The sequence below is a fragment of the Pseudoliparis swirei genome, chromosome 11 (genome assembly GCF_029220125.1).
Source record: "Pseudoliparis swirei isolate HS2019 ecotype Mariana Trench chromosome 11, NWPU_hadal_v1, whole genome shotgun sequence".
NCBI classification, from domain to species: domain Eukaryota; kingdom Metazoa; phylum Chordata; class Actinopteri; order Perciformes; family Liparidae; genus Pseudoliparis; species Pseudoliparis swirei.
The window spans coordinates 3,977,896-4,119,489 of record NC_079398.1 but is presented as its reverse complement, the minus strand read 5'-3'; the positions used below and the strand labels follow the sequence as shown (position 1 = coordinate 4,119,489).

General features: G+C 44.3%; 8 protein-coding genes across 18 annotated transcripts; 5 read left to right on the top strand and 3 right to left on the bottom strand.

Annotated features, from left to right (window-relative positions):
- Positions 1-29,996: 29,996 nt before the first annotated feature.
- LOC130201593 (uncharacterized) lies at positions 29,997-32,642 on the top strand. 2 transcript variants are annotated; one of them, XM_056426662.1, is made up of 6 exons: positions 29,997-30,047; positions 30,129-30,218; positions 31,356-31,649; positions 31,941-32,072; positions 32,180-32,207; positions 32,306-32,642. In XM_056426662.1, the coding sequence occupies exons 1-6, from the start codon at positions 30,002-30,004 to the stop codon at positions 32,430-32,432; spliced, it is 717 nt and encodes a 238-aa protein (XP_056282637.1). In that variant the 5' UTR covers positions 29,997-30,001; the 3' UTR covers positions 32,433-32,642. The 2 variants fall into 2 exon arrangements, with proteins under 2 accessions (XP_056282637.1, XP_056282639.1); XM_056426664.1 differs by lacking the exon at positions 30,129-30,218.
- Positions 32,643-32,740: 98 nt separating this feature from the next.
- ptafr (platelet-activating factor receptor) lies at positions 32,741-34,774 on the bottom strand. Its single transcript, XM_056426660.1, has one exon. It carries the CDS (start codon positions 34,772-34,774, stop codon positions 33,575-33,577), a length of 1,200 nt encoding a protein of 399 aa, XP_056282635.1. The 3' UTR covers positions 32,741-33,574.
- Positions 34,775-42,636: 7,862 nt separating this feature from the next.
- On the top strand, positions 42,637-84,119 carry luzp1 (leucine zipper protein 1). Of its 3 annotated transcripts, none has more exons than XM_056425899.1 (7): positions 42,637-42,955; positions 68,583-68,920; positions 69,065-71,354; positions 71,628-72,202; positions 73,177-73,338; positions 79,398-79,682; positions 80,288-84,119. In XM_056425899.1, the coding sequence occupies exons 2-6, from the start codon at positions 68,789-68,791 to the stop codon at positions 79,638-79,640; spliced, it is 3,402 nt and encodes a 1,133-aa protein (XP_056281874.1). In that variant the 5' UTR covers positions 42,637-42,955; positions 68,583-68,788; the 3' UTR covers positions 79,641-79,682; positions 80,288-84,119. The 3 variants fall into 3 exon arrangements, with proteins under 3 accessions (XP_056281874.1, XP_056281872.1, XP_056281873.1); XM_056425897.1 differs by having other exon boundaries at positions 69,065-71,363; XM_056425898.1 differs by lacking the exon at positions 42,637-42,955 and adding an exon at positions 66,432-66,452 and having other exon boundaries at positions 69,065-71,363.
- A 2,357-nt stretch (positions 84,120-86,476) lies between these two features.
- Positions 86,477-98,249, bottom strand: kdm1a (lysine (K)-specific demethylase 1a). Of its 4 annotated transcripts, XM_056425904.1 has the most exons (22): positions 98,234-98,249; positions 97,485-97,521; positions 96,526-96,810; positions 95,974-96,142; positions 95,546-95,679; positions 95,365-95,443; positions 95,156-95,248; positions 94,807-94,913; positions 94,494-94,575; positions 94,185-94,279; positions 93,231-93,248; positions 92,770-92,912; positions 92,566-92,656; positions 91,934-92,068; positions 90,543-90,616; positions 89,701-89,812; positions 89,371-89,503; positions 89,097-89,284; positions 88,302-88,416; positions 88,080-88,207; positions 87,561-87,707; positions 86,477-87,392 (listed from the first exon to the last, which is right to left on the bottom strand). In XM_056425904.1, exons 2-22 carry the CDS (start codon positions 97,512-97,514, stop codon positions 87,192-87,194), a joined length of 2,559 nt encoding a protein of 852 aa, XP_056281879.1. In that variant the 5' UTR covers positions 97,515-97,521; positions 98,234-98,249; the 3' UTR covers positions 86,477-87,191. The 4 variants fall into 4 exon arrangements, with proteins under 4 accessions (XP_056281879.1, XP_056281878.1, XP_056281876.1 ...); XM_056425903.1 differs by lacking the exon at positions 98,234-98,249 and having other exon boundaries at positions 97,485-98,222; XM_056425901.1 differs by lacking the exon at positions 98,234-98,249 and having other exon boundaries at positions 96,526-98,222.
- A 218-nt stretch (positions 98,250-98,467) lies between these two features.
- On the top strand, positions 98,468-102,599 carry tmem30b (transmembrane protein 30B). 3 transcript variants are annotated; one of them, XM_056425593.1, is made up of 8 exons: positions 98,468-98,656; positions 99,411-99,608; positions 99,899-100,006; positions 100,115-100,222; positions 100,374-100,461; positions 100,548-100,685; positions 100,970-101,176; positions 101,807-102,599. In XM_056425593.1, exons 1-8 carry the CDS (start codon positions 98,468-98,470, stop codon positions 101,983-101,985), a joined length of 1,215 nt encoding a protein of 404 aa, XP_056281568.1. In that variant the 3' UTR covers positions 101,986-102,599. The 3 variants fall into 3 exon arrangements, with proteins under 3 accessions (XP_056281568.1, XP_056281569.1, XP_056281570.1); XM_056425594.1 differs by lacking the exon at positions 98,468-98,656 and adding an exon at positions 98,663-98,742; XM_056425595.1 differs by lacking the exon at positions 98,468-98,656 and adding an exon at positions 98,677-98,738.
- A 983-nt stretch (positions 102,600-103,582) lies between these two features.
- On the top strand, positions 103,583-130,656 carry dync1h1 (dynein, cytoplasmic 1, heavy chain 1). Its single transcript, XM_056425592.1, has 78 exons — positions 103,583-103,918; positions 105,014-105,101; positions 105,516-105,689; positions 105,828-106,083; positions 106,204-106,390; positions 106,482-106,753; positions 106,890-107,117; positions 107,282-107,935; positions 108,067-108,489; positions 108,589-108,768; positions 108,937-109,086; positions 109,204-109,350; positions 109,549-109,689; positions 109,876-110,052; positions 110,301-110,411; positions 110,552-110,671; positions 110,785-111,024; positions 111,183-111,338; positions 111,454-111,567; positions 111,664-111,774; positions 111,867-112,076; positions 112,229-112,375; positions 112,482-112,648; positions 112,730-112,903; positions 113,072-113,426; positions 113,511-113,705; positions 113,797-114,079; positions 114,180-114,280; positions 114,441-114,600; positions 114,841-115,081; positions 115,253-115,436; positions 115,575-115,787; positions 115,939-116,177; positions 116,264-116,420; positions 116,520-116,744; positions 116,872-117,102; positions 117,201-117,341; positions 117,507-117,740; positions 117,924-118,130; positions 118,274-118,395; positions 118,535-118,700; positions 118,835-118,998; positions 119,230-119,359; positions 119,487-119,620; positions 119,767-119,881; positions 119,969-120,130; positions 120,255-120,469; positions 120,550-120,754; positions 120,836-121,009; positions 121,144-121,263; positions 121,430-121,550; positions 122,228-122,423; positions 123,117-123,234; positions 123,320-123,535; positions 123,628-123,840; positions 123,964-124,091; positions 124,230-124,383; positions 124,493-124,639; positions 124,776-124,926; positions 125,056-125,309; positions 125,470-125,604; positions 125,698-125,792; positions 125,890-126,064; positions 126,160-126,235; positions 126,355-126,515; positions 126,603-126,714; positions 126,815-126,875; positions 126,951-127,074; positions 127,180-127,293; positions 127,398-127,568; positions 127,710-127,927; positions 128,024-128,127; positions 128,619-128,821; positions 129,386-129,539; positions 129,670-129,812; positions 129,930-130,098; positions 130,269-130,393; positions 130,499-130,656. Exons 1-78 carry the CDS (start codon positions 103,669-103,671, stop codon positions 130,625-130,627), a joined length of 13,917 nt encoding a protein of 4,638 aa, XP_056281567.1. The 5' UTR covers positions 103,583-103,668; the 3' UTR covers positions 130,628-130,656.
- Positions 130,657-131,573: 917 nt separating this feature from the next.
- Positions 131,574-134,085, bottom strand: LOC130201764 (uncharacterized). 2 transcript variants are annotated; one of them, XM_056426870.1, is made up of 5 exons: positions 133,300-134,085; positions 133,106-133,161; positions 132,889-132,963; positions 132,469-132,561; positions 131,574-132,381 (listed from the first exon to the last, which is right to left on the bottom strand). In XM_056426870.1, the coding sequence occupies exons 2-5, from the start codon at positions 133,130-133,132 to the stop codon at positions 131,713-131,715; spliced, it is 864 nt and encodes a 287-aa protein (XP_056282845.1). In that variant the 5' UTR covers positions 133,133-133,161; positions 133,300-134,085; the 3' UTR covers positions 131,574-131,712. The 2 variants fall into 2 exon arrangements, with proteins under 2 accessions (XP_056282845.1, XP_056282846.1); XM_056426871.1 differs by lacking the exon at positions 133,300-134,085 and having other exon boundaries at positions 133,106-133,174.
- A 176-nt stretch (positions 134,086-134,261) lies between these two features.
- Positions 134,262-141,334, top strand: wdr20a (WD repeat domain 20a). 2 transcript variants are annotated; one of them, XM_056426908.1, is made up of 5 exons: positions 134,262-134,681; positions 136,688-136,870; positions 137,834-138,011; positions 138,093-139,171; positions 140,276-141,334. In XM_056426908.1, exons 1-5 carry the CDS (start codon positions 134,274-134,276, stop codon positions 140,327-140,329), a joined length of 1,902 nt encoding a protein of 633 aa, XP_056282883.1. In that variant the 5' UTR covers positions 134,262-134,273; the 3' UTR covers positions 140,330-141,334. The 2 variants fall into 2 exon arrangements, with proteins under 2 accessions (XP_056282883.1, XP_056282882.1); XM_056426907.1 differs by having other exon boundaries at positions 137,834-139,171.
- Positions 141,335-141,594: the final 260 nt, after the last annotated feature.

Genomic DNA, 141,594 nt, shown 5'->3' with positions numbered 1-141,594 from the left:
TCCATGTATTTGTATGAGATCACGTTGCTTCATTTCGAGGTATCCGCTGAATTCTTTATCAAGCTGAACAATGTCGGAGAATGCGCTGTACCTCTGAAGCTAAACGAATCACGAGAACGATAATAGTCCAAATGATTGTGCTAATATAATCCTTGTTAACGACAATCCCCGAGAAGACCGGCAGCGTGCTTCACGCCGGTTTGGGTATTTGTTCAGATTTCAGCTGGAAACCTGCAGGTTTCTCGTGGTGGCAGATGGTGGAATAGTTGAAAGGCTGATGGAGAACTCACTTGCGTGCTTGAACGTGTTTATCCTCTTCCGACAGAGAAATCCTGGCCGCAACACAACTGGCATATGTGTGACAAGAACCAATGTGGTGATCAGTCATCTTTTCCACTGACACTTTTTGCAGCAGTTACACCGCCGTATCACTATTTTCTTTGACAGTGATTTATTGATGTTTAATATTTGAGGTAACATGTGTATTACTCGCATTGTACTTTGGGGACCTGCAGGAGAAGTATTTGAATACGAAATTGTTGTACGAAGTTCAACAAAAGCCGAAAAATACACTAATGTTTGGGTTTATTTAACGTGTGAGCGAATACACTTTCATTAGATAAATGGCTGCCATCAAGTCAGAATACATTCATGTTTGGGTTCTCCTCCTGAAACGAGTCAGTTGTAAATGTTTTCATTCATCCCGTCACATATAAATTGTGTTTATGTGAGCTTGTGTTGTCATCAATAAAAGGTTTTACATATTTAAATCACACGCTGTATGTATCTTGTTTTACGTTCACGTCTGTGTGAGCTCTGCAAATTAATTGGCTGTTATCCAATTTACCTTTTAAAGCTGAAACTACATATTATATGTATTTAATGTCAAGCTAATCTAATGGAGAAAAAAATGAATGATCTCAAGTGTCAGACCCGACCTGTTTATGTTTCTTTAAAAATCCAACTGGTTGGATTATATGTGAAAAACCTGAGGAGACAACCGGCCCTTTAACTACAAAAGCATAATGAGCAGGACGGATGAGCCGCGGCATTAATATCTACATATCTATGTGTCCATCCAGAACATCGGCCGAGACCAATGTGATTAAAAGCCTGTTTGAGTCATGCCTTCAATCTTATTGATCTCCTCATAAGAACCAATACCTGAGCCTCAAACACTTGCTCTGGCCGACACACAGGAACACACACACAGGCCAACAGAAACACACACACACACACACACACACACAGATGCCCCAACCATATCTATAAATATCAACCTGATGGAGACTGACTGACGAGCGCATTTCCTCTCTCTCACACACACACACACACACAGCCTTTCATATTGCCGGGCCAGCTAGTTTGCTGTGAATTTAAAGCGATAAGCTGAGCAGTGGCGGGCCGTGGCTATTCCTGGACGTTAGGTGCACAAAACCGGGTACTGACAGAAGATTTATCTCTCCTTCTGAAATTTCATTTGGGGAAAAAAATAATAAGGCATAGGAAATGAAAGTTAATCATGAATCCTCTCTCTCTCTCTGACACTGGCTTTGAGAGCTTAGCTGAGGCCTGCTTTATTTAGTTGGGGACCTTTTGTCACGCCTCCCCCCCCTGCAACCTTTTCAATTCTTCATAAATCAGAAACTGTGCGCACACTAATGATGGTTTGTTGTCCCACAGAAACTAATTACAAGGAGAAAGCCAGCCGTCCACCAGCGGACCCAACCGGAATAAAACGGGTCGCCACTGCAGAAGTGTGTCGGTTGGAGAGCATCAGGAGAAGATTGGAGGAGGATTCAAGATACAGCTGTAATGCGTCTCTTGTTATTTCATTATTAGAGTGTTGCAGTATATAGAGCAAAGCTGTATGTGGTTATAGAAAGTCAATATCAGTGAAATCTAGTTTTCTATTCAAGTAGAAACCGCCTTACCTAAGTAGCAGAGCTACTGGACTTGGCGGGTTCTCCAGTTAAGTGTTCATTCTGGTTGTAAATACTTCAAATGAAAACTCAATCAATATTTACCTCAATCTGACCGTTCTACTTTTAACCACTAAATGTCCGTTTTCTCCAGACAGGTTATGCTTTTGTGTTTTGAAGGTGGATTGTATTTGTGTGACGACCTCCCTGACCAGCAGCCGCCATAACGGATGCTATTTCCTTTTAGGTTGAACTACTCCTTCAAGACAATTTAAGAACAATTTCCCCCAAACTCTGGAGTCCAGGCCACAGCTAAGCACGGCGATATCTCTACAGAAAAACCTTCGGCATGATTTGTAGACGCCTCCAAATCAATCAGGAAATGACCTGTACTTGTTTTCCTCTTTAAGATGAGTTTCCATGAAATGTAAAACAATAAGTGAAAACTGTTCACGTCATCATCACTTTATGCAATTTGAAAATTAGAATTAAAATATGCATGAAGAAATCCTCCATGATATGATCTTCAGCTCCGTGCAGATATATTTCTAATATGAACAATGTTTTAAAAGCTCCGCTGGGAATTACAACCCCAACAACTTAACTTATGGCTGTTTGTTCTGGTGTTCTCGTCTCCACGTTCAGAAGGAATCCCGTTTGTGAGATTATTTTAAATTATTTTCTGGATGACACTCAAAACCAAATCCTGGATAATTCAAATCTTGTTTTTGATCATTGACATTTCTTTCTGAGTATTTGTTGAACCTTGTGAACGCAGCACTGTGCATATATCCGGCTGCCAGGATTATCACATTTTAATGGCGGTGGATGGTTGGACCTGAACAAAGGCTTCAAAGCTCAAAAAAAGGCATCCGCTGCCATTTGAGTAAAATGTTTCCATTCCCTCAGAACTTTACTTATTTTTCTTTTTCCACATCTCATCGCTCTCTTTCTCTTTGAACCCTGTGTTTAATAGATTAATATTGCACTCAACGTGACCTTCTCTTTTGATCACATGCAATTGAACAGGGCCAGAAGTGGCCAGATAGAAAGAGGAGAAGGGAATGAATTTAAAAGGAATAATTAAATAATTAATAATATATACATAAACCAAGAAAGGAAAGCACTGGAAGGTGTGTTTGAGACTTTTACCTCTCAAACCAGCAGTGAAGCTAAATAGAATATGACCTCTTAAAATGACCTTGACCTCAGCTTCTACTCAAGTTCTCCGGTAAAACATCCCAGATAGACATACGTCGAAACATGCAAACAGACTTGATATTAGCATAGTGGATATAGGACTGTTTATTGCTGTAGTTTATGATGGGGAACGCTGAGAGTGATTTTTATGAGGCTATACCGGGTCGTAAAGGCTTCAGGCTTTACAGTTGTTGAGCACTGATAGCAAAAACCAATAGCATATTCCTCTAAAGCTGGTTTCCCTTCTTGAGATCATACGGTGTGGACATTTAGTCAGGCCTACATGTGAGCACACACACACGGATAAACACACACGGACACCTTATAATGTGTTAGATGGAGTGCAGTCAAAAGCTTGAATGCAACCATTAAGCAGGGCTTGATGAATCCAATTTTCTTTGTCGACGGGAAAGCTGCCGTCTGTCATTCCTTTCAGCGAGTCACTTAACCTGAATCGCTTGTGTAAACACACTGTGGGATAAATGGGTATTATCTTAGAGGAGGCCAAGAGGCGGCAAAGCAGAGGGGTGACGGAAATAACTAGAAAGAAAAGCTATCGCTCTTCCGCTTCCTGGACAATGAGGACGGCTGTAATGAGTATTGGTGTGTGTGTGTGTGTGTGTTTGTTTGTTCGAGGGGGAGCGAAAAGATTGAGCGTTGGCAATAGGGAGAGAGACAGACAAGAAGAGAGAGAGAGAGAGATCCCTGTAATGATGTGTCGGGTGCTGATGCGTTTTCAGCGCTACGCAGCGTCAAGCTAACGGTTCTCTGAGCGCGTTGCGTTAGCATATCTGCGCCTCCGCCCCGAGCCGATCCAGATTGCCTCTCAGATGTGATTTTGGTGAGCGGGCCTTTTGATTGGCTGCTGTGTTTACATGCCGGTTGGGGAGAAGACAGAAATATATTTTCTTTCTTTCTTTTCCCTGTTGATTCGTTTTAATTTCCTTTTTGCCATCGGGGCAATAAACCCATTTTACACGTGAAGATGAGGCGTCTCCTCTTGAGACGGACCGCTCACAGTTGCATCACGTGGTTTCGGCTCGGGGGGAGCCATCTAAAGTCTAAAATAACCCTGATGACTTCATCCTTCGCTTGTGGACGTTTACTCGTCATGTAAAGTCGAAAAGACAAGCTGTGATGTGGGAATTGTAGAATCAGGTGTTTTTAAATAAAAGTCAGGTTACCTCAACCTCAGCTGCTTATGTTTTATCCATATTTTTTATTCAATCCGTTTCTCAAACTAACTTTATCCATATTTATTTACAGCGTTCCCATTGAAATGTAAACAATCTCTGCAGCTTTGGTCCAGATTGTTTCAGCTCCATGGAAAAGCCGCTAAACACTTTTAAAAATATCAAAAATGGCTGCAGGGCTCACGCCACAAAACACGTTCTTCTGACCCAGACTGTTGCCGTGGTGACACGGGGCCGCACGTGATCTCAGATGCGGTGTGCCGATCACGAGATAACTCCCGTATCAGGTTCGCGGTAAAGATAGGTCACGGAACAGCTTGAACCCAACAACCAAGAGCGGGAATCCTGAGACGACTCGGGAAGTTTTTAGTCTCCGATCCGGATTTCAAGTTCATTTTTATTGGCAGTTTTGTCCCTTAAGCATTTTTTTTCTTCTCTTTGATTGCCTGGTGCTCTGAAGTTGAGCCGTCTCCATTTCCCCCCCTCACCTGTCCCTATTCCCTTACCTCCCCTGCTCCGTTATCTGTTCTCTCCGCCCGGGGCAGAGCCTTATGGACGCCTCCTGTCTGCCAGTGGGGAGTTATCACAGAACTAACACATCACCCAGCACGACACGACCGCCACACAACTCTGTGTGCGTGTGTGTGTGTGGGTGTGTGCGTGTGTGTGGGTGTGTGTGTGTGTGTGTCTTGACTTTTGAGTCAAGCATCGTTTTCCAGACAGACAAATAAGAAAATGCATGACAACTCTTGCATGACAGCCCTGTCGTCATCCATCCATCAATCAACTTTTCAACACATGCACACAGAGCGCTCACTCTCTCTCTCTCTCTCTCTCTCACACACACAAACGCTCACATTATGCAAATGCAGCAACATTCTGATGTCGTTTATTGTCCAATATACAGCAGAACGATAAACATGTTGAGGGCTGAACAACTGAACATGACACCTCCAAATACCTGTTGTTCGTTCCGGCTCGCCCTGAACATTTGCATCGTTACTTCTGTTCATTTGGTTGTCACCGGATGTTTGTAAGATGTCACATCAAATTCTGCTCCATCTTAGAGGACAGATGGGAACGCTATCTGGACAGGTGGATGTGATTGTGAAAGACAGACATATATATATATATATATATATATATATATAAATAACTTTAAGGCTTGTCTCCCTTTTCAGTAATTTCTTCAGTCATCTATCCTTAATCTGACCAATGTGTGATTATAGCTCGGGGCCTCCCAGCCCTGCCGCTGTACCTCGAGTGTAAATCAGAGCCGTAAGCAGCCAGTCCCTCTGCTCTCTCTTATCTTTAAGCTATATATTGCCCTTTCCATTCTGCAATTTCCCCAAACTTAGCCAGCCAATCCCCTCAAGTCTCATGAAGAACCGGTGTTATTGGTTGGGGTCTCATGCAGGTGGAATCAGAACGGTATGAGAGGGACGGGAGGGAGGACGTGCCGCTCCATTCTCGGTCGAGTCAGAGGGACGGGTTGCCTATTCAACCGCTCTCTTTTTTTAAATTGTACACAGCAGATATCAAACCTGGAGCTGCACTGCACTGTGGAACTGTTTGGGAAAAGGTCACAGCGCTGCATACAGGCAATTTGTTCGGTCGAAGAGATTCAATTCTCAGCACAGACCCAGCCGAGAGGAATGAGAGGACAAGTGAAGCATTTGAGATGTGTCATCATGCTTCACTTAGTCACTTTAAAGAATAGTCATTAGGATGATTAACTGGCTCAGCCAAAAACACAGAACATAATGCATATTGATTATATCATTACCATTTGTGCCGGATCCAATTGATTCTACTCCCTGCAGCTTGATATTTTTGCAGGAAGACGGCAATAAAATCATTTGAGTGACGGCTGGATTCTGCAAGGCTGAGATTGGAAAGGTTGTTATATTCCAAAGGCGTGGTCATGTAGATAAAATATGGTTCCAATCATGTTGTGTATTAAATGTATTATGCATGGGAGGCGTTCGTGTGGTGCATCTTGGAGTTTGATAAGTCCATGTAAATGGGTTGTGTTTCCCCACAGCAGGAGCCCGTTGTAAATGGGACGTCAAATGAGCACTTCCATCTTTCTGGGAATAATGACAAAACCAGTGAGTGGAATTATTCTGAGAATCTGATTTATGGCTTTTTTTTTTCCATCTCAAAATTACAGAGCTTGAAATTCGGCTCGTTATAATTGCTGTTTGTAAAAATCTTTCTCAAAAGTTACCGGGTTTCATTTTTTTTTCCTTGATGAGTTTTACAGTTAAGAACCTGAACTCAAAAGGGACAAAAACAGAGACGGTATTAAAGAAATCTGCAAGATAATAGAAAACCCTCTCGTGCGGAAGAGTGAAAAGTGAGGGAACAGATTGGCAGAGTCCTGTGAGAGCAGAGCAGATTCACTATAAGCTGCTCTATAATGCCAGCATGTTATTGTTCTCCTGGTTTGAGCCATGATTAGAAAGCAGATTGAAGTGATTTTTCGTGTGCGGCCCCGAAGATTACCGAGGACAAAACACTACCAGCCCTGCCAGCCAAATATCCACCAGCACGGGGCTTCTGCCGCACAGGAGAAACAAGAAACGTACCAAACACGGGCTTCAGAAACACACGCTGCCGCTGCAGCAACATGCGCGCATTAAAGAAGATGTGACTAAGAGGTTCTAGATCAGGGGTCCCCAAACTGTTTCCTGTGAGGGCCACATCACTTTTCTCTTCGCTGCACTTCACACATTTCATTTATTTAGACTACACACACTTTGCATTTTGCACACACTGTCTATATTTAATATTTTTATATTTAATTTAATTTTTACACTGCAGTCATTAGTATTGTATTGTGTATGAATATATGTTGTATATATACATATATATTTTATTTTTTATTTTATATTTTACTTTGTATACTTTACTGCTACTGTGACGACAAATTTCCCCTTGGGGATTAATAAAGTATCTATCTATCTATCTATCTATCTTCTCTGATGGGGGCGGGGTCAGTGTGTAACAGAACAAGTGTGACGATCGCAGGGTGCCTAAATGTAAACATGTATTGTTTTCCAGAAAGCCACATAACCAAATATTAATAATTATCCTTTCTGGGATCTTCACAGAAGAAGAAAAAGTCAGGAAATAAATAACACTATTTATGAAATAAATAATAACCAAATACCGAGGACTCCACTTTTTAGCTTTGAGAGTTTATCTGCACGCATTTGGCCTCGCAAGTTATCATCCTTGTCTTTGTGACGGGATTCATAGTGTCGGAATGTTTATTCTTCAAACAAATCCAAAAAAAGTCTGCCCTTCAACAAAAAGCGTCCCGGGGGAGAAAAAGGTTCTTTAAAGAAAAAACTTATCGTAAGCCCGTCTGCGTGACAAAGTCCTCCTCTTGTGTCTTGTCCTCGGCATGGAGGTCCTTCAGCGTCTGGCTTGTCCAGCTCCTTCCCTCCCTGTGCTCTCCCCTCCGTCTCCTCTGAAGCTTCCCAGTCCTGCCTCAATTAGATGTCCTAAGCACCTGCAGCTGCAGGGTGCGTGGTGAGGCAGTCTGGGAGCTGTAGTTTCCGCCCGCTGCAATCGAGTGGGGATATAGCGTCCCTCCACTACCTGTCCCCTTGTGATGCCACGGTATTCTTTGAACACCGCCACCGCCTCTTGACAGGTGAGACAAACAGCCTTTTCTTTGCATTGAACAAAAAAATGATCGTTTGACCGCTGCAGGTTAAAAAACATTTACCCCGCATTCTGAATCTAACCTTTTCGCCATTATTCCATTCTATTTGACAGCGGCTAGTCTGGGATTTGCGTGGCCAGGCTTAAAAAAAAACACCAACAAAAATCATAATGCGTCTCTGGTATTGTTCAGGGGGCCGGGCCAAATGTGTAGGCGGGCCATATCCGGCCCGCGGGCCTTAGTTTGGGTACCACTGTTCTATAACGACAGGGAATAAAAGTGCTTCACAGTTTAAACGGCACATCCCGGTATAATGAAGCAAATTGGTAAAGGTGTATTATAGGATGAAGCCGTGGCAGATTATGCAAATCTATAGCGTGACTAATGTCATGAAAATCACATGTAATACTGTGTTACGCATATTCACACGCACACACACACATTAACGAGACTTACAGGAATGTGCTGTTCGTGACAGATCTGTGGATCCATGAGATCATGTCTGTATGCACATGCACGTGCAGTGCTTGTGTGTGGGATCATGTGTGTTTTCCTGTCTGTGTGTGTGTACAGCACAAGTGACCGAGCACGTAGACGTGTTTGCGTGTGTGCTTTCCACCTATTGTGTGCCCTCTAGATTAAATTATATAAATGGATAGCTTTTCCTCCTGATGCACCGTCCACCTGCAGGAAAAATAGCCCCCCCCCCCCCCTGGTGCATGGCATGCCGAGGGCACTGGGGATTAGCACTGAGGGAGACAAATGGCAAAGCAGAGGTAATCAGCTATTCATAGTTTAGCAGTGTCGCTGAGGTATGTGGGTCATATTATGTTTATGTGTAAAAAGACAATAGGATGTGTCGCCAGGAAGGAGCAAAAGCAAAACTGTGTTGCAATCAAATGTGTAATAATCGGATCACACGCAGCCGATGCAAACTCCAGTCGTAAAGTTCTCTACTTTTAAATCATTAATGTTGCTGCGCTCTGCAAGTATTTTAAGCTTCATGCATGTTTTACAGAGATATAGAGAAACTCTATTTTCGGGACTTTAACTTCAATTTTAAACGTTTCTAATTTGCTTCGCAACGTTCTTCGGGCCGTTTCCCTCCTCACGGCTCTCTTCTGTCTTCTTCCATGTTTCCCTCCATCACCTCCATCACCTCCATCACCTCCGCACCTTCGCTCACCTCGCTGCCACACATCAGTAGCAATCTCATTTACTGCCTCATTAATTGCTGGATTCCCAGACACTGGTGTGAGGAGTGAGTGTGCACGTGTACGTGTGTGTGTGTGTGTGTGTGTGTGTGTGTGTGTGTGTGTGTGTGTGTGTGTGTGTGTGTGTGTGTGTGTGTGTGTGTGTGTGTAGTTTGCGTGTGGCAGCAGTGTATTGAGGGAGGAAGGTGGAGCAGAGGAGCTATACGCAGGATGTGTCGCTGGCAGTAAACCTCCACCGTGTGCTGTAAAACCACTATGTGTGGTCTCGCTGATGAAAAGAAAATATATATACATTCATAGAGCATTAGTAGTCTTTATTCACTCGATAAATGATGAGATTAAATATAGCTGCGTTCTCACAAACACACACACACACAGACATATATCTATTCACACACACATTACTCATCTTTCTATCCGTCTCGTAACGTCTCGCTGGAAGATGACACACAGAAACAGAGTGGCACATTAGCAGGGCGCTGTTAATGGAGTGAGTCCCTGCTGCCGTAACGAGCAGAATTAACCACATTAGCAGCACATTGCTGCTCAGCCGTGCGTCGGGGAGGGCGTGGCGGCAGTCAGACGCATCACGGCCATCGGGATGCTGACGCTTTCAGAGCTTTTTGATATCTGGGTGAGACCTATTCTGATCTTGAAAAAAACAAAACGTTAAAAACCCTTTTTTTTTTTTTTTTTAACTTAACAATCGCCGGCATAAAAGGAAAGCGCACTACTGATGAAATGATTCTTCTTTTAGGATGACATGAGAGCAAAATCGCTCTCTTTCGAGTCTCAGGGCGTTTGAGGAGACACTTCCACATCCTCTCCTGAAAATATTATTTGCCATTTATACCCAAACTTTACAATCACTTATGCTCTCTACTGGCAGATGCCAGTCACATGTCTGGTGTGCAATAACTCTAATGAGCGTCTCTGCATGCAGGGCACGTCATGTGGATACTTGGCCATGAAATGAAAGCATAATTACACCAGGGAAGTGCTTTTGTCTCTTCATTTTCCCTCATCCTCACTATTCTGTGCTCCGTTGCTCTCAGGTGGCACCGGTTCTGACGAGAATGTACTCGGCGGCAGCCTCGCTCCGTCTCTCCGTCTCCATCAGTCTCAGTCTCCCTCTCCCTCCCTCTCCCTCTCTCTCATGAGAATCCCCCAAACTCTTTGTTACAATCATTGTCAGGGCAGGTCAGAAGAGAGTAAAATAGATTGAGAGAAAGGAGCAGAGTGTATGATGGGCCCAATTCCTGGATAACGGTCAAGCAGATTGATGGTTCTGAGACGAGCAAGGACACAAGGTTATGACATCTTATATCACCGCTGTCACCGCCCCCGACGCCGTCAGCAGCGTCTGCATCAACGCACGTTTTCTATTACCGGTAAGTGGCAACGGTGTCTGACATTCCAAGGTGCTTGCAAACTGTTGATTTTTCTCCCTCTTTGTAGGTTTTATTTTGAAATGAATAGGGATGTTTAAGTGGCGGCTCGGGACGCCGTCGCATCAACCTTGAGTGTCAGACAATAGATAGCCTACAAAGCTGAGTAGAGCGGGAATGGGAGGCGGAAAAAGATACGAGGGAGAGGGGTTAACAAAGAGGCTGTCAGAGAATGAGGCGCTTTGTCATTGTCTGGAGCATTTAATGAGCAAGAATTAAACAATGACAGGCCGTAATAACCTGAGAGCAGAATGTGTGTGTGGGCGTTTGTGTGTTGATATGCTCAGGTTTGCTTCTGAACTTATTTTGAGGTTGATAAGAAATACCTGTTCGTGTTTAACTCATATTAACAGCTCAACAAATACACACTTGCCTTCCCGTACGTGTGTACTCGCACACCTGGAGATGAATTAATCATTAACACGTTGCAAAATGACAGACTGTGGAGATTCAGCAACAAAGAAAAGGACCCATGATAAGAGATTAATGACAAGAGCAGAACCCACTTTCTAAGGATGTAAATTGCAATGTCCTCGATTGGCTTCCTGTCAGATATCTAATGATACTGACGTCACTCATTTTAATTGCCGCAGCCGTAAAGATGCCCTGGGGCAGCAGAAAGGGAGAGCGCTTTAATTATTTCGAGCTGAGAACAGCATTTGTTGCAATGCGCACCCACAGCCACTAGGAGGCGCACGTGAGGATTATTAGACTAGGACTAAGACATGGCGAGATTCATAATCTGAATTTTACAAGTGCATAGAAAGCTACATGACTCCATCAGTGAAAGGGATCAAGAGGTTAAATTGGCCCCCAGCCGCCAGTGTGCAGCGCCGAGAGTTTCCACAGATGACGTCGTCCTGCACAATTAGCCATGTGCTTTTGGAAATCACTTTTAGATTAGAGTTTTTGGATTCCAGATTACAGTGTAATTAGTAATTACTGCAGAGTTTATGGGGTAATCTTTTGTACTGACGGTGTTCCAGTACATTATGTACCAAAACCTACATGTACATTATACACACTGTTTTTGTAAAGTCTCTTGTTCTACGTGTGCTTTTTTTTGTGTTCATAAAAAATAAAAATAAATCAGTCGTTTTTGTTTTTTAAAGTTTATTATAAAATAATAATGAGGTAATAAAGTAAAAAGCTTCTAAATTCACCAGTGAGCTTTTTCATATTGTATAACAAAATGTTAAAATCTCTTGATCTTTGGGTAACCACAGAATCTATTTCAGTCACCCAACCCGAAACTCATGACTTTGAATCCATTTAACCAGAAATGCAAAATGCTAACACCACTTCCCTATTTGGTTATTTTTAAAAAAAAGAATTGGACAAACTAAAATGTTAACCTGATGATGGTTCTTGATTCATTATTAAGTCATAACTGCATAAGCGTTGCACACAAAAGCAAAGGCTTGCCATGACTGCTTTGCATCTACACAATCTGCTCAGCATTATTTGAATTCAGATGTGTGAAAACAGCAATACTGTAGTTACACGTTTCCTCTCCATGTTTGTGAATCGCCATCCTGCCTTTCAATGGCCCAACGGCACCGTCCAAGAAAGAAAGAAAACAGACAGTAAGAAAAGGCTTCACGCTGCAACAGTCACACTTTAAAGGAGCAGAAGAGGCCGCCCACAGCTTCTAAAAACACTTCCTTTGTAATTGTTTAAAAGCACGTGTATATATGGACAATGTGTATTTACTCTAGCGGGTGACATGGCAAAGAGCGGATGCCAATAAACCGTACAGGAAGTTAGCTGGCACATTTGTATTTAAAGCCTGCAGCGATATCAGTGAGGCGACTACTGCCAGCTCTCTCCCTGCAAGTTTCGATTCACGGTGTTTCTGCCACTTCAGCCAATGAAATGACAGCATCTCGTCAAGCAGGCTCGAGGGCGCATTGGAAAACGTGGAAATGTATTTTTCTTCCGAGCGATTAACAAAGTATAGATAACCCGAATGAGTATGCAAATATAGTGTGCGAAATAATTTTTCGAACAGGCAATTCTAATTGGACCACATGCAAAGCTACGCCCTTGGTGCATACCACAGGGCTGGGGTACCACGGTGCTACGATGGCACAGGGCCACGGTTCTGAGAAGTCAAAATAAGGCACCAAAGGGCAATAAAATGACTATAATTGTAATAGTTACAGGAACCCAAAAGCACGACAAACACAGGAATGCAGGAGGAGGCTCTTTACGTAATCTTTCAGGCAGGGTCAAAACCGGGTGGTCCGTCAACACAGGGCAACAAATCCAAAAAAGGGGCAGGCAAAAATCTCACGTCGGGTCAACAGGCAAACAGGGTCATAACGGGCAGATCAGAACTAATACTAGGAATTCTCTGGAGAGTTAAGCACTGACACACAAGACAACCTGTCAGAGGACAAGTGGAAGTGAGGGAGCTAAATAGTGAGGGACTAATGAGGGGATGGGCTGCAGGTGAGACGGGCGTGAAGACCAGGTGAAGGGAACGAGACAATCAGGTGAGGAGGACAGGATCTGGAATGACAGGAGAGTTAATTAAACATGTAAGCAGGATGAATTGAACTAGGAAGGTGGGGAAATCGTGACAATAATGCCACATGAGTAAGTGTGTAGAGGCCAAACAACAGTGGCGTAGGCCCAACATGTATTCCAACATGTATGAATTTATGATGTCATAATACGGAACGGTGTTCGCGATGTCACCTCGTTAATAAACTAACTTCCTCACCATAGTCTCTTAATGAGCATAATCCTCCATGTCGGAGTCTCACTGGTAAAAGGTTTGGCCGCCCTGTTCCTCTCCCCTTTCAAGCTGAATCCAATTAGATGCTCCCAGTAAACAATATTGCAAAATGCAGTGGGTTTACCGAAAAGACAACAGGAGCAAGAGGAGCAGAGCGCATTAAGGAAGCTCCCGGTCTCCGGAGATTATTTCTCCATTTTCAGCCTAATTTAAAGAGCAACAGGACACGTGCGTGCAGGGAGAATGCAAACGAGGCAAGAAAAAAAAGAAAAAAGCAAGAAGTGTCGGACCTGGGGTGACCGGGCCTTCTCGGCAGCTGCACCCCCCCCCCCCCCCCTCTGGAACGCTCTCCCCATCTACCATTATTTAAGCAAGCCCTCAAAACACACCTCTTCCAAATCGCGTTCACCTGCTAATCCCTTACCCCGATACGACTCATACAGCTCCTCCAGTGTGTCACCCCGTTTGTTTTCCTTTCTTCACGTTACTGTTTGTTCGTCTTGTCTGCTAACTTTTTGTTTTGTTCTGTCTGTCTCTTGTTCCCTGTAAAGCATCTTTGGGTATTTAGAAAAGCGCTATAGAAGTCCGAATTATTATTATTATTATTATTAAGTGTGATCAGGGGGATGAAAGCGAGAGTTAGAGAAAAGATGAGGAACAGAGACTGAAAGAAAGAAAGAAAAATGATTGTTATGATGTCGAGGAAACGAGGGGAAAGGCCTCGGCTCGCCCTGGTTTCTCACCGCGTGCAGCAGCAACATTTCATTTGCTTTCTATCTGAGTGGGAAATGACCGGTTGTGATCCAATCAGAAGGCCTGTCACCGGGACGCGTCGGCGAAGCGAGCGGCTGTGAGCGAACGTACACAGACCGGCCTCCCCTGCCGCGAGCATCAATCTCCAACGTCAGATTAAACACGTCTGAAATTAATCCAAACCAATTGGGCGATATGCAGATCACATCGCCGTATGCAAATGACGGAGCAGCTGTCTGAAAGGTGGGTGGAAACCAAGCCCCGTGGTTTCACATCGAAACATACGGCTGTCGGTGGCGGATATAGATGTCGACGCTGATCGCTGGGTGATCAAATGTTAATACTGTGTAAAACAACGGAAGATCTCTCGGGTGAAGGCGTCATGTAAATGTCAGATGAGGCAACAATAGCGTAGATAATATGTTGAAATAGGTCAAGCTGAGTGCAGTCGATCGCAGGTCTTCTACGCAGCCGGCTGAGCAGCATCCGAGAGGCTCGACCCCAACAGGGGGACGCTCGCTGTCTGGATACACAGCGCCCCCTAGAGGATCATCTGGAACCGGGACGCCCTTTAAAAAGGGATTTAAAGAGAGGAAAGAGTGTGTGTGTGTGTGTGTGTGTGTGTGTGTGTGTGTGTGTGTGTGTGTGTGTGTGTGTGTGTGTGTGCGTGCACTAATCGGTTGGCTAGGCCGAGCGGAGAGGGAGACTGAGTGACTTTATACTGATAATCTGGATTAAAACCCTCTGGGACAGCATTAAACACCGCCGGCTGGGCATCACACGCACTTAGATACACACACACACACACACACACGTATCTCTCTTTCTCTGTATTTCTCTCCCCTTTTGGAATGTCTTGTTTAAACACTACACACTTTATTTTACTAAGGTTGTGCGTGTGCATTCTGCATGACTAAAAATAAACCTCTCGTGTTCCACGTCATTCCCTCCACTCACATTAGCACCAAACATGTAAATCGCTCCGTACACTTACTCCACGTCGACAGGGATGTTCTACCGTGGAGCGACGTCAGTGTTCGATGAGATGATGGGAGGGATGGAGAGCTGGGGGGGCGTTGCCATGCTGGCCCAGCAGGGGGTATTAGGTCTGATTGGATTGGGGTTGGGGATTTGTGTATCAAACTGAGATTTCCATGTGATCCAGCATTTCACATGCAGGGGAATCCACACAGCAGAGGGAGGGAGGCCGCTGACCTCCTGCATTTTGCCTCATTCAACTCAATTCAGTTTATTTGTAGAGCCCATTTTCACAAATTAGACATTCCCCTCAGAGTGCTTTACAATCTGTACACATAGACATCCCTGACCTTTGACCTTTGACCTCACATCGGATCAGGAACAACTCCCAAACAACCCTTCAGGGGAAACAAGGTAAGAACCCTTGAGGAGAGAACAGAGGAGGATCCCTCTCTCGTGTCTTTATCTTAAACATGTAGCCAGAGTTTATTTCAGCACGATCTGTGACTCCATCGCCGATCGGTTTGACGGCGGCCTCCGGGGGTCGAGGGGCTGTACGACGCGAGCCGATATCCGGGTTGAGACTTCCTTTTTCTGTGCGCTGCTCGCTGTTTACAGTCCGATTAGCATCTTGAGCAGTGAGACTGAAGTTGGGAGACAAAGTCACCGACTTGGCTGTTTCACAAAACAATAGACGTCTTAATCTTGTGAAACAATAGCCGATGGGTTCCAAGATTGCACATCGGCCAATGCGCTCGGCCTCTTGCTCTCCACAGTTTACCTGCATTCAACCAAAGCTTGCTCAAACGTGATTGGTCAATACTGCCCGACAACAAACCAAAACCCTTCTAGTACCAAAATATGAATGAAAAATCTGTTTATTGAGATTAATTTGAGCACAAAGAGTGTTTACACGAGGAATAGGGAGCTTGTTTCGGTCTTCCTTCATCTCTAAAGATCACTAATTAAGATGCTATATCTTGTTTTTATATATGTAATATACAGTATATGTATAACATGTACAATCCCATACCACAACTACTAAACTAGTATCCTACTAAAATGACACCCCAGACACGGACATTTTTTTTTTGTCAAATGGCTTGAAGTAATAATAATAATATTTTTTTACGGAAATAATTTCACCCCAAGGCCTATTTAATAGCTGCTATACTTTTGAACATATCATATCAGCTTCATTAGCACATGTTACAATGTCCATGTTGTTCTTCAACTGTTAATCAAGATCATTTGATAAGATTAAAAGCTCCAGATCAGCTATTAAATGGACGTTTTCCCAACTGCTATTGAACCCGAATAAACTCTAAACCTTAATGTGTTGCATAAAAGCCATATTTCTGGAGTCCTAATCTATTTAACATGACAATCCTGAACTCTCTGTATGAAAACTATAAAAAATTAAATGCAATAACAAAGCTCTTTTAACCCCCCCCAAAAAATTTTTTTCTGAAAGCCTTTTTTTTTTCTTTTCCCTTTTTAAAACCCAAAAGGGGTTTTAAAACCCCCATTATTTGGAAACCCAATGGGTGAATAGTTCAAAAAGTTAAAATCCTAACCAAAAAATTTCCCTTTTAATTCTGACCTTGTTGTTTGCCTCATACGTTGGCAATAATAGATTGCAATGGAAGATAATACGACTGAATTTACTCGGTGAGGAAATTATCAGAATATTCATAATTATGAATCGGGGTATGGTTTTACGTGCATTATCAAGTTCAATTTTTTCATACCATATTATGGTGACTACCGACACCTTGAAGCATTGCCATTCACAGTATTTGCATTATCAAAAATTCCTTACCTACACATCACTTGGTTCCACAAACTATTACATTCTTCTAAATCTCTTTGCATATTTCAGAAAGATGCATGCCGGAGCCAACCGAGCCATATCTAGTGAGTTTCTGCGTCTGTAACTCCACTTCTCTATGCCGTGGGATCGACTCTACTCCACCCTTCTTGCAGTCCTGAACCTCAGCCAGTGTCGTCAGAGTCAGTCCGTCCTATGATACCTCCTTCAGAACAGGGGCTTTTCCTCAGTTCCTGGCATCATGGTCATTGCTGATGTTTAATGTCCGCAATTCTAGAGTTCCTAGATATTATTCGTCGAAGCAATGCCCAACATAGAAAGTAAATTTGTTTGTTGCACGGCACATGAATGCTTTCATTTCGTAAATTTTCAATGTATGATTCTGACCAACTAACTCCGAATTTGTCTTTACTATGCATGAAGTTTTTTGACTGCTTAAAACCTGCTGCCTACCACTATCTCCTACTACCAACTTAAATTTCCCTTAATCATGGTCTTGTAAAGCACTCTTTCATCACTACATTTAAACTGAATTCTGACCTTAACTATCCTTCACATCTGATGGTCAAGACACACCTTCTCACAAATAATAGCAATTCCTGATTGTTCCAATACAACTAATTTGCTGTTACTTTGTGTATTGTATTACTGCAGGCGGGATACGTTACATGCAAACAGAAGTGACTTCATAATCTGCAGAAAGGTTCAGATTACTACCACCCACATATCACACAGCCAAACTTTGTCCATCAGAATCAGTGCAAACCAGCTATTATCAAACAGCAAATATCGAAGTAAACACTTTCTGAAACAGAGTCAATCCACTGTTTCTGGTAGATTTTTACCGTGACTCACAATGTCACAAGTTCTTTCTTGAATTTGGAAATGTAAGCTTTCATATCGACTTCTTTCCATGTTTAAATTTAGACTAAACTTTTTTCCAATGAACACTGATTCAAATTTCAAAAAATTACGAATTCCAAAAGTTTAATTACTAATTACACAGTTCTTTAACTAACATTGACAGGTCGTAACACCAAGATTAATAATTAATCTACGATTTGCCTACTCACGTCTTAAGTTTGCACTACGCGTTTAGATAGACGATTTCTGATACGATGTCCATGGCTGGAAAGTCAAACTAAGCTTCTATTACATGAGCGAGGAAAAGTAAGCACTTGCCTTACAGTAAACAGAAATACTACTTTGCCAGCGATAGAAATGAACAAACTAGTTCCTAAAATGTATCATGCTGTTGAATCATTCAAAAATTTCCACGAAATACAGTACATTTTCCCTTTAAATCTCTGTTTTGACTTGTGCTCATCGTCGAGGCTTCTGGTCTCATGGTTTATGCATTCCTTTGTCTGAGCACTAGTGACTTAAAAAGAGATTCTGAAGTCAATTTGTTCAAAAGTTTAAATACCAGAAGAGCGGACACAAGTCACATCAAGTGCAGTTTGAGACTAGTCAACGATATTAGTGTCTTGGAGTGAGTACACATCTCCCCAGTGCAGCTAGTGTTAAAATAATGGATCTGAAGCTACGTGTCTCGGAACTCGCAATATGCCTATCACATATCCAACTCTCGTTTCAACACTTTATGTCACGTGACTTTTGGGGCACTGTCCTGGCGTCCTCATGCTCAATGCTGATCTGAATCGGGACTAGTAGCAACGTTTTCCAGGAATCCACTTGCCCACACAACACCGATTCCTTCACGTGTTGCTAAGAAATTCCCAGTTCCTCACAGCATCTGAGTTTGGACTTAGCCGCTGGACGTATTCACGGGCACGGCCGGACCAACCGACAGCACGACGACTTAGGAGACGACCTTCCGAACCAAATCGTCCCTACGCGGAGATGTCGCGTTCCTTGGATGTAAGACTAGGAAAATCAACAAACGAACGATGTCGACCGTGTAATCCACGAACATGTCGGCAGGGCCATCAAACGGGTGCCCAGTTACCGCTGCTATGAGCGGAAGCGACGGGACGCTCTACGAAACTATGGGAGTCAGAGACTACGTGGGAGCGATACAGCGGCGACGCCGAGCGGACACAGACATGGAGTTGCGAACCGAGCGTGAAGACAAGCGTAGAGCACGAAGCTGGCGAGTCAACCTCGAGAAGCGCATCCAAGTGGCGGAACCACGAGCGCCGAGGTAACGCAAACGGTATGAGCGGACCGATGAGAGACCGATCCGTGGAACGGGAGGAGTGCGCGATGGGTTCCATGATCCAGTCGGAGTGAGAGGTCAAGCACGCATAGCTTACTACGTACAAATTCTTCTAGTAGATGAACACTGTGCCTGCATCGTCTTCATCCTCTCGAATGCCGTGTGTTAGCTTAATGACTTTTCACAAGTACAGACCTGTACGTTTTCACTTATCCCTCGAGTGCTAACGCTCCGGATCCTGTGACGTTCTGCTTTAACAGGATTCTGATTTCAAGAGATTCGAGTTGTGAACGTTACTAGACGATGACACTTGCAAGACACCGCTTTATTTGGGGTTCACTTGAGCTCATCTAAGAAATCTTGCTCTGTAGCTTCATGGCATAGAAGATTACTCTTGGAAGCAATAGAGTGAGTTGAGTAGATGATTTAGAAAAAATGCTGAGTAATAATCTTCTTAATTACACCATCCAGGATGATCGGTGTATCTTAGTCAAATCCTTCAGGAAGCAATCAAGGTATGGATGTGCATAATTTCAGATTAGAAACTTTAAAGCAATTTACTTCTTCTCAAATAGATCTGTTAACTTTAACCAAAACGTATTCTTATGGACCAATAGTCTCAGCTTTCAGATCTAAAGAACTTCTGACATTTTCAATAACATTACGAACATCGCAATGATCTCTTAATTACAAGTCAATGGTAAATGATTTTCCCTGGATATAAGTGTATATTCTATTTTAGACTTGTATCTACATTCATTCTTATCGTAAACGTCTTTAGCACTAATGCCATCTTAATCGATGTCAATTATAGAAGTTACGAATGATTTATGTAATGATTGATGAATTAATTTCAGGGTTCAATGTATCTAGTCTATTGCCACCATATGTTACCATAGATACATCCTCTTTCATTATGCATTTAATGTCAAATTGTACATACTTAATTTATTAATATATATAAATCTTATATTTTGTTTCAGCATGTATCATAAACTAATGTATGCAGATAACCGAATACCATTATAACCATTACGCTATCAGCGGATAACTCAAATTGCTCCATAAGTGAACATTGTAGTGGTTAGGTAATGTAGTCATTTACAGGCCCACCTACATGTAATTTATTAATCCACCACCTCTTCCCTGGTGCCACAGTGTAATATGTAGATTACAGACGGCGAACCATCTTATTGCTATGGTTGCATGTGAGTGTACTGAGACAATCTTTGTAGCTGACTACATTCAGGATGTTCCATTGCAGGTCTAAGACGGTACCTTTACAATTTTAACTTTTAATGCACAATTAAGAATATCCCATAACCAGATCTACCGGGTGATATCTAGCATTCAGTTCTAATTCATCTAGCACTGTAATCGTACTATGACATGATCACATATTCCTATTCACTGAAACATGATTAGGTATACACAGACAATTTGAGTATTCAAACTCATGTATTCAGTACTTCCAAATAAAATACCATGTAAGTCATGTTTCCTTCACCAGCTATAAATATATGTTTTTTGTCAATTATCCAGGTGACGTACCTAGTTGATCGAGTAAATACTGACGTACTCATAACGCATATGACGAAATTCGATTGATAAATTATGAAATTAGCATGTCATATAGCCTTGATCACAATTGACAGCTATGTAAGAAGAATGAGCCTTTGACCTTAGCGTATACCAAATTCCTCAATCTAATCATGCCCCGATAATACCAATCATCCCTAAATTCATCTCTGATTCGGTTGAATACTTTTTATGAGAATAAACAACAATAAATAAATAATCCATAACTAAACATATTCATTCATGCGAAGGTAATAAACTCGAGCCTCGATAATAGTTTAGCTTTCCTAAAATGACGACACGGGGAAATCGACTGCCTGGAGGGTGAGCTGATCTATTTTCCCCTGTTTCAGATGCTCAACAATACTGTTCAACTGCTAGTAATTATAGATATAGATGACAGCACCAGACAGCCTTCTACAACATTCAACACAGGTTTTTTTATTTAATTTTATTTTAATATACGCTCCTCGATAAATCAACTATGTAATTAGATTAAGCATAGTATTTATTTCAGACCTGCAGTACTTTTGCTAGCCACCAGTGATGAAGCGCGACTAATGATCTAGGGCGAACAAAGGCCTATACGGATCAGTACGGATTAGTACTATTCATCTGAGCATTCTGATTGGCAACTACGTTCCACCAGTCTCACCGCTATGCCAACGTTAGAAATACATATCTCCCAATCACGAGCTCTAGTCCAACATCTACATCTCCATCAGCTCATCAGATGTCTATGCAGACCAAACTGAGAGTCGCCGATGATCTCTCCAGAGTCGCAATATTCACGCAGTTGTCCATCGTCATTCAGATGTCAGCAGGTTAATATCGGATATTTTTCCGTCTTATACTTGGTATTCTGGTAGGCCTTGATTGTTTGACCCTGTTATGTTTTATGTCATAGTGTAACATCATATCATAAAAGATTAAACGATATCTGAATTTGTAGGATATTTGGATTTATCCGGACCTTATTGATAATGTATGATGTGGGTCTCAAGGTCAAGGAAAGGTCAACATCTTATTTTTACCATAGCATTTCAATAATTGGTCATAGCAACATGTTCATCAATATCAATGATGCCAATGCTTGATTGTGTATCGTAGCATGCTAGCTTAGATCATTTATTTATTTTATGCGTAGTTATTATATCAAAGTTTAACCAATCCATGAATTGATTGTGGGATGATTGGTTAATGGCATCGAGGGACGCATGTTAGTATTGAGGTCATCTGTCAAATTTGTGATCTAATGGTCATGTATATCATCCTTTGATAGAGTGATCGGGCATTGTGTGTATGTATACGGGATCATTGATGATGTGGACATTCATAACATGTAGTCTAGTCGCCTCGGATAGTCATTATTCTCCAAGCAGGTGAACTTCAATCAATCATCATGCAAGTATGCACTTATAGTCAGGCCAATCGGTGATGGGGCTCATGCGCTCACAGTGCCATTCCTGTTAAGGAGAGTCGTCAGTACGTTGGCTGCATCTAGGCAAGCTGACGGGATGAGTCTTGCCGTGGTCACGGCCTTAACGAGCCTTGTACAGTCTCGCTCATGTCCTTGACAGCTGACGGCAACAGGGATTGTCCAGGTCTTCAGCCACGTGTTCGTTTGGTGCAAGAACTCAGACTGGCATGGTCGCTGACGAGGCTCGCGAGGGTCCGCAACTACCGGAATCGTACTTCAGAGGCTATGGAATCGTGCCGAGGCTAGAAGGGCCGCCAGTGCGTATCAAGCGCGTCTGGTGGTGAGGACACTGACTCTATAGAATAACAGAACACAGATACAGTTTATCGTCTGTCTTAGTCATGAACAGTCGTCTCTCATGGATCTCATTGTTTCATTATCATTACATGATCTAAAATCTGCTAACCACTGCACTGACTACATAGTCCATTAAACGCATCACGTCAACGCAATTATGAAGTTTCATTGTAGTTGATGTCACTAGACAAGTCTGTGATCTCTCCGACAGTCTACGTTTCCCCCAGTTCATCGTTAAGATACTGGCTGGAACACACCGCATTAGGACGAAATCCTTTCCGCTGTCAACGGACTAAATGGACAAGCTTTCATTGATATTAATCCCAACTCTGATCTATTTTGTTCTTCATACTCATTTTCTATCAAAAGAATATTCAGGTGCTTACCGATCCTTGTACTAATTTTGGTTCTATGCGGATTATCAGCAGACGCCATTAGCTCTCCATCCCATCTCCGCTGCCTCTGTTCCTCCTCCTCCTCCTCACATCTCCCCCCACGTGCATTCAGTTATTAGGAAAGGTGTCAGATCGATGTGCTTAACACGTATTGCAAGAGTTGTGTGTGTGTGTGTGTGTGTGTGCCCATTTAGAGAGGTGACACTTTGGATCGACCATGCGCTACTACAGAGAATGCTGCTGTCGCTGTGTGAGGGTCGCTAAGTCACTAACTACTGCTGAGGGAAAGCCAGTAGGGGGTTGCTGATGTTTACAGTGGCCCACGCTAACACCTACTGAACTGACAGTGTGCGTGTGCGTGTGCGTGTGTGTGTGTGTGTGTGTGTGTGTGTGTGTGTGTGTGTGTGTGTGTGTGTGTGTGTGTGTGTGTGTGTGTGTGTGTGTGTGTGTGTGTGTGTGTGTGTGTGTGTGTGTGTGTGTGTGGGCGGGCGCTAACCTCTTCCTGGACTTTAATTCTTCCGTGGAACATTAGTAACAGACCAGAACACTCCCATCTGCCACATCCTTTTGTTCCTCTCCTTGTTAAATCCTCTCTGAGCTCCTTCTTCTCTCCTCCCTCATTGTGTCCGTTTCTAATCACTGGCTCCTATTTTCAATTTGTTTGCTTTCAAAGTCTCTTTTCTTTTCTTTTTTTTCAGAGAGGTCGAGCCACTCACTCTTCTGTGAGTTGTTTTTCCTCCTCTCCTTCCGTCATTCCCGTTCTTCTCGGTGCGTATCCATGGAACGTGACCATCGCTGTGTGCCGGCAACCACCTCTACGCCTCACGCACACACATTTCAATCATGTTCTCATCTTTAACTGACATTAAATGCTTCACAGCCAAACACTGCAGAGAGCTCTCTCTCTCTCTCTCTCTCTCTCTCTCTCTCTCTCTCTCTCTCTCTCTGTTTCTCTCTCTCTCTCTCTCTCTCTCTCTGTCTTTGCCTCTGACTCTGTCTAAATGTTTCTCACTGTTTCTGTTCCTTTCCCTTCTCTCTCCAACACACACACACACACACACACACACACCCAAGCCGCCGACGTGGTGAATAGTAAAACTCAACACAATAAGCGTTATCACAACAGCCACTGAATTCGGAGAGATAAGAAATTCATTAGGCGCCAGCTCGCTAATGACGTGCTAAGAGATGAAATTATGGCAAGGACAAAAAGGATGTAAGAGACGGGAGAAGGGGAGGAAGGAGGGGAGGAAGGAGGAGGGGAGGAAGGGGGTGAAATGAAAAAGGATGTGCGGGAGAAAATGTTTCCCAGGACGGTTCCCCGTATCACGGCACGCCAGCTCGATTGGCTCGCGACCTCTGGAGGTCAAAGAACTAAAGAGGCCTCGCTCCGACGACGACACTGTTTCCCTTTGTTCTTTCTCTCTCCCCCTCTGTGTGTCTGATATTAACTCACCACACACATACGGGCTGATAGTCGAAGCCCTCACAAGTCTCTCGCTCAGTTTACCGCTCAAGGTCACTTAAAGCGCAGGCCTTTATTACCTAATAATGGAAGGTCGTAACCCCTTTGCCGTGGTGCCACACGGGCAAAGGGCGTGTGGGGAAAGGGTTTCTCTCTCACGTTGAGGGTTATTATCCACCTGCATTTAGTGTTGAGGACAAAACACTGCAGATCCATCCGCAGCACATCAAAACAGACAACCGTAATCCCAATGTCAGAGCCTCAGCACGCTTCACATTTACTCCAACACACACACACACACACACGCATCCGCCATCTGGTGCCCATCCTGCCCCATGTTACCGACCCCGCTGCCCCATGCTGGATTACAGCCTCAGTATTTACATTTTGCAAATCCAGCCGGCGGCCTCTGATAGGGGCCATTTGTAATCTGAAGGTCATATTTGCAGTGTGTGTGTGTGTGTGTGTGTGGGTTCTCATGTGTGTTCTCACGTGTGTATTGCACATGTAATTTGTTCGTGCTCAGCACAGGGACAGTATCAACATCCGCGACATCTGTTCAACACAGGGCCTACACAGCAGAACTGAGCGCATCATCTGCATCGGGCAGCACAGGGAGGAAGCACACACACACACACACACGCACACACACACACATCTTTCAAACCCCTGCCTCTGGGTTGTAACAAGTAAGGAGTGCCTCGTTCATGAAAATAACTTGGAATCCAGTTTATTGGTCAGCACGGTAACAAAGCGCTTGTGTTTTCTACATGTGCGTTTCATAAGCGTGTGTGCACATGAGCACACATGCCGTGCAGTTGTGCACATCTGTGTGCGGTCGGCCGCGATCGAATCATCTCCGTTCCGCCCAGCCGGCTGAGCAAAGGCTCCGAGGCTAAATACTGGAGTTGGAATTCCCAGTATTTCTTGCCAGTGGTGACAACGACTCAACGGGGATGCACGCAGAGAGCAAAAAGACCGAAATGAATGCACGGCTCTCCCGTCGGGGCGTGGGTGAGGAGCCGAAGATGAAGCGATGATCATCTCCGTTCCCCGCTAAAATGAAATATGATGGCGAGGGGAGCTCAGTGTCATTTCCTGGCTGGCACAGGAAGCGCCCATCTGGAGCGGAGTGCCGTCTGTCCTCTGTGTGCCGCGCGGCACGGCGTTGCCAGAGCTCTCGCCTGTCCCTGTTGCTCCTGTTCTCGACGCTGCTATTCGCTCTGAAGCAGCGCACAGGTCAGCCGAGGGAGGATACATGGCATTCGTATGTTTAAGACGCTGCGTTGGACACAAAGTGAGGAGTTTATCATCTGAACTGTTCGTAATAGAGGCAGAGGAGCGGAGTCTGGAGGAGGAAGAGCAGTGAGACGCGTGTTGGCAGCTGCCTGTACGACTGTCACATCCTACCGCCCGCCAGAAAAGCAGAAGGAGGCCACTCGTCATCACCGAGACACCCAACGCGTGACGAGAGGAGGGAGGAAAGTTATCCATCAAAAAATGATGTATGGATGAGTGCTCCTTCGTCTCTCTCTCACACACACACACACACACACACAAAATGCCATCATATTTCATCTAGGTCATCAGGAACCGTCTCCGAGAGGAAATCTCTGACTGAATCTCACGCTCTCTCCACTCAACAACATGATAATGTATTTTCCTCTTTAACGAAGTGACTGCAGCCCCTCGTCGGGATCATGTTCAGCGCACACCGACAATCGGAAAGCACAATAGGAGGGAAACAGCAAATCAAGTGTGAACAACAAAACAGCCCAGAGCCAGACTGTCGCTCTGAAGGCAAGTGTTCGGTTGTGCTGGAGATAAGAGCGGGAATTCATTTGAAAGAAATGAACCTATAAACCAGAGATTAGTTATTTTGTCATACAAGCTTTTACATGACGGATCAAGATTTGAATAATATCACACTGTCAACAATTTAAAAAGCAAGCAAAATGCCTTTCATGTCGCACAAATATAAATACACTCAAAATGTAAGTTTTACGATTATTAAGTGAAATCTTATAATCTTCCAGTGCATTGGGAAAAAAACCTATACCTGCGTGATTTCTACGCTTAATAGGAACGTGTGAAAGTCACGCTTTGAGCAGCTGAAATTACAATCTGCTGGTCGGGGATCACAGGGAGAAAAGCCTGGAAGGAGGCGACTGGAGTCTCTGAGGCGCTGATGCCTGAACGCAGAGAAAGTGCTGAACACTGAGCGCTGAGCGCCACCCAGTGGTGGAGGATGAGCTCAGGTACATGGAGCTGCACCGGAACATTACAAAGGCCACTCCAATGCATGCAGCTCTCACTCTTTATAGGATTATGATGAAACAGACTGAGGAGTGACTGATGTGTCATTTCAGAATCAGGCTGTTGCTCTCCGTCCCATTTTATATATCAATATTTATGATGCCTACAATGTTTCAAATGACAACGTGAAAGAGGTCTCTTTAGCTCATTGGTTCACTGCCATAACTCTTAGAGCATCATTTCCATTAAAAAAATAAGACAAAATGACACTACTAAGTGAATGCTGTGCACAATTAGCAGCTGTTTGTAAAAACAAGGCGGTGAGATAATAGTGATGATATGTCGATGCTGTGTTCACATGTCCAAAGATGACATCATTGACACTCTTCCTCATGCATATTGAAGGTTGGATCCATAGCTCTAGCTCTAGTCAAAGTTGGCTAATGTTAGGAGAGATAGATGAATACATTTTTCAATGAAATTGTTTTCTGATTTCATAACTTTCCTCTATGTTGTGCTACTGTTACATCATGTCATATTTATCATCAACCTCCAATCATCCCTTGGGGCCACAGTGGCTGCTGTTCCTTCAACATTTAATTATTATTCAGATTCACAGATCTTTATAAAAAAAATTTAAAAAATACTTTCCTCTTTGTATGGACAAAACAGATCCTTAATAAAATAGATTTGTTCACATTGTGTTGCCAGATTGCTGAATTGTACCTTCCCCAGTTAATAACAGGACTTTCTCTTGCCAGAGAGGTGGTCAATAAAGTATAATAATAATGACGATAATTGCATTTTTCAAGTCGATAAAATACAACATAAACATGTGTAACAAACATACGTGTGTACACATCACACTGACTTCCTCCCATTACTCTACTGTCATCTATTGGCAGGAGGGCCACAGCGGCGTCTGCAGCGCGAACCAACAGGCATGACTGCAGCCAGCAGGGAGAATAATGAATGAGCAATGAATAATAAAAGAATAATGAAGAATAATGACTTTGGGGGGGGGGGGGGGCACACACACATGCATACACACTGGTATGCACGCTTTATACACACGAGGGCAGACGTAGATAATTATACAGTATCACCATTTATCTTTCCCTCAGAGAGGGAGATTCTTCTATCCCCTCTGGTGTACATAACTTCATTAAGAGGAAGTCGCAGACGGACAATGGATGTGTGAAAAAACACGATCTAACGCCGTCGCTTTCTCTTGCTGCAAAAAAGGACTGAAACAAATGCATCTCGTGCTTTAAAAATATCACAATTACTCTCAACAAATCAACATTTTAGCAATTTGACATATTTTAAAGAACTTTATGGACCATTTCTTCATCATGCCTATTATAAGTTTTACAGTTAATTTCTCAATTATTTCCGTGTTTTGCATTTTTCCCATAATTTTTTTATTTTGTTGATAATACTTTTATAATTGTTTCGATTAATTTAGTATTTTTTTCAGCTGCACGGTGGTGTAGTGGCTAGCACTGTCGCCTCACAGCAAGAGGGCCGTGGGTTCAATTCCCGGTCGAGGCGGTCCTTCTGTGTGGAGTTTGCATGTTCTCCCCGTGGCAGCGTGGGTTCCCTCCGGGTTCTCCGGCTTCCTCCCACAGTCCAAAGACATGCAGCAGGTTAATTGATCTCTAAATTGCCCATAGGTGTGAATGTGAGAGTGAATGGTTGTATGTCTCTATATGTGCCCTCGATGGACTGGCGGCCTGTCCAGGGTGTCCCCCGCCTTCGCCCTATGTCAGCTGGGATCGGCTCCAGTGCCCCCGTGACCCTAATGAGGATAAGCGGTATTGATAATGGATGGATGGAGTATTTTTTTCATGGTGATATTGCTACGTCTACTTTCGCGAAAAGTTTAATATACAGTATATAATGTACTGCGTGGTGTTAAGGAGCGGCTCCTTCCTCTCTGGGCGGTTCTGTTCTTCAGTTTGTTTGGCAACAGTTTTATGAAGCAACAGAAACCACTTCCTGCTTTTAAGGGACATAACTGTTCGTTCTGACTCTGTTTGTGCCATGCGCGAGAACAATGTGTATTAAAACACACATTGAAAACAAAAAGGGAAACAAAAAACGAATAAATACAATACAACACGATAAACTATCAGCGTGACTATTCAGGAATTATATCAAGATACCGTATATTGTGTTGGGCAAAAGGCGGACCACCTCTTATATCGGGACAACATTTATTTGGGTGTTAAAACATGTCATTACCTTTGCATTCTGAGAATGCGGAAGGTTATGTTTTGATCGCTGTGTATTTATTTATTTATTTGTATGCGTGTTATTCGCATAACTCAAAAAGTATTAAACCGAATCGCATGGAATTTGGTGGGATTATTGTTTATTATCCGGGGACCATTTGATTAGATTTTGGGATCGATCGGGTCAAAGGTCAAGGTCAAGGTCATGAAAAGGTCAAAATCTTCTTTTTTACCATAGCACGGTCAATTTGTATCCAATTGGCATGCAACTAATGCCACAATGTTCATAATTCAATGCCCAATCTTGTGATATGCGAAGGTATGCGCTCTACCGAGTGCCCATTCTAGTTGTTATTGTTTTGTGTCAGAAAAACTCATATTATGTTGATGTTTTGTTTGTAATGCAGCATGTATTGGTTGTGGTTTGGGTGATTGATGGAAACAAGTGGCGATATGTTAGTATGAGGATAACAGGACAACCTATGGACTAATATGATGGACTTTAATACATCCAAATCATAAATTAGGGACTTCAATTTCTATAAATCCACGTCCTCGTCCTGACCTGCGGTGGCAGCCAGTGAGCATCTGCCTCAGGTGAGAAGTCTGGTGTCAAAATGTCCAGCAACAACCATCTCAGCTGTTACCTCAGCTTCGGCCTGAAGGCGAGTCGGGTGGAGTCGGGTTAACTGTGTTCCCCGCCGGTCGTGAATTGATAGACAGATTTAAAATGTCACAAACTGAGGCTTACATGTGTACGATTTTGTTTCGTTATGATTTTGTTTCTCCCCAATTGTGCATTTCTTTTTGTGATACTCTTATCCTTTGGTTTGGTTAAGCTAAGCTTCTATATTTCTATGGATTAATATTCTTCCCTTATCTTATTCTGCCTCCTGTGTACCTTGCAGCTAATTGTTTGAGTTGTATGGGAGTTGGAGTTAACTGCCTTATAAACTTGTGAAATGTTAATCATTGCTTCTGTCCAGTTGATTTGTTTAATACTTGTAAACAAAAAAAGGAACCTGAAACTTCCTTTTGACTTGTTTCCCAGTCTCATACTTCCTGTTACCTGTGCTTTGATGATAGCATTCGATTCATCCGTACCTGTTTGCCTGAAGGGACTGTAGCATTTACTTTTTGTTCATCTCCAAACAACATGCTGCTTATCTTTTCTCTCCTGTTGTATTTGTGTGAGAGCTCAGGTAAGGACATTTGTATGAGTGAGTGTAACAACAAAATCCAGAACATCAGTTTTTTAATATACTGTTAACGTGTGCTTCTAGCTGTGTTTACAGTGAAACCACCGCCTTTAACATTGCCTCCAAAACGCTCGGCTTCTTCCACCATTGTTTCTTCAACGGCGGCTCCTGGAGGTAAAACAGACTGAATATTTAATCATTCCAATTCAATAAAAGTATTAAAAATGAGAGCCATGCCGACAGCTCTGTGAGGATGTAACCAGTTCGCAGTGTTTGGAGCTAAATGCTAATGTTAGGCTTAGCCTGCATTGAACACAGGCACTCCCTCGAAAGATGTCACTCTGCGATCGGTTTACGTTATGGCCGTCGGTCTTAAACATTTATCTCGTGAGCAATTATGTTTTGTGTGTGTAATTTTGGCATGGCAGAACCTTCTGAATACGACAATACCCATGAGCCCTGGCTGCTGTCGCCATAGAGGTGTGAATGAGAGGGGTTACACATTCAAAGCGCTTTTTAGCTACAGTTGAGAATCGAAGCTGGTGCCAGAGTTGCCGAATTCAGCCAGAATTGACCCAGAATTAAAAAGTGAGTTGATTTAAGCTGCAGGTTGATCAGTTTCCTTCACAGCTTAATATTTAGCATCCACTTACCGAGTCACGCAACAAAATACTGTAGCTTCTCCCACTTCATAGCTCTATGATGTTTACCGTTTACTAGTTACTGTTTTGATCGCCGCGTATTTATTTGTATGCGTATTATTCGCCTAACTCAAAAAGTATTAAACCGAATCGCATGAAATTTGGTGGGATGATTGGTTATTATCCGGGGACCATTTGATTAGATTTTGGGATCGATCGGGTCAAAGGTTAAAGGTCAAGGTCATGAAAAAGTTCAAAATCTTCATGAATCGCATGGAATTTGGTGGGATGTTTGGTTATTATCCGGGGACCATTTGATTAGATTTTGGGATCAATCGGGTCAAAGGTCAAGGTCATGCATGGAAAGGTCAAAATCTTCTTTTTACCATAGCACGGTCCATTTTTATCCAATTGGCATGCAACTAATGCCAAAATGTTCATAATTCAATGCCCAATCTTGTGATATGCGAAGGTATGCGCTCTATCGAGTGCCCATTCTAGTTTAGCATGTTAGCATTTTCTTATTCGCGTAAAACAAAAAGTACCTGGTGGATGAACCGGCCAACACGACAGAAACCAGGCATTGCCTTCCCTCGAACCACGCCTTCTTCTGTCTGTAACAGTTCCTCTCTCCTTCCTCCATCCATCATCCATCACTTGGTGTTACCAGACCCTCCACCGCACCCATCATCCTCCCCAGAAACGCTCTCTCTGCAGCTGGAGGCCATCCCAGACTACCCCGTTGCAGAAGGTCAAAGAGTCAACCTGCACTGCAAAGCATCCACCATGCCAGGCTCTGCCCAGTGGTCCTGGCAACGCCTACGAAATCACACTTGGCACGAGATGAAAACCGGTGGGGATCTGACCCTCACCGAGCCAGAGCAGAGCGGGCTTTACCGCTGCCGTGCAGAGAGGCAGTTCTCTCAGAACCACGCCGTCTATATAACCTCCATGCAGACAACAGGTCGGTCGTCTGTTTTACCTCTGCAGTTCCCCTCAGCTCCACTAGGCTTTCATTTGTCTTTCAGCTCATTGTTTAACTGTCCAGCTCACCACTCTCAGAGCTGCCCAGATATTTATTCATCGACAGCAATATTGTCCAATATTTGAACGACTAACTAAATAAACGTTTGTGTTTGCCACGCACAAAGATAGAATGACATTTCTTTGTCTGTTCAACTGTTTATAATGTTTTGCTCTGACCTACAACTGAAAACTTTCCCCTGTAATTCTGTGTTTCCCTGACTTATAACAGTCAGTGAGTATTTCGGAATCGCTGCCTTTGTCCTTTCTCTCCTGGCCTTGATCATCATCTCTGCTCATCTTTTTTGGCTGAGCTACCAGAGACTTGATGCCACATTAACCACTCCCAACATTGCAGCTCAAGGTAAACAATTAACTGCTTTGAGACTATTTCCTGTCAAAATCTTGTAAGAAATTTGGTCAAACCTTAACCAAATGTTCTTTCGACTATTTAAATGTGTTTTCTGAAAGGTTTTCCTGGACCTGAAAAATCACCAAAGTAAGAAAATAATGTGTTTCTCGTGGTGTTTGTGTTTGGTTCATATGCTGTTCAAGGCTGCGCATATATTAACAGTGTGATGACATTTCTGTACGCAGGGGAGGTTTGCCACATACTGAATGTGGCGGAGATGTGTACATGAATTACACAAACACCAGCCAAGCCTACACTGATCTGGACCCCACCAATATGACTCGGGAAGATTTGTACTCAAGTCTATCATGAAGGATCATGTGAAGGATGCAAAAAAAAGACCAAAAAAGCTATTTGTCCATCGGTAGAATATCTGGAGAAAGAACTCAGCATTACCTTGAACACAAGCTATTTATCACAATCTGAATGTGGTAAAAATGATACAAATGTTTCCACAAAATACAAAGAGGCCGTTCCTCTTATGTTTGTACAATTTGGATTAAACTTGTAATTTGCTCGTGTTCTTTGTGTCTTCCAGCTTGTTGATATGTCAGAAACTGTCTTTTTATTTTACTTCAATCAACACAGCAAGTGAAACTTCAAAATTAAAATCACAAAAGTTGACGAGGTACTAAAAAACGTTTTCTTTCGAAAGTTTACATTACATTACAAACACATTTAAGTGCCATACACAAAACACGTCGTACATCAGTTTTGCAACCGCAAGTAAAGTCGCAGTAATAATACGGTGTGACACATTTACAGTGAATATAAAACAAGTGTTGTCACAGTGAGGCATAGGATTTTTACCATGTGACAAATACGCAATGTCACAATACTGGATGCTAGCGGGGAAATGCTCAAGCATTATCACTTCCTTTTCACAGTTTCACACAATAAGATGTAACTTGCAAAGCCAAAAAACATGGAATTTATCTGATTTGAGCCAAAATCTCACATATTTTACGGATAAAATGTCCGGCAAGACAACTACGCCTACTAAGTGTAAGTCTATGTGCAATCTAGTGAGACTTTCCACTCGTAACACCCAAACAGAGATGGATATTATCCTTAACTTCTCTACTGTTTCATTGTCCCGCTCGAACATCACCTGTTGGAGGATTTAAATTTTGTGTCTGCTGCTTTATCAGTTCTCTTTCCCAGAATTTCCTGAGTCATAATGGATATTCTGATGTACTTCTGCTTGCAAAACTTCTGCTTTTGAACTTTGTACTTCACACAGGAAGAGCAGGCGGACTGGTGCACGTCAGACCACAGCTAACACCTACTTTAGTGTGCGGAGATAGAAGAACACAAATTCTGAGGGTGACACTAAAAACTGAAACTATTGACTGATTTGGAGCTGCAAGAATATATTTTGTGTCTCTTAAAACGGGGGCAACATGAGCGTAACACATATCTACACCTATGTACAAGTATTCCATCTGTTTAAATCAATGTGTTTCGGGCTGCTGGTCCTCACAATGGTTTCTCTGGCTCTGATTCCTGCTGTCCATGGAGAGCTGTGAGGTGAGCGTCTGTGAGCATACCTCTCTCCTCAATAACTTCTTAATGTGGTCCACGATGAACCCTCTGAACTTCTGTGTGGCGAAATAGTAAACGACAGGATCCAAAATGCAGTTGAGACTCATCAACAGCAAAGTGATCTGATGTGCGTCGTTGAGAGCCTGAAGGGTCTCCTGCTCCCAGTCCACGTGGCCCCAGCCCTGCGTGATCTGCAACACCGCCAGGGTCCAGAAGCCTTGAACCACGTGGTGAGGCAGGAAGCACACGACGAACACGCCCACCACCGCGAACAGCATCGGCAGAGCTCTCCGTTTCACCCCCACGGGCCTTTGAGTGGAGGAAGACGGGGTCCTGTGGGCCTTCCTCACTTTGACCATTGCTGACTGAGAAGGACTTTGATAGAGCAACGCTCGCGCGATGAGGAAATTACACACCACGACCACAAAAAAGATCCCCATGAACACGACGATTATCGCAAAATGAATTATCGCCACTTGTTCCTTCTCTTTGTCCGATTGGTTTTGGTACCCCTCAAAACAACGGGTGACGTTGTTCTCGGCCGTGTTGGTCCCCGGAGACACCAGATACGGAACGGCCATCGCGACGGTCAAAACCCAGATGACGACGCTCACGACGATCCCGCGCAGTCGGTGGTCGGAGGTGGCCGCGTCCAGGGGCCGGGTGACCGCCCAGTATCGGTTGATGCTGATGGCCCCGAGGAAGAAGATGGAGCAGTACGTGTTGATGAAGAACAACGAGCCGGTCAGCCGGCACATGAAGTCCGAGTAGGCCCAGTTACCACGCTGGCTGTAATAGCCGATCCAGAAGGGAAGGGCGCTCACGAAAAGGAGATCGGCGACGGTCAGGTTGACCATGTAGATGCGGATTTCCCCCATGGTCTTGGCGGCGCGGAGGCAGCGCAGGACAAACAGCACGTAGAGGTTGGCGAAGAGGCCGATGATGAAGACGATGCCGTAGACAACAGGGAAGAGGACGTAGCGGAACTCAGAGTCCAGGAAGGTTGAGCCATTACCAGCCGAAGAGCCCGGACCAGAGGTCACGGTCAAGGTCACGGCGACCTGCTCCGTCGTGGAGGGAAACACTTCTGTCTGTGGGAGAAAGCACATGTGTACTGTGTCATTGGCAAGTGTGTTCATCCTTTCTCGTGATGATTGTAAAATAAATGTTATTTAGCAAAAGACTTAAAAGAAAATCTTGACTCACCATACTGATTCTTCTCTCTTCTTCTTCTTCTCCTCTACTCTCTCTCAGGAAGTGAACGCTGTGAGTTCCCCTCTGAATGGGCGTCTGCTGGCGTCTTTCAGACAGATTGCGTCACAATTCACTACGAAGGTGTGTGAACGTTTTCCTAGGAAATACCCACGTGTTGCAACAAGCATCCCTCCTCCTTTTGTTCTCGTGTTTGTTCTTCTTTATTTAAAAAGAAAAAGAAATCTCAGAGTTTTAAAGTTTGTCTTTAGTTCTGTCGACATAAGAACGTATTTTACATATTTGGGGGAAGACACCGACAATGGAGTGGCGGAGTTCAATTGAAACTCTTCTCTCTGGGACCTGAATATGTTAATTAGTTACAATAAGAGTTGGGCTATGAAGTTTTCAACGAAAAATAATGTATAAAAAACAATTCTAATGGTGATCGGGTAAATCGTTCATATTGTCACGGACCACGGGATTATAAGGCTATATTTACTCATTATCAAAACGCAGGAAGGAACACATGGATGTCACTTTAAACTCAATTATGGGAATTAAAGCCACTATTCCTCTCCTTAATTCAGTCTCACGAAACCAACTTTAACGTGCCAACAAATTGCAACCAAAAACACGTTATAACTTTATGAGCAGTGGCTCAACTTTAACTTTTCGCAGGCGCATGCCTCGGCTGCCTGCTCATAACTAAGGATGGGTTAAATGCAGAGAACTAATTTCCCCTTGGGGATTAATAAAAGTGTATATTCTTCTTTAATTGTATCTTCCATATGAAACATTACGTTATTAAAGTCTGTATTTAATAAGTCCTCTCTCCTAAATGTCATGATTGCGGCTAATAGTCCAAATGATGACGTCAGATGAGTTTGATGTTTCATGTATTGTCATTAACATGCCTTCATCGTGCGTTATGTCGTCCATGTCTACTGTGGCCCCTTGGCCCCCACTGCACCATGACTCCAGCCGATGTTAGCATTATTTTTGTCAATTAATGTACTTTTTATTCAGCTGGATAACTTTAAATATACAATATTATATATATAATATAATATATATTATATATAATATATATGTTTTGTTTCAAAGCCCATATAAAGAGAGACACATTAAACTGTTAATATCTCTGGCTCATTAGCCAGTGTGCAGTAATGCCTTCTAACCGCATGGGGGCGGCAGAGGCCAATAAAAAGAGCCAAAACCTCTCGCTCCAGACGGTGAACAGTGGTGGAGTGGTTCAGGTGAGGCTCCATACAGCTCTGTGAACAGCATGCCCCCCACTCTCTCAGTGGTAATGGTTTAATCCAACACATCCTCCTCTCCCTGGTGCCACAGTGTAATATATAGATTAAGGTCAACGAGCCGGACCAATCTTATTGCTGGTGTTATGGCTTGGCAGTGTAACCAGAGAGCAGAGCTTTTAGGCGGTGACTGCCAGAGGTGTCGTGCCATTGCAGGGTCTAAAGACCTACGCTGTTACATTTTTTAAATTTTTAATTAAATTTGAATTGTCACAATAAGAATATCCACACCCAAACCAGGATTGCTGCTCGTGGTTGAATTCATCTTAACAGTTCTAGTTCTCCGATGCATCTCAAAACGTACAGACATGTATTCGTTATTCCGACTGTAAATTATAAATTGGATGAAACATGATCAATGCATTAGCAGACTTCCCAGCATGCTTTGTTTGAGGGTTCAAACTCCCCAGAGACCATTCCTTTTTGAAAGTCAAATAAAATACCCGTGATGGTAACTTCATGTTTCCTTCAGCCAGCTAAAATAAATGTATATGCTTGTTTTCTTTCTTGCGGTGAGTGCAGGAGGTGATCGATACCAATATCATGCAGTAAACTAGAACGGGCACTCGGTAGAGCGCATACCTTCGCATATCACAAGATTGGGCATTGAATTATGAACATTTTAGCATTAGTTGCAAGCCAATTGGATACAAATTGACCGCGCTATGGTAAAAAGAAGAGTTTGACCTTTTCATGACCTTGACCTTTGACCCGATCAATCCCAAAATCTAATCAAATGGTCCCCGGATAATAACCAATCATCCCACTAAATTTCATGCGATTCGGTTGAATACTTTTTTAGTTATGAGAATAACACACATACAAATAAATAAATAAATACACGGCGATCAAAACATAACCTTCCGCATTTTCAATGCGAAGGTAATGAAGCTACAGGAGCCTCGTATAATAGTTTAGCTTTCCTCAAAGACTGGGAACTGGGGAAATCGACTAGCCTGGAGGGTGAGTCTGAGCTACCCTATTGTTTCCCCGTGTTTCAAGTATTTGTGCTCAGAAAAGCTAAATAACTGTCAGCTGTAACTTCATATGATTCAGATAGGAGAGCCACACTCAGACAGCCTTCTACAACATTCAACACAGGTTTTTTTATTGTTTTATTTTAATATTCTGCTGACAATCATAAAAACGTAGCCTCCTCGAGTTCACAATGTAAACTATATGATGAAGATTAGTATCTATTTCAGAGCCGAACAACCTACAGTTTTAATCTTGCCTGCAGCAGCCGATGTGATCCAGGCGCAGACCAGACTGAGTCAGGACAAAGACGGCCATACATCGGGGACCGGGTGTAATGTTTAAGCAACTATTGGATTCGAATAACGGCATCTCATGTTGCACCGGCAGTCGTGAGATACTTCACACATTCCTCCACCGTCTGAACACCTGCGTCTGGCTCGCGCCAGCATGCCAACGGATTCTTCTCCTCAAACACACTCCTCCATCCGGCCTCTAAATGGCCCAGAAAGAAATGTAAAATTAATCAGACACAGATTCATGCAGGTGATCCTGGATGTTCTGCACCGCTCCACGGGTCGGTCCGACGCATCATTCCTCCCAACGTACGCTTGTCCACTCGGTCCAGGTGTGCAGATACAAAGAGAGGGAATGCTGCCGGGGCCTCATATTTGTGTTTCATCCTTCTTTTTTACCTTCGCATTGAAAATACGGAAGGTTATGTTTTGATCGCCGTGTATTTATTTATTTGTATGCGTGTTACTCGCATAACTCAAAAAGTATTAAAACGAATCGCATGAAATTTAGTGGGATGATTGGTTATTATCCAGGGACCATTTGATTAGATGTTGGGATAGATCGGTCAAAGGTCAAGGTCAAGGAAAGGTCAACATCTTATTTTTACCATAGTCAATTTCTATCCAATTGGCATGCAACTAATGCAAACATGTTCATAATTCAATGCCCAATCTTGTGATATGCGAAGGTATGCGCTCTACCGAGTGCCCATTCTAGTTTATTTATTTATTTATTTATTTGTATGCGTGTTACTCTCATAACTCAAAAAGTTTTAAACCGAATCGCATGAAATTTGGTGGGATGATTGGTTATTATCCGGGGACCATTTGATTAGATTTTGGGATCGATCGGGTCAAAGGTCAAGGTCATGAAAAGGTCAACATCCTCTTGAATCGCATGACATTTGGTGGGATGATTGGTTATTATCCGGGGACCATTTGATTAGATTGTGGGATCAATCGGGTCAACGGTCAAGGTCAAGGTCGTGGATAGGTCAAAATATTATTTTTACCATAGCACGGTGAATTTCTATCCAATTGGCATGCAACTAATGCCAACATGTTCATAATTCAATGCCCAATCTTGTGATATGCGAAGGTATGCGCTCTACCGAGTGCCCATTCTAGTTTTTTAATGGGACGAGCTATACAGTCAGAAGTCAGAGTCATGCATTCCTCTGGGAAGCAGGAAGGGAGGGAGGTGGGGAGCTGCCTGTCGAGCTCCTCTTGTCCCATTAACACCTTTTCACAGTTGCTCCTTCACCTCACCTTGCTCCGTGGCACTTTGCCTCAGGCAGGCATGAAACGCCCCAGGAGGATCATTTACAGGCCGCCGTGTGCTCCGGCAACTTATGAGGAACAGAGGGAAGCGGAGCACCGATGGAGAGGTGTTCGGCTGCACGGCTCGCTCGGCGAAGGGTTCCCGGCAGACCGGAGAGTGTGCCGGTCCCTCTCAGGCAGATTTACTGCGTGCCAGAGGCTGAGGTTTGAGGAATGTCCCCCTGCAGTGAGAAAGAGAGGGCCATGGGGGGGGGTGAGCGAGACAGCCTGGGACATCTGTACTTCAAGATCATATAGAACATGACAGCAACACCAGATTTGTGTCTTCTTATCAAAGGTTGTGTCTCTCTGTCTCTCTCATGGGACATTCTGTGTATTTCCGGTTTCAGTCATAAAAATCTCAAATATCAAAACTCAGCATGAGCTACTGGAAGTCCCCCAAAAGAAGTTCCTTCAAACGCGACATCTGCACGACACGCTACATTTATGATAGTTTACGCAACGTTGTCAGGGGCTTGATGGCATGAGATAAGTCTGTGTCTCCCTCCAGGACAAGCTGCCTGACGTTGTGATCCATCAGGGTTACATCTGTTTAAATACTGGCTGGAACACACCGCATTAGGCACGATAATCCTTATCCCCGCTGTCAAACGGATACAAAGTGGACAAGCTTTCATGTGATATTATATCCTCCAACTCTGATCTATTTTGTTCTTACATACTCATTTTCTCATCAAAAGAATATTATCAGGTGACTATTGACCTGATCCGTGTACTAATTTTGGTGATCTATGCCGGATTATCAGAGATTAGTCTGCTGTTGCAGTCACTGTAAACCACTGGATAAAATCAAATACCAAACATGTGAAATATAAATAAATCCTGACGGGGCTTCCTTTTCATTCATTTGATTTATGATCCGTGCTGTTCTGTCACACGTTTGTTTTATAGGAATAAACAAGTGAATGTTGCTGGCTGCTGGGTGGTGAAGGATGTTAGTGAATAGGAAGGATGTTGTCTCTTCCTGAGTCCTTGTGTGCTACAGTGTGTGCTGCAGGAGATTACATTCCCTGCAACCCGGTCCTCACGCATTAGATTTCAGTCTGTATTATGCATTTGCATTTATATAATTTGAGGTATTAAGGCAAATTCCCAGAATGACAGAAAGTTGTCTGTGCATGAGCCAACCCTCTTAAGACGGATGAAACACGTCCTCCTAAAAAAAAAAAAAAGGCATTTTCCATGTCTGTCTTGACTTATATGTCATCTCACTGTTTCTATTGCCCTGATGGATTTTTGGTGCTTTGCTTCTTCATAGATCAAGAGTTCCTCTAATGTATAGAGCAGACCGGTAGCTCTGGAAACTGAGGCATAAAATCACATATTCTGCGGTTCCTCAGTTTCTCTCTCCCGCTGCGAGACACACTAACATAAGAAATACGCAGACAGACGTAGAGGTTAAACAGAAATATGTATGCACATATATTCACATACGCCTGAGCTTGGCTGCTGTGGCGTTCAAGTGCATGGGCATGCCTGGTTCTGTCTTTACTGTGGAGCAGCTTCTGAAGGGATGCACTTTCTCTTTTATTACTTTTTATTACATATCATTGGCAATTTTCCCACCTGGACAGAGCAACACTGTAGAATGATTCACACCTCATCCATCCCCTGATATGAACCGATGTGATGAGAGCGTGATGGTCGTTTACAGGGGAGGGATGTTTCATGAGAGGGAAAACAAAGCCTTGACTGTGGGAATCTCCACAAAGGACTGCTTTAAGTACACAACCCTGTAAGACACACACGACACGCTCACGGCCACTGATGAACCTCAGGCTCTTGACATCCCATAACTTTTTCCCGGTGAGCAATAAAGTACTTTTGAACAGCATCAGGCAGTATGGATTCTGTTTTTTTGAAATACATCAGAGCCCTATTATGATGGCAGTGTTTATGTCTTCCTCTGTGAATGAATAAAGCAGTATTTTGCAAGAATGTGTGCACATTTTTTAAGAAATACAAAAACAAACGCTTTGTGTGTGTGCGTGAGAGAAAGATTGGCTGGCTGCCTATCACGATTTAGGAGGTTTTTTATCACCTTACTGAAATAAATTCCACAGTTATGTAACTGAAAGACAGACTAAATGACACCAGTTATTTCATACCCAGGTACAGTGGGAGTGGAGAGGTCGCACAGGTCAAGACGGTGTCTGTCCCGGCATCAGAGAACTACCTTCAGGAGAACATCTAGTCCATCTCAAGTCACATTTACCAGAACCTGAGGGTTCTTTAACCCTTGTGTTGCCTTCGGGTCATTTTGACCCGAATCAATATTACACCCTCCCCCCGCCTTAGGATTAATTTGACCCCATTCAATGTTTAATGTCGGTGTTCTTTCGGTAGTCAACAAACAAACATAAAGTGCCTCACACTTAAACTTGGAAAACAATATTAATTCTAATAATTTTCTGGAGGTTTTAATTGCTGGCGTCAAATTGAACCCAAAGGGTAAAATATGTTAGTAAATATAAAGGTAACAGGAGGGTGAAACATTGAATCTGGTCAAAATGACCCAAAGGCGGGGGGAGGGTGTAATATTGATTTGGGTCAAAATGACCCGAAGGCAACACAAGGGTTAAGTGGTCTTTGATATCAAAAATGGGCCCAGGGTCATGAAGGGTCAGCTTCGTGTAGAACCCTTGACTTCTTGACCTCTCCACAGTAATGCCACTTGCATTTCTACTTTAATTGTGTCATGTGCATGAGGAATAATCAGCATGTTTGTGGTGGTCCGTTTACAGTTCCTGGATATGTGTGGACATTACAGTTCACACCTCCAGAACAGCTCTATAACCACTTAAATGAGGATTTATTAAATATCTATGCTACTGGAAAATGTTTTTGTAGTAATCATATCCGTGTTTTACCCTTTTGCTTAATTTAAGACCCCTGTAACATTACCACAGGTGTTACTGTTTGAGTTTATAATTAATACTGATACCGTTGACACGTCATTTCTGTTTCACTACTTGTTTATATTGCGATAAGGACCTGACCTGTGATAGCAAATGGAAATCTTGAGATGAATGTGTTCTTAATTGGTACGTTATGTCCACAACTGTCTTTGAAAGATAGTGCCGTAGAAATGTTGCCGAGGATCATGATGGACCAGGAAGTTGTATAATGATTGTGCTGTGCTATGCTTTGCGGGCAGAGAGAGAGAGAGAGAGAGATTCTTATATTATTTGTATTATTATATTAATATTTGTATTATGTTTTATTATTATTTTTATCCATATGAATTGTATTTTTTTATTTTAATTCATCTAGATGCTTTGGTAATACTAGTCTTGCAACATTCTTTCCAAAAAAACTAAAATGAAGTGAATTGAGAGAGAGAGAGAGAGAAAGAGATATTATTATTATATTATTATTATTATTTGTATTATGTTTTATTATTATTTTTATCCATATGAATTGTATTTTTTTATTTTAATTCATCTAGATGCTTTGGCAATACTGGTATTTCAACATTCATTCCAAAAAATTTAAAATGAAGTGAATTGAGAGAGAGAGAGAGAGGGAGGGAGGGAGAGAGAGAGAAACATCAGTTGTGTGAGTAAAATGTATAAAACGTTGGCCTAACAGACTTTTTGCAGCTGACTAAATTTTAGTGTGACGTTTTATTAGAGCGAGAGGGAGAGAGAGAGAGAGAGAGAGATATTATATTCAAATACTCGGACTATCCTCACAGCCTCACTTTCGGTTCGTTCCTCCCCGCCACCAGACGCGCCTCTGCTCTGTGGGGACGAGGGGCGGGACCTCGCAGCCGGGAAGGGCGTTCTCTTTGCGGTCAGACCGGGCAGAGTCCTCCCGAGGGGTGGGTCCTCCGGCAGCAGCAAAGGAAAACCCACCTTTTCTCATTGTTAAAGACGCGGTGGAATGTGATGGTTTGATCTCAAACGGACCAGGGAGGGGAATACCCGAGAGGACAGGGCCGAGAGGACGTGATTCAGAGGAAGGGGGAAACCCACAGAACAGCAGCACTCTGCCCGGCGTCCTCCAACTCTGCGGCTGCGCGCGTGTGTGTGTGTGAGGATATGTGGATGAACTTGTCCTCGCCGTGTCGGCAGCAGCGAGTCGCTCCGTCCGCATGAGCTCCGACCGAGTGACGCTGTGGATTTACCGCCGAGTTTCTTCAGCCACGGCGGGGCACCAGCCAGAGGTAAAGTCGGTCTTTATTTCACGGGGAGGGAGGGGACACGGGGGTCGGTTTGTTTTTAGACTTCCTGAGTTGGATTCGGTCAATCCGGACTGCAGAAGTCTGAACTGCGGCAAGTTTTGTAACACTCCTCCTCCTCCTCGTCTTCCTCCTCCTCCGCTTCTGTTTTTTTAAGCCAAAGGAAGCATCCAGGACTGCGGTGAAAACCTCAGGTGGTTACAATGTAGCGGTGCACACACACACACACACACACACACACACACACACACACAGACACACACTCCGCGTTCGCATTCATATTTCGTTAACATGTCGCAGTTTTTTCTGAAAATGTTTCGTGTCTTTTGCGTCTGCGCACTAAATGACACGTTTTTTTTTAAATATTTGTTCGAATAGGCTACTGCCATAGTTCATAACACGAGGTTGATGAACACATTAAAACATGATTATAAAGTTGGTTAATCGCAATGCTCTTGGTGTTTATGTAGTTTAACGCAACTCGAGTCGTGAGTGAATTTTATTTTTGGCAAAAATGTGTTTCTGAAATGAAGTCAACATGTTTCAGTCTCGGCAACACGAGCTAGCATGTAGACTTTGTACCTGACGGCCGACGGCACTGCCAGGGCCCTCGTTTCCTTCAGAGGATACAAGGAAGCAGGAAACAGTGTTAACACTTACACACGCATGTATTTCCTCCACTTTGACTGTGCAGTGCAGAGGACGGTTGATATGGCAGTAGTTTGTGTAAGATGACTATATTCTTAGTTTAGTCCCACTTTGGGCTCTTTTTATAGCAACATATTCACCTGAAAGTGATATACACCCATAGACTAACAACAAACCACTGGAAGAATATTCTAGGGCTTTTACTTTGAAGGACATTTGAACGCTACCTGTGTTTAGGTCTTTCATGTGTTGGATGTTATTGGAGATGTTTTGACAGCAGCTGTGATGACCAATGCAGCGGTCAGCTTCTGGAGGGTGGACAACCTCAGTGTCTCAGGAGCTGAATCCACCTTGAATCTGTGGGGCTGACATTAGTCTGTAAACAACACTGAACATTTGTAATCTTGATAAACAGAAAATTCATATATATTATAACGGATTAATGTCAAATATCTTCCAGCTTCTCTCATGTGAGGGTTTGTTGTTTTTCTGCTGTCGTATGACTATTTTACTTTTTTTGGACGCATGTAACAAGCAATTTTAAAGATGTCACATGCAGCTTTGGGAAGTCTTTTTTCACATTTGTATGGCTTGATTAATAGAAGTTGATGCATTCAGCCATAACTAACCAAACCCGAAGAGGTGTGTGTGTTGCATAACTTACACATGTATGAAACTAAGGTGGCAGAGCATGACATCTGAACAGTATGTGCCCTGTGCTGCCTCACCAAAACATATGTGTGTGTGTGTGTGTGTGTGAACAGCAGAAAAGGTAGTTGTAGTGGTGGAATACTAATCTGCCAGGTGGGGCTCGTAAAGAACAGCACAGGGAGGGAAGGAGATGGAGGGGACCTGCCTTGACCTGTTTCAGACATGAAAGAGACACACAAAAGCACTGATGGCTTTCCAGTAAGGCTCACCCTCCCAGCCAGCTGTAGATGATACCAGCTGAGCCACCAGCTTGAGCTGCTGTAAACCCCCTTTTCCTCCTGGATTTAGCACAGGCACTTTGCATGGCCGCCTGTCATGGCGGCGGATGGGCGAAGAGGGTTTCCTCTGGTATTCTGGAGGGGATGTATGCAGTTCATGCTGTCGGATTTGAAGATGCTGGGAGAAATGCAAAGGGAAAAATAAATGAGTCCAAAGTGGAGAGTGAGATGTCACATTTTTCCCTGATCAGTGCTCTGTGAAGTCTCGGGGGGGAAATCACCGCGCCAAGTTTGGTTTGGTTGCGTTGGCGGCCGGGAGCAATCATTCAGAGTAACTGAGCATGATTCCTCCGCGGTGATGGCTGTTCACGCCGACAGTCGGAGGGCCAGCACCACCTGTTTCGAGATCTTGAAAGCGATTTCGATGGAGGCGAGTGAAAGGCACACAAAGACGCAGGTTGCACCGCGTCCCGTCCAGGAGTTGTCGCCCGCCATGCAAAGGAATAACCGTACCCCTCGCTCCTCTTTTCGTCCTGGGCTGTGCCACGCATGATCGGTTTTCCACTCCGCAGAACGCCGCGACCGCCCCATGAAACTGCCTGCGCTGCTTTGGGTGAAACTAATCATTACGGGTGTCCAATAAGGGTAATTATCAGACTCAGCGCTGGACCTGGGGATTACGCAGTGGCTAAATGACTGCTCTGGGGATTAAATTAAAAATATTGAGGTTTTCTGTCTGGGAGAATCATACCGCTGGGAATGTCAAACCCAGCCTGTCGGTGGTGGTATTACTGCCACTCCACACACATCAAGGTTCATGCACAGAGCCCCTGCTGTTAATGCAGTAGCGTCACATCGGTGTGGAATTACAGTCCTTGGGTTTTGACGTAATTTATAGCAAGTGCCCGAAAATACAAATGGACACTGATCGCTTTGTTGGATTGTTCCATTTCCACTTTAACTGCCTGGCCTTCAGTGTAAACACTGGTGACGCACCAAGTAAGTAATATCATCGAACAATTATAAACTTATTGTTGGCATGATGAATACCTCAAAGGAATTTGAACATTAAAAGAAAAGGTCAGCGCCCATATGAGCAGACCTATACGTCCTAAGACGCTGTAATGGATATCGCTCAGATCGTGTGGACCGGATGGTGTTGCTTACTATGAGTGAGAGACTCTCGCTTTTAGCCTCCGCAACGGTCTCACCCAGGAATAGATCAGCGCAGGATGCACACACACACACACACACAGCGATATTACCGCCGTTACAATTCGGGGTCGTCCTTGAAATACCACAGATGACTCATGGTTTCTTCGAAGTTTGAATTAAAGCCCACACACAGCCTGCGTGGACAAGTATAGTGCATGTGTGTGTATTTTGTTATAATGTAATAATGGCCTCGGTATCCGGGACAGAGGCTGCTGTTGACGATACGCAGGCCAGCTGGAGTTTGTCTATTAGCATATCTGCAGGAAGATGGCTTAATGCCATAAAGAAGATGACAAGGGGAGTGTGCATGCACCCTCCAGCTTCTCAGAAGTGGCTGCTTTTTCTTTTGTGATTGTACAAGTATTTGCAATAATCTGAGTTATCGATAAAAAAATACCCAACATTTCCTACTCTCAGCTCATCAGGTTTTAGGAGTTGCTGCTTTTTTTTATTAACATAAATTCAAGTTCTATAATTTGAGTTTCCTTGACCATTGTAAACTTAATGTTGGGTTCTGGGAAGTTATTATCACTATTTTTGGTCTTTAAAAAAATAAAATACCAACCAAGTTATCGTTGATGAAAATAGTCATTAGTTGCAGCACTGTGTGTGTGTGTGTGTGTGTGTGTGTGTGTGTCACACCTATCAGAGTCTTGCATTGCTTCTTGTCTGGGTGTTTTCTGCCCCTGAAATTTCTCTTTCCCCATTCCCTCCTCTTCTCTACACATTAATTTCTCTTTTTCTCCCGCTCCTTTTCCCCGCTCTTCCTTCCAGTCTTCCTGCCCCCCCACAGTTTTCTTTATCAGTGGTGGGCCAGTGACAGGGCTCTGTGAGTTCAAACTACTTGTGTGTGTGTGTGTGTGTCCCAAAGCCCTTTTGCTCTGGGCTTTTCCCAGCCGCGTCGATCTGTCATCGGATCCAAGAGGCCGGGCGTGTCACTCACTCACCGACTAGTAGCGGTACATCTCAGCTGTGTGTTCACGCGCCTCGCTCGGGCTCTCATTAACACGTCCGCTGACGCACAGAGCCGCAGATATGTGCTCTCGCTCTTTGAGAACTCAAAGCAAGAATGGTTTCTGTTGATGCACTTCCCTCTGCGTGTGTAGATGAATCCTCTTCGTTAGTCGTGGTCGCTCCCTGATGCCGCCCTATACAGGCGAGTGTGAGCCAATAGAATCATCACAGAGGTCTGCTCCAGTGAAGGCTGCGTCGCGTCCCGTGTGCAGCAGTAGATATCCCAATGACACATCGTTAACTCTGAAGTCTTTTTCCTTTTTTCCTCCCAACCCCATCAGAGCAGGTGGAAGAGGCCGAGTGAGATAATTGACCTGTTTTCATTAGGCCTTACTCACAGCCGACATTTTGACTCGTCACAGGAGGAAAGGCGCAGGTGTTACTGATAACGACGGCTGCGCTTTATTCAAGTGAGAGGCGGCGAGCCAACGTGCACACACCTGAAATCCAAACGGATTATTAATGGTCATTATTTTCACGATTTACACCTGTGCTTTTGGTGGGGTGGTAAGTCAGATTGACTGTTGACTGTATTTAAACAATGTGCCAGATTTTGATTCGCAATCTGAGCGCGTAAAAAAATGTCCTCCGCTCTGAACATCCTACAATGATTTGAATGGGAATGCCTCTTCTCCTATTTCTATGGATGTAATACACCCAGAGAGTGTGTGGGGAGGCTAGTCTCGCATTCCTAACATGGTGGTAACTTTTTACATTGTTTCATGACATATATTGTCCCTTCAGTCAACCCTATATTTATTTGCCTTATGGTGCTTCAAAATATGTCTTAAACAACAAATACAATGTTTAATCTTCAGTTTGACATCAGGGTTTTGTTTTTTTGCTTGCCATGTTTTTAATCTGCTGGATCAAATCTCGGATAACATTTTAAATTATTTACTGAGATAATTTAGTCATTTTCTTATATGGTCTTATAAGTGTAATTTGTGTCAATATTCAGCAAGATGGTGTAACCAAGACTCATTTTTAACCAGTCAGCCAAACTGACATCTCTGGTATTTAACGATCTGTTATTGAGTTACTGTTTTTAATATGTGACCAGAGGCTGGCCAGTCATTTACGGTATTTTGTCCGACAGAAATCCGCTCAATGCAAGAGCTGTGATCCTTTCCTAAATTTGAATGTCCTCTGTATGTAGCTGCAAGAAGTCAAGAAGATGCCATGACAGCGCATATATATCTATAGATATATATATATATAGCATTAGTAGACTCTTGATAACAAATTCATCTCTTTATGGCAAATAATAAAACTAGACTCCCTCTAAAGGTTACTGGCTCAAAACGAATGTCTTTAATGCTCCTCTATCGCTATTCCTCAGCCAGTAGCTGTTGAAAGAAGTTCAAAGCTGTACGCAATATTTCAGGAATTTTCATTTATAAACACCCCTCGCTCGTCTGCCCTGCTGTCGACCTTTTGATTGTACTAAAGCTACTGCATGGTAACTGAAGAAAGAAAAAGAAAAACTGTCTTTATTTTTGCTTTCCAACTATCCACTATTTCTTGATCACACGGCAGCAAAGAGAGACCTAGTTGTTGAGTCCAGAGATTGGTCGGGCAAAATTTCCTTTATTTTCCTTTTTGTTATTTGTGGAACATTCATTTTTGGCATCTTTTCTCATGTTTTTTTGCCACTGCTTCCTGAATTTAGGATAAACACTGACTGTGAATCGGTGACTTTATACTTCAAGCTTCACTCGAAGCTTTCTGATGTGTCATATTTTGAGGTCTGCCCCTTTTGTCCATACATTGCTCACAATAACATAATATAGTGTGGCTGCAAACTGCACCGCAGGTTTAACATTCATAACCCGTTATCACAATACAGTTTTTTCATGCTGAGCGTCAGTTTATTTATAACACTGAAGCACTGCCAGTATAGTGTTTGTGGCTGATAGCTGCAGGTGATAAGTCCTCCGATGTTTAATCGGTGGCCTGGCCAGAACGGCTTCCCCACATGGCTGGAGCTTGGCCCACATTGACTCGTAACACGGTTCCCTCTGTGTTTGTGTTTCACATGCTTTCAGCTGAAACACAAATTTCCTCTTTTTCCGACTCGGTCCTGTGTTGCGTTTAGGTTCCTCTTGGACATTTCAGCTTCCAATAAGTTGTTTTACAGAAGCTCCCCTGTGCGCCAGTTTTGTTCCTACATTGGTCAGGCTCCTCAAAAAATGTCTACCGTGTCGATCCTGGAAGAAAGAGGACAGAAGTGTGGAGGAGACGGACTTCAAAAGCATGTAGCAGGCACAGCGAGGCAGAGAGGGAGGGGAGAAAGGGACCGGGACACTTTAACAGTGGGAGAGCTGGAGTTAAGACGTTTCTTGTACATTCCTCTATGATTTTAGGTGTTCTCCTCCTCTAAGGGCCCATATTCCCCCTCCCTCAAACCGATTGTTATCATGTCTCGCTCACTCTCTCCTTCTCTATTTGCTTCGCTAAAGAGGAGGCCCTGTCACTCCCCCTTCTCCCGCCTGGTCCAGGAGTATTTTGGGAAGTTAATGAAAAGAGAAATCTGAACCGCCTACCCTTAAAAGGCACGTCTGGGTCAGCTGGGTGGAAACTTGTGTTATTAATGTCCATAACATTTTCTATGCGAGTGGGTCATCTGTGATTGTTGAGTATGTGTGCGTTCGGTGCCGTGTACAGCGCAGGAATGCTGTGGGTTGGGGAGGGGGGGGCTAGAAGGGAAGGAGGGAGGGCTAGGAAGTAGGCCTACGTCTTCAGGAAAGGGGGGGGGGGGCGGTTCAGGGGCATATTTGGCATATTTCAGGTGCCATTCCAGTCTGGTTCAAGATGCATTCTTCTTCCGAGAGATCTGGCTGAGCAGCCAGACGCACAGTGATCAGGGCATGGGAAGATGGGTGTGAGTCTGGTGGTGCCGGTTGTGGAAGATGGCACAAGGGACGAAAAGACACACGTCTCATGCCACCTACACAGGGGAGCAGATGTGGAACGCACCGGGCCCTATAACCTCAATGATGGCCATAAAGGGCTAAATGTTGAGCCGTAGTCCTTCACCAAGCAGCAGGGTTTGTTTGTCTTGGGTACCGACACTAAAACACAGTGAACGTTTATATGCAGCGAGCTGTGATCTGGCGCTCTCCACCCCTCTTCCGTGGCATTATAGTTGCTGCTTATCTGCCCTAGAAATGATGATGTCTCAGGCTGTTATTTGCAGTCCGACCGAACGTGACGCCGGTCGGCAGGAGGTCACCGGAGCGGTACGAGTCCGGCGCTCGGCGGAGGCCGGGTTCACCGTGAGGTCTCGAGTCGGCGTTGGGCGCCCAGTGAGTGAGCGTACAGACGTATTCCTAACCGAACAAAACTTCTGTTTTTAATTATTTTATTTGCTATAACTTCAAAATATATTCTTTTTATTTTATGAATCATTGTCTCAAATCCCATGAAAATATACTGATACTAGAACAAGCACTCGGTAGAGCGCATACCTTCGCATATCACAATATTGGGCATTGAATTATGAACATTTTGGCATTAGTTGCATGACAATTGGATAAAAATGGACCGCGCTATGTCCCCGGATAATAACCAATCATCCCACCAAATTTCATGCGATTCAAGATTTTGACCTTTGACCCGATCGATCCCAAAATCTAATGAAATGGTCCCCGGATAATAACCAATCATCCCACCAAATTACATGCGATTCGGTTTAATACTTTTTGAGTTATGCGAGTAACACGCATATAAATAAATAAATACACGGAGATCAAAACATAACCTTCCGCATTTTCAATGCGAAGGTAATAAGAACAAACTATTGGACTATCAAACACATTGTTGTTGGTGGGCGCTTGCATTGTATTGGCTGCTGTTTCTGGGTGAGGCCCGGGGAGACGACATCAAATGTGCTTTGATGCATCGGATACTCTCGTGTTTTTGCTTTTTGGGAAATGTGGATGAGGGTGAGTGGCTGATTCAAAGAAACTCCTGAATAGTGCAGAACAACTACTTCCAAATCGTTTAGAAGTGTGCTGCTCATGCAGAGACTTGCAGACTCTGCCAAGGAGCAAGGCAGCTCTGTGGCTGCTGGCCTGAGACGCGTTGTTCTCCCCTCAATCTGGGAACCCATCGGCTATCGACCTGACGGCGTCCAAAACTAGAGAGTAGGGATGGGTAGCGTTTGTTTATTCCCATACCGGTACTTTTAAAACGATACCGGTGCCTGAACCGATACTTTAAATTTAAAAAAAAGAAACACAAAACGACGATGGACAATGAGGACATTAAAAACCTCTTCTGCCAGATTCCCTGGAGAAGCCGTTATCATGGCCGCACTGACAAAAAAACGGATATCGGACTGTTACCTCGTAGCTAGCGTGAGCTACGAGCTAGCTTCAACATGTTTATAATGGGTAATTTATTATTCGTTGGCCTACTTTTATGAAAGCAAGACTTGCAATCAACGTTCCGGTACTAATCTGATTTCAGGCTGCTCTTGTCATCGGCTTCCGGTACCCAACCCTAGTAGAGAGACTCGAGCTGTAGTTGAGATGACGACGACTACTGCGTATATATCTATATACAAATAAATACAATTCTATTTATTGATGTTGGACCATAACTGATATGTTCCAGAGATTGCATTTTGCGTTTGCTGGGAACAGATTGAGAAGACACGGGAAACGAAGATGGACTTGGACCGGTCAAAAAGGTCCTTCATCAGTTCCCTTTGTTCCCTGTGTCTGTCGGTTCATATGAACAGGCTGGGTTTAGATCATCACGGCTCTTCCTCAGCAAGCCATCTGTCTGCTGGTGCACACGTCTTCCACCTTTACTGTATGAGGGGTACACACACACACACACACTCACTCACTCTCCTGTCTGACCTGTTCTAATCCTTGGATCTCCAGGGCGGCTCTCAAAATAAAATTCCTTTCGCAGATTATTTTTCCTGTGATCAGAAAATATACATGTTCTCAGAGAGAGGAATGTTTAGACGCCATGGCAACCCCGATGATCGCTCGCTTCCCCCTCTTCTGTTTCTCCGGCGCCGTTTCTTCTCCGCTCAATTTCTCTGTTTCTTTACTTCTTGACACCGACCTGCAATAGTTTGGTCAATCTCATGAACTTCCAACTACTCGTTCCACCTTGTTGTCACGTACGAGACCTTTTATCTGACTTTCCAAAGCTCCCTCGTTTTGTTTACCCTTTGTTCTCAACTACCGTCATGTAATACTGTGAAGATGTTTTTCTTCTTTCCAACAGACGTCCCTCCCTCTGTTCCTCTCTCCATCCATTAGCAAGTCTGGTTTTAGGAGCTTTCGTCATCGTGGTGCTGATGCATGCAGACCCCGACTGCTCTGCTATTTTCAGCCTCTTTCTTTCCCCTCTTGTACCCTTTTACCCCCTCTTCGCTGCTTTTATTTTGGAGGATATCTGTGCCGTTGCCTTTTGTAAAGGGCTGGGTTGGCTGGTTTCACCCTGCATGCCAACTTTGCTCTTTGGAGCTCCTTCTCATGCTCGCCATCCCAACCAGAGGAAGTGAAGCAGCACAATGCGAGACTATTAAAATAGACCAGGAGACGTGCTTGAAACCCCTTCGTGTCCAATAGGTTTCGTGGTCGCAGCAGAAGTTTGGCTCTGGGATAGCACTTATTATGGTACTTTTGTAGTTCGACTGAGTTGAGGAAATGTTACTTCCTGTATTCTTGTTGTTCTTAGTTTATACTCTAGGTTGAAATGCAGTTATTGTAAGTCGCTTTGGATAAAAGCGTCTGCTAAATGACATGTAATGTAATGGCTAGAGCTGCCGCACCACCGCCATGTTTTAAATGTTGTTTATTTGACCTCTTTTGTTCGACAACCAACAGTATAGCGACGGATCGGGGAAAAAAGTCTTATCAGAATTCCCCATTACTAATTATTTTTAATTTATTTAATTTGTCGGGTGTTTTTTTCTTTTCTTCATTTGATTGTTTAGTTATATAAATGGAGAAACAATGGCCTACATCTTCAAGAGCCTAAGGTGATAACTTCAAATAAGCAACTAAATATTGTTTTCATTATCCCCCCCGAAACATTTCAGTGTTTTACAATGTCAGACTAAGAAAAGCTGTAAATTGTCAAATTTGGAAACCTGTAAAAAATGCAGTTTTCGCTCGATTTTAATGGACGACATGACGAATCGTTTCAGTGCTCTGAGTTTAAAATGGACTGCGTCGCTGGAGCCTAAACACATCGGATCCCCCACGGTGATAACACACGTACACGCTCCCATTAGAGCTTAGCAGACAGTGACCGAGTCCTCCGCTCCCCTCTGGTGGTCCCTTCATCCTTCATCGGCACTTCTTTTCTCTCACTCACGAAACATCTGGATAACTTATTTTTACTGTATATTAAAGACATCAGGCCTTTTAGTTTTCTTTACTTGATTTTCAACTTTCTGATATAATTGGACTTTTTTTATTATCGAATGAACTTGGATAGCATTGAATTTTTGGCTCACCCAAAGTTAAGTTGTGTATGTGGGTGATTATGGACACATTCAGACACGGGAGCCTCGCAGCAATCCCAGAACATGGAGTGACTCATTTGTGCACTGTGGAACATTGTGGAATAACAGGTATATTTTATGATTCCACCTTCAGCTGGCTCCCCCTCTTTCTCCCAGAGCGTGGGTTTATTTGTGAGGCTAAGCCTGGCCATCTGTGAGGAACATGTTGCATGCAGGAGAATTAGGCTGAGGACTCGAATGTGAACTTCAGGCCATGGGTTGATTTCCACAGTACGGTTTGTCCCCTTGTGGAACGTGTCGGTCGACATGTACGTTTGTATTTGTGTATCGTCTGTTTGTGGCCACATGTGGTGCCGTGTCTTTACCGCCTGGGAAAACAAGGGGACGGCAGAGCTTGGTGCCTGGGGGAAAGGGTGACTCTCGCCCACCCACTCGGACAAACGCTCCATAGTTTTTCGTCATGCATGTTTTCACTTCTCCTCTTCACATCTTTTGCACTTCAACCTCCAGTTGCCTTTCTCATCCCCTACTTGTCTCTCTCTCTTTCTCATTCATCTCTTTCTCTGCCTCCCTTCCCGTCTCTCTCTCTCTCTCTCTCTCTCTCTAGGTGTGGACGGCACAGAAGAATGCAGTTAAATCGGTGTTTCTTCTCAACTGCCAGCCAGCTGCATCTCACGCTCTCACCCATGCCAAGCATCTGAGACACAATTGACCTTAAAAGGAAACAATAGCAGCCTATCAATTCTGCTCTGCCAGTCAAGGCATGGCTCACTCCTGCATGGGCAGGGTCCAATGCACACACACACGCACACACTGAACTTTCAAAGTGCAAAGCTTTATACGGTCTGTACGGGACAGGAGTCCGTTCGGTAAATTAAAGTTTCAAAACCTTATTGACAATTCTGACTTTATATATTTGTTGAATTCATTTGAGCGCTACCCACGTCACCATGTGACGGAAACACTTATGTTGCTGTCAGGCATTTGCTTCACCTTTTCTTTTTATTCAGCCGAGCCGCTGTGTGTTTAACGAACGCCTCTGCCTAACAACAAGGCTCAGCTTGTCTTGCTTGCACACGGAGAGTTTTGAATTCTAAAAGATTACAGCTCAACTATTTCACTTTTTGGAGTCAAGTGCTCTTGAGCAAGACACACAATCAGTGTCTTTTAAAAAAATGCTTTAAACGCCCCGTTATTTTCATCGTCATTTAAAAAATTGGATTTCACCTTTTTTTTTTAAAGACAAGTTGACATGCGATTGTTACACGATAGTCGAGGCGTTCTGTAACATTGCTAGTTGTCATGTCACTGTTGTAAAAATGTAAGAAGTACTGTGTGTGTGCGTAAAAGCCTCGGCTGTTTGTGTAACAGGCAGGGCTGAAAGTAATTAGATATTAAGACAGGTTCTGCAGGTTCACGGTGAAGTCTAAGATGTGGATGGTTTTCAACGTGACAGCGCGTCAGCTTTGAGACGGACTCGGACTCCACCTTGCTGCTCAGTTGGAATGCAAATCGCAGCAGGAGGAATGCTGTCCAGGCTTCACTGGCAGCGGATGAAAAATCAATCCCTTGCTCTCTTGCATGCCTTTCCTTTTATTCGCCCCTTCCGTCTGCTACTTTCTGTATCTCTGCTTCCTCGCTCTCTCCATCTTTTTTCCCACTGTGTGCTGACGCATTCTGTCTCTGTCTCTTTCCCTTGTCCTGCTCTCTCTCTCTCTCTCTCTCTCTCTCTCTAGGCATCCTGTTCACTGTTTGATTTGGGCATTCCTTTCCTCCCCGAGCAGACAAAACAACCCCAGACCTCTCTGAACTACACACACACACACACACACACACACACACACACACATACACACACTCTCCCTTCTGCTAATCACACACAGGAAATGGGCTCCCATGCAAACGAGGCCCGCCTGGCCAGGGGAACCCGGGATGGAGTTGCAGGCCTTAAAAATGTTCTCCAGTGGAGGAAATTGAACATGAGCTCTCTCTTCCCCCTTCTTTCTTTCACCCTCGTTTCCTCTCTTGTTTTACTTGCCGTGGTTCCTCTGTCCTTTTCTTCTTTTGACACTTAAAGATTTTAAAAAAAAAGCTTTTACTAGCAGTCGGCTCGCCGTTAGGTTAAAGAATGTCCTGCAGCACTGTGCCAAATCAGACGCGTGTGTGCGTGTGCGTGGCCTCGCATACACTATGTGCATATGGAAAGTGGAAGTGCTCAAAAAGTATAAAGCTTATCAACTGCCTCCCTTTCTATATGTAGTAGAAAACTGTACTAGAAGATTATAAACGTAACACGATAAGATATTTGTGTAGAAAACCCATCAAAGATATTGTGTTGCTTCGTCCTATCACTGACCACACATGCACTTGGCCTGGATCAATACATAAGCTATCTTGATGACACTGGCGCATATGTCTTTTGACACATGATTAAATCACATGACTGACTCAGATTGTATGTCTGAAGTGAGAAAGGACACGAGTGGCATTTTCAGTTAGAATTAGACTTGAATGTCACATAGTCTCTTTTTGAACTCTGAATGATGGTCAAAAAATACAATTGAGTCCGAAATGAAAGAGTGATCGGCTCTATGGAAAATCTTAAACAAGTTTAAAGTCAGTCTAAAAAAAACCACATCAAATAATGAAAATATTAGGGTTGGACAATAAGTACATTGTTATTGCCTCTTGTTGGTTTTTTCCATGTAAAGTGCCTTAAGTACCTTTTTTTTTTTAATTGTATTTTTTAAGTAAAGCACTATACAATGAATTATTATTAATATTGTTTGAAACATTATTATTGTAATCTTATTATTATAATTGTTCTGTTTGCTTATGGTGTGTGATATTGCATTTGCCAAATCTTGACACAGATATTTGAAATGATGCTCCTCGGTCATTGTAAAGATCAGAGCTTCTCTATAAGTTGATAAGTTCTAATCATGATGACACACAAAATGACTTGAAGTGGTTACAGACCCTGGAGGAAGTTCACACTGTTTGAGTTCATTCTGCTGAAATATAAACTCAAAACACTGTGTAATTGATATACCTACTGATTCTCAACTTTGTTTTATCATAATTGATTTCTGTCTTTGTTTATAGGATACAGTGATGTTGCTCTGTTTGGTAGTGTGAATGTGTGCTGGATGTGAAGGATGTTCCTCAGCTGTGTTGCTAGGTTGTTCTGCAGAGTTTCTTGGATACGTCCTACAGCGATTAGATTTCAGCTTATTATGCTTTGCAAAGTTTAGTATTAGGCAATTCCAGAATTGAAAATCTCTTATAAATGGCATACTAAATGGTTAGCCACATTCTAACTCTTCCCGATATAGCCTCTGTTTAGTCGGTGTCTTGATTTTCTAGCTAAGATTCTCTAATTCTAGCACGAGCATCTACATGTCTCTACTTCGTCACGAGCACTACTAAGTAATAACCTGAGGTTCAGATACGCAATATTTGTATACCAGTTGTTCGCATGATGACTGAAGTTCCGTACTGTGAGCTCATGAATGCCGTAGTCTTCTACGTTGAGCTGTCTCTGTTAGAATCATTTTCATTTCTACTGATGCATTCTGAAGACTATCACTGAATTCACTGAATGAGAAGCTTGATCTGACAGCACAGCTGATGAACGATTAATGAGAGCGTTACAGGATTCATGAGAGAAAACACATTAGACTACATGACTGTCGGAGTTAACACAGAAGCCTTACGACCTAGGCCTTTATCACTTGACCATGAACTATCTGAGGACATAGTCTTTTAGTACATCAACTTGAAGCAGTATTTTGAAATCATTAGACCTATATGCTGATGTTTAGATCTACAGATCTGATGAATGATCAAGCAGTTTCTTGAGAATTGAACTTTTGAAATTTAGCAGTATTGCTAATATCGATTAAGAAGAATACAGTAGAAGAGATTATGAGGCTTCGATAAGAACAGTTCGCGCTAAGAACATTATCCACAGTAAGTTAGACCTACCTAAACATTCAGCAGTTTGACTTAAGACAGCTAGTAGATTAGTCCTCACAGTCATTTCCGAAACTCTTCACGACGTAGCCCGTTATCCGTTACATTTGACCATTAATTTCTATACTTGGTTCATTGAACTAGTCAATAATATACCCTAATTAGGATTAGAGTTATATCTAATTCTTAGTAAGTTAAATTAACAAGGTAATTAATTGGTAAAAAGTAAGTCAAAAATTTAAGTGTTCGTGAAGTTAAATTGGACAGGTAATATCAGTAAAAATTAGGGTTTACTATGCAGGAATAGAACAGTGAACTATTCGTAAACTAAAGAATCGATGTGCATAATGAACATTGTTCATATGATCAGGTCAGGGTGTGTAGGTTGATATGCGTGCAACACTTCTAGAACCTCAACATAAATCAGGTTAAGATATTCTATATATTAATGCATGGGTATAAAGCATTTTGTGTGTATTCTTCTTAATTTAGACCTTACTTCAAGGTTATTTGAACATATACTAATCGGTTATAGAATTTATGTCTCACTGAATGTTTATAGGTAATCGTATACACTTTAACTATAGCAATTAAACTGACTTAGTGTTATGTTTATTAATACTATTTAAAATGTCTGAAGTAAATTTGCAATGTATATGAATTTTATGGCTGATGTTGCTTTGACAAGAAGGAGATGAATGATGTTTTAATTTGTATATTTATTAATACTTTGTATATGTATTTTACCTTGATTTCTATGATTATCTATGTGTATATTATTGCATTTGGAACTGCAACATGACAGAAATGAAGTGATTGAGAGGAATGTAAATATATTATATTATTATTATTATTATTTTTGTATTATATTTATTTTTTATTATTATTGATCTTTCAATATTGTATTATAATTCATTCCAATTTAATGAAGTAATTGAGAGATATAGAAAATGTATATGAATATTGTGGATGTTATTATATTTTATATAGAATGTATTTTAGTTTGATCTCAATTTGAATCTGTATCTAAATTGTAGTTATTAAGGATGAGGAATTATGGAGGATATGGGATATATTCAATCATATTTATATAGATTAGCTACCTAACTGTTCTCCACAGGCTTAGTTGTTTAGACTGATGGGCGAGCAGACTGAAGCTTCGACTATCTTGAGTGACTCTGAAGCTCCGGAGGAGCGGCACCGAGAGCAAATGTAAAACTATTTTATGTGTTATCGTAAGGCAGGGGATACGGACCAGCCGAAGACGTATCCGAGAGACCAGTGGCGAGCTGCCGTGGTCCACGGAGGCGCCAATGGTGCGGCGATCCTCCCGTGCGGCTCGGCGGCGAGCGTGAGACTCGGTATGGATAGTTGACCTGGACACTTCGGTAGTACGGATCGATTGATTCCGAGAGTCGACAGGACAGCTGTGTTACTGCCGGTTTCGTCACAGCGGAACCACGACAGAGCTATGGCGTCCCTCTTCTTTCCCGGGGGAGTGCAGGAGTAGTTTTGACTCTGCATGAGATGTCGGTCAACCGGACTCAAACACTGCGATTAGATACCTGTCTCTCGTTTCTTCAGTCTGGTTACCAGCAAGTAGTCGGACTTGAGGTTACAGGTCGTTGTGCAGACTCCTAGTGTACACACATGCAACTGTCAACAATTCTTGAAGTTCATGATCTGTCTTAAGTTCTGTTACTCACCATTAAGTCGAACCGCGTACTGGAAACTGACTGTTAAACTGCCTGTTAAACAAGACATAGACATGACACTAACAACCATTATTATAATCTTTACTGTCCAACTTTGCAATTGTAAGCATCTCGAGTTTTTTGAATTTTTTTGAAATTTATTTAATGCATCCGCACGTAAATGACATTTTCGAGCATCAGTTTAGAACAGACGCACGTTAAGCATCATAGTTGATTACAAGTTTGATTGAGTCAATGAGTTATGTGTTTTGTGAAGTGTTATCTGCAGTGTCAGACTGTCAGATTTGTCATGGCAGATGCTAGCTACCTGAACTGGCAGTCACGAAGACAAACACCATGTAGAATCTAGCTTGTATAGATTCGACGTCTTGTAGGCTTTGTGATGTCAGGGATTGATGGAACAGTTGACTTTAAGTGTACCAGCACTTTTTAGCAACTTACTGTCACTGAAGATTACTTGGTAAATAGAATATTGGAAGAATATTCAGCATTTGACTTTGATACTTGGCTTTAGTATCATTACTGCATGTACGTATGATTACTCTGGAGTTTATCCACAGTAGCTGTCGGTTGAAGGAACTTTGAGGTGAAACTAATTTAGGATGTCGGCTACTTGAATGCTTTAGAACTATGAGCTGATAGCAACTCGAAAACTAAGTCAGAGTCTTTATCCACTTGATTGACTGTCACTACAGCTTGAGTTGTCATCTGTTGTAGTTTCAATTCTGGGAGAGCAAGATTGTCTGAATATTTGTAAGAATGACTGACGGTCTTAAGAAAGCTGGTAACAGCTATGAGCATTCAATATAAACGTAAGACATTCATAGACTAATCCCAGGTGCAGACCATGAACGGTTGTGCGTGATACATCATGAGAACTGATGCTGGCTGCACCTGTGATGCACAGAATGTGAGTTGGGATGTCAGAAGTGAAGGTGTGGGTAACAGAGACAGGAGATGGATCATCAAGTGTGGACATGCAAGAAAATACCAGTGAGTTGACTGTGACTTTCGCACATTCACGATAGCTATCCCATGATCCGCTGCAAGTGTACGACAGCTGACACCCGTACTGCTGACTCAGTCTGACGGATACGCTGGTAGTTAAGACACGTTTGCATTGCACAGCCGTAGGCGCGCATGAGGCGGTTTCCCATTGGAGGAGTTGCGCTCGGCAGATATGCCCGGAATGCAAGCGATAAATGGTACCCGTGATGTGCAATTCATCAGGGCCGAAGTCAGATTCGACGTATGCACGACGCTGGAATCGTCGCTTTGGCTGATGCTTGGTGTAATAAGTGACGGTGCGACCGATGGAAAGCACGTCAGTAAGGCTATAGTGACAGCACAGACAGTCAATCAGAGTCTTGCGTCAGCAGGAATAGACCAGTCCTTTCGGGCTGACTGCAGATCGGTTTCACTCGGCGCGCCCCAGAATATGTGCAGCAGCTGTTGACTATCATTACGGTCCAATAGGGTATCAGCCAGACTGGTACGCAGCATACAGTGTATTTGACAGTAATTGAATGTCGATTTGAATACTGGATCATAGCTAAAGCCGCCTGCGATTAGTGTAATACATCCTCGACATAAAGGTTGACATTGTAGCTTACTGTATAATGTAGTCAGGATCACTCGTGTGGATTACGCACTGAGTTTTACGTTAATTTATGCAAGCCGAAATCGTAATGGACGTACTTGTGTTGCACATTGTGGCTATTTAAACGCACTCACTGCAGATGACAGCTTTCTTTGTATTGTCATATCGAATATACTCAGAGAATACATTCAGCCTGAAGTCACAATGAGTGATGTTATATCAACAGAATTGATTATTGAAGTGGCCCAACTGACTTAAGTAGAGTGATGCTTTTGTATCTGTACCAAATGCTGGTTCATGAGTGAAAACAATTCTCAGCATACGGTGTCGTGGTGTCTATGTGTTAACCTATACTCAGAGTTTACCGGTTGCTAAGTCGAGGAGTCCTGCCATCCAGTCTCTGTTCAGTTATTGTTTTAAATAACTACAATAACTCGTGTTTCCTGTAGCTAATGTCAGCTGTGAGCTGCTGGTCAACTAGCTTGCTTTTTCTGTTAGTAATTCTGCCTCTGGTCTTGTGCATTCTGCTAGAAGCATGGTCAAGCCGATTGTCGTCCATCTCAAGAGACTCCCTTTCTCAGGTGGCATGACAGCTTCAGTTGCAATATGTGGTGTATTTGTAGAATAAACTATTTCCTACTCTCGCTTGAGTGTCCTAAGTTCGCTGTCTCCTAACTCTCTATAGTGGTCTGATTCAGTTTCTTACTAATCTCGTTGGTGCGAGCTATATCCACTATTTTGGTCTTTAAGAATAAATACAACGCAAGTATCGTTGATGAAACTAGTGCATGTGTGTGATGACCTGTTTTGTTGTGTGTCGCTGTTCAGCCTCAGGAGTCTCATGTGCGATGTCGTCTGGTTTTCGCCCAAACTTCACATTTCCCACACTCTTCCTCTACTCTTTCACGTCTTTCCCCATCTCTCCAGTTACTTCCGTTGAGTGCGTCTGTGCGCTCTGATGTCAGTTGGCTTGTGTCCAGAGCTGTGTTCCATCCCGCGACTCTCGGCAGGGCCGTGTATCACCAGACACGACTCTAACTGTTGGTTAGTTCTCGACCTCAGCGGGTGTCAAAGTGTATGACAGATTGCCGGTTGCTCGCCGATTTACTTGCTGCTCAAAGCAGTTTAAAATGTCTCTTTGACATCTCGTGAGATGGATCCTTCTTAGCGTTGCTTGATGTATGATCCACCCTACTGGGGTGGAATAGAATCACACGAGTCTTCCATGATGGCTGCTGTGTTCGGTCAGTTCAGCATATACCATGCCATTCGTAACTTAATTTTCCTTTTGCTCCATACACATGGTAAGATGCAGTAGAATGCCTGTTTCATTAGGATAAACCTTATTCAAAGCTGTATCCATTTACTTAATGCCCGGTCAGAAGTGCAAGCTTACAGTAAGAGACGCTGATATCAATCATAAAACGTTAAAATTTAATGGTTTGTTTTGTGTTTACTGACGATTTAAATGTGAATTTTTCTGGTTTATCTAATTAAATTCAAATTTTATTTAAAATTTATAAATGTAACCCCAGAAAATCCTCTGTTTAGAATTACTTATTTATGTAATCCCCGTCGTTTTTTTGTTAATTCAAATGGTTAAACTATTCTTTATTATAATCTTTTTCAACCTATTATTAAATCTTAAAAAAGATTTTAAAAAATCTTTTATTTAAATATTTTAAATTCAGAAAGTATTTTAACGTCAGTTTACTCATTTTATTACTTTGGGTAATTTTAAATATTAAGCCTCTTTACGATTTCAATTTATTAAAATATCTTAAATTAATTGTTTACAAAATTTTTGCAAATCTTAAACCGAATTTTTAAGTTCTTTTAAAACGACTCCTATTGTTTTTTAAGAAAGGGAAAAGGGGCCTTCGACCTGATTTGGTGAGCATCCTGCTGGTGTGTGTGTGTGTGAGGTTCTGTGTTTCTATCGGAGCACATCTCTCCGCCTGAAGCCCGTAGCTAGCAGCTGACTGACTAGTATTCGAGGTGCTTTATTAAATGGAGCATCTAACATCCTTCCCTCGCTCTCCTCTTGGTCCCTCTCCAGTGAACGTTGCCTGTAATCCTGAGCCGTGCTCTACTTTACCGTCATGCCACCGAGATCAGGAGCCAAGACGCTCTGAGGGCTTAGAGCAGGGGTGCTCAATACGTCGATCGCGATCGACCGGTCGATCGCGGCGACCTGCCAGTCGATCGCGGCGTTGTATGGTAGATCGCATGACATAAAAAATTTTTGGCCCGCCCCCCTGTCACTTTCTCTATAGCGCCACATTACAGCAGCAGCATGTCATTTCTGTCTATACGTGTCGCGTTAACAGTCCTCTGCCCGCCGTCTCGTGCGCTGCAGAGCTCCGACACCGGTTTGCGCGCATTGGGACGGAGCAAAAAAAAAGTCACTAGCACCCCCGGTCAACAATCCTTCTCGGCTCGCGCGCGACTCTCACTAGCACCCCCCCCCGTCGGTCGATCGCCTTGACTTGGTCACATAATAAGTAGCTCGCATGCTGAAAAAGTGTGAGCACCCCTGGCTTAGAGTTTGGTTCAACATCCTCAAAGTTGCATCTGCAATTGGGTCGTAAACAGAGAAGCCAAACATGTCGTGCATGTGGAGAATAGGGACGGGTATCGTTTGTGTTTTTCACGATACCGGTGCTAAAGCCGAAAGAGAGCGATCTTTCCCCAGTACGGAGTATTAGTCGTAAAAATGGAGGGGTCAAACGTCACGACCCCCGGGTCAAAACGTCACTTCCGGTCAAGTCGCTAAACGAGTATTTTCACAATAAAAGTCCCGTCTGTTATTGTCCGCAATAAAGTCACTTCACGGGCTTCAACCGGCTTCCACGATTCTGAAATACTAAACTAGCATTCACTCTCATGCAACATACATTAATTCCTGCCATTTACATACACATAGAGTAAACGGTACCCCTATGCTTCATAACACATTCATAACAATATCAATATTCTCCCTAATATCTCCTCTTATATCTTTCTATATGTATTATTTTCAAGCTCAAGACTACAGAATCAAAATAAACTATTACAACCTAACAATGTGTAAGACACAAACCTTCCACTTTTCTCCATTCTCTGGCTTTTATTTTGGCTTTGACACTCCCCGTGTTCAAAACCATAACAAGTCACTATTTCATGAATTGCTGAATGAGTTCAGACTGTTAACAAATGAAAGGAAATCCAAACTGAAATGAAGCTAAGTGTCCATGCTGAGCTTTGGCAGCCGGGCCGTGGAGGAAAGACCCTTAAGAGTAATGGAGCAAAACTGTGAAATATAAACTCTATTTCTACTTTGCATTCACTGTTTTTTTTAAGGGAAGAAATTACTAATGGGGGGGGGGGGGGAAGGAAATCATGTCACTATCTTAACATTTAGAGATGTTGCCCTGATAAATTGACTGTGGCTCAGTGGTGAGCAGCATCGTCCTTCAGTCACAGGATCGGTGGTTGGATCCCCGGCTCCGCTCGCCCAGTCGATGTGTCCTTGGGCGAGACACTTAACCCCAAAATGGCTCCTGTGCCGACGCTGTGCCAACGTCAGTTAATGTTAGTTAGTCCTGATGGGCCGGTTGCACCTGGCAGTGTAGCTCCTCCCATCAGTGTGTGAATGGATGAATGATGTCATGTAGTGTCGATGCGCTTCGAGTGCTGTTATTGTGTTACCGTGGGTTTACTTCCCATAAACCAATCTCTTTTTTTGAAGACATTTTTGTTTACCCACTCTTTCACCATATTTCAATACCTACACTGCAAGTGGTCATTTCACCCAGTATTAAGAAGAGGAAGGTCTTCCAATCCCATTTCAGCTGGCTCCAACGAATACGCGACATGACCAGAGTTCCTTATCCAATTTTCCGCTGAAATGCGACACTGCCTTTCATTTCGTTCGCATTTTTCCAGAAGCGGGGCAAAACTGGAAGGGTGAAAGAGAAAAAAGGAACGTGACGGGACAGGAAACGACAAGCCGAACATTATGGGACTCCGGTTTTCTCTTTCTTGGAAAAAGGGAAAAAATGCAGAGCAAGCATCAGGTCTCCACCATCTTGTGGCTTCCAGTGCTGCGCCAGCATCCATCCACTGCAGTCGCCCCTACACACACACACACACACACACACACACACAGACAGTATTTGTCACACATTCATATATGCACACTGGCAATAACCCCCGACATGAAGATGTGGTTGAGGCATTTGGATTGGACTGGGGCCCTTTATTAACTACCGTTTATGAGGCAGAAGAGCTTCAAACCCATAAGTTCCAACGTCAAGTGCAAGAGAGGGGATTTTTTCTTTTCTTTTCTTTTCCTTCTCTCTTTCATGGAGAGAACAGAATGTACTGGAGGCAACAGGCAGGAAGAGAGTGGCTAAAGCCTTAATGATATGGTGGATGATTGTAACCTTGGTGTGTGTGTGTGTGTGAGCAGAGTGGATGAACCTCTTGAACAAAGTTTGGCTTTCAGGTCCGTCTGGTGTTGTTGATCCAAGTCAAAAGGAAGCCCCCTCAGGTTCTCCCTCCCCCTTTTCTGGTCTCACTCGTCAGTTCTCGTTTAGTCTTTAACGCCCTAATTCTTAATTTGTGTGTAATTATCCATTAGCAGGCGAGAGCACAGCTCGCCCAGTCTTTGCGTGACCAGTTTGTACATGTGCCAACCGACGCCACCTACAGCTAGCGGTGTGACCGGCAGCTGGAGGCTCGCTGCCGTTGCTCCCGACAGGCAAAGGAAGTGACGGCTGCTGCTGCAGGTTTCAAACTTGCACCTGCAGATTGTTTCAGCCACCTTTTTTAAAAATGTATTTTTAAATAGGTGTGGTTCGCCTGTGTTTGTACTTTTTCCAGCATCCCATAAAATATGCTCCAGTTGCCAACAACAAAACCTATACATTTAGAATGTGAAATAAAAAGCCTTGAACTGCAGTTGTAGCGCGTTGTGAGGGGGGCACATGCGTCCACTTTGCAGGAGCTGTTGCATTTCCTGCACGTCGTACAGTGTTGGACCGAGTAGTCGGGTTTACGCTGTTTTTGGTGTTCTCTTTAATGTATATTGTAATATATATTATATGTATTGAGTTTATTTATAGATGCTCTATTGCCTTACATGGCAAAGACAATCGCAGGAATGTGTTCCATGAAATTTCTTTGACTGAAATATGATCTGGACTCCAAATTGTCCTGATCCAGTTGATGCTCGGAGCAGACGAAAGCAAACCCATTTTGAGATGCTCCCTGGGGCCGTGCCATGAAATCCAGAGCGTGCCCTGGTTAGGGCTTCTGCAGAGAGAGGGCCCGCTTGTGAGCAGAGCGAGGGGCTGGCTGCCCTGGCTCGTCCGTCATGAGGAATGTGTCTGCGTAAACAGAAAGGGTCGGTTCCCCTGCCTCGCAGCTCCTACCCGCTTCCAGGTTTTCTATAATTGTCAAACGACACGAAACAGTGGAATGAAACGGCTCAATTTGAGCGGAATTCCTGAGCGACTCTCCGCCCACCACTTTCCTCCTTTCCCTCCCTTCCCCACGTTTCTGAACTTGTTCTTGGCCAGACGGCTCCTTGCATTTTGCTTTTTTGTTCCACAGGCTTGAAGATGAATAATAAATCAAGGGAATATTCGGGCCCATGAAGACATATCTATGCGGGTCATGGTCTTAAATTGACGAAATACATGTTCCAAGACTAAATACTGAGTTCCACTCCATCATTCTTTCAGCTCTAATCTCTCCCCCCCCCCCCCCTTTTTTTTTTTTTTCTCCCTCTACCGCCCTGCATTTTCTCGTCTCTTCTCTCCTCCGTTCCATTTCACTCACTGTCCATCCATCTCATCCTGAATGTAGCTATTGAGGCCCCAGCCGGCGATAAGTGAATCAGGTATGTTGATTGGTTTGGCAGAGTCGCTTTGCACGCACCGCCGGCCCTTTTAAAGCGCCCACTTGGCCGCGCTGGTGTGCGTGTGAGGGAATTGGAAGGGAGAGATGAGGGAGGGAGAGAGCTGGCAAAGAAATAAAGGGGGAATGAAAGGAGAGGTAGGCAGCTGGCCAAGACCGGGGTAGCTGGACCTCGCGAAAACGGCATTTCTAACCGGGACGACGCTCGGCCGGACCGGCTGTCCGAGTTGTTGAATTTTTAGAAATGATGTAGGTATCCAAAAACCCAACATGAAGATAATAAGGAATCTGTTATGGGGACATAATGACGTCTGAACTCGATCAATATTTCATTATCGAGTGCGTCAGAACCGAAGGATGGCCATCTAGCTTTGTGTTGAAGGAATCGACCTTTCCTCCCGAGGGACGTTATTCAAAAGTGTATTCTCTGAACCGTTCCACTGGTAACACTGCTGCATGGTGGAGTGTGAAAGGCTGTCATGAAGAATTGAACTGTAGCTATGTGAGTCTTTTCTCTGCTCGTAATGGATACATGGACATTTTTTATGTTTTTTTTTTGACTGCTTGAACAGGATCAGACAGGACGGGTCTGGATCACAGCGATCCCCTTGAGACAACAGGGAGACATTGGTCTACAACTTCTCTAACGAGCCACATCTGTGCAACGCCGCGCAACCCAACATTACTTTATTGACTAAGGTGTTCTTGGCATTCAAGTCGACAGCAAGGCTAGCAGTTTTCTCTCCAACGTTTTTCCCAGTTCTTCTCTTCCCCTGACTTTGGTCCATGTACTATTTCCTCAAAGTATTGTACTCCCTGAAGATTACCAAACCACGAGACCTCATGAAAGTAAAGAATAATTAAAATGCGACAGCTAAACGCTTTGAGTTCACAATTTGCTTTTTCTCAAAGTAATCGTTGCCATACTGACTCTCAAACCTTATTGCCTTGGTTTATGTTCAACAAGACATTTAATGAATTGTGGGGAGAGCGGTTTGGACTTCTTACACCAAATGAAACGATTGAAAATATATTAAACTATGCCGGAGTAAACCATAATGGCAAGTTACACCTTGTTGTATACCGTGCACACGCATAGATCAAAAAAAAACGTTGGAAATTTACTGCATTGCTTGCAGCAGTAAAAGTTATTTAATGTAAAGGAAAACTACAGCCGTCTTTAAATATTGTGGTGTGTCGCGTCAGAGGGGTCATCTTTGAACATGGTGTGTAGACGACGGGGGGCATGGAGCCGGTTGTCAGGGGGTCGATAAGCGATGATGTGTGCACGTGTTATGTCCTGCCCTCAGGTCGGTTTTCCTGCGCGGTCAGTGGGGGAAGTTCACCAGAATGACGGGAAAAGGAGAGTAACAGCATTTAGGAAAGCGCACGATCTGAATCATGCATGAGACGGAAGCTTCAGCCGGTAGATTTATGGAGGCCATGCTGGCAAGCATGCTGCGCTGTAATCTGTGTTCTCGCCAGATAAGCAGCATGCGGGTGTGTATGTGTGTGTGTTTTCCTTTATCATCGCATCCGTCCCATGTGACCATCAATGCAGTGTTGTGAGGGGTCGGCCGTGTATGTGTACAGATGGGGGTATGTGAAGGAGCTCTGCGTTATTGAGATATGCAGCCGTCAGCAGAAGCAGCAAGCATAAATCGATGTTGGATACAACTGCAGGAGGGAGACTTCAAAGTGTCTGTGGGTTCACGCCTGTGCAGGCATGTTGAAGCCCCCATAGTCACACATGACATGCAAGCAGTGCCACCTCTATGTTCTTCAAGGGTCAGGCATGGTGGTTTAGTGTGTATTATGTCCTCATAATGCACACTTGATTCTTATAATGATGAATGGTACCTTTGGCACATCATGTAATTAGGTATTTTTATGACTATAAACTAACTTCAGGATGTTTGAGAAATGAATTAATTGTAATTTGTCATACAATTTAGCCAGTTTCTGTATGTGGCAAATTGCGTATGTGAGTGTTTTTAAAAGTGTAAAATGCGATCCTTTTCCTCATTTACTAAGCTACCTTTTTGTGAATGCAAATGACTGTCATCGACAAATTAGGGATGACTAAGTGTTATTTCTTCTCTCCCTACTACAGATGAACGATTTGTCTGCTAAACGCCACTCTGAGGGAACTTCAAAGTCTTAAAGGGACAGTGACGGACAGACCGCTGGGAGAGAGTATTTTTTTCGAAAAGAAAGGACTTGATAACACCACCACACAAATGTGGCCCTCCCAAAACATTGTCATCAAATAATCTGAACAACAAAGCAAACGCAACAGATAAAACACCTTTTGTAGCAATGTCTGACCATAAAGACGTGACGCATCGCCACCTGCGGCACAAGCTCCAGAATCTCAGCCGAAGACTCGATGAACTGGAAGAAGCAACCAACAAGCTGCAGAAGTCTGAGGATGAGCTACTGGACCTACAGGTCAGCACTGGTTGACTTCACACGGTGTTTGTTTGTATGTGTGCATATCATAAGCAATGACTAAAATGAGGTGGAATATATATGCACTATATAAATAGATTAATAAATGATTGAACACTCTCTCTCGCGCTCTCTTTTCTACAGGACAAAGTCATCCAGGGAGAAGGCAGCAACTCATCCCTGCTTGGAGATGTGGAGGACCTTAGGAAACGTCTCCTAAAGATCCAGGGTAAGGATGAGGAGGTACGCAAAGCTGAGGACCTCTGCCGCACGGTCAGAGTGAAACTGGAAGAAGAGGAAAGCCTGACCAAGGAGCTAAAGGCCGAGATTGAAAGTCTACAGCGGAGGATGGCAGAACTTGAGAAACTGGAAGAAGCTTTTGGGAAAAGCAAGTCTGACTGCAGCCAGCTCTGCCTGAGCCTGAATGAGGAAAAGAACTTGACCAAGAAGCTCTCGTCAGAGTTGGAGGCTCTCAAAGCACGTCTGAAGGAGGTGGAGGGCTCTGAGACGAAGCTGGATAGAGCAGAGCAGGCTTTGGCCATGGATCTTGAGAAACTCAAAGGATTCACCCAAACCTTCATCAGTGAGCGCAAGAGGCTGGTAGAGAAACAAAGGGAGGATGAGAAGATCATTCTGAAGCTGACAGAAAAGTTGGAGCACCAGAAGAATTGCCTTGGCCTGGCTGCAGACCCTGGTCGTGCAGATTTCATGAGGTCACGCATTGAGGATGAGCTTTCATCCACAGGGCTCCTCACGAGTAAACTGGCTGGATGCAAAAAGAGCCTCGAGTACTTGAAGTTGGCTGATGACAACATCAGCCTTGTGAACAAATCTGAAAATGAGAAGAACAGCGGTCTGGAAGGCTCGCAGGATGAGGACAACAAAGTAAAGGAGCTGACACAGGAAGTAGAGAGACTGAAGAATCGCCTTAAACAGCTGGAGATCGTGGAGGATGATCTAAAGAACTCTGAGTCCAAAAATGATGAACTTCATGAGAAGTTCCAGATGGAACGAACACGTGCTCGCCAACTGAACGAGCAGGTGGAACAGCTCCAGACGCAACTGTGCGGAAAAGGTGGACTCGGAAGAAATGGAACCAGTAATGTGGATAAACGCGGCAACGTAAGCACTAACATTTGCCCCAACAACGCCGCTAAGATCTTGGAGAATGGCAAAGCTGAGAATGAAGAGGTTGGCGTGAAGGGATGTTTCAGACAAGAGAAGCCCAAATTTAGGAGTGCGGCAACTGTCTCAGAGCCGAGTTCCCCCAAACACAGGAACAGGGATCTCTCGCCCCAAAAAGGGAAGGAGACAAAGCTGAGGAGCAAAGATCCCAACCACTCCGAGGGGAGCTCTCCTAAGTCTGTGAGGACAGCCCAGAGTCCTGCGCACAAGAATAGAAGGACACCCAAAACCCCAGCGACTGCGATTTCTTCTGATGATGGAACAAGAGACACGAGACGAGGCAGTGAGGAAAAGATGAGCGGAGCCGCTCCCTGCTCTGTAAACGCATCTTCTAGTGAGATTAAGAAAGCGCCTGTTCTTAGCCGCTATCCTCCTGCAGCTCATGACCAGAAGCCACTTAGGATGGCTCACAAACCGACCGATGGGGATAATAAAAAGAGCAGAGCAGAGAAGTTTTCAAAGCTGTACTTGGGTAGTGATAGTGAATCAAACAACTCTGATATAGTGCCTGAAAGTTCTAGTACCTTCAACAGTAGCTCTGCTTTCGAGAAGGACACTGCGTCTGCTTCAGATCAGGAATCGACAGACCAAGTGCAGGAATCTGTCTCTGCATCTGTCGCCTCCACCCTGTCCAAAGCCAATGGCGCCTACGGAGCCTTCAGGTCCCACGCTACTCCACCGTTGTCCAACGAGCAGGAGTCGGAAGGTCATTCATCGGCCTCTGAAACGGAATCGACTGGTTCAAGGCCCTCCGAACCAGAGCCTGTACCTGAGACGACGACTTCTACCGTCGGCAGGAGAGCCGCGACCTCCAAATATCCGAGATACGCCGGTGTCCACGACTCAAATTCAGAGGGTTCCTCTCCCAGGAGCTCGTTTGATGAAGAGCTCCACAACAGAACACTGTTCGCCGAGGGAGGCCACCAGGGGCCCGCACAGACGCCGTCGGGCATTGAGATCCAGCGAGTGTGCAGCCCGCGCGAGGCGCTGAGGTCCAACGCTGTCATCAAGCCGGCGATCGTCGAGATCGACAGGAAGGAAGTGATGATGGCCGAACTTTTGGCTACAAATGGCAAACCTAACATCTCCACCAAACCTGTCGTGGCCACCACTGGTAAAATGACCAGTAGTATAACCATCTACCCCAGCGACCCAAGCTCTTCCAGAACGAGCAGTCGCAGCAGCAGCGTGTCCAGTGAGCCCGTGTTGGTCAAAGAACGCCACACCTCCACCAGTAACATCGTCATAGGTAAGAAAGGTAAGGGATGTTTTTAACAGTGCTGTGATACACTGTCACTTTAACTACGACGAGAGTTAAAAGTCTACACGCAGGTTAGCTAGTCTGTATTCAAGAAGCGCTTTAAGCTAAACGCTAATGTCAGTAGGCTATACGACAACGCTAACGTGCTAATGTCGAGCAGGTACAACGATAACGATGTTCACCATCTAGCTGCGTGACTGCCTTGTTACTCTTCCTGTCGGCTCGGTGCACATCATTTGATCGACTTGTACTCGTCGCCAGGCCCCAGCAGCGGCAGCGTCTCCATCCCATACGAGATCTCCATTCCCAAAAGTGAGATCGCCTCGCGGTCGTGCCCGGACCAGGACTGCGTAGCGGACGAGCACAGCGACGCGTCGTCGAGATCAAAGCCCCGCGACTCGTCCAGAGTCGAGTCCACCGCCAGCCACTTGTGCTGCCAACGCGGCAACTTCAGCCTCCAGTCCCTGGACCCCCCCGCTGCGGACTTCAACGACACCGAGTCGGGCTTTGAGAGCAGCAGCAGCACCACGGTCACCAGCTGGCGGCACCAAAGACAAAGCCGGCACTCCCAAGCAGACAGTTTACCAGACGCGACGAACGTGACCGTGAGAAGCACCTGGAAGAACCTGGGCACGCCGTCGGCGGACGAGACGGGCGAGGGAAGAGGAGGCGCGAGGACGACGACCGACGGGGGGTCTGAGGATGAAGCGGAGGTCGCGACGACGTGGAGGGCTTACCGGGCGACCACCTTCGATACAGAAGAAACGACAAACAGCGGAACGGGAGGCGGTGGGAGCGCTGAGGCCCAGAGGGGAGCCAAGCCGTCCCCTGCAGAGGTGAGCTGAAGATCCGACGTACACTACCGTTCAAAAGTTTGGGGTCACTTAGAAATGACTTTATTTTTCAAAGAAAAGCACTGTTTTTTCAATAAAGATAACATTAAATTAATCAGAAATACACTCTCTACATTGTTAATGTGGTAAATGACTATTCTAGGTGGAAGTGTCTGGTTTCTAATTAAATATCTCCAGAGGTGTATAGAGGCCCATTTCCATCAACTATCACTCCAGTGTTCTAATGGTACATTGTGTTTGCTAATCGCCTTAGAAGACTAATGTCTGATTAGAAAACCCGTGCAATTATGTTAGCACAGCTGAAAACAGTTATGCTGGTGATATAAGCTATACAACTGGCCTTCCTTTGAGCTTGAAGTTTGAAGAACAAAATTAATACTTCAAATATTAATCATTATTTCTAACCTTGTCAATGTCTTGACTATATTTTATATTCATTTGATAAATAAAAGTGTGATTTTTCATGGAAGACACGAAATTGTCTGGGTGATCCCAAACTTTTGAACGGTAGTGTATGAGACCGACGAGTACGTTCTTTACGCCAAGTTAATAGTACATGGGAGGGTGTGAACGACCTCGTAGCTGTATATCAGGGTTCGTACGGTCATGGAAAACCTGGAAAAGTCATGGCATTTTAAAATGGTCATTTCCAGGCCTGGAAAAGTCATGGAAAAAAACTTAAATCATAAAAGTTTTGGAAAAGTCATGGAAATTTGTGATAATCACATGTTCATTTACGCCGAGTTTGTAATAATTTATATGGGTTTTTTTAAAAGAAAGTCGCTCAAAATATAAGCCGGCGTAAGCTCTCAATACGCTAAATGTTCAACATTTTCTACATTTTTCATGATTATAACGAGATTTCAGTTTGGTCATGGAAATTTGGTGAAAAGTCCTGGAAATCCATTGGTCAAAATGTGTAAGAACCCTGTGTATAATGCTGCTCCCTGTTCCAGATGTACATGCGTAGGATCAGCAGCGTGGTGGAGACCCCCGTGGTTCACAGAGGCAAACGCTCGACGTCTCCCACCATGGAAGCGAGAGGCCTGGGGAGGTCCGTACCCCACGCACCTGTCACCGCTCAGTCCTGGGGCCGAGCCTACACGCAACAGCCGCAGGTAGGACGACGCACTTCCTTTGACGCTTTCCTGCTCTCGTAAGCCGCGTTGAAATAACGCCGACAGACGGAAAGGCTTCGTGTAGATTAATTATGTCTTAATTCTTCATCAAGCGGAAAACACAAAGCGAGTTTACAAAATGAGGCCGGTCGTGTTGGAATGCGTGGAGTATTTATTGTTTGACGATGTGTAAAAACCACTCGCTTAAAGTAATTCCATCACTTACAATTTAATTCCTCCCATCGTTTGAAAATTAGTCATTGTGTCTGCTTTCAATTTCTGAAACGAGCATGTGACTGCACTATGACTGCAGGATGCGTCTTCTGAAACACCCTGCGTTGTTACGCAGGTGAAGGCCTTATCCGCACACGAATGGTTGTCTCGCAGATAATAAAAAAAAGTCCAGAAAATACAACCGCAGCGCTGAGCTCCCGGTGCGTCCACTTTGCACCAGAGCTCGGCTTTTATTTATTTTTTCTTTCCTGACGCCAGGCTCTGCAACTTAAAGCTTAGTGCAGCAGTTCTGCAGGCCGCGCTCCTGCTGCCCCCGTAAGCACAAAGAGAAAAGGGTGGGACGAAAAAGAAAAGAGGGAGGATGGAAATGAAAGAGACCTCAACAGGGGGAAAGGAGGGTTCGGAAAACCTCAAGGAGAAGAAAAGAGCTTTCATTTAAACGTGCCACAACAGTCTGTGCCCCCGCCAATCCTGACTGGAAACAACGTTACTCACCACCATGTAGTGCACGCGTTGGATTCATGTGTCTTTGTGTATTAATCAAAAATATTGTCCGTGGATCTTTCACCTGTCGCTGTTTTAGAGCTTATATTTGGGGTTTCTGGTCTTCTTTTAATCTATAAATTGTAAAGAGACATATTGAGCCCACTAATTTCACATGTGTTCCTATGCATTAACAATAAGAGTGTGAAAGTTTATTCAAGTCTTTAGAAAGATGAAGAGGTGAGAACTCCTAATGGGCTACAGTATTAACGTGTCTATTGGTATGTAATATATTGTCGTACTGCTTACAGTGTGAGCTCCATGGCTACAATAACATCAGTCTGTCAGTTTGACAAACGATGCTGGACTAGAGGCCTTTGGGTAAAATCTCTGTTTTCCCCTATAAATAAACTGCGTTGCCAAGGAGACCAACACACACATGCAAAGTGTCTGCTGTCTCATCCATCAAGTTTGCTCACATTTGCTTCATCTTAATTTAAACTTTATTTGCCTTGCGCATAGATACATACAACACCCGGCCTGTAGAATATTACAGATGAAACGAGTTTAGTTTTACTCGGAGCAGTATCCTACGCACGATAAGATCCTGTGGTTACCCACAGACTGTTTGTAAGAAGGGGGCGTCGGCCATCGGTTTGTGGACTGCCGTTCTGAAGCCTAAAGTTCACCATTTTGGATTATGGAGGCGATCCCTCGGCTCTGAACACTCTCGTCAGAACCAGTCAAATATATTTTCACTGGAGCATTTTTCACTCTCGTGAACTCACACCACTATGCTCCAGTCACAACAAAGACAACGCACACACACACAGTGTGGGTCTTTCATCGACAGCCAGAAGATCCATTGCATAAAAACACACCAGCAAACATGACGTTGGAGCTGTAATTGCCTCCTAGTAGCCGCAACGGGCTCAATGAAATCTGTCTAACAAGCCTCGACCCTTAACGCCCCCCTTCACCGCTGATGTAGACGAGAAAGAGCCGTAAGGGACAGCCATCTTTGTTTAGTCTCCCCGCCCACCTATTTAATGTCATCCAACCCGGGACATGAGCAGTTCTTTTTGAGAAGTTCGGTTCCCATATCAGTTCTACTACATGGCCCCAGAGCCTTTTCAGGAGGGCGACCACTTATCTTTCCTCACTTCTGACCCACGTCACTCATCCTTGAGAGGCCTGGTCATCCTGAAGCCTCGAGTCCCTGTCCCGCCTCTGATGTGGTGGATCGGCAGAGACCTGATGAACTGCCTTTTTTTGTGTGTCAGTTTTGCATTATGTTCTGGGATTTTTTTCCAAACCCACTTAGTTGACACCGCGGTACAGTAAAACAATGTTCATCCTGATATTTAATAGAGGAACTGGTCACTTCATTTGGATAGAAACTATAAGGAAAAAATTGCCATGTGAAAAACAAATCTATTCAGAATTGGTATTCGAATCATGTCTTGGCGCACAGCCGATCATTTGTGGTTTGGAAGGGGAGCGTAGTTCTTTCTTTCCGTTCTATTTTGGCTAAAACTTCAGTCACCAAAGTTACAGACTGCATGCAAATCAAATCGCAGCTGTTGAGATGTCATGATATGATGATTTACTCTTAAATTGTCTTTAATTATAAAAAGATTGGTTGAACAATTTGCATCTTTGCTAGATATTTATATATTTATTTATATATTTATTTATATATATATATCTCCTGTCTACATGACCTACATGTTTTTTGTGTAGACATTTACATCAAAGGCCTTCCCAGAGTAGTGCAGACGGAAAATCAGCGATCGATAAATAGACATTAAGGAGGAGACGATACTCCCTTCAGCACCCTGGAGCCATCTGGGAAAACTGATGGCGTATTGATTAGCTTTCTTCTGTAAACCTCATGCATAACGAATGACATCGTTTCGTCTAATGAAAGGTCATGCATGTTGTCATCGTGATCCAAATCGATGGCCGTTGCCTCTGGTCTGTCCAAACCAATGTTTACAGGGCAACGTTTACGGATTGGTTCGCCACATGGATCCACAACCAATTATTGCCCTTGCGAGTTTATGCAGAACCGTTCCGGAGCGATTCCTCCACGCTAGCAGAAGGAAACCTCCGCCTGTACTTGAATAAACCGTGAACTTATGTTTGGCCGACGCGGCCGACGAACGAGGTACCAAAACATCCGCCGTCGAGTCAAAAAGCGGCAGCGAGGCGACGTGTGGGCCGAGGGCTCGTCTCCTCTCCACCCGTCGCCTCATCCGACCCGTGCAGAAGGAATCCCTCCGGAATAAGCGTCTGTGCAGCAGCTGAAGTCGGAAATCTGGGATGTTTCGAGTCGTCGAGCATCAGACAACTGACGCTGTGCAAATGCCCCATGAAATGCAATAACAGAATGGCTTTTATAAATCAAAGCCAATAAACAGATCATCACCAGGGAAAATCCAACACACATTTTTACAATTTTTTTTCTTCTAAAACATTTCACCTGGAGTGTTGTCTTGCTGGAGAGGTGATTTAAGAGTTTGGTTTGGCAAGACATCCCTATTCCTTTTTTTTTTTTTTTTATTGGTCAAGAGACCAAGGGCAGGCGGATCGGGATATAATTTCTTCTGCAGATGCTCCGACACACTACTTGTGTTACTTCTTAAATCCGTGGCCTTCGTCTTGTATTAGTAAGAAGAGCTTCCTCACGGCGTCGGTTTGGTTTTCAAAGTAAACTCTTGGAAACTGTATGGATCATTCCAACAAAGAGCCTCCTTTTCTCATCCAAGTACGTATATCCGAAAAGCATCAAACACCCTGTAGGAATAGTTTGACATTTTTGAAAACACGTTTGATGAGAATATTGATACCAGTCTGATGTCCTTTGGACAGAAGCTAACTGGCTGCTGATTACCGTTCACTTCCATTCACAGATGTGAGAGTGGTATTGTTCTTTTATCTTATCTCACAAAGGGAAAGTGAATAAGTGTTTTTACCAAAATGTCCAGCTATTCTTTTTTTTTAAATATCACAGAATGCCTATGCTTTTTTTATTTGACGTAAAAGTGAGTACAAGATATGCAGCTCACCGCTCGGCTTTTCTTCGTCCTACTTTATTTTTTTTTTTTTACCTTTTCATGCTGTGCAGCCAGACATGATTCCATCTTTCTGGAAATGGATTATAACGTCCTGTAAAAGTGTGTTTTCCAAGCTCGAGGCGTCCAGGTGTGAGCTGGAGGTGTGTGGCGACCCAGTCGATGTCCTCTACTGTGGCACGTCGGTTTACTCAACATCATTTATTACAGGCTGACGGGGCTCTTGCCCAGATCATTTCTTAACCTTTAGGGTCAATTTGACCCCATTCAATGTTTAAAAATTTTTAATTCGGTTTTCGGCCACCCAGGCTGTTTTTCATTGTTCACCAATGTTAAATATCAAATATTTACTTTTTTTATTTTATTATTTAGATATTAGGGTAATAACCAACATAACCTCACACACACACTTAAACTGGACACATAAAAAAAATAATTAATTTTCTGGAGGTTTTTTGCTGGGTCAAATTGACCCGAAGTAAAATAATATTAGTGTAAAATGAAGGTAACAGGAGGGTTAAATGACCTTTTTTTATCGGAAGAAAAAAAAAAATATTGGCACACACAGACACACACACACACACACACACACAGAAGTTACCAATGCTCCTGCGTCTGAAGCCACACATCTTTAAAAAAAAGTTCTAGTTCTATTGAGCATGAATTCATCATTTTCCTTTTCAAGCTTTTTCCTTTTTAATTGTTGGTAAATCTTTATGGTCAGGTGTACTTTTTAAACTCTTACGTTATTTTACGCCTATCACAACATGTTGAACAATGCACACGCCTCCTGTTGATTGGAGGAGGAACGCTGGAGGCGCAGTGCATGGCGCCCTGGTGAAAGCCCCCGGCCCCGAGGCTGTGGCTTACCATAGAAGGAGAATATGCCGCTCTGCCGTTTCCTGCCTCCGCTGACTGGAGCAGGAAGTGACCGCACTCGACACGCCCCCTTGGCAGGGTTTCGCCGGTGACTGGTTTCCTGTCTGTTGCCCCTGGAGACGGAGAAAGGCAGTCCAGCAGGGCACCATTAAAGCCAATTAGTGCGAATGCCTTCTAAAACGGCACCAGGAGCCAACTCCGACCCACCGACCGTCACTAATTATGGTGCTTTTTTAAAGCTGAAATTACAGGAGCGGGGCGCTGTTTCTGTGCGCTTTAGGAACTGCGTCGTCATCTAACTCTCGCTTTCTCGGAGCGGGGTTACTGAGGTTATGAGAGGGGACGTGCCGCTGTGGCCGCCACAGACGAGTAACGTCGGGTTTGTTTTCTAGTCGGCCCACCAAATTATAAATCTCTCAGCTTGGGGTATGTTTGGGGTTTTTTGGGTTGGGGATTTTTCCCCTGGCAGAAGTCCACATGGCAGTCTTTCCCTGTCACACACCAGTTAACATAAGCATCGTGTATTTAATGCCCACATAATACAAAAGTCCAAACGAGGCCCCGAGCCGCCCAAACGGAATGCCCGGCGCTCCGAACACAACTCCAGAATATGGGATTTGATGAATGGAGCTGTAACGTTTGTGTTTCTGACCATGCAGATGCCAAACCAGGACGCTTCTCAACCCTCCTGTTACCTTCAAATGTACTAACATCCTTTACCCGTGCATTTAAAACCTCCAGAAAATTATTAGAATTCATATTGTTTCCCAAGTTTAAGTGTCAGGTACTTTTTGTTTGTTTGTTGACTACCTAAATAGCCTTTTAAATAAATAAAAAAGTTGATATTTCTTATGTGTTTTACACAGTGAAAAACAGCATGGGGTTAAATTGACCACAAAGAACACCGATGGGTACAAGTTGTGTTCAGGACTGAAAACATATCATGTGAATTTTAGGTTTTTGCAGTTTTCCCCAATAAATTAGGAAAAGTCATGAAATATGAAGCAAAAAAAATTATGCCAATCATGTTTTTAGAGATGTTGAATTGAATGGGGTCACATTGACCCCAAAGGTAACAGGAGGGTCAAACTGGCTGCAGATGGCCGTTCTGACTGGACGAGACTTTTCATCCACTTTTCTAACCTTTAAGTGATCGTCTTTTTATGCAGAACTTTGGTTCCCCTAATTTAGTTGTCTGTTTTTAATTTATTTGGTTTTTAATTTATTTTTAATTTCCATTTTATTTTTAAATATAGGGTTAGGGTTACATGTAATATTGGTTTCTTGCTATTCCACTTGTTTTGCTTTGACTCTCTGTGGAGCAATTTGTAAACATTGTTTTTAAAGGTGCTATATAAATAAAGTCATTATTATTATTATTTTCAGGCTGCTGACGGCGCAGAGCAGAGTCCAAACCCGAGCCCCAGTCCGGCCTCCTGGAGTCGGCAGATACCCGGCAGCGACTCTCCTCACCCGGGGAGCTCTCATGACCGGGCGTCCAGGACAGCGGGGGCCTCCTCCAGAGGGGACCCGTGGTCCAGTCGGGGACAAGGGTCAGGGGCCCGAGCCGAAGGGAGGAGCGGAGCGGGGATCCGGCCGTGGAATCATCGTCACCCGGAGCCCCATTAGAGCAGCGGGGGTCTCGGGAGGACCTCTACGGCAAGAGGACAGGTAAGAAAGGACGGGGCGCTTCATCGTGGCTCCTGAAACCCATTCGTCAAAGGATCAACCGATCCTAACGACCCCCGATGGACTGATGTCACATCCCCCCATGGGGTTTCAAATCGAATTTGCAGTTTTAAGCTGACCTGATTAATGAGGAGAGTGGCCCCCAGAGTGGCCCCCATGTAGCGGTTAGCATCCCCCGACCGGGTGAACGGCGCTGTAGCTGAACCTGCAAGCGTGAGAGAGAAACCTCACGTGGCGAATCATTCCCAATCTGTTCCTGACTCCTGAGCCGCTTCCTGGGAAGAAAGATGTCGACGCCCACTGGGCGACGTTTCAAATAGTTCTTGAAGGGAACGCTCCGTTTGAACCCAAATTAATATTCATTCACTGCTCACTTCTTTTCAGAAAGTCCATTGTTCATGTCGACTCGTACGTCAACACGCGTGACCTTGTTGTTCTTTCTGGCACACTTTCTTGGAAATTATTTGGAAATTGTGGAGCAATCATGTCAAAAGAAGATGGATAGTTCTGTTGAAATGATGAAGGATTAAGCTCTCTCTCTCTCTCTCTCTCTCTCTCTCTCTCTCCATTTGTGTTCTTCTTAACAGCACGCCATCACGCCATCGCGCTCCCAACGGCACACAGAGGGCCAGACATCCGGCTCCCATCGTCTAATGGCTTCCATCGCCAAAAAGTCAACATCTACGGCTTTTTATAGCAGAGAAAAAAAGAAAACTAGCAGTTGCAGCCACACACAGTTCAACAAACCGCAGACCTGACATCCCCCCCCCCCCCCCCCCGATCCGGAACTCTCTCCGTCCCACAAGAGGCATCCGTGGAAAGACGGCCCCCGTCCGGCGTCCTGGAGGTCGCCTCACCAGCCCACGTCTCCTCTTCTGCTTCTAATGGTGGATGTGTCGTAGCGTAATCCCGAAAACTTGACAAGGGAGAGGCTGGCGTGTCGTGGACGGCTCGGGGGGGGGGGGTTCTCATCGAGGTCCAGGAAGAGCGACTCGGACGTTGAGAATCCCTTTTCTCAACGGACCCTGAAGGTGACCCTCAAAGGAGCTGGAGATCTCACTGACAAAAAATCAAAGGACCCGATCTTCAATCCACAGCAGTTCAATGTTTCCGAGGCGGGGTCTTCATGCAGAGTTCTTAACAAACTGATAGATCTTTAACTTTTTTAATGTGACCAAAAACGGGAAGCGAATTATTGTCTTTGCTGATTCCTTATGTGCATTTTTTTTTTTTCTTCGCGATTTTCCCACCCATAAGTACACAAACCCATACAAACACGTGCACATTTAAATATTTTGGTTTATTTTTAACCCACTGGCCTCCGGACTGGATTTAACTTGGGGTCTTAGATGTTAAGTGATCGTTTGCATGTTTCTCAGTAATAAATTAAGAGCACTTGAAAGTTTAAAATTGTGACTCAGCATGTACTCTGTCTAAAGGATTGCTGGTTGGCTGCATTAATAGCGCACACACACACACACACACATGTATTCTGAAAAGCCGGGACCTTAAAGCTTTTTGCCATTTTCACCATTTATTTAGCTTCTTTGTAATTCGCTTCCTGTTCGGCATTATCCTTTCCAAACGTAGTTTGCCCGCAATGAAATGCAATGCACATGTAGAAGAAATATAATTCATAAATGGGGTGGTGGGGGGGGGGGTTGTTTATCACCTTTAACCATGTCGCAATGTTCACGGTGCTTTGTTTTACAGCTGCATTGTCCTCATTCGTGTATTTCTAGAGAGCCGCAACAAAGAGGAGGTTCTGTTAGAACCGGACTTTGGATGACCGGCCGACCTGCTGTACGCACTGGTGTTCATGCAGTCAGTCATAGGAAGGAACAAGACTCCTAATCACTGGGAACTGACCGTTCAGTGTGTGTGTGAGCGTGTGTGTGTGAGAGAGACTGGGTTCGCCGTGCGAATTGTTCCAGCGTATTTCTATACAGGTGTATTCATTTGTTACGTCATAAAAATATCACCGTGCGGTTGCTATGCTGGAGCCGTCTCTCACAGGAGGGTCCGCTGCATCGATGGGGGGGGGGGGTTAGTTTAGTGTGGTGGCCAGTCATACAAATGAGGGGTTTTCATGGAGCTGAACTTCTCACAGACTCCTGCTGGACTTGTATCGATGACCCGCCCACAGAATAGATGAATGTGCTATCGAATGCAGCCGAGCATGAACACTTCAAATCTGACCGGATCATGGAATCATAGCTGTGACAACTTTGGGACTCATCAAATCTGTTGGAAGAACTTTGAGGCCTTCTCCTCTCCGCCTGGCTCCTCCTCCTCCTCCTCCTCTGCTGTTCCGGAGTTCATTGCCGAGCTGAGTGCCGCCTCGTCTCACTTCTCCTGCAGCCGCCATCCAGCTGTACTATTTATTGGTCTTACATCCATGTACAGGTTGTTTTTGCCGTGAGGTCTGTCATGCAGTCTGTCGCCGCTTTGTCACTTTACTGTTTATGCAAGCAGGAGTTTATATGCAATCAATAAACCGTCATCATGCTTTTCGTACTAATCGCCAAACATGGATCTCTGTTTTCCTCCAGAATGCACACGTCCACTAATATCTCCTCTCCTCCTGTGTGTTCTTCTGTGCCTCGAGACGCCGAGAGGGAATACACACAAACGTATTCAGACGTGCGCCAAAGTGTTCGCCTCGCTGTGCATATAAACGACATGCAATACTGACTTGTGAGGTTGACTTTTTTATTTTCTATTCTTTCCTCGAGGATTGTTGTACGAAACGTCGTAAAAGTATTTTGGTTAAAGGGCGAGAAGAGGTTTTCCTCGAGGAAGCTCCGCCCCCAGAGGATGTCGGAGCGAGTTCCCTGAGAAAAAGTTTTTTTCTTTCTTTTCTTAAAAAAAAAAAAAACTCGACTTCAAAGTAGCCTCTTTAAAGACGAGAGACAGCACCGCCCGAAAAGCCATGTCGTTTGGATTTGCCTGTCAGTCTCGGCCTCAGAGAGGATTGCCATGTGGCCGCCGCTGGCTTCACGACGCGGCAGAGCCCGACCGGACGTCCACGTCTCGGCTTCAGGACGCCAGACGTCTCGCCTCTCGTTCTGATGCTTCCTCCCTCTTCTCTGCGTCTTCCTCCTCGACTCCTAAAGGGAAACCTCACCGGCAGTGACTCGTGTTGTCGGTTTAGACTTCCTTTTATTGCAGGCCCGTCACCAGGCTGTGACGGCCAAAAGGTCAGAGGTCAGAGCGCCGTCTAATTCTGTCTCCGGCTTGACTCTAAATACGAGAGGAAGGCCGACGGCTTGGCAGCGATCTCCGCTCTAGGGGTAATTAAAACGGACGCTGGTATCGAATGTCCGGCCTGAGCTCATGCTGCCACAGATACCCGCGGTGTGGTCATCCATCGGCGGGTGTTTATTAATATGGCGGCGAGGGCTCCGGTTTTGAAGCTCGCCGTGTGAACCGGTGCGTCGGCTGCAGATCCCCGAGTCGGCACGCGGGGCCCGGAGAGGGGTTCATTTCGTGAGGATGACATCACCGCGGGTCAGGATCACTGCATATAGCAACTGGATGATGCAAGCGCTGACACGAGGCCCTCCTCGATCTTCAGCCTGCCTGACTTCTCCCCCCCCCCCACGTGTCCCTCCGCCCCAACAAATAGGTCCGTACTACAACTGATGGAGAGCTCCCGGAGAGCAGAGTATTTCGGATGTCGTGATGGAAGAATCTGTTAAACGGCAGAGAGAAAGCGTCCGCTTTACAGCTCAAACACCAATAAAGAGTGGAACTAAAATCCTCTTAAACTCTGGGCTTGTAAGCAGAAACGGACGTTATTTACAAGTCATCGTGTTTTCCCTTTTGTTAAGCAGACTAGAATGTACTAGAAATGGCTCTCGGGGCCCTCGTCCTCAAAAGCCTCCATTGTGAAGCCGGGGGGGGCTATAATCTGCATTTAACCAGCACTTAACTTTAAGACCTCAAACGACTAATGCCCCTTTAGTCCCAGAAATTTTTTCCCAAAATTGAGTTTTTGCTTCTGTTCCAGTCGCTGTTTGCTGAATTCACCACCGGAGGATATAATGATCATATGTATAGAATGTGTATTTTTGCAGCAGCCGAATCAGAGTATTCTAGAATCATCCACCAGTTGAAAGAACGGACATTGGCGTGACCTGAGTGAATAATCCTTGAGGTGTGGCTCCCCCCCCCCCCCCCCCAGCTGCTGACGTTGAGGGGACAGTCGGTTTGAGGCGTTTTGTTTTCTGTCGACTGTGTTCTGTTTTCTTATTTTGGAAGCTGTATCGGCTTGATTTTATTTCAGGAAACTTGTAATTTTGTAAAGAGGGCCTCTATTATTGAAATATATTAAGTATTTGTCCGTCTTGATTTTAAGAATATTTCTTTTTGCAAGATAATGCATCTTCCTGATTGTTAATACACTCCTGGAGAGTACTTCTTCCTGAATTTCGTGTTTGTTATTTTAATGGAAGACATTTCTCACGGCCTGGAGACTTGACGGCACACCTCGGATCAGAGGAAGGGAGGGAGAGAAAGAAAGGGGGAGAAAGAAAGAGAGCCCAGCGTTGTGTCTCAGCCATTGGAGGCCGAGCGATGTGTGTTTTATCGGGGCCGAGCAGGGTGGCGTGCTTCACCGTGTATCGTGTGTATATCGTGTGTATCGTGTGTCCTTCAGGCTGCAACCTTCGCTGCTCTGTTCTCCCTCCTCTTAATTTCAGGGTTCGTACGTCTTCAGTCGTGTATGTTCGTAAGTGCTGCCAAAGAAAGAAGCGTGCGGCCCCTGACCCACACGTGTGTGTATATATAAACACAATAGGAATATAATAAAAAAAACATTTAACTGGATCTCTTTTACACAGACATGCACAGATACAAGAATAGCAGGCCTGTACAATCAACTGCTCATTTGTTTGCAGGAGACAGACGGGTCACACACAACTGGATATAATGACGAGAGAGAGAGACTTACATCGTCCATGTTTTAACCCAACTGCGGCTGGCGCACTGCATGTCGGTCTCTCGAAGCTGCCAACTGTACAGCAGACCATATGTATTCCAATAAAAATTAAAAACCTGTTTGTAACACGTCTCCATGTTGAAACGTGTGTGTGCGTAGCTCATTGTGTGTAAAACCCAACCATGCTTTTTGTGCTGAACAAGCTCAGCAAGTTTTGACTTCATAGCTATGTGTGTGTGTGTGTGTGTAGCACACACACACAGATAGGTTTTACCAGCTACAACAGCAGCTGACGGTACTCAAAATATGCTGGCAGACAAATGAGGTGAAGTTGGTCAGGTACAAAGAGGAAAACCACAAACTGTTGTGGAATGCAAAGTCAGCACACACAACGCTCTCAGCAGCTACGCCTCGCTTTATGAAAACCAGCAACTCGGTCCCTGCAACTGAAATTTAAATCTCCACAATCTAGTCTGGTTATTTTCACACGAGTCCGATTTAACGACCCGATTCTCACGTGATTGCACTGTCAGTGTAGCTGGTTGCATCTCAGGTTGTTTGTTTGTGTTGGCCTCGAGCTGCCGGATGCTTCTCAACGTTTCCCCAGAAGGTTTTTGGTGAGTCTCTGGAGAACGAGCCCGGACATGTCGACTTCTGCTGCATCGCCTTCATGTGCAGAACAAATAATACCTGTAGAACAAGTGACTCCTGCTGCTCGGCTGCATCTCAACATCGAATATTGAAAATAATATTAGACACAACTTCCTGCTCGGGAATTTTAAAATGTCTAATAGTCCCCAAAACATCAAACTTGCGTGTCATTTCTGTATTAATTCCAGTTTGCGGCTTCAGTCTCAAAAGGTCAATCCAGTTGATTCGGGGTCAACACTGTCCTGCTTGTGGAGTTTAATCCGTCCCAAGTTCAGATGCAAGAACAGGGGTCCTGTGTTTTCCTGTGAGGGCCACATCAGTTTTCCCTTCTCTGATGGGGGCGGGGTCAGTTTGTAAAGTGTGACGATCCCAGGGTGCCTACATGTAAACATGTATTGTTTTCCAGAAAGCCACACAACCAAATATTAATGACCCTTTCTGGGATCTTATTCCGTTCTATTTGACAGCGGCTAGTCGAGGATTTGCGTGGCCAGAGTAAAAAAAACAAAGCGTCTCTGGTATTGTTCAGGGGGCCGGGCCAAATGTGGAGGCGGGCCGTATCCGGCCCGTGGGCCTTAGTTTGGGGACCACTGTAACACAGCGGTGCCCGGTCAGACCCTGGTCCTGCCGAGCCTCGGCCCGACCCAAATCAGTGCTGTGACATCAGCCATGGAAACGACTCGGTGGCGCTGCAGGGAGATGGAGGAAGGGGCTTCACGTCCTAAACAAGCGTCACGGGAACGGCTGAGGGGGAAGTTGACTGAGAATACACACAAAGGGTCGTTGAGGTCGAGCCTGCAGCTTTAAATAACTTGGGACGTGACATTAGTGGGATAATTGTGCATGTTGTATGGTAATTTACTCAGTATTATTACTGAAGGGTATTTGGTCATGAGCTAAAGTACCGATGGGCTCAGCAGTCTGCAGGATTCATCATCTGGGTACGACGAGTCTGTACAAAGTTACAGTCAAATAGTTTCAGTCTTGACCAAAATGGTCGACCGACCGACCGACCGATTAACCCCCAAACGCCAAGCTGCTGGAATGGCTCAAACTTCTACAATCAGTATCTGGACTGATTTCAAATGTTCTTATTGTGGCTGATTTCCAAAATGCTCATGGCAGCAAGTGGGAGGAGTCTGTACATACCCCCAGACACACACTTCGAGAAGAACACGCTGAATTCAAGACACCATTTCTCATTTAATAACAAAAAATTTGAAAATATAAAAAAAGGATGTGATGACGACCATAATAAAATACGTAAACTGCTATGGCAACAAAAACATTCACAATTCTTGAGTACAAACTATTTCCACTACTCTCTGCAACCGTGAATAATAGAAAGTAAACGTAGCGACGCTTTAAGACGAGGCCTTGAGGCCGGTCCAACGGACGCCTCGAGGTTCTGAGTACTTTCAGGCTTTAAACGAGGGCACATAAATAGACGTTGGTTTTGCAGTCATGCTCCACAGGGAATCAAATACACGTTATCACTCCAAACATAATGCCACGCTTCCGTTTTCAAGACTTGGGAAATCACAGTTCTAAAAGACGAAATTGGGATGCGTCAGTCGTCCTTTAGCGTCGCCCGGTCGCCGTCGGTTACATCGGCCTCCACGTGTTGCTGGAAATGAGAACCGTCACTAAATGTCCCAAAATAATTCTGTCCGAACTGTAATGCTCCACTTAAAGAATCTCAACTTCACATCATCCCTAAAGCCGGGACATGAACTCGGTGTCATTGAGGGAAGGCGATGACGCAAAGTGTTTCCAGGGACCGCCGAGACCTTTCATGTTCAGGAATATAGACGCTTTACGGGGGAAAGCGTTTTGTATTTTCTCATCCGCTGCTTTCGTTGGTCCCGCAGTCCCGAGTGGGCGGGGACTGGGTGGGGTCAGACACTGGGGGTGGGATGAGCCTGTTGAGGGTTGCTGGCGGCTGTGGGCGTGGCCTGTCGGGGGAGCGTGTACATGGCGCCCAGGAACTGGTCGGCGATGCGTCCGGCTTCGCGGAGCCCGCTGAGCAGGGCGCCGTGCACCGTGGCGGGGTAGTTCCTGATCGTGTGCTCCCCGGAGAAGAAGAGGCGAGGCACCGGCTGAGGGGGAGAGAGGAGAGCGCGCCGATTGATGTCGGATCGTTCCAACGCGACCAAGGATTCAATGAAATGTGAGATTGGTGAAACGGCAACAAAATTGCGGTAGTAAATATGACCATATATGATATATGATTTCACTCTCCCATTGTGTGTGTGTGTGTACATTACCTGTGAGGCTCCGGGTATGGCGGGGCCAGGCGTGATGGGTTGTGCCATGAGGTCATAGTCGTTGCCCGAAGAACCCGCTGCGACGTACGAGTAGGAGCCCCGAGCCCAGGGGTCGGCACGCCAACGAGTGACCACGGTTTCCTTTGGCTGCCGTGACGACAAACAACACATACCGCTTAGGAGTTTCCATGACGATGAGAGAGGAACCTGTTCACGGTTCAAACGCTCAAAGTACTGGAAAAACCAGAGAAAACACCAATGATGGCGCCTAAAGATAAAACCCAACACTCCTTTTCTGTAAACAACCAACATGATGAAGGTATATTTGAACAGATCGGCCAGTTTGTCAAACTGTGTAGACGCTGAGTTTGGAGGGGAATAAACAATTTGGTGATGAACTTAAGTTCAAGAGTAACTCAAGAAGTAAAGAAAAATGAGCAAATCTCAAACTGAACATCGGTAGTTCATAGATAACGGCGTTGTGAGGGTTTTTGTCCTCGGTGATTCCCAGTTGTGTACCTGCGGGACGGCGCTGCTTCCAAATATCCCTTTGAGAATCGCCAGGCAGCGGCCGACGATCACGTCGTCGCTGATGTTCTCCATGATGCCGGCGGCCTCGCCGGCCATCAGAGCGAGGAGGATCGGGGCTGAAGGGGGAAAAAGTCACAACGTGTTACCGAGACCGTCGATGAATGTGTGAAGATGAGCAAAAGGATAAACTAAAACAAAGCATCTCATCACCTTTGTAGAGGTTCCAGAAGAGGAAGAGTTCGCCACGACTGGCTGTGGTGGAGCCGACGTGGCCAAACAGGTTGACGCTGGGATCCCAGAACACGCGGTCAAAGCACAACACCACCTTCAGACGGGAGGAACACGAAGAACACGAAGGTCACGCATCCAGTTGGAGTTGAGTTTACTTCGATCAGCAAAATATACAACAATCAGAATTCAACAAAAGAAGAAAGTGGCTGACCGAAAGGGTCGAGGCCGAAGCTATCGAGCTTATAAGTGCCCTAACCTATGATTCCTCAAAAAAACATCAATCAATGTGCGCATTTTGATCAAAAGCGTGTTCAGCACATTTAGTGCCATCAACCTGGTAATTATCAATGTGTGAATAGCTGAGCGCCATCTGCTGGAGACGGGAGGTAGCAGCAGATCAGATTGCATAATAATGCAGTATTCTGCTCCGTGCTGCAGTAGAATGAGGAGAAACTACTCTGCTGCCGACGATGCTCAGCAACCGAGTGCACAAGAGCCGTTGGGCCAAGAGGAGTGACGCAGAATCAGAACTGGGATCAGATTAAAATTTTTTTTTTAACTCTTGCAAAAAGCAGCGATCATTCACACGAAGCCCGACTGCAGATCACGCTTGGCACACACTTTCCCCGAGCGGGTTCCTCCTAAAGGTCAGACTCCTCAGAACCGTCTCGACTGCGTTGCACATGTTCACGGCGTGCCTCTAGAATCTAGACCAATCAAAAGGTCGAGGAAAGAAGGCGGCGACCTCGGGGTGATGAATGCCAGGCGCCGCACCTTGTTGAGGTTGCCGAAGCCCATCCTCTGGATGGCGGACGTCTTCCACTCGGGCAGCGGGGGGACGAACTGCACCGCGGGGGGCTGCTGCTTCAGCACGCCGAGCGGCAAGGTGCACAGCACCGCGTCGCACTTGTATATGAAGGTCTGGGTGGTGGAGCGCGTGTTGACGGCTATCACCTCGCAGCCTGAAGACAGACGAGGATCCGTTTCACACGCATAGGACACACACACACACACACACACACACACACACACAGTCCTGTGAACGTACCAGAAGCCGTATACCGGACCTGCCGCACGGCTGTGTTTAGTTTGATGTCCAAGCCTTCAGCCAGCGCCACAGGAACACACGAATAGCCATTCCTTACCGTCAGGTGGCTGCCGGTGAACTCAAAGTCATCATCCTGTGTGTAAAGTAAGAACGTGTCGCACAATTGAATCCCTAAAAGTAATAAAGCTGAGTGACAGAGGTGTCTCATAGTTAATCTAGCGATATCTTGTTGTGAACATGGGTTTGTAAGAGGACTTTGGGGCTTTGCGATGCAACGGCATCCTCAGGACGACGGAGTTCGACCGTTTCAAGATGGGTTCGTGTTCGTACCTGATCCCAATGCTTGAGGGAAAGGGTGGAGAGGGGCGTCGCATTGGCAAACTCCAAATTGGCAAAGTGCCAGTCCAGGATCTGCCGATCCCTGGACGACAGGTAAACGTCACTGTGGGAAAGAAGGGAAGACGAGAGACGTGGTCATGCGTTCAGACAGTTATTGAGACGGAGGCGCAGGTTTACTCACGCCAACGCAGAAAACACTCAAAACATAATGCATATTTCAACTCGTATGTTATCTGGAAACTTTTTTTAATTGACAAACTGCCACAATACACACAGGTAAACAACTGTTGCTAATGGCCTCAGGGCTCCAACACCAATTATCTGTTATTACCATTAATGACAGATAATTTTTACTCCAGCTCAAACCAATATTGCTTCACCATAGCCAGCCTAGCATATTTAGCTTGGATAGCTCCCGATAAGAATAATTAAAAAATAAGAATACTGGAGCAGTGACATCTCAAATGGATGGACTGATCCAATCCAGACCAACAAGGAGCTGCTGCCTCGGTTCCTCGCTGGATTCAAATAAGTGCTTCATGTTATCTTTTGAACCATTTCATACCCTGGGATATTCTTGCTTTAGGTTCTCAAATAGACACGTTTCACTGACTTTGACAGCGACCATTAACTAAACAGAATAATGGCGTGTATACTGTGAAGGTGCCGAGTCACAACACAGTGAGATCAAAACGAGTGATTTGACCATTAAACAAAAGACGGTGCTCAAAAAGAACAGGGGGAAGAACTCGAGACGAGCTCAATTTCCTTCCGGCCACTACGTCTTCGTCAGTACCCACTGGTGAACTGGGTCGGTGGACTGGGTCGGTTACCTGGGTGGATTGGCCTCCAGCTCCTGCAGCCTCTCCTCCAGCTTGACCTGCAGCTCCACCAACTCATCGTACTCCTACACAGGGACAGGGCACACGGCACAAGTTCATCCACTGAGCATCGCTGCAGGGAAATACTGATGCAACGACACTACATTTGATCATTGTGATTATGGAGCACACATGCATTTCCAATTTAAACTAACGAGCTAGAACTTAATGAGAAAATAAATTGAGGAGCAAAACTATTAGATTAAACTGGATTAATTTGTTTACAATATTTCACCATTGGGCTGAATATGAATAGAAAATAATTCCCACACTGAATTTCTGTCAGACGTTAGGAGCTGGTGACGAACATCGTGGTGTGTGTGCACACTTAAAGATACACACCCAGAGGGTTTCAGGTCATGCAGAAAGGACAAGCAGTCTCGACAGAATGGGCTGACTCAACCTGTTCATCAGTTCACCACAATAGAAGCAACTACAACAGAGAGTGCAGCGTCTGGGAACCACCTCCCACCTCGGGAACAGCCACACACACACACACACACACACACACACACACTTCAGTCTAGAACATGTTGCATCCGAAAGACGCCACCAAGCTGACCTGGGGAAATACTACAAATGGCAAGACTACTGAGAAATACCCCCGCAAAGATATCCTGACACAGCCTTACATCTTGTTATACAGTGTAGTCTCACATGTCAAGAGCACACACACACTCATTCTGTCTTGCTGAAAGTGTGTGTGTCTATAGGCAGAGAAAAAGAGAGTCAGACGGTGATTCAAAGTCTTGAAGTGTTTTTTTAGACAGCGGATGGGTAGCAGATAAACACCACCTGTGTTTAAACCAACTAAAACCTCCTTCTAAAATACGCACAGAGCCGTAGTGGAGGCCATTTATCTGAAGCAAAAATACGACTGCAGCGCTCACTCTAATAATACATCCAACCGAGGCATTAAACCACTTAAACACAGCCTGTCTGGTTTACTTGGAGAGCACGGTATTAACATCCATCCTGAAATAGCCATTGTGTATGCTCGTACCTCTGCATTGCAATACCTTTACAAATGTTTGGATTTTCAAAACAAATATAATGTTTCCATCCTACAAATTATGGCGGTCAACTTCCTGACCCGCACGTACACCTAATAATTAACAAAGGAAACCCAATACTTCAAACTACAGCAACATACACTATGCAATTCCCACAACACCACAAATGGAGTTGGGACAAGTCAACGTTGAAACCCGATTTCAGCCTGGAAGTAATGAAACCGTCACATCGGGATCTGGTTTAGACAGCATGATGATGTGAGAACTCTTTTGTAACCGTCTTCCGATCACATGTTCCCTTTCTTTTTCTGAAATAGTGTTTTTGCTTACTTTGCAGAGCGTGGTGAGGTCGCGGTGCTTGCTCTTCACCAGGAACTCGGCCGTGATATCTCTCGGTGGTTTGACTTCACTGGCCTCTTTGTGCTGCTGATGGAGCTCCTTAACCCGTTCCTTAGTGGTCACCATCTAAAAAGGAGACGGAGGAAAAGAAGTCATGAAATAATAGTGGATAAAAGAAAAAATAATAACTCTGTGGGTTGGTTATGTTGTTAAAATGAAACCCCCATGATCAGAGCCTAAAATAAAAGCAGTAGTGATCAGGTCTAACGCCTTTTGTTACCGTTATGGCATTGCTTGACTGCTGCCACACATTTAACTCAGTGTCCTCCATCTATTAGCTCTTAGTGAACCCAATCAAACAAACCCAACTGACAAGCCAATTGAAAGAAGTTCCAGCAGAAATTAAACATTGACAGTCCAATTTCTACTCATGTTTCTGATCATGTTTTTTTCAACAATTAAAAATAATGGAAAATGAAAAGTTCTCCACCACTTTCCAAGAATTCCCTTCGAGGCATCTTAAGCAAAATAGTTAAGTTTTCAGGAAATACACTTATTTGTCTGTTTTTCCGAGAGTCAGACAAACAGATCGATACCACTCACTTAATAAGACTTGCACTCACCTTATTGAGAAGATCCCTGAGGTCTTCCTGAGTCTTTACAATCTTCTTCCAGTGTTCTATCTGCTCATCTTTTACATGCTTTTCCTGCAGCCTGCACACACCATATTAGAATAAGTGGCTGCATCTCTATATTGGATACAAACGTGCAGGACCCATCGGTCACACCTCCTGTATGCGAGCTCACGTAGTGTTCACCATACTCACTGTATGACCACCTCCAAGGCCTGTCCGAGGGAAACGGGTTTGTTGTTGAGGAAGTTAAAGTCCAGCTGGTGGCTGAGGAAGGAGGTGGCTTCCAGCAATCTGTTGAACTCTTGCTCCACCATCTCATCTTTTTCTTTTGGCACCTAGATACAAAATGACACCATTGGACACCAGTCTCAATAATGACAGCATTGATGGAATTTAGAGTAAAATAAAAAAAGAAGACAAAAGCATGCCAGACTCAACTGAAGCTAAATAGGCACAGAAAGAAGTACAACTGGTACAAGAAGCAGAATTTCACAAGAACTTCTGGACTTAATTCATGGAATTATAGATTACTTCATAATCCAACTTGTAAGCGAGTCTACTTTTCTTACTGTGTCATGAAGTTGAGTCACAGATTGCCAAATAAAAACAGAAGAAACATATATATGGAATGTGTTACATAAATGAATACATACACTTGTGCATCGTTCACCCTTGAGTAGTCCAGCAACAGATTACCATGGCGGTTGAGAAGACAAGAGAGAAGAGGGTGGGGGGGAGAGAACATATGAAGTAAACACAGCTTTAACCTCAAACTGGTTTGCACAAAAATAAAACATGGTCATTTAATTTGCCTTTTCCTGCACAGGAGGAAACCAGTTACACATGATGTGGATGCTGCTAGAGCCCTGCTGGCTGGTCTCTACTTCAAGAGAAGTGTCCCGAACATGAACCTAAACATCCTACGACTGTTGCTGCCACTTGACGGACAGCACAACAATTAGTGGGGGAAACACTGTTTATTTCATATTTAATGACATTAGGCTATATCCGTGTTCTGGTCTGCTTTGCTCTGAAAGGAACTGGAGCTGTTGTTGATGAAATGAAGTCAAGCAGTTAAATGAATCCTCCTCCCAGTGTATTTTTGTGGCTTATGGAAAGCCAGATCTCTGCCTCAGGACAACGGGGCTTGGAGAACGGCTAGAAACCAAGACACATAGCATTCGTCTCCCAAGAGGGAACTTTTGTGCATAAGTAAACATCTTCTGTTGAAGGAAGTAAACACACTCCTGGTTTAATTAAAAAAATATATGGATACACATGTATTATACTATTGTAGCCAGAGATGAGCCATTTGAACATTAACATGTCAGTATGACTGCAGCAGGGAGTTATTTTTCCAGCTTCAGTTGGTTGGACCCAATAACACGCACTTTTTGCCATCTATAAAAGTGTTAAGTCATGGCTTAGCTTTACAAGTAAATATAAAACAGAAGAATTAAGCCTCTTTACAACTACTTTAAGTACATAATTGCATTCAGGTATCTCTGGATTCTACTTGTTTGTATGAGAAAAACCAGCTTGTCTGCGAGAGGATAGTGGACAAAAGACAACTACATTTTCTGATTACGTAATGTCATTATACTCACAGCCTGGCCATTGGCTTCATACAGTGGACACTTCTGTTTGATCTTGGCCAGCTCCATGTTAACCTGCTTGCTGATCACTGCCATTGGATTCCCTCCTGAACATGGACACACAGTCGACAATGACACAGCCTGTTCAATAACACCCTCTACAGGTATTGTTTTGTAACTAGAATGTCTCAGAGAACTTCTGTCCTACTTTGTCAAAAGAAACGGCCTCAAATCTAGGTCAATGATAATCTGTCATGATTTGAAACTAAAGGATGTTTTGACTTTATCGACTTAAAAAAAACAACACTATCTGTATCTTACCCAGCCCCGTCACCACCATGGCTCCCAGATCAGCGACATAGTTGCCCTTCCTAAATGTGGCCACTCTGCCTCCAACACGGTCCTGCATGGAAAAAGCAAAGTATATTTAGGTCACTCAATTAGTTATCATCTAAACCCTTAGAAACTTGTATCTATAGGGTGTATAGAGTGGCACTAATCTCAAAATGCTATCAATTGTAACAACAACAATAAATGGTTTATAATCATAAAATGTTTACACCAACAGCTGGTTAAGAAAATGTGACAAAACAATTAGACCAAAATGAAGTGAGAGAAGCTGTTGATCACCTACCCTGGCCTCCAATACTGTAACATCCATCCCAAAGCTTTGCAGCTGCCTGGCTGCAGCTAGACCAGACACACCTCCACCAATAACGATAACCTTTCCGGTCTTCTTCGCTGTAACAACAAATAGGGAGCACATTAACTCGGTGTCCATACAGCAGCAGGTCAGTGCCCGATTTCATCCACAAGCCGGAGTAGGTAGAAATCCCAAACTCAGACAATCACTTCTAGAAAGCAGATCTTTTTTGGGAAAATATAAATTAAAAAGACACGTCTGCCTTAAAACCAAAGCGGCTTGAAGAAGACATAAATGATAGCAAATGGTTAGTGTTATTTTACTTGTGCAGTGAACTTACTCGGTAAAGGCTTGACCCTCTTGTAAATGCCAAAGTTAACGAGGCCATGCCTTTCTAAGTAGCTGTGTATTCTGTGAACCAAGACGGCATCACCTAAAAGGAGAGGAATAGCAAATTAAACCTCAACGACAATTGCTTTCACGACAAAGTAAAAAAGAAAAGGGAGCAAATGTAGAAAAAGAAAAATCATGTTAAATTTAATGTCTCACTGTTATATGGAGCTTCAAGCTGCTGTGCTGTGGCCTCAAATGTTAGCTGGATTTTAGGGTTGTCCAGCCAAAGTTGGAGCTGTATGAGGTTAATATGAATTAAGACACAGTCGTACACAAGTTCAAAACAATAATCCCAAAGTCCTTAGTTACAAAGTAATGCGTCTATGCGGGCGCTTACGGTACGGTTGCGGATATAGAGGAAGACCTTCTGAGTCTGTTGAGGACCGGTTATGATGTCAGGGAAGCAGGCGGCCTCCTGGGATGTCATACGGTCATGAGGAAGACGGCTCTGGAAAGCAGCTCCTTCGACACCTAACAATTAACACACATATCACTATTCTATTAAAAGCATTCAGTGTGATTTAGAATACATTTAAGACAAAAGGAGAGAGCATTCATGGGCAATGAGCTCCAAAATGAGATCAAACACAGGGCAAATTACCAGACTTAACAACACGGCATTCAAGTTAGCAGAGGAAAAATCTCTCTTCTCTCTCTTTAAGAAAAGATCAGGCTATTTATTACACATTTTAAGATTATTTCTTCAACCAAAAACATCAGTTTAATGTCCCTGCGTTGTTCAGATGCATCTCGTGTCAGACTGACCAGACGGCTCCTCTGGTTCACTGTCATTTTCTTCTTCTGGTGGTGGAGGTGGCGGAGGGATGACCTGCTTCCTCTCTTTTTCAGCCTTGGCATTCCTCTCCTCCTCAGAGTAATATTCGTCCTCCGACAGATTAGCCAGGCTTTCGTCCATCTCGCGGTATTCCACCTGCAGCGTTAGGCACAATAAAAGCATCATTAAAACCAGCGTTGCGGTGTATCGATTGGGTGCGCCCACGTCACTCACAGTAGAAGTGCCAAAACCGTTCTGTGAATAAGAAACAAATACCAAGAACATCATGCTGCAAAGATTACGAGACATTACCTCTGTCGCTAATTTCCACTGGTGCACATATGCAAGTGAGAACCTGTGACTTCACCTAGAGAACAATATTGCAGTTGCAAAAGTTGTATTGATCCTTTAAAGAAAACAAATGTTCATTAAAATACATTGGAATGACAGTACCAGATAAAACTAACGTTCACTCTTCATATCAGTTTTGGCAGCTTCTTTTCCTCCCGGAGCGAGAGGATTCACAACCCTAAGATATTTACTTTTGCTCGCTTGCGACGACTCGTTCTGCGAACTTCCGCTGCATCTTGGTCCGCCCCGCCAAGGCCTGCTTGATGAGGCAGTGGGGCTCCTCCAGGTTCACCACTTGGGGATGACCTTTCCTTTTTCTTTACATCCATAAGGCCTGCAGCTGAGGCCGATGTACCAGTCTGGGCATCGGCAACAGGGGGCCGGTCGCCTCCCGGTGCTCCCGCAGCAGATGTAGAGGAGGAGCCAGCATCTGACTTCTTGCTAGACAGCATCATGGATGATGATGGAGGCCTCTCCTGAACACAGGGGACATCATCTTGATGAACTCCATCAAGATGAAACATACAACAGCCCAAGGGAAATGGTTGAAATGTGACTGTTTGATAGTAAAGGGAATAATTTATTTTTTACACTGATCAACGTGTTGGTTGTGTGATGAAAACTAACAACGAAAAATAAAGGTAACACTCTGTGACCTTTGCGGTACTCCCTAAATGCGTTTGTCTACAACAGATACAATATTAAAACCTATTAAAAAAAAATCACACATTTCCTAGTTGTCTTAACCCTTGTGTTGCCTTCGGGTCATTTTGACCCGATTCAATATTTAACACAAATTAACTTATGAAATAATAGTTTACAACATCTGTCAACCTGCAACCAAAGGCTTGTTCTCCCTTATTTTATTTGCTTTGTCTATAGATTGTATTTGTAATCTTATGTTTTCAGGCTTGTTCTTAACATCAGCATCATTGGGACTAAAGATGAAAAATAGCCTCTTGGCTAACTCTGGCACATTTACTGAAATGTTTTTATCAATGTGCACTGTCCCTTATTAAATAAACCATTATAAAAAAATACTATACGGTCACATCACTGAATGATTTAATTAAAATTAGCTGAGAGGGCATGAATGGCGTGGATTATGAAAGGAGGTTTCCATGGTGACAGTAACCGTGTCTTGTTTTACCCATTTCTCCGTGCACCTGGTATTATCCATTCAAACACTAAGAAATGAAGACAGAACCAGAAGTATGGTTACGAACAGGCTAATAAACTGGACACACATATACAAAGTGAAACGTGAACATTGAGAAAACATGTTTGAAAAATTGCCAGTGGTAATATCACAATATACTCGTATAAAATGTGTTTCACCGGTTGATTATAGAATTAACGTTTAGAAATCCTAAGCCCGTATTAACACATTTAATCATTTTAACAGCAGTTATGCGTGCACACGTTTACTGTGCTGAGACCGCGAGTGGTTCCCGATTCCCACCGTGAACAAGTTGACTTTTTAAAAATGTTAGCGAGCAGATTCAGAGCAAAGCAGCGGACCGACGTTAGCTTGCGGTAGCTAACGGTAGCTCGGTTCTTGACAGCGAACGTTACTCGCAAACAGGGCAGAGGAATGCGATGTGATATACCCTTCCGTAAAAGCGCAGCGGAACTTATGCTGCAAACACATATCGAAGCGCTTCTGAATGCAGTTCCTTTCAAATGTATATTACCAGACAATGCTATGGTAGTTCGTTAGCGGCGCTAACAATGAGACCTGGTTAGCACCAACAGCAGCAGGTGCGACCTCGAGAAACAAAAGGCGCCGGCCTCGCTTTCAAATGTGTGTGAATGTAAACACTGGCCGAGCGTGAGGAACACTCCCCTGCACCGGGGACCAGTGTTTACAGCGTTAAACAGAGGAAATGTGAATATTACCTCTCGGTCCTCCTAATATGTCAACACAAAGACAACACAGTAGCAGGTCTCTTTTCAATGAACTCGTTCCTGATTGGTAGATTGAAAACGTTGCCCAACACCACGCAGCGGAACGATTGGTTGAAATAACTGTCAATCCACTCAAAAAGTGGGCGGGGTTTTAATACGAAAAACTACTACAATGGATCCGTTTTTATTTTTTAGGTTTACGCTTACAGTCTGTTTCCAACACATATGCCAATTGTTTTTCAAGTAACCTATAGAAGTGAAACAAATTGCCGTGATGTTTTTTTTCCCTCTTCTTCTTCTTCTTCCGTTTGTGGAAAAACGACAAACAACTTTGCTTTGCGTCTGCACACGAAGCTGACGTCAGTGGGGAAGAAGAACAGGATGGGCAGGCAAGGTGGGGGTGGACAGGTAAAGGTGAGCGTTTCTGTCGCGCCTGCTACTCGGGGAAACTCACCGACGTTTTGTTCAACCCTTTATTCTCCATTTTGAGCCGACTGTGCGTAAGTAGCTAAGATCCAAATGTTGAATATAGAATGTTTTCTGCATCACTTTAACAATTTCACTTTACCAGCGAGTTTGTTTTGAAGTCTACGGAGAGTCTGTTTTGCTCTCGGCTAATGTGAGTGTTGTTGGTAGTTGAGATTCAAGGTTTTTGTCTGTGATATGAAGCCTTTTAAGGCTGGAGTCATAACAAAGAGTCGTATTAACTATTCCGGGTGTCTGTAACGTCCTACTTTAACTCTAATTGAGAGTAGAGGCTTCAAGTTGCAGAAATCGGGAAGTATTTTGAGTCAGAACAAATAATAATTATTATTATTAGTTTATTTATATAGCACCTTTAAAGACACAGTTTACAAAGTGCTCTACAGAGAGTCAAGGCAAAACAAATGGAATAGTAAGAAACAAATGTAACATAAAAAAATATATAGTAAAATAAAAAATAAAAAACAGACAAACTAAATTAGGGGAACCAAAGTTCTACATAAAAGGACTAGATCACTTAAAAGATGTTCTATAAAAATGGGTTTTAAGAAGTGATTTAAAAGAAGTTAGGTGGGGAGGGTTTAGTCATCGAGGCTTTACAGGGAGTGTTTGATATGGCTATTATACACTTTAAGATAAAGTATTATTGTCAAACTGGTGAGCTGATTAACAATCTATCCAACAGAACAAAACAATGGTGAAGGAAGAGCAGATATTAGCCAATCGGCCTGACAACACTGCCTTCACTCAGCAGAGGCTTCCGGCATGGCAGCCTATACTTTCAGCTGGCATTGTCATCCCAGGATTTGTCCTCATCGGCCTGACATTCATTGGCATTGGCGTTGCTCTCTTTGTCACTTCAAAGAGCATCCAGGATATGGAGGTATGATTGTAAAAAAAATGAGAGCGGAAGAGAAAAAGTGAAACGTGTGTAAACTGGATTGAAGTGAACTCCTCTTAAATCAATATTTTTAAAATCCCTTTTCTTTTGGTGTTGAGATTAATTAAATGGACGTAGAGTCCAAAACTGTACACTGCTACCTGCTCGCAGACTTGTCACTTGTACGTAATATTGGACAGAGTTTAAAGACGCGTGGTGTCCTTAACACTTGATGGAGACAGGTTTTGAAGCCATCAATAATTAATGATTGCCTTTTTTTTGTTCTTTCCTAGATTGACTACACTGGGGTTGAAACAGACTCAGATTGCTACAAGTGCACCGACAAGGATGTAAAGAACTGTGTGTGCCAGCTGGACTTTAACATTCCCAGTTTAATTGAGGTCACATTGGAGCTTTCCACAGACACGTTCACACGCATAGAAATACTAATGATGTTTAACTTTCCTCCTGCCGCTGATCCTTGGCTGTGATGCTGTTTTCCTCCACAGGGACCCGTGTTCTTTTATTACGGTTTGTCCAACTACTTCCAGAACTACAGAAGGTACGGTGTGTCCAAAGATGATACCCAGCTGTCCGGAGACCTGGATAACTTTAAGGTGAGTTACCAACATAGGGTTTTGAAGAACACAACTGGGAAAAACTAAATCCAGATGATCTCAATTGGAGTAAAACTATTTAAGAGATATGCTGAATTGAGTACAAATATGCCACGAGTATTAAAAACACTGTTATCTGTCCCTCTTAAAGACTCCCAGTGACACCTGTTCACCCTATGACACTGACGGTGGGAAACCAATTGTACCATGTGGATCAGTAGCAAACAGCATGTTTAATGGTATGTAAGGATATTTCAAATTCATCTGGAATTAAGTTTATTTGCAGTGTTATGATGTAAGTATTAAATCTTGCATTTGTTAATAGATACCTTCAAGCTGTATCGGCACGTCAATGGGACAAAGAAGGAGGTGCCCTTCGATGGCAAAGGGATTGCTTGGTGGACAGATTACAACGTCAAATACAGAAACCCCGATGTCAAGCCTCTGAAGGATGCATTTGAAGGTAGTGACTTACTTCACTGGAACTGTCTGTCCTGCTGAACTAGAGCAATGGTGCATATGATGCAGATGAATTGTCTTGTGATGAGATGTTCCCACTCTACTCAAAAACAGATTGTGTTGTCAATATGATTTTACAGAGTAGGAAAGGAGTTGTATTGTGGATGAAAGAAGCAACTTAGTCTGATGCAGTAAATACGGTTTTCTTTTGTGGGGTTGGGGGTCATATTATGAATAACGTGAATTGTTTGATGAATCATAATAGCTGATTACAAGTGTAACTTCCAGGTACGGTGAAGCCTCTATTTTGGCCCAAACCTGCTTACGATTTGGACCCCGCAGACCCGAACAACAATGGCTTCATCAATCAAGATTTCCTGGTGTGGATGAGGAGGGCGGCCCTGCCAGATTTCAGAAAGCTCTATCGGAGAATCTCTCAGGGTGATTATGCACGTGGTCTGCCAGCTGGAAACTACACCCTTGACATTGACTACAGTATCCTTTTTCTATACGTTATAGATTCTGGTTTGATTTGAATGAAGGTGCCTAAAGATTACATTCGTCATTTTTCACTCTGACCTTAATCTTTTCTTTCCATCGTTTGTGTGTGTGTGTATTCCCCTGTGTGTGTGTGTGTCCCCGTGCCCGCCCGCCACTGTATCGGCCGCTTGTTTAGAGTCGCGTCTAACTTGTTTAACCGGTTGGGTGTGGTTCAGTTTTAACCTGAGAGTAAACACAATGACTCAGGAGTTCCTTGAGTTCAGAAAAAAATAATCAAATGTTCCAATTTACATCTCTGAGGTATTTACATAGGCTTCAGAAGGACGGCAAAGCCATTTATTTACATACAATCTACATTGCAATAAGTCATTACAAATAATGCCTCTCAGATGGATTATGCAGTTCATTAAAGTTGCTATATGATATATTGATTAATCGAATTGAGGCCAATGCCCCAAAATAAATCCTTTCAAATTGAAATTACTATGAGTTATAAATAGGTAAAACATGTATAACCATTGGCTGTTTAATACAGCATCTTAATCTAGTTATGTATATTTAATGCTTGTGTGAAGATCACTGTTTTCCATTTTTTCTGTATATCCTTAACATTTTGTCCTCCAGACTATCCTGTTATGAGCTTTAAAGGGAAAAAGAAGGTGGTGTTCAGCAATGTGTCCTGGATGGGTGGCCGGAATGAGTTCCTGGGCATTGCCTACCTTGTGATTGGTTCATTGTGCATCATCATGTCCATAGTCATGCTCATTGTCTATGCAAAATTCAAGTTTCCTGAAGAAGACTGAGTCATGGACTTCTGCTGGTTGATTTTGTACATTATTAACATGCTTTCGTTCTTCTTTTCCCCCCTTTATGCTCAATGGCATGATCAGGGCATTGTACATAGACAAAAAGGAATATAGAGCTAGACTCCATATGAACGAACACATTTTATTGTGGACATGAATATGTATCTCTAGGATAAGAAAAAGCCTGGTATTAGTTTTACAAATTAAGTTTTGACACGTTTCCCTAATATCTGCAAAATCAGATGTTTTACTATCGGAGTACATTAGCTTGTAAGAACATCTTGGAAATGAGGCTCCTCTACAAAGTCAGGTTGATTGCTAAATAACAGCTCTAAGAGGGGTCTGTTACATTTGTGCTTTTCATCATCACAAAATGAACGACGTCCTTAAATTAGGCAAATAATGTTTTAAGCCATACAATACTAGACAATAATGTATACTTGATTGTGTGAGATGTGTAGTTATATTAGCTTGGAAATAATGCTGTAAATTGTGATTACTATTAACTCAGGGATCTGGTGTTTTGTATATGCAAGCTCATGTTTTACTCAGACTGTGGTTTTAGACTTTTTACTTCATGTTGATATTTATTTAATAAAACATCAAAACTATTCCTCTCTGTCTTTATTCTAACATTTAGTTTAGGCAACGTTGCCATTTTTAACAGTGTAGAGTTTTACACTATCACTAGGTCGAATCCTTTCTACACTTTCTTATGTCTCAAGAGGTCTAAAGTTTCATTTTTTCTTCTTTTTCCCCCGTCTGAATCCTTAAAACAAAATTAATATAGAACCTAACTCAAATAACGAGCCGATGTAGTTTTTTTGCAAATTATTTAGTTTTTTCTTTTGAAGTACGCAAAGCAAGGCAGGCGATCCGGAAGTACGAATCTTTCAAAATAAAAGACATCCTCACTGCACCATCATTCTTGTTACTGTCTCTTTCAACATCTAACCTGTTCTGTTCTAACTCTGCTGACAGTGTCTTCGAACCTCCAACAAAATAACATTATGAAAATGAAGGCACTACTAAAGAATGATATAGCACTGTGTTGTGTGTGTGAACACTAGTCAGAGATTGACTACGAGTTATTGTAGGCAGCCTAAAACATGAAAAGCACAGCTACTCTTACATTTCGAATATGTCTCACATTGTTTATAGTCAAATGATTGCTAAAGTAACGTACTAACGATACAAACGTACACGGACCGTGATAGCAGGAGTCTGAATAAACATGAATAATGCAAGACAAATTATCTTTATTTCAAATCTAACCATCAGTAAAGTAGTAATCCCATTTTTTTATATTTATAACTTTCCTCATATTAACTGTTTTGTAGTTCGGATTTACAGCTGCATCACAGGAGGTCACTCCCTTTCTCCCCCCATAGAGACCGTAAGAAGTGTCATACACAACTAAAAACGAGAGAGAAAAAAATTATAATTTGTTCAACTGTATTGTGGGTATTGTAGTTTTCCACATGTATATTCCATGAAATAAAAACCCATTGAACTACAAGTACCACAATGCATTGCGCAGATAAACCCGATGGGTGCGGCGTTTTGACAGCAGCAGTCAAAGTCTGACCAGCTCGGTTGACACCGCGAACAACACAACGCGAGGCTCGCTTCTTTGTTCTCTCACGCCGCTGGACTGGGCGTTGTTGCCCGCTTCAAACAATGTCCGACGGTGGTGGGACGGAGGAAAACTCCGGCACCATGGAGGTGTCGGCCGTTCAGACGGTCGCTGATACCTCGGTGCTGCAAAATCACATGAGAAAATTGGTACCGCTGCTCCTGGAAGATGGCGGCGAGGCCCCGGCCAGTTTGGAAGCCGCCCTGGAGGAGAAGAGCGCCGTGGAGCAGATGAAGAAGTTTCTGTCCGATCAACAAGTTCACACCATCCTGGTCGAGAGAACCACTCTCAAAGGTATCGTTGACGTTACATTTAGCGGTCAGCGAGCTGATAACGGAACTAATGCTCGTTTGTCTGTGACGCATTAACGTTACGTTAGTTATAGCTAACAACACTTCTGGTACATTCGCTTGAGAAGTCGTCTCGTACAAAATGGCTTTACACTCAATGTTGTATAATATATTAATATTATATAATATTTGTTCTGTCTTCTCTGGACAATGAGTCTGAAATCTAGTTTGATTGAATGTAAAGCCAACGTGCCATCTTCATCTATCGCATTGTTAAATTGTAATGCAGCTTATCATTTTAAGGCCTGATACTGGTTAATTTAATTCTCTGTTAATGACGATGTTTTTTGTTAAGTGTATTGTGGAATGAATGTACGTTATCTTTTTGTGTTATTGTTGAAATGCAGGTTGTACAAACCACATTTCAGCAGTGCTATTAATAACGGAAGCCCTATTTAAAAAGAACAAGCACCAAAACCATCTCAAATGAATAGATAATGAGTCCTTTGTAAGAATGGCAAGTCATGTTGTGTGCACCCTCCTGGGGGTTTATCATGTGAACCAACTCGTGTCTATGAGCACAAGATCTTTAGTTTTCTCCAGGCAAATTACTCCAGAGCTCTCCCTCCGCTAGGGTTGTTTTATGAGTGCTCCACCTTGATCTCTTGGTACTGCACATGCCCAGTCAGTGACAGCGCCTGTAGGTTTTGGTTTCTATTTTCTTGCACTAAGAATACTGATGCTGCAAAGCAGAGGGTGCAGTTTCTTTTCCTACGAACAATGACCTCACCCGTAAGAAGGGAGGGAACATGGATCAATGTAAGTCAGATTGCACTGTCATCCTAATGGAACATGGTTTATTATACTCTCATAAACTATATTACTGTCTGGCATCCAAATAATGTATTTTTTTTTTACCATAAATGAATCGTTATTTGGTTGGCCTTGAGCAATCAATCCTTCCTGCTTGGTGAATGTTATATTAACAACTTGATTACAGTGTGGAAAATGACTTTCTGATCATTGACTAAGATTATCAGAATATTTTTTTATTTTTCTTGTTCAGATAAGACTTACATTTGATCTTTTCTTCACACAGAGGATGTTGGAGATGAAGGGGAAGAGGAAAAGGAATGCATCACTTATAATATAAGCACTGACATTCACTATGGGTTGAAGTCCAACAGGTAAGCGATGCATCTAATGCACTGAATTACGGCCGTACGATATGAGAAAGATATGCAATGTGCAATAGCGTTGTTGAACATAACAGGATATAATGGAAACACTACTTTCTTTCAAAATAATGTTTAAAAATACAAATAATGAATAACCTTCCCTTCATTTTTTTTTTATTGAACTGGACACGAAATGCACAAATATATAAGTGCACTTTACTAGAGGAACTCTTTCAACTAACTAAAAGTGTTTCACAATGTTTATGCAATGACGACAACAACAATGATATATTATGCAGTCCTACACTGTACAGAGGTCTGCTTTTTCAACTAAGTAATTGCATGTGATTTTATTTATTTATTGCATAGCACTCAGCTTCTACTTGAGTTCTGCTAACTCCCCCCCCCCCAACTCCCCTGCAGCTTGGCGTTGATCAAGAGGGGGATCGTCATTGATGCCGACAAGCCCATCTCGACCCAAATTCGTGTTCTGACTTTGAGTGAGGATTCTCCCTATGAGACACTCCACTCTTTCATCAGCAATGCTGTTGCTCCTTTCTTCAAGTCCTACATTCGTGAGTCTGGCAAGGCTGACAGGTAATCTTCAAAATATATCATATAATTTTTATTTAAAAAAACAACTATCTAGTAAACTGAATCATGAACTCTGTAATTAGTTATAATGCAACATTGATGGAAAATGAATGTGCACTATCATCTGTCCTACCTCTCTAGAGATGGGGATAAGATGGCGCCGTCAGTGGAGAAAAAGATTGCCGAGCTGGAGATGGGCCTTCTCCACTTGCAGCAGAACATCGAGATTCCTGAGATCACCCTGCTCATCCACCCCAACATCACAAATATCGGCAAGCAGTTCTATGAGCGCGGGGAGAAGCCCAAGGTCACTGACTTTGGAGACAAAGTGGAGGACCCAACCTTCCTTAACCAGCTGCAATCTGGAGTCAACCGTTGGATCAGGGAAATCCAAAAGGTAAAGAGGCGTTTCTCTCTTTCGTCTTTAAATTTCACACCATAACGGGTATATGGTAAAATATTTTCTCTTAAACTCACAACTGGGTTTATTTTTCTCCTCCACCCAAACTTTTATCAGGTCACAAAGCTTGATCGTGACCCAGCTTCAGGCACAGCCTTGCAAGAGATCAGTTTTTGGCTGAATCTGGAGAGAGCGCTCAACAGGATCCAGGAGAAGAGAGAGAGCCCCGAGGTTCTGCTTACTTTGGATATCCTCAAACACGGCAAACGGTTCCATGCTACCGTCAGCTTTGATACTGACACTGGTGAGTGACAACCAGTCCAGACCATTTTTATTACTGCCAGTACTTGAATACAGTGTGATTTTAAAGTTTTTACTTTCTCTGCTTCTCGTAGGTCTAAAACAGGCTGTGGAAACTGTCAATGACTACAATCCTCTGATGAAGGACTTCCCTCTCAATGACCTGCTCTCTGCTTCAGAGCTTGATAAGATCCGCCAGGCTCTAATGGCCATTTTCACTCACTTGAAAAAGATAAGGAACACCAAGTACCCTATACAGAGAGCACTGCGTCTCGTGGAGGCCATCTCCAGGGACTTGAGCTCCCAGCTCCTCAAGGTGTTGGGCACCAGAAAGCTCATGCATGTTGCCTATGATGAATTTGAAAAGGTTGGTGTGGCTTGGTCTCAAGCGTAAACTAAAACCTGTTGTAATATCCATTCCCCCCCCCCAGAAGTGCAGTCTTACTTTAACTACTCAAAACATTCAACTTCTTTCTAAATGACCTTTGAACTTCTGCGTGCAGGTCATGGTGGCATGCTTCGAGGTGTTCCAGACCTGGGAGGATGAGTACGAGAAACTGCAGGTTCTTCTGAGAGACATTGTGAAGAGAAAGAGGGAGGAGAACCTGAAGATGGTGTGGCGTCTGAGCCCAGCTCACAGGAAGCTCCAATCCCGTCTCGATCACATGAGACGTTTTAGAAGGCAGCACGAGCAGTTGAGGGCCGTCATCGTCCGTGTGCTGAGGCCTCAGGTAAAACACCATAAGCATCTTTAACGGCCACACTTGAACTGACCAGCATATCTTGCCCTCATTTACATATTTCACGTCCATTTTAATGCTGTTTTCCTGTTAATCCTGACGACATAAGAGTAGCATTTGCATTTGGTTTTCCACATTTTATCCATATAAAACAGGTTTCTGCCCTGCCACAACATGCCCCTGGAGAGACAGTTGAGCCTCAAGATTTGAAGGTAGCTGGAGTTCTCTTTGATGCCGCTGATGCCAATGCGATCGAGGAGGTCAACCTGGCTTATGAGAATGTCAAAGAGGTCGACGGTCTGGATGTGTCCAAGGAAGGCATGGAAGCCTGGGAAGCGGCCATGAAGCGTTATGACGAACGCATCGATCGCGTTGAGACCCGAATCACCGCCCGCCTGCGCGATCAGCTGGGTACCGCCAAGAACGCCAACGAGATGTTCCGCATCTTCTCCCGCTTTAATGCTCTCTTTGTGCGTCCCCACATCCGCGGCGCCATCCGGGAGTACCAGACGCAGCTCATCCAGCGTGTGAAGGATGACATTGAGTCACTGCACGACAAGTTCAAAGTGCAGTACCCTCAGAGCCAGGCCTGTAAGATGAGCCATGTCCGAGACCTGCCGCCTGTGTCTGGCTCCATCATCTGGGCCAAGCAGATCGACCGTCAGCTGACGGCATATATGAAGAGAGTCGAGGATGTTCTGGGCAAAGGCTGGGAGAACCATGTGGAAGGGCTGAAGCTGAAGCAGGATGGAGATAGCTTCAGGGCTAAGCTCAATACTCAAGAGATATTTGATGACTGGGCTCGCAAGGTATGAAGCTGATCATAGACATTATTATAGTGTGGCATCAAGTTTTTGCCTCTGACACTTCTGTTTTCATTATTTTGTCCACTCTTCTACTGTTTTTAAATACGTGTCACTCCTTTTGTTTTGTAAATCAGGTGCAGCAGCGTAACCTTGGTGTGTCCGGCCGCATCTTCACAATTGAGATTACCCGCGCCCGTGGACGTACAGGAAACATGCTCAAGCTTAAAGTCAACTTCCTCCCTGAGATCATCACCTTGTCCAAAGAGGTCCGCAACCTCAAGTGGTTGAGTTTCCGTGTTCCTTTGGCCATCGTCAACAAAGCCCACCAGGCCAACCAGCTGTACCCATTTGCCATCTCTTTGATCGAGAGTGTGCGCACCTACGAGCGCACTTGTGAGAAGGTGGAGGAGAGGTTCTCCATCTCCCTGCTGGTGGCTGGGCTCAAGAAAGAGGTGCAGGCTCTCGTTACTGAAGGCATCACTCTGGTCTGGGAATCCTACAAGCTGGATCCTTATGTTCAGAGGCTGGCTGAGACCGTCTTTAACTTCCAGGAAAAGGTCAGTGTCACTCTAAAATGGTTACACACATACGTACAGACTCTCCTCAGTTGCCTCAAATATATATTTGAATGTGTTTTTTTCCCCTGTGGTTTTCAGGTGGACGACCTCTTACTGATCGAGGAGAAAATTGATCTTGAGGTTCGCTCTTTGGAGACTTGCATGTTCGAGAACAAGACCTTCTCTGAAATCCTCAACCGAGTCCAGAAGGCTGTGGACGACCTCAATCTCCACTCCTATTCCAACCTGCCCATCTGGGTCAACAAGCTGGACATTGAGGTTGGCACCGAAAATGCAATACAAGGATTATTTGTTCTTCTTGTTCAGTTAGATTGCGACTGTTTTGAATTGGAAGGGAAATACTGAACACTTAAACTGTTCCACTCTTTTTCTTTCTACATATGGTTTGTCTAAATCTTTAAAATAAGTATATTTTCTTTTTCAAAGATTGAACGTATCCTGGGAGTTCGTCTGCAGGCGGGCCTTAAGGCCTGGACCCAGGTCCTCCGTGGCCACATAGAGGACAGAGCTGATGTAGATATGGACACAGAGGCTCCACAAGTGAGCCAAAAACCTGGAGGGGAGCCCAAGATCAAGGTAGCCATTGTGACTGTAGTGACTCTATGTTGTATTTCTTTGAAATTTTGGGAAACCTGGGATTCCTGAACACGGCTCCCTCTTATGACAAAATATTGTGTTGTTTTCTCGTCTCAGAATGTTGTCCACGAGCTGAGGATTACTAACCAGGTGATCTACCTGAACCCGCCGATTGAAGACTGTCGCTACAAACTCTACCAGGAGATGTTTGCCTGGAAGATGGTCATCCTTTCTCTGCCCAGGATCCAGAGCCAGAGATACCAGGTAGAGACGTTTGACGAGTAGGGCGGTGATTCCCACTGCGGAGAGCATGATAAAAAAATCATGCCTAATTGTCTGTGGTTTATAAACATCAGAGGGACAAGCCACTTTGAACAAAGTATCTACCAAACATAGAATAAGTTTCAACTATGATATATAGAAGGACATATGCATCTTATTGTGCTTGTGCTTCCCCACCAGGTGGGAGTCCACTACGAGCTGTCAGAGGAGGAGAAGTTGTACAGAAATGCCCTGACCAGGATGCCGGACGGCCCTGCAGCGCTGGAGGAGGCCTACAATGCTGTCGAAGACATTGTGAATGAGGTGGAGCAGTATGTCAAGGTAAGAGACCTTTACAGTGTGTTATCATACTCAAGTTTTATTTCTGATAGTTAGGCTTGAAAGAAATGAAACGACAAATAACTGTGTCCGTACTTGTATAGCAGGACGTATATGTTTGCATAATGCACACTGTCATGTACATTAGTTTGTGGTCATCCATCTCTTTTCTTTGCCCCCTCCGTCCAGGTGTGGCTGCAGTACCAGTGCTTGTGGGACATGCAAGCTGAGAACATCTACAACCGACTGGGTGAAGACCTCACCAAGTGGCAGGCCTTGCTGGTCCAGATCCGCAAAGCACGTGGAACCTTTGATAACGCAGAGACCCGGAAAGAGTTTGGACCTGTGGTCATCGACTATGGCAAGGTAATAATGATTGACAGTTAATGATGCTTAATTTTAAAATTATTTCTTGAGCAACCATCTCTTGGATTTTAAACCCAATGTTTTCAATTATTTAGAGAACCATGATGCCTGTTCTTATACAAACCTGCTTATTTGTGCACATTTGTTTCATGATAATTCAATGTTCTTATACAATGTCACAAAGATACTCCTTTTGTATGTCAATGGGCTTTTTATTAAATGTTCTTTCTTTGTGTGCCTGCCAACAGGTTCAGTCCAAGGTGAACTTGAAGTACGACTCCTGGCACAAAGAGGTGCTCAGCAAGTTTGGCCAGATGCTTGGCCAGAACATGCAGGACTTCCATTCCCAGATCTCCAAGGTAACACAAAATATTCATATAAAATGTCTTTTGACCAGCTTAGTAACGTATATTTCCTAAAGACACTGATCGAATGATCATTCTCTGAAATATCTTCTTTTTTTCTCATCACCTTTTTTATTTTTCTGTTTCCTCAAAAGTCCCGTCAAGAACTGGAGCAACATTCCGTGGACACAGCCAGCACCTCAGATGCTGTCAACTTCATAACCTTCGTCCAGACATTGAAGCGCAAGATTAAACAGTTTGAGAAAAATGTGGACGTAAGTCCTCAAAAAACATTCAGTGTCCTTCCCTTTCCTCATTTGTATCACTGCATGCTCCAAGAAATATATAGTGTGGGTTCTCATCAGATTCTCACTTCTTTTACTTGTAGTTGTTCCGTAATGGACAGCGTTTGCTGGAGAAGCAGAGATTCCAGTTCCCTCCATCTTGGCTCTACATCGACAACATCGAAGGTGAATGGGGGGCCTTCAGTGACATTATGAAGCGCAAGGATACTGCTATCCAGCAGCAGGTGGTCAACCTGCAAATGAAGATCGTCCAGGAGGACAAAGCTGTGGAAAACCGCACTACTGACCTGCTCACTGACTGGGAGAAGACCAAACCAGTTGCTGTAAGAGATATTAGATCTTCTTATCACATTTGAAATGCAATACATCGTTTTGTACTAACTGCAGCTGTTGAAGCATCGGCTCTAGTGTCGGAAGTAATTCATGAAATCTTTTTTTAATTGGCTTTTTTTAATGTCTTACTGATGATGTGTTTCAACAGGGTAACCTGCGTCCAGAGGAGGCTCTTCAGTCTTTGACGATCTACGAGGGCAACTTTGGCCGTCTGAAGGTTGAGCGGGAGAAGTGCGCCCGAGCCAAAGAAGCCCTGGAGCTCACTGATACGGGCCTGCTCAGTGGCAGTGAAGAGAGGGTGCAGGTAATGCCAGCAAACATTAAAATAAAAGCATTTAAAAACACTAATCAAAGACAAAGTAACAGGCAGTCTAATATTTTCCTTTTGGCCTTTTTTCTTTCTCTGTGGCCACTTGTAGGTGGCACTAGAGGAGCTGCATGACCTGAAGGAAGTTTGGTCCGAGCTGGGAAAGGTCTGGGAGCAGATAGACCAGATGAAAGAGCAGCCCTGGGTGTCTGTACAGCCTCGTAAGGTAACAAATCCACAATAATGGTTCAGATCATGGAATCTCTGCTGTTCTTTTGAGAAATTATGAGAATATAACTCTTCTGTTGGTTGTGTTTTGTAGCTTCGTCAGACTCTGGATGGTCTTCTGAACCAGCTAAAAAACTTCCAAGCAAGACTGAGACAGTACGCTTCCTACGAGTTTGTCCAGAGGCTGCTTAAAGGATACATGAAGGTCATTTTCTTCCCACGAGGCACACATTTTAACTTGCATTTAAATGTGAACAATGTGTTACTAAATGGTCTACCGATTCCTTTTCTCACCAGGTTAACATGTTGGTGATCGAGTTGAAATCGGAGGCTCTGAAGGAACGCCACTGGAAGCAGCTGATGAAGCGTTTGCATGTAAACTGGGTGCCGTCAGAGTTGACCCTGGGACTCATCTGGGATGTGGATCTGCAGAAGAACGAGATGGTGGTGAAGGACGTTCTCCTGGTAGCTCAAGGAGAGATGGCTCTGGAGGAGTTCCTCAAACAGGTGAAGAGAGAGGTCCCTGAAGATATATAGATATGTGATGTGCATAGGGGACAACTGGCAGGATTTAAAATATTTATTGTTATTTAATCTATGATTATAAAATTACTCTGGTTTGTAGTCCTACTCATCATTTTGTGTTTTTTGGTCCTCAGATCCGTGAGGTGTGGAACTCGTATGAGCTCGACCTGGTGAACTACCAGAACAAGTGTCGTCTGATAAGAGGCTGGGATGACCTCTTCAACAAGGTCAAAGAACATATAAATAGTGTATCTGCCATGAAGTTGTCTCCATACTACAAGGTAAACCGAATTACTTTACGATTACATTTAGACAACACTTAGAGATTTTACAAATATATGTATATCTCATTTTTTTTCATGCTCATCTACTTTTTTTTCCTCCCAGGTTTTTGAAGAAGATGCCCTGAGTTGGGAGGACAAGCTGAATCGCATCATGGCTCTGTTTGACGTTTGGATTGACGTCCAGCGTCGCTGGGTCTATCTGGAGGGCATCTTCACCGGCAGCGCTGACATCAAACATCTGCTCCCTGTAGAAACCCAAAGATTCCACAGGTAAATAAAGTACCCTTAATTCATTTAAAATTAATTATTTATTGAAACTAGAATTGACTAATATGTCTTTTTTCCCCACAGTATCAGCACAGAGTTCTTGGCACTGATGAAGAAGGTGTCAAAGTCTCCTTTAGTGATGGATGTGCTGAACATACAGGGAGTGCAGAGGTCACTGGAGCGACTGGCTGACCTTCTGGGAAAAATCCAGAAAGCTCTCGGAGAATACCTGGAGAGGGAGAGATCTTCATTCCCCAGGTAAGACGACGATAGGGGATGACGGTACGACGCATTGTTGTCAATGTGTATTATAAACGCATTATTATCGCGATTGTCTTATTTCTAAGCATTTAGAAACGGTTTAATTTCTTCATACATTCATTTATTAACCATCCTTAATTGATATATCGCACATTTTCTTTCCAGGTTCTACTTTGTGGGAGACGAGGACCTGCTTGAGATCATTGGCAACAGCAAGAATGTGCCCAAGCTGCAGAAGCACTTCAAGAAGATGTTCGCGGGTGTTTCGAGCATCCTGCTCAATGAAGATAACACAGTGGTGCTGGGAATCTCCTCCCGCGAGGGGGAGGAGATTCTCTACAAGACACCGGTCTCCATTACGGACCACCCCAAGATCAATGAGTGGCTGACGCTGGTGGAGAAGGAGATGAGGGTGACACTGGCCAAACTCTTAGCTGAGTCCGTCACAGAGGTCACAGCTTTCAACAAGGGCACAGCCATTGACCTGAGCCAGTACATGACATGGATTGATAGTTACCAGGTTTGTATTGAGAGCATGTATTCTACACGACATCAGTTATACAACATAATGTCATTTCACTGAATCGGTTTCCTCTCTTCACAGGCCCAGCTGGTGGTCCTGTCCACTCAGATTGCCTGGTCTGAGAACGTTGAGTTTGCCTTGACCACCATCTCGGGTGGCGGGGACATGAATCTCATGCATGGAGTGCTGTCCAATGTGCAGGCCACCCTCAACGTGTTGGCCGACACCGTTCTGCTGGAGCAGCCGACATTGCGCCGGAGGAAACTCGAGCACCTGGTTAGAGGCCATTTTCTTTCATAACATGTTTTAAAGAATGTTGTCACATGAAAAGTGCGTCTGAAATCCCTCTTCTTCGGCTCTCTCTCAGATCACCGAGCTGGTGCACCAACGTGATGTGACGAGGAATCTGATCAAGATCAAGATCGACAACCCAAAGTCCTTCGAGTGGCTCAGCCAGATGCGCTTCTATTTTGACCCCAAGCAGACGGATGTCCTGCAGCAGCTGTCCATTCAGATGGCCAATGCCAAGTTCAACTATGGCTTTGAGTACCTGGGTGTCCAGGACAAGCTCGTCCAGACCCCTCTCACAGATCGCTGCTATCTCACCATGACTCAGGCTCTGGAGGCCCGCCTTGGAGGGTCACCATTTGGTACAGAAGCTGTTTTTGTACCCATAAGAATTTGATATTAGGATAGTAAAGATTTTTTTTTTTTTAAACGTCAACTTTATTGTATTTGTCCTCCATCTAGGTCCTGCTGGCACAGGAAAGACTGAGTCAGTGAAAGCTCTTGGTCACCAGCTGGGCCGCTTTGTCCTGGTCTTCAACTGTGATGAGACATTTGACTTCCAGGTACATAGCTGCACACATTCTTTGATCTTAGGCTTTAAAAATAAATAAATATAACAACACACATTGGGAGATCGGTGAACTGTTTGCATATCACGTGATTATAAGGATTTAGCTGCTAATTATATTGCTCATTTAACTTATGTTGTCGTCTTTTTTTTAGGCCATGGGTCGAATCTTTGTGGGTCTGTGCCAAGTGGGAGCATGGGGCTGCTTCGACGAGTTCAATCGTCTGGAGGAGAGAATGCTTTCTGCCGTCTCCCAGCAGATCCAGTACATCCAGGTGGCCTTGAGGGAGCACAGCAAGCCCAACAGAGACAGGAGTATGTGTAACATTTGTGGAAACTTGGGTCTCATGAAAATAAAGGAGTCTTTTTAAAGAGACTATCCAGATTACATTCAGTATTATGAGCTCTTATTGCCAAGAAAGATTAAATATCATATATTTCATCTTACTAAGATTAAAGAAAATTCATATTGGGACAGAAAAGCAGTGTATCACCAGTTTTGTAATCTTCCATGAGAACTGCATTGTAAATATATGCACATCTGTCATCCCTTAGGTGTGCCAGTCACCACAGAGCTCCTGAACAAGCAGGTGAAGGTGAGCCCAGACATGGCCATCTTCATCACCATGAACCCTGGCTACGCCGGCCGATCCAACCTGCCTGACAATCTGAAGAAGCTGTTCCGCAGTTTGGCCATGACCAAGCCGGACCGTCAGCTTATCTCACAGGTCATGCTCTACTCTCAAGGTTTCCGCACTGCTGAGGTCCTCGCCAAGAAGATTGTGCCCTTTTTCAAGTATGTACTGAAGAAGCATAGATAAAGAGAATTTGACAGGTCTTCACTTTTCAAAATTCATCTTACGATCTCTCTTTGCGTCTTATTTGCTTTTAGGTTTATATTGTGAAGCACTTTTGTAACTTTGTTTTGAAAGGTGCTATATAAATGAAATGGTTCTTATTATTCCAGGTTGTGCGATGAGCAGCTGTCGTCCCAGAGTCACTACGATTTTGGCCTCCGAGCTCTCAAGAGTGTGCTGATCAGTGCTGGAAATGTCAAGCGTGATCGAATCCAGAAGATCAAAAGGGAGAAGCTGGAGCGCGGAGAGGTGGTTGATGAGAATGACATCGCCGAGAATCTTCCCGAACAGGAGGTATAGATATTACACATTGTAGGACTTGAAGTGACGTTTCTGTTTTGTCAATTTGCAACAACAATTTTTTTTGTTATCATACAGCTAGAAAGTTAAGAGGCTCAAACGGTTATTTCACTGTTTGTCTTGTTACTGTAGATCATGATCCAGAGCGTGTGTGAGACCATGGTTCCTAAGCTGGTGGCGGAAGACATCCCTCTTCTGTTCAGCCTGCTGGCGGATGTCTTCCCTGGAGTCCAGTACACGGGTGGAGAGATGACGGCTCTGAGGGAGGAGCTGAAGAAAGTCTGCGCGGAGATGTACCTCACTTATGGAGACGGTGACGATGTGGGCAGCATGTGGGTGGAGAAGGTATGTACTTCAATTTAGTCAACATGCATCTTCTTTTATGTGCCCAGAAATAATAAGTTATACAGCCATGCCATCTTCTAGAGACGGACGCCTCAACAGGACTACGGCTAGATCCCTGCATGACGGCAGTATTTTTTACATCCTCTTCCAGGTGCTCCAGCTATTCCAGATCACACAAATCAACCACGGTTTGATGATGGTGGGGCCCTCCGGTAGTGGGAAGTCTATGGCATGGAGGGTGCTGCTCAAGGCTCTGGAGAGGGTGGAGGGAATTGAGGGTGTAGCCCACATTATTGACCCCAAGGCCATCAGCAAGGACCACCTGTATGGAACCCTGGACCCCAACACCCGTGAATGGACCGATGGCTTGTTCACACATATCCTCAGAAAGTGAGTTTCATTTGCGAATGGGCAGAAATCCACTCGGCTCATCTCTATCTTGTAATAGGACTAAATATTTTTTCCTTCAATTTCAGAATCATTGATAATGTTCGAGGTGAACTGCAAAAGCGTCAGTGGATTATCTTCGATGGTGATGTTGACCCTGAGTGGGTTGAAAATCTCAACTCGGTACTGGATGACAACAAGATGCTCACCCTGCCCAACGGCGAGCGTCTCAGCTTGCCACCAAATGTAAGAGCACAGATCCTCAAACCTTTTCTGTTTTTATTCGAGTCTAAACTGGTGCAAGCGTCCTGTATTGACCGGCAATGTCTCCCTCTCTCTCTCCAGGTGCGCATAATGTTTGAAGTACAGAACCTGAAGTATGCCACCCTGGCCACCGTGTCTCGCTGCGGTATGGTCTGGTTCAGTGAGGATGTCCTGAGCACCGACATGATCTTCAACCACTTCCTGGCTCGCATTCGCAGCATCCCATTGGACGAGGGAGAGGATGAAGCTCAGCGCCAAAGGAAGGGCATAGAAGACGAGGATGAGACCGCATCACCTATGTTACAGGTAAAAAAAGAAAAGGGGGGGAAAAAGCACGACCCTTTTTAAAAGATGAAGATGACGGCGTTCATTCAAGAAGAATAGTTGATGACTATTCTTCTTTTACTGATGTAATGTTCATGTTCTGCTCTAGATTCAGCGTGATGCTGCAGCTGTCCTGCAGCCTTACTTAACCTCTACAGGCCTGGTGATCAAGGCCTTGGAGCATGCCTCCAAGTTGGAGCACATCATGGACTTCACCCGTCTGCGCTGCTTGGGCTCCCTGTTCTCAATGCTGCACCAGGCCTGCCGTAATGTGGCGCTCTACAACAACAACCATCCTGACTTCCCCATGCCCAATGAACAGTTGGAGAGATACATGCAGGTAATTCTGTTTTCTGCTCTCCATATAACTGAAAGAAGTATACAAGAAGTAAACCTGTTCTTCAAGCTGATACATTTTGTTTCATTGTCTCTATCCAGAGGTATTTGATCTACGCTGTGCTGTGGTCCTTTTCTGGGGACGGACGATTGAAGATGAGGACCGACCTTGGAGAATATATCCGTCGCATCACCACCATACCACTCCCCTCTGCTCCCAACGTCCCCATCATTGACTACGAGGTATAGCCTCTTTCTGTTCGTACAGATATCGGTTCTTCTCGAGTAAACTTCAAAGAAAATGTCTGATTCTTCGTGCCTCCCTACAAGTCATTGAAAGCAAACAGAAACGACAGCAGGCTTGTAATTTCAGAAAAACAATTGCATTGGATTCTTTGTATTGTGCAGGTGTGTATCTCTGGTGAATGGCAGTCCTGGCAGGGCAAGGTGCCCCAGATTGAGGTGGAGACCCACAAAGTGGCATCCCCTGATGTCGTGGTTCCCACATTGGACACTGTTCGCCACGAGGCTCTGCTTTACACGTGGCTGGCAGAGCACAAACCTCTGGTGCTGTGTGGACCTCCCGGCTCTGGAAAGACGATGACCCTGTTCAGCGCCCTCAGAGCCTTGCCCGATATGGAGGTGAGAGACTGGATGAATATGAATTATAGCTCATTAAAATTACTTCAAAGGATAATACGATGTAGTCCTTTTACATCCATTCATTTGACCAGAAAGCTCTTGTATACACTTAAAATGTATATTAGAGTGTAAAGTTAGGATAATATTTAGTAATTTCCAAATGTTTTTCCTATTCTCTGCAAGGTGGTGGGTCTGAACTTCTCCAGTGCCACCACCCCAGAGCTGCTGCTGAAGACCTTCGATCATTACTGCGAGTACCGCCGTACCCCCAACGGTGTGGTCCTCTCCCCGGTCCAGCTGGGCAAGTGGCTGGTGTTGTTCTGTGATGAGATCAATCTTCCAGACATGGACAAGTACGGCACCCAGAGAGTCATCTCTTTCATCAGACAGGTATGATTCATCGTTTACAAACTGATGTTTTATTTTCCCTTCTGTGCATTTTGCAGCAACATGCAGGTGTGCAAACTGAAATCGTTGCAGCATCACGTTTGGTATCCCTTGTATGTTAAATGCTGTGGTGTTTTTCTTTGCAGATGGTGGAACATGGAGGTTTCTACCGCACCTCAGACCAGACTTGGGTCAAATTGGAGAGGATCCAGTTTGTCGGAGCCTGTAATCCGCCCACTGACCCTGGCAGAAAGCCTCTCACGCACAGGTGCGGTAACCAGAATGATTCGAACAATAATATAGCTGATGCCACGATTAACAGAAAAACGAATGAAATAAGAATGATTCTTCTAAAGAGTAATGTTCCGTATGGCAGCCCTAACGGTGGTCACGTGTGCCGTCTCTAGGTTCCTGCGCCATGTTCCTGTGGTGTACGTGGACTATCCAGGCCCAGCCTCTCTCACCCAGATTTATGGAACCTTCAACCGTGCCATGCTGCGCCTCATCCCCTCTCTGCGTACCTATGCTGAGCCTCTGACTGCTGCTATGGTTGAATTTTACAACATGTCTCAGGTAAAGAAGATCACTAAATATAAGGGTCATAGGAAACTAGTGTTCAAACAAAAGATAAAACGATCGTGTTTCAGTCCTTTCGTTCATACTATTCTATGTTTGCATGTCTTTAATCCATCCCTTTGTCCTCTCAGGAACGGTTCACCCAGGACACCCAACCTCACTACATCTACTCTCCCAGAGAGATGACCCGCTGGGTGAGAGGTATCTTCGAGGCCCTGCGGCCACTTGAGACTTTGCCTGTGGAGGGACTCATCCGCATCTGGGCCCATGAAGGTCTCCGTCTCTTCCAGGACAGGTGAGTGAGAGGCTGAAGAATAGGAAATTATTATCTATTCTGATCGTGTTTGAAGGAAATCGCAGTACATTTGTTAGATTTGAACAGTATAGTGTAGAGTATATTTGTATGATCATGTCTCGATATGGTCTGCTTAAGCTGATAAACTGCCACCTAAGAAATGCTCAGGTATTTTAAGGATGCTAATTTGCTAAATTTGAAGATGATCCTAATCTTAAAACCTTTTTCCAGGCTTGTCGATGCTGACGAAAGAAGGTGGACGGATGAAAACATCGACGTGGTCGCTCTCAAACACTTCCCCAACATTGAAAGGGAGAAGGCTCTCAACCGGCCTATCCTCTACAGCAACTGGCTCTCCAAGGTAACCCAGAGACGGGTTGACTATGATATTCCTGCTTTTGTAATGATGCTGAAATGTTGATAACTGACCTAAAGCCTTAAGCTACTCGGTTCAAATGGAAATCTTAAGTGCTTGTTTGTGAATGCAGGACTACATCCCAGTGGAGCAGGAGGAGCTGAGGGACTACGTGAAGGCCCGTCTGAAGGTGTTCTACGAAGAGGAGCTGGACGTCCCTCTGGTGCTGTTCAACGAGGTGCTGGACCACGTCCTCAGAATTGACCGGTGAGTAACAGGGCGTCCAACAAAAAGTCAGCGCTGCCAGTTGGGATGCAGTGTCATGAAAGTAACGGGCAAAAATAAACGTGTTTTTTTTAAATAATTGGAAGGACATTTTATTGTTAATTGTAACATTTGATTTTCCCCTCCAGAATCTTCCGTCAGCCTCAGGGCCATCTCCTGTTGATCGGTGTGAGTGGAGCAGGAAAGACGACTCTGTCTCGCTTCGTAGCCTGGATGAACGGCCTTAGTGTGTACCAGATCAAGGTTGGTACAACGCAGGCAATTGTAGTGATAATGCGCCAAATATCTTCCTCTCTGTATTTAATTTGATTTCTGCACGCGTGTTTACAGGTACACAGGAAATATACCGGAGAGGACTTTGATGAGGACCTGCGTACAGTGCTGCGTCGGTCAGGATGCAAAAACGAGAAGATGGCCTTCATCATGGATGAGTCCAATGTGTTGGATTCTGGTTTCCTTGAGAGAATGAACACACTGCTGGCCAACGGAGAGGTACGTTTAGCTCTTGCTGCCATAATGATCAATGACAACACTGTCTTTAGATAAAATATTGATTATAGTTGTGCTCACCTAATTTTCTAGTTCCTGACTTGTTACCGTTGCCTGATCTTCTTAGGTTCCTGGGCTGTTCGAGGGAGATGAGTATGCCACCTTGATGACACAATGTAAGGAGGGAGCCCAGAAAGAAGGCCTGATGCTCGACACTCACGAGGAGCTGTATAAATGGTTCACCAGCCAGGTTATCAGGAACCTCCATGTTGTTTTTACCATGAACCCTTCGTCAGAGGGCCTGAAGGACAGAGCTGCCACATCTCCTGCCCTCTTCAACAGGTACCGAGACCCGTGAAGTATTCATTACAACGTTGAAATTACATGACTTTTTTTACTCGACTATATATTTTTTTAATTAGGTGTGTGCTGAACTGGTTCGGAGACTGGTCCACAGAGGCCCTTTACCAGGTCGGGAAGGAGTTCACCAGCAAGCTGGATCTGGAGAAACCAAACTACAAGGTGCCAGACTACATGCCCGTTATCTATGACAAAATGCCCCAGCCGCCATCTCACCGCGAGGCTATCGTCAATGCCTGTGTGTTTGTACACACGACCCTTCACCAGGTAGGAACTCTTCCAAGTTTGCAGTTGTGGTGAATGAGGCGATCGCGTGGTCAACGGCATATGTGGCTTTTGCGTACACAGGCTAACAACCGTCTGGCTAAGCGAGGTGGCCACACGATGGCCATCACTCCTCGCCACTACCTGGACTTCATCAACCAGTATGCCAACCTGTTCAACGAGAAGCGCAGCGAGCTGGAGGAGCAGCAGATGCACCTTAACGTCGGCCTCCGCAAAATCAAGGAGACTGTAGATCAGGTAAAGTAATTCTAGATGTTAATCAATAGCCAACTAATCTTCACAACCTGAGAAGACTGGTGTGATGTTGGTGTGTGCTGGTCAGCTGCTGCTCTTGTCTGACTCCCCGCTTGTACGTGCGCCTCCTCCTCAAGGTGGAGGAGCTTCGTCGTGACCTGAGAATCAAGAGCCAAGAGTTGGAGGCAAAGAACGCTGCTGCCAACGACAAGCTGAAGAAGATGGTCAAAGACCAGCAGGAGGCGGAAAAGAAAAAGGTACACGGGAAGGAATTCAGCACTTAGATCACTTAAAGAAAATATAAAATCACAATCTCAATTGCTTCATCTTTTGATTAAACAATAAATTGCACTTGTTGTCCAGTGGATCTTGTTCATTTAGATTGAATTAGACTAAACTATGTTGTTGTTGTTGTGATTCCAGGTGATGAGCCAGGAGATCCAGGAGTCTGTGTACAAGCAGCAGGAGGTGATCAAGCACAAACAACTGAGTGTCAAAGAGGACTTGGACCAAGTGGAGCCGGCTGTTATTGAATCTCAGAATGGTACAGTGGTATATTTACTCACAGCTGTCTTTAGAGTGCGTTTCAGTTGTTGTCACAGAATAAGTACAACCTGTGACACGAGGATGGATTGTCATACAGTAGAACTATATATATGCTCTACAATACATGCTATACTCCTGTTTTACTTGACTTTGCCTTGGTTTTCAAGCTCTGGCAAACAGAAGATATTTTCAGATTGTTAACTTTCATGATTTTTGAAGCGTAAATGCAACTTCCATATTCAAAAGGCTAAATTTGGGTTAAAAACGAACGACTCCACGTCACAAGACTTCACGGCATCACCACTAAGCTGAAGGCAGACTAGTCCGCGTGATGATGTTTAATATTCCTTCATCGTTTGTTAGCAACGGCGTTGGTTTTTTTAAAGCTTCAATATTCTAGTTTATAACGTAACCCAAAATGTTAAAATCTCTTATGTTTTTGTTAACCACAGACCTTATTTTAAACGTATAACCAAAAACCCATTAAAATAACCCATTGACTGAGACGAGGGAACTGGAAGTTCAAATCTGCAAACTTATTTCCAGGTTTTTGGACTCATTCCTGCAGCACTGAAATACAATGCTATGAAATACTCACTTACTTGATCTTTACCTGCATCCTCACTGCCCCTTCCTTGTCATAATCCACGATCCTTGTTCACCTGACACTGTTAGCCGTTAAGTCCATTAAGAAGCAGCACCTGGTGGAGGTGCGTTCGATGGCCAATCCACCTGCCGCCGTGAAGCTGGCCCTCGAGTCCATCTGCCTGCTCCTGGGAGAGAGCACGACCGACTGGAAGCAGATCCGTTCAATCATCATGAGGGAGAACTTCATCCCCACGATTGTTAACTTCGAAGCTGATGACATCAGGTGAAATAATAAAGAATGTATTGTGCAATTGTTCACTAAAGCTCTCTCCCTCTCCCTCTGCTTCCCTCTTACTTTTCAACCCCTGAGTCTGTTTCTTTTGCCCTCTCTGCTCCCCCTTTCCCTCTTCTCTTTACTACTTATTTCTTTCATACACATTCCTCTTTCCACCTCACTAGCGGTGAGTTCTATTAAGCGCCATCACCTAGTAGAAGTGCGGGCTATGACCAATCCTCCAGCTGCAGTCAAGCTGGCCCTGGAGTCTATCTGCCTTTTGCTGGGCGAGGAGACCAATGACTGGAAAAAAATAAGACAAGTTATTATCAGGGACACTTTCATCAGCAGCATAGTCAACTTTTCCTCTGAGGAAATGAGGTACCGGCGTCAGAACGTCCGTCTAGTCTTTAATGGAAGCACTAATTACTTCAATCAGTATATTAATCAAGTGGCACCTGTGATCAGAATTTGATTTGAGGTTTCTTATCGGTTGATTTTGCTGAACGGTTGAAGTCATGATTTTGCACTTCTCCCAGATGAGATGATAGAAATTGCCCCCCCTTCTCCACCTCAAACCAAACTCAAATGATTCTGCGCAATATATAATTTCCTGTGATTCATGATCATCGTTCCACACTTTCACATCGAAGTATTCGACTGCTATATTCTAACTTCTTGGACTGTTTACATTTTATTCAGTGACGCCATCCGTGAGAAGATGAAGAAGAACTACATGTCCAACCCAAGCTTCAACTATGACCAAGTGAACAGGGCATCTCTGGCCTGTGGCCCGATGGTGAAATGGGCGATTGCTCAAGTAAGGAAGCCAACGATATGGAAATGAATTTTAAAAAAAGTAAAAGATATTTTTTAATGTATACCACGTTCTGCCACTCCCCTAGCTTAATTACGCCGACATGCTGAAGCGTGTGGAGCCTCTGCGTAATGAACTGCAGAAGCTCGAGGATGATGCCTCTGACAACCAGAAGAGGGCAGAAGAGGTAGAGCAGATGATCAGAGACCTGGAGGCTAGCATCGCCCGCTACAAGGAGGAGTATGCCGTCCTCATCTCAGAGGCCCAGGCCATCAAGGCTGACCTGGCTGCTGTCCAGGCCAAGGTAACTGAACCCTCTCTCCCTTTTTTTCTTTTTTTTCTTTTAATATCCAGTTTTAACTGTCATTTTTCTGAACTCGTGCTCTCGCCTTCCAGGTGAATCGCAGCACAGCCCTGCTGAAGAGTCTGTCAGCTGAAAGGGACCGCTGGGAGAAGACCAGTGAGACCTTCAAGAACCAGATGTCCACCATCGCTGGAGACTGCCTGCTCTCTGCAGCTTTCATTTCCTATGCCGGCTACTTTGAACAACAGATGAGGCAGAACTTGTTCACGACGTGGTCTCACCACCTGCAGCAGGCCAACATTCAGGTAGTTAATGCTCTGATTCACAAGTCCATTTATGAACATCACACCTACAAGTCCTAGTCTTACTCGCATAACCAATATGTAAAGTATGTGTAAACTTAAATACATCAAATGCCCCCCCCCCAGTTCCGTACTGATATAGCCAGAACTGAGTACCTGTCCAACGCTGACGAGAGGCTACGCTGGCAAGCCAACTCTCTCCCAGCTGATGACCTCTGCACTGAGAACGCCATCATGCTCAAGAGGTTCAACAGGTCAGTGTCTTTCTCTTCTCCTGGCAGTGTTTTCAGGTTGTGTTACTGTGTAGAATAATAAGCATTCCTGATCATTAATTAGCCTTGATGCGATTTCACTTCCTGCGTTTATCTATTCGATACAATCCCCTTCTCTAGGTACCCGCTGATCATCGATCCATCGGGCCAAGCAACAGAGTTCATAATGAACGAGTACAAAGACCGCAAAATCACCAGAACCAGTTTCCTGGATGATGCTTTCAGGAAGAACCTGGAGAGCGCCCTGCGTTTCGGAAACCCACTGTTGGTCCAGGTATGAACGGTCACTTCCGTGCCAATATTTAGTTGTCATGGTCCAAGGCCTAAATATTCATCACGGATTTGGTTATTTAGAATAATGTATTTTTTGTTGTCTTTTTCAGGATGTAGAAAGTTACGACCCTATCCTAAACCCGGTGCTGAACAGAGAGGTGCGCAGGACTGGAGGGCGTGTCCTCATCACCCTGGGAGACCAAGACATTGATCTGTCACCTTCCTTTGTCATCTTCCTTTCCACGCGAGACCCAACGGTGTGTAGATTCATCCACTAACTTTGTCTATCGTGAAGAAGAAAGAAAATGCTTTTGCGAAATGGAGCATTTGCCTTATTAGACTGATTCTACGAGGAAGTTAATCGTCGTCGTGTGGTGTTTCTTGTCTGCGCAGGTCGAGTTCCCACCAGACTTGTGTTCTCGTGTTTCATTTGTCAACTTCACTGTGACGCGCAGCAGCCTCCAGAGCCAGTGTCTCAACGAGGTCCTGAAGGCCGAGAGGCCCGATGTGGATGAGAAACGCTCCGACCTCCTCAAACTGCAGGGTGAGACAGAAGATGTGCCAACACGATGTCAGGGCACAGCTGGGGATGACGAGCACTGACGGGGATGCACGATGAAGAGTTCAGTGAAACGATACAGCCGACCAACCACTGTTCCTCCGTCTCTTGTAGGAGAGTTCCAGCTGCGTCTGCGTCAGCTGGAGAAATCCCTGCTGCAGGCCCTCAATGAGGTTAAAGGACGTATCCTCGATGATGACACCATCATCACCACGCTGGAGAACTTGAAGAAGGAGGCAGCTGAGGTAACCAGGAAGGTGGAGGAAACGGATATCGTCATGGCGGAAGTGGAGGCCGTGTCGCAGCAATATCTGTCTCTGTCCTCCGCCTGCAGCAGCATCTACTTCACCCTGGAGTCTCTCAACCAGGTCTGCACACATCTAACTTGCTCTTTCACCCACTCCTTTTTCTTGTTTTTCGTATTAAGACTTTTTTCTTAAATCTAAACACGCATCCACACTAAGATATGCTGCCTAATACTTGTATACGACCTTTTAAGAAACTAATCTTGTTTGTATCTCGCTCCAGATGCACTTCCTGTATCAGTACTCTCTTCACTTTTTCCTGGATACCTACCACACGGTGCTGTATGAGAATTCCAACCTCAAGAACATCAGTGACCATACACAGAGACTCGATGTCATCACGAAGGACCTCTTCCAGGTTTGAACCACGCATTTTGAAAACAAGAGACGCCTTTTCTTTCGTAGTATGATTGTAACGGACTCAATTTGTCAATTTTTTTTTTAAATTTAGGTGGTGTTCAACCGCACAGCCAGAGGTATGCTGCACAATGACCACATCACTTTTGCCATGCTGCTGGCTAAGATTAGCATTAAAGGCATTACTAGGTAAGACGCCTCAACGACGCAACAAGTGGTAGTATCTCATAAAAACAAGGTTCCTCAGTGATCTCAATCTCAATGGTTTCGGTCCATCTCTTTCCAGTGAGCCCTCATATGATGCCGAGTTCCAGCACTTCCTTCGTGGTAAGGAGATCGTTCTGACCGGCATGTCGCTGCCCAAAGTGAAGGGTCTCGGCACCGAGCAGAGCGAGGCCATGGTCCGCCTCAGCCGCCTGCCGGCATTCAGCGACTTGGTGGAAAATGTTCAGGCTGATGAGGCGAGTTGTTGAACTATCTGTTTAACAAGCATACTTCTAAATAACTTTTCTACGACAGCCTCAGTGATCATTATTGTTTTCTTTTGTTTCTTCAGCAATTCTTCATGTGGCTTGAGAGCAACACTCCAGATCTGGCTGTTCCTTATATGTGGTCAGAGGAGAAGCCGTCCAGTGAGTATAGAGCTTTGTGTTCTGATGCATGAACATGAACTTTAAGGCGAAATTGATTGAGTTATTTATTAAATATATATCTTCTGCTCTGCCCTTCCCTCTACACCTCTGTTGTTCAGCTCCCATTGGCCAGACAGTGCACCAGCTGTTGCTGATTCAGGCCTTCCGCCCCGACCGTCTGCTGGCCATGTCGCACATTTTTGTCTCGAAGGTGCTGGGAGAGACCTTCGTGAACATCATCGAACAGCCGCTGGACCTGGCTAACATCGTGGATAACGAGGTAGGACCATATATCTCCTCGATAACCTTCTCCCCAGAGGCGTTTGTCGGTGTTTTGCGGCTGACTTTCCGTCTCTTGTGTGCGTAGGTGAAGCCCAGCACGCCTGTGCTGATGTGTTCTGTCCCGGGTTATGATGCCAGCGGCCTGGTGAGAGACCTGGCTGCTGAGGAGAACAAGCAGATCACCTCCATCTCAATTGGTAAGAAGGAAGGAATGAGTATTGACAAACAGGAGATCCTGAAGTCAAACATTTGGTTATATTGATATTGTTGGTAAATGTCGTCTCTCACTGTCCACAGGTTCGGCCGAGGGCTTCAATAAGGCAGACAGAGACATCAACACTGCTATCAAGTCTGGCAGGTGGGTAATGTGTATTTTCTTTGTGCGTACACTTTGTTTTGTTGTCTTGGTATCCTGACTGTTTTCATCCTGCAGGTGGGTAATGTTGGAGAATGTCCACTTGGCCCCCGGATGGCTGATGCAGCTGGAAAAGAAGCTCCACTCCATGCAGCCTCATGCCAGCTTCAGGCTTTTCCTGACAATGGAGATCAACCCCAAGGTGAACCACATCACATGTCATAACCTTTACTATGAAGCAGTGAGGAAATGATCATCCTTTTTGTCTTTTCACCCCTAAAACCTCGTGACTGTGATTTCCCACCAGGTTCCGGTGAATCTGCTCCGTGCCGGTCGTATCTTTGTGTTCGAGCCTCCTCCCGGTGTCAAGGCCAACATGCTCAGAACCTTCAGCAGCATCCCTGTGGCTCGCATGTGCAAGGTCACTTAATCCAGACCTGCCAATGCATACACTCACAAAGCTTAATCATTACCGCCAATGCTGTCTGCACACGTACTAACATCCCCCCCCTCATGTTTCTCCAGGCGCCCAACGAGCGAGCTCGTCTCTACTTCCTGCTGGCTTGGTTCCATGCAGTCATCCAGGAACGTCTGCGCTACGCCCCACTGGGCTGGTCCAAGAAATACGAGTTTGGAGAGTCTGACCTGCGCTCTGCCTGTGACACCATCGACACCTGGCTGGACGACACTGCTAAGGTGGGAGATCATTTCACGAATCGTACAAAGTCCTTTAAAGGTGTCTGCATGAGAATGATTTGTTGCAATATAAATGCATGTGTTAAAGATATGACAACCATGTCACATGTTGCCTCCCCCATCCCCCACACACACACACAGGGTCGTCAAAACATTGCACCAGACAAGATCCCCTGGACGGCTCTGAAAACCCTGATGGCCCAATCCATCTATGGCGGCCGCATCGACAACGAGTTTGACCAGCGGCTGCTCAACAGCTTCATGGATCGCATCTTCACCAAGCAAAGCTTCGACAGCGAGTTCAAGCTGGCGCACAAGGTCGACGGGCACAACGACATCAAAATGCCCGACGGCATTCGGTGAGTCGCGGCTTTTGAAAAAACTAAATCACTTTGGTTCATTGATATCAAAAGGATGTTTTATAATCATTTTGAAATATGTTTCTTATGTCACAGGCGTGAGGAGTTCATGCACTGGGTCGAGATGCTTCCCGACACTCAGACTCCAGCTTGGCTCGGTTTGCCTAGCAATGCCGAGAACGTGTTGCTCACCACTCAGGGTACGCCACAGCCTCTTGTCTTCGTCACCTGAGCTCTATTGTTCTTCCTCAGTAACGGGACCTCGACACATCCTGCTTCTTCTTGCTCGGTCAACTCATTCAGAGTCCAGAGTCTACCTGCTTTGTCAGATTTGATTTCCACACGCCAAGCTTCCACAATCCCAGCTGCCAAAGAATCCACATCTTAGACCACCTCCCACACTTCCCCGTCTTTCTTCAACCTCCATTCCTACCCCTTAGATTCTCAGTCAGTCAAGAATGTGGTTCATTTAACCATTTGGGAACTGTTGAATGTTAAATTGTATGGAAATATTGCCTGAAGCCCTTAAGTCTAGTCCTTATGTGTTTGTCTGTCTGGCACAACTCTTTTATTAACACACCCTCAAGGTAAAGCGGTCTGTGTTTTGGTTCCACTATTAACTTCTTCTCCCCCTACCTCCCATCATGGCCTTGTCTTCAACCTCCCTCCCTTCCTCCCTCCGGCTGCTCAGGTACTGACATGATGGCTAAGATGCTGAAAATGCAGATGTTGGAGGATGAGGATGACCTTGCCTACGAGACGGAGGTCAAGCAGAGCACTTCGTCTGAAGCCCAGCCCGCCTGGATGAGGACGCTCCACACCACCGCCTGCAACTGGCTGCAGCTCATGCCCCAGACAGTCAATCCACTCAAACGCACAGTGGAGAACATCAAGGTACCGGCAGAAGAATGAGGAACGGTGGTGGTTGGCAAGCAGACTTCCGGAGAAAGACATGTAATGTCTTCTGTACAACATCCATGACCATTTACGTTATGTCGAGCAGTTTATTTTATATCACCTCGAGGCATCATGTTTTTGGGTCGTCCATTCCCCTAAACGCAATATCTCAGGAACGCCACTCAAGTCTCAGGAATTACGTGCACAAACTGATCCAAATTAGGCACAAACATCCACTTGGACTGGAGAATGAGCTGATTCGAGTTTGGCGGTCAAAGGTCGTTGTGACCTCACAAAACCATCACTCAAGAGTTGATATGTTAATTGTGAAAGGGATATAAAATGATAGCATTTTGGACCGACTTGGATGTGAACGGCAGCATACAACCACAAGGCGGTAATTCTTGGTTGTTTTATGACTTAATTTAGAATTTAAGACTCATGAGCTGAAATTAAATAAACTAAAACGGGTTTAAATGACAGCAGATGAATATGTACCCTATTTTCGTTGCGTCCTTCTGTATTTGATTAAATGTTTTTGTCAAAACACACAAACATCAGGACCCACTGTTCCGGTTCTTCGAGCGCGAGGTGAAGATGGGCGGCAAGATGCTGCAGGAGGTCCGTCAGGACCTGGCCGACGTGGTGCAGGTGTGCGAAGGCAAGAAGAAGCAGACCAACGACCTGCGCACACTCATCAGCGAGCTTGTTAAAGGTAAAATCTTACTCTTTCACCCATTGTTTGTTCATTTTTAACTTTGTACTGCACACCTGACCACCAAGATGTCTTTAAACCGATTTATATTTTGAGGAATCAAGCCGGTTTTGTTTTCCTTGCTTCCCAGGCATCCTCCCTAACGGCTGGTGCCGGTACACAGTTCCAGCCGACATGACTGTGATCCAGTGGGTGACGGACTTCAGTGAGCGAATCAAACAGCTGCAGCACATCTCCCAGGGTTCCGCCAGTGGGGGTGCAAAGGAACTGAAGGTACTTTTTCTGTTTTGTGTAGAGCATCAAACGAGCTGTACCTAACGAGTATGTTAGAATCCTTGAACAATGACAAAGCCACTCGGTGCTAGAATGACTTCCTCCTTCCTTCTCCAGAACATCCATGTGTGCATCGGCAGCCTGTTTGCGCCAGAGGCTTACATCACCGCGACGCGCCAGTATGTGGCCCAGGCAAACAGCTGGTCTCTGGAAGAGCTGTGTCTGGAGGTCAACGTCACCAGCGCACAGGGCGCCGCACTGGACGCCTGCAGCTTCGGCATCAAAGGTCAGACGAGCAGGGTCGCGCTAATTCTGTAGCGACCGAGACGAATACTCACACGACTTGACAATGTGAATCCAGGCGATTTGTCACCGATGGAACTCTGTGATCTCATATGTATTTGTAAAATGTAGTTCGCAGGTTCTAACGTGGAACATGCTCCCCGTTTCTCTCAGGTCTGACACTGCAGGGAGCTACCTGTGCCAACAACAAGCTCTCTCTGTCCACCGCCATCTCCACCGAGCTGCCTCTCACTCAGCTCCGCTGGCTCAAGCAAGACAACGCCGAGAAGAGACACATGGTGCGAACATCTATACACGATGGATAAAACGAGTCATCTTCTACAAGCGGTCTCTACAGGATATGATGTTGGCAGTCTCCTCACATTGGTCTTTTGTCCTTGCAGGTGACTCTTCCCGTGTACCTGAACTTCACCAGGTCCGACCTCATCTTCACGGTCGACTTTGACATCGCCAACAAGGAAGACCCACAATGCTTCTTCGAGCGTGGCGTTGCCGTCCTCTGCACCGAGTAGATGACACCGCGGTCCTTCCTGAAGACCAACCACACACACTCGCTTAGTCATTGCTTATTAACAACCATTTAAGAAGTAGTTTGTAGCCCGTTGCATTCCAATATAAAACGTAGTTGTCGACATTCACGGAGCAGTAATTAACTCGCTGCCATTCTTAGTGTTTTCGGAAAGTGTTGAAGGTTGAGAGAATGTTGTTAGATGGAGGAGAGGATGAAATGTGGAAAAGGAAAAGTTGTAAGTTTTTTATGAAGGAAACTGTTTTTAGATTGAATAAAGCCCGTTGGAATGAAATTAACTGCAACAATGGTTTCAGAGTGGTGTTTCATGAAGACATTACGTTGGGAGCTCGGACCTTTTGCTCTGCTCTAATAGATAGTGGACAAGAGACAATAGAACTTTTCAATGAAGTATTTGTTAATGGTCCTTTTTGTTAAATATTTTTTGCACTAATTACACGTCACTCACCCTTAAAGCAAAGCTACTATGACTCCCACCCTGCAGACGCCTCAATCAAACAACTTAATCATCATCGTGCTCCAGCAAGTGAGCCTTTCGGCAAGTGCAGACGAGTTTACTGCGCTTGTGCTGTACCTCAATATGACAATTAAAGGACATATCTTTTATTCCTCCAGGACACAAACGGGGAAATGGATTGTCCTAATTAAATTATGCCTGCGCATTAAAAGGGAAATCCCACCTTTCTGTATTCTCCTGAAGTAGTGGACAGCATCACAGAATGTACCCAATGATGTTCATGAATTTGCAGAGGAGATAAAGACTTGTTGTTTCAGCCCAGACCAGATCCCAGTTTGTTTACCTCTGGACGAGGTGCTCAAACTTCACTCTTCAGTATAGCACACGCCGATTTAGTTTCCCCGGAAATAAAGAAATATCATTTTGACTTCTCCTTTTAATATAGTTTTCTTTTATTGGTAAATGGGGAAAATACAGTTTATTCGTCACCTGTGCATAGCTTGTAGGTTGTCTAATGGAGACTAAAGTCTTCCACAAAAAAAAAATCAGAACTGCAATCGGTACATTGTGACACTCAAAATAACTGGAGGTACAAATAAACCCTCAGGGATTTACACCGTGGTTTGACTCAAACATGGCTCAGATGCAGAGTCCTTTTCTTTTGGTTCATCGTGCATGTCGACGACACACTGCCTCTTTCTTTGCCCCAGCGCCCCCACCTCTGCTTCAGGGAAACCCAGCTTTCTCTTGTAAATCGATCGGAGGTTACAGGGGCGAGGGGACGTCTCGGAGGAGCTATCCAGCCTCTGGGACAAAGTCCCTTCCACTGAGGTTACAGGTCCAGGTAAGTGAGATGTGGAGGGGATTGTAACGTTTAAGCCTGAATCATTAGATTGGCAATGCATTTCTATGTCCGTGGTTTGGCTGTGCATTGTAGGATCATTGGCCGGTTCCTCTGTAAGAACTCTACAACCATCCCTGTCGCTATGGGAGGGCGCGATGTCACGGACACACAGCTCAGAGTCACTCCCACATTTCATCTGGACGTCCGGAAGATGTTGCTGCGGCTCCGTGACGGGATCTCTCGTCCCATTTTTCGCCACTTCTCTGAGGGCAACAGAAGCAGGGTGATGAAAGAGAAATCTTCTCCTCCTACCCAAGAACCGACAGCCTCCTCCTCCTCCACTTTTTCCCTGCTGCCTCGTTTGCCTGCTGGTGACACCCACATCAAGGTTCGACTCGTCAGAATCCTCAGAGCTCCCATCGTAAGGGTCCAAAAACTGTAAACAAATGCATTCATTCATGAAAATATAGAACAGCAGGATGCTTTTGTGGCAGAAAGCAGGCAGATTAGACAGAGTGCTTACCAAAGAATAACAGCCATGTCTTCCTGCAGGCGTGCGTGTTAATGGCAATGTTCGCCGAAAGGTCCCACTCTCTGGTGTACTGCTCACACATCCCTGGTCAACAAGGAATTCAGTCATTTTTTCATCGACAAATGATTAATTTCTCAAATGAAAAAGCTCAAGCCTGCTGGAGCCCATTCGATGTGTTCGCCTCCTTAACGATGTTAGAAAATAAATAAAACTGGACAGAGGAAGGTGTGTATGTTTGGTGCCAACATGTGGAGTCAATTTGATTTTAGAACCGAATTCATGTGAGATATCCAATAGAAAATGTCTTATGTTTGGGATTGGTGGCTTGTAAAATACATGTATACAATAAGTTTACATTGCCAATTATCCATATGTACTTATTGTGTGTGTGACGGTCACGTTCAGAAATACCAGAGTGCTGGTGTCCGACCACCTTGGACTGATCTCTGAGTCAGAATCCGTGCTGGACTCCACTTTACACAGCTCCTTAAAGAAATCAGAGGTCACTCCATCAACTTTCATCAAATGTCAAAGCAGGAAAAAAAGTTTAATTCATGTGATTTTGAATTTTCAGGGGACAGAGCACTCTCAATATGGTCATGAAATGTGGCTAAATGATTTATCTCACCATGTATTTGTAAGCAAGCTGGTCCATATTGTCGGGCACATGTCTATCCCTGTGATCTAATTGGTGAACAAATATGAATTTATAGTGCAATAATGCATTTAAAAACACCAAGCATAGTACATACTACAAATGTAAAGTTAGCATTCTAAGTTTTTAATTTTGCAATCAGTAAATATAGATTTATATATTTATACCTGGAGATGTCGTCTTCAGAGTTGTCGTCTTCCACCATATAACATGACATTTAGCGCAAACTTATTTGCACCGTGTTAAAGTAAAACTGCGATGCATTTGTGTTGTCAGGTGAAAGGGAAACCAATCAACCAGCAGAGTGCCAGGTGCTTAATGTGATGCAGCAAAGTGTGGCCACACAGGTGAACCGTCGGGCTGCACACGTTAGGAGCATTTGCACGAGTTCAAGACCGCAGTTTGCTAATTAAAAGATTTAAACAAAAATAATACGTCCGTCCGGGGATTTCAAAATAAAACCCGCGTTGACCGTGCTGCTTTTGCTACCAATGAACAACAACCTAAATGTCAATTTCAATCATCACGAGTGCCTTAAGTGTTTTTTTTTTAATGTGTATTTCGTCAAACATATTTAAAGAGTTTCTAAATGTATACTGTAACGGACTGAGTGACATGCAATGTTAACCTGTTATATTATAAGTGTTTACACGAAGACGTAGTTCCAGATAAGAAGATTGGTTTGAGCAATTACGGAGTTCAGGAGGTCAGTGAAGGCCTCATGACCTCGGTACCTGTCAATCAGCCAAGCTACCTGTGGGGGCGGGACACGAACGTACCTGCAATTGGCAGGGTTGTGTTACCAGCCTGTTTAGAGTTAGTCCATATCTCATAATTATTACTTTCTACATCATAATTTCGACTTTCTATATCATTATGACTTTCTAACTCACAATTTCGACTTTCTATATCATAACTATAAATTTCATAAATAAATATAACTATTTATCTCGTAATTATGACTTTACCTTGGAGATATTTTTGTTATCACAGCTACATTTATATTGTATGTTTTCCATTTCTCTGGCAGCAATGGGCTTCCGTACTTTCCCCACAGGTACTATAAGTAACATATGGTTTGACATGTTGATATTTTGTTTAATCTTACGATGTAAAAAAAAAAAAATTAATACTGTGACAAATGTGTTATTCTAAAACAGCTCCAGTCTCCTCCACCAGTTCCCCGGTGAACCGTTGGGGGGACCGGGAGAGTCGGACTGCCCGCTCCGCGGCCCCTGCTTCCCGGCTCCGCGTGCGTAAGATCCGGCCCGGAGGAAAGGGACGAATGTTAATTTCAAAGATGGCAGCGGAGGGAGGAGGGAAGGAGATGAACGAAATTAAAACTCAGTTCACCACTCGGGAAGGCGTCTATAAACTCCTCACTCACTCCGAATACAGCCGCCCCAACAGGGTGCCTTTCAACTCGCAAGGCTCCAACCCCGTCAAGGTCTCCTTCGTCAACGTGAACGACCAGTCGGGCAACGGCGACCGGATCTGTTTCAATGTGGGCCGGGAGCTCTACTTCTACATCTACAAAGGCGTGCGAAAGGTAGCGAGCTAACGCGGCGATTGCCAACGGACATCCTCGATGCCGCACGTTGAAACGCGCCGCCGCTGCCGCCGCTGCCGCGACGCTCCGGGCTCGCGGTCCACATATTAAATAACTGACAGGTGCTTGACTTTGAAATTAGCTCGCAGCTAGTTAGCTCGATGCTAAGTTGGAGCTAGCGCTAGCCGACGCGTTAGCGGCAGCTGACTGAATCCAGTCTCCCGGTGTCTCGCTCCGTGTAACTTGTTGCTGGGTGTTTACGAGTCGTAAGTTTGGACAACGGTCGACGGGGTGAAGCCGACTCGAGCTGTCAGGGTGGGCATGGCTGCGGTTCACGTTGAAACGATAGTTTGCGGTGACAGTGACAGTTCCTTCGGGAAACACCTGTCGACGCCTTTTTGACTCTAGTCGGCAGCATTGTGATGTTGCCAGTCGTTCTCTGCTGATATCCCCCTTTTTAATAAAGTGTTTTAGCTCCAGACTAGGCTGACTTGCTCTGCTCGTAGTGAAATGCTAACGTTAGTTAGCTGGGATGTTTGTGGTGGAGCGGAGAGTTTGGTCGGTTAGCTAAATCATAACTGAAAGCTAGCTTATGATGGTGGGTCCGGACACATATTCCAAAAGAGCTAACGAAGTGAAAAAACGACTGGACATCACACGGTGATGTCGGGATAAAGTTGCATTTTTAAAATAAATTCATTAAGCAGTCGTATATATGCTGACACTAACCCGACATCACGTGGTTTCAGCTGACAGCTGACATCACAAGTTCAGGGTATCTAACTTAAGTCAATGTGTCATGGCCTTATTCATTGCACGGAAACATCTGCATACCATGAGTTTCATCATTCTAAACTAAAATAACCTACAACTAGAACGGGCACTCGGAAGAGCGCATACCTTCGCCGCAGCCATTTGTTGGGTACCTTTTCGTGACCTTTGACCCGATCGATCCTAAAAAAAAATGTTGGGGAGTTATGCGAATAACACACGTACAAATATATACACAGCGATCAAAACAAAACCTTACGCATTCTTGAATGCGAAGGTAATAATCACAGAGTGGAGGACAACATCTGGAGAGCAGGTCCATGGCGACATGTTTGTTTTGCTCACATGTTGGACAGATGAAACCCTCTAAGGTTAATGTGCGACATTAGGCTGAACAAATACTATTTAATTGAAAATTAGTGAACAAATGTAGCAGATCATATTAACCTGTTTATTTTCTGTTGTATCTCCTTTACCGTCTTACTTCAAAGTATCCTTCACCACTCTTGAAATAAACTTATTGTCTAACCTTTGTGCTGATATTGTTAATCACTGAAGTTCTGTCCACATCTCATGCCTGATGTCATTTGTCAAAGCAGCTGTGTTTTTGACTGCTCCTGACTCTAAATGCTCTTAAAACCCGGTTTGACATGAGGTCGCTGAGGCAGAACCACTTCATGTCTCATCTGACAACGTGGAGGAACCACTGACTCATCGTCTTCATCACATTTCCATTCTTCCAGTGGTGTAAACTGTCGATCGTTCACTAATGGAACTGTTGTTATGCTGGTTATCTGAAGTATATAAAATGGTGTGTTGTTCACTGCAGTACAAATAATGTTTACCTGACATAACAACTGTAAATCATAAAGAGTGCTTGCTAACTTCTATCCATCTACAGAGAAAAGTCGTACTTCGATCCTTGAGTCCTTCCTCTTTTTGCTCGGTGACTGTCGCCTGTTTGAGGCGTTAAACCAGGTCACACAGAACGATTGTGTTCAGCTGTCCCCTCTTGTGCACTTGTGGCCAGATACCTGACTTCCCAAAGCTTTAAACAGACTTTAAATATAACATTGTCCCTTCATCTCCTCTACATTTCGTGTCAGTGTGTTTCTTTCAAATGAAGCACAGTAAGAAATGTAGCTGCACCTTCTGCTCTCATAGTTTATTCCTGACAGTTCAACCTACTTTTCTACTTTTGTTATGTCATGTGCATTTCCTCTTTCTCTCCTCAGGCTGCTGACCTGAGCAAGCCCATCGACAAGCGCATCTACAAGGGAACGCAGCCCACCTGCCATGACTTCAACCACCTCACCGCCACAGCAGAGGGCGTGTCGTTGCTGGTGGGTTTTTCTGCGGGACAGGTCCAGCTCATTGACCCGATCAAGAAGGAGACGAGCAAGCTCTTCAACGAGGAGGTAGGCGACTGAGGGATGGAGGTTAGATGAATGTGAGTTGTGCGTGTGTGGAGGGACGATTGGGAGAGGCGGTGGATTTTAAGATAAACATTTTCACAGTCAGTTATTGTAGTACTGTTGATTATTTTATTTTTTTTAGATAGAAATCTGCGTATTTCTCTCTTCCATTTCAGGTGACATTTTATTTGTATTTATCTTGTCCAATGAATGAACTTGTCACCCCGCAAGAAAACCACGAGTTGGTCCACAACAAATTTGGATGTATAACAATAATTTCCAACAAGATTTTAAATATGTTTCCCTTATTGCTCTTAAACTGTTGTATAATTGTAATGTGTCCTTATAGTAAGTTGAGGATTTGAATCATCTGAATGGCAAAACGTTTTCCACGTTCAAAGGATTTCCCATCTCTTACTCTGTGCTGCTATTTGTATTTTCCCTGCCTCACACCTTTCTGTTACCTTCAAAGTTACGAACATCTTTTACTTTTTTTAACCACTGCATTTAAAACCTCCAGAAAATGATTAGAATTAATATTGTTTCCCAAGTTTAAGTGTGAGGTACTTTATGTTTGTTTGTTGACGACCTAAATATCCCTTTAAATAAATAAAAAGGTTGATATTTCTTATATGTTTTACACAGTGAAAAACAGCCTGAGGTCAAATTGTACAGGACATTGAAAACATATCATCATGTGAATTTTATGTTTTCCCCAATAAATTAAGAAAAGTTCTGAAATATGAATTTAAAAAAAATAATGTCAATCATTTTTTTAGAGACGTTAAACATTGAATGGGGTCAAGGTAATAGGAGGGTTAGAATATTACTAAAACTGCCCCATTAAATAACACTTTAAACATTAATTTCTTGATGATCCTGTGCTGATTTTTCTTTTTGTTTCTCTCCGTCTGCTCTCTCCTGCCAACTGCCCCTCAAACCTCAACTGCCCATCCCTCCTGCCAGAGACTAATCGACAAGTCCAGAGTAACCTGCGTGAAATGGGTGCCGGGTTCCGAGAGCCTGTTTCTGGTCTCTCACGCCAGTGGGAACATGTACCTGTACAACGTGGAGCACACCTGCGGCACCACGGCTCCACACTACCAGCTGCTCAAACAGGGAGAGAACTACTCTGTGCACACCTGTAAGAGTAAATCCACACGGAACCCTCTCCTCAAATGGACGGTCGGCGAGGGGGCTCTGAACGAGTTTGCCTTCTCTCCAGATGGGAAGTTCCTCGCCTGCGTCAGCCAAGACGGCTTCCTGCGAGTCTTCAACTTCGACGCGGTGGAGCTCCACGGCACCATGAAGAGCTACTTCGGCGGCCTGCTGTGCGTGTGCTGGAGCCCCGACGGGAAGTACATCGTGGCGGGCGGCGAGGACGACTTGGTGACCGTGTGGTCCTTTTTGGACTGCAGAGTCATCGCCCGGGGTCACGGGCACAAGTCGTGGGTCAGCGTGGTGGCGTTCGACCACTACACCACCAGCGTGGAGGAGAGCGACCCGACGGAGTTCAGCGGCAGCGACGAGGACTTCCAGGACCAGATGATCCACTTCGGACGAGACCGGGCCGACAGCACGCGGTCCCGACTCTCCAAGCGCAACTCCACGGACAGCCGGCCCGCGAGCGTCACCTACAGGTTCGGCTCGGTGGGCCAGGACACTCAGCTGTGCCTGTGGGACCTCACGGAGGACATCCTCTTCCCCCATCTCCCGCTCTCACGGACACGAACGCACACCAACGTGATGAACGCCGCCGCCCCCCCCGCCGGCGCGGCGATCATCACGAACACCTCGAGTAGCACGACGAACGGAACCGGCAGCGGCGCCAACACCCCTGGCGTTAACTCCCTCTCGACTGCATTACCGCTCTCCAGCAGCCTGCCCCATTCAGCCAGCGCCACGGCAAACAATACCAACAAGGCCGGCGCCGGCGCCGGCGGTATCGGCAGTGGCGTTATGGACGGCGCCATCGCCACCGGCGTGAGTAAGTTCGCCACGCTGTCGCTCCACGACCGGAAGGAACGCCACCACGACAAGGACCACAAGCGCAACCACAGCATGGGGCACATCAGCAGCAAGAGCAGCGACAAGCTCAACCTGCTGACCAGAACCAAAACGGACCCGGCCAAGACTCTGGGCACGCTGCTGTGCCCGCGCATGGAGGACGTCCCCCTCCTCGAGCCCCTCATCTGTAAAAAGATAGCACACGAGAGACTGACTGTACTCATATTTCTAGAGGACTGTTTAGTGACTGCTTGTCAGGAGGGATTTATTTGCACATGGGCGAGGCCGGGCAAAGTGGTAAGTTGTTTTTAATGTGGGGGGAAAGTGTCCTACGCTGTTCCTGAGTCAGTTGATGGGCTGTAACTAAAGGAGAGAAATAGTCTGAAGGCATAAATAAAGCTTTTTTTTTGTTGATTTTATAAGGCAGACGAGTAACATATCCGCTTTCCAATGAAAGACCCATTATGCCTACTTTTCAAATCTAAACGCGATAAAAATATTAGTCCAGTTATATAATGCATTCAGATGAGGAGGATTTCTTGTGTCAACCTGTGGGGGGGGGGGGGACAAGATGTTAATCCATATGAACTGTGTTTATTATAATCATCCCACAATGCATCGCAGCATAGCCACGGTATCACCTGCATACACTTTGACATTTCAGCTTTCATGCAAATGTTTCTGGCCCAAATGATCTCTGCAGTTCCTCACGTGCTTCCAGCGTAACGCGTGAGCTCCCACGTCCGCTTGTTGTCCGAGTCCAGAGACTTTGGTTGTGACGGTCTGGATCCGGAGCTCACGGCCGGTCACACGAGTCGGTCTGTTGAGACCGTGGATACGTTCACAGCTGCTCGGGGCAGCAATGCCCTCGTCCTGAAACACGGAGACGGTGCCGCGATATGGTGGAGAACACCAGCCGCTGTGAATGATGGCGCCACGCAGCAGGGGGATGGAATTTGGATAAATGCTAAACTGCATAATGCAATAAAAGCTCGGTTAGAATTCAGTGAGAGGAAAGAAGTTCAAACGAACCTTATTGTTTACTTTTAACGGATTGAGTGTGTAATAGCATAAGTGCAATATAATGTAATGCTTAATTAACTTTGGTAAATCTGCTCTGGGGGGAAAAAAGAGGACAAATGCCCTCGAAGGTCGGATCAAGAGGTTATGAAAGGTGCCTGGGGGAAGAGAACCGACGTATCTGAGAAGTGCCTTGATCAAATGAGTCTCACACTGCACACTCTGCCTCCACGCCGCACAGCCCTTTAAATGCAGGGCGCCGGGATATGGAAAGAAGAGGCTGATTTTGAATGAGCTATTTGTTGCTTTATTTGTAAAAAAAAATTTTTTGCTACACTGTCAACTTTCCCAATGCAAATCTCCTTGTTTTCCTCTTTCCAGGGTTTATTGTCCTCCCAAAACCAAGCCAGCTCTCCCAGTGGAACAGTAGTATAGCCACAATAGTTCTGCTGCTAAAGAACCCTGCAACCCCGAGTCTGATGCTGCTCTTCACCCTGCGAGCTTTGCAAGTTTTCCTTTTTCTTTTATCCCCCCCCCCCCACCACCACCCGACTTTTGTTAATGGCTTTTTTCTGTTTTTGTTTTTCGTTTATCACTCACTTGACCTAGAGGAGAAATGAAGCAAGAGAAGGTGTGGTGCAATTTGTTCTCTGGAGTTTTAACACATTTTAGATTTTTTTTTTTAGCGTTCTTTTCAAATACCGTCAGACTGTTGTCCCCTCTGGAAATAGACCGTTGCTTTGTGAGATGCGAACCAGACAATTGTGGCGTGAGATTAAAGGGAGAGTTAAGTTAATGTTCATAGTCTCTTTGTTCTCCTTTCTCTTCGCCTCGTTGTGGGCGGCGCCCAGTCTCGGCTCAGGGTTACGTTACTGACTAAAATGTGATTTTTTTTATTTTTTATGAATTATCCATTTTATAACCAAGTGCGTAAGCATCTGAAAGTTTTGCATCCATCCACATTCACCCCACCCCCTTCTCTTTTCAACAACTTTGCACTGATTTTGTTATTGTGTTTGTTTTTATAACCGCTCTAATGGAACAAAAAATGAGGGTGGAGGACCGCCTTGTTGCATCCTCCGTCTTTAAATCTGAATCCATATAAAGGTGGATGCTGCAATCAGTCTTGTTAAAGAAAAACATGTTTGCACTTAATTTAGTTTATTAGAAGAAAATGGCTTTACGTGTTGGGTGAGCTCATAACTCGCAGATGGCTATTAACAGTAGGTGAAGAAAAATGATAAACAATTAAAACCTTTTTCAATTGAGCATTTATTTCAGATTAAAATCTGCTTTGTATCATAATGTGCATATTGTAATTAATTGATTTGATGGGGCCCGAAGCAAACTACCATTACGCCAGTGGAAGTTTTGTCATTGATAGTTATATTTCTAAAGCCTAAAGTATACATATTAATAATATTAAAATAATCTTGAATACACTGTTTTCTGTTCCTTTTGTCGTTCGCCTACATGAACTGTATTTACACAACAAAGATGCAGTATTGATGTACTTGTGTGTGCGATAAGCAATAATGTGTTACGCCATGAGGACTTTAGTGACCCTTTACACCAGACGGAAAGTTGGCGAAGCGAATATATTTTTAAAGTGGATAACATTTCACGTGCCGCTTCATTGTTTGTCGAAATCTCGATTCTCATCAATCTTTTTTTTTGTGTACCAGGAGTCCGTAGCACCG

Bases quoted from the DNA above. Each gene is read 5' to 3' on its own strand.
- LOC130201593 (XM_056426662.1), top strand. From the start codon at position 30,002: ATGCTGCTTATCTTTTCTCTCCTGTTGTATTTGTGTGAGAGCTCAG. The intron at 30,219-31,355 runs GTAAAACAGACT...TGGTGTTACCAG, and splicing joins TTCAACGGCGGCTCCTGGAG to ACCCTCCACCGCACCCATCA. The intron at 32,208-32,305 runs GTAAGAAAATAA...TTCTGTACGCAG, and splicing joins GGACCTGAAAAATCACCAAA to GGGAGGTTTGCCACATACTG.
- ptafr (XM_056426660.1), bottom strand. From the start codon at position 34,774: ATGTGCTTTCTCCCACAGACAGAAGTGTTTCCCTCCACGACGGAGCAG.
- luzp1 (XM_056425897.1), top strand. From the start codon at position 68,789: ATGTCTGACCATAAAGACGTGACGCATCGCCACCTGCGGCACAAGCTC. The intron at 68,921-69,064 runs GTCAGCACTGGT...TCTTTTCTACAG, and splicing joins ATGAGCTACTGGACCTACAG to GACAAAGTCATCCAGGGAGA. The intron at 71,364-71,627 runs GTAAGGGATGTT...ACTCGTCGCCAG, and splicing joins CATCGTCATAGGTAAGAAAG to GCCCCAGCAGCGGCAGCGTC.
- kdm1a (XM_056425901.1), bottom strand. From the start codon at position 96,858: ATGTTTCATCTTGATGGAGTTCATCAAGATGATGTCCCCTGTGTTCAG. The intron at 94,280-94,493 runs GTAAGATACAGA...GTCCATGTTCAG, and splicing joins CATGGTGGTGACGGGGCTGG to GAGGGAATCCAATGGCAGTG. The intron at 89,285-89,370 runs GTACGTTCACAG...GTCTGTCTTCAG, and splicing joins GGTCCGGTATACGGCTTCTG to GCTGCGAGGTGATAGCCGTC.
- tmem30b (XM_056425593.1), top strand. From the start codon at position 98,468: ATGCCAATTGTTTTTCAAGTAACCTATAGAAGTGAAACAAATTGCCGT. The intron at 100,223-100,373 runs GTGAGTTACCAA...TCCCTCTTAAAG, and splicing joins GAGACCTGGATAACTTTAAG to ACTCCCAGTGACACCTGTTC. The intron at 100,462-100,547 runs GTATGTAAGGAT...ATTTGTTAATAG, and splicing joins AGCAAACAGCATGTTTAATG to ATACCTTCAAGCTGTATCGG.
- dync1h1 (XM_056425592.1), top strand. From the start codon at position 103,669: ATGTCCGACGGTGGTGGGACGGAGGAAAACTCCGGCACCATGGAGGTG. The intron at 119,882-119,968 runs GTTGGTACAACG...GCGTGTTTACAG, and splicing joins TTAGTGTGTACCAGATCAAG to GTACACAGGAAATATACCGG. The intron at 121,264-121,429 runs GTACACGGGAAG...TTGTGATTCCAG, and splicing joins AGGAGGCGGAAAAGAAAAAG to GTGATGAGCCAGGAGATCCA.
- LOC130201764 (XM_056426870.1), bottom strand. From the start codon at position 133,132: ATGGACCAGCTTGCTTACAAATACATG. The intron at 132,964-133,105 runs GTGAGATAAATC...GATTTCTTTAAG, and splicing joins AGCTTGCTTACAAATACATG to GAGCTGTGTAAAGTGGAGTC. The intron at 132,562-132,888 runs GTATTTCTGAAC...CTTGTTGACCAG, and splicing joins GGTCGGACACCAGCACTCTG to GGATGTGTGAGCAGTACACC.
- wdr20a (XM_056426907.1), top strand. From the start codon at position 134,274: ATGTGTTATTCTAAAACAGCTCCAGTCTCCTCCACCAGTTCCCCGGTG. The intron at 136,871-137,833 runs GTAGGCGACTGA...CCCTCCTGCCAG, and splicing joins GCAAGCTCTTCAACGAGGAG to AGACTAATCGACAAGTCCAG. The intron at 139,172-140,275 runs GTAAGTTGTTTT...TCCTCTTTCCAG, and splicing joins GGGCGAGGCCGGGCAAAGTG to GGTTTATTGTCCTCCCAAAA.